Genomic DNA, 121,896 nt, shown 5'->3' on the forward strand with positions numbered 1-121,896 from the left:
GAAGCCAAAAAGTTACTAGAAGAAATTCATGGAGGTGTTTATGAAACTCATGCAAACGGTTACTTGATGACTAAGCAAATTATGAGAGCAGGATACTATTGGTTGATAATGGAAAAAGATTGCATTGACTATGCTAAAAAATATCATAAATGTCAAATTTATACAGACAAGATTCAAGTTCCTTTAACGTCCTTGCATGTTATGTTAACACCTTGGCCTTTCTTTATATGGGGAATGGATGTGATAGGGCTCATTACACCAAAAGTTTCAAATGGACATCGATTCATTTTAGTGGTAATTGATTACTTCACAAAGTGGGTAGATGAAGTTTCATATGTCAATGTGACAAGAATGGTGGTTTACAAGTTCATCAAAAAAGAGATCACATGTTGATATGGCTTTTCAGAAAGGATTATTTTAGATAATGCTCTTAATTTGAATAATAAAATGATGACTGAGGTTTGTGCTCAGTTTAAAATCAAACATCATAAATCAACACCTTATCGTCCAAAGATGAATGAGGTAGTTGAAGCAGCCAATAAGAACATAAAGAGAGTTATTGAAAAGGTGATAGATGTGTATAAAGATTGGCATGAAAAGCTATAATTTGCATTATATGCTTATCGAACTTCGATTCGTACATTTACAGGAGCTACACCATTTTCATTGGTATATGAGATGGAGGTAGTGTTACCTATTGAAGTTAAAAATTTTTTCTTATGTGTTCTCATGAAAGTTGAGTTAGAAGAAGCTAAGTGGGTTCATGCTCGATATGAACAATTGAATCTCATTGAAGAAAAGAGATTAGCTGCATTTTGCCATGGCCAACTGTATCAAAGAAGAATGATACGAGCTCATGACAAGAAAGTTCACCCATGACAATTTCGAAAGAGAGAATTAGTATTGAAAAAAATTCTTCCTAACCAACATGATCTTAAAGGAAAATGAACTCCTAATTGGGAAGGCTCATATGTAGTGAAAAAAGCTTTTTTTGGTGGAGCACTAATCTTGGCAATAATGGATGGAGATTATTTACCAAATCCAATTAATGCTGATGTAGTAAAAAAGTATTATGCTTAAAAAAAATAAAACAAAGCAAAATAAGTTGAAAAGATATCTAAGTTAAAAACCTGAAAATGTAGCTTAGATAAAAAAAAAAAAAGAGGATAATGAATAAAGTGGCTCAATTCTCAATATATGCCAGAAGATTTCATTAGTTTTGGGCTAGTTTGGTCTGCTACATTTTTGAAAAGTTGAAGGCACCAATCAAGAGTTTTCATAAAAAAATCCATGATGAATTAGTTCGTGATGATCTGAATATTTGTTATGTGATTACTTATTGTCTTTGTTATATCCTTTTTTATAATGCATGAAATACTTCTCCCTTTTACCAAATTAAAATACCATTTTGTTTATCCTTCATTTTGTCCCTCTTATTAAAAAAAAAGAGAAATGTGCAATGTGTTATAATTGTTTGAAATTCAAAAGATGATGAAGGAATAACATTGACCATACAAGACACACACATTATTTTGAAAGAGATTTAAAATGATAAGCAAAATAGCAAGAAACAAAGGTTAATGAGAAAAGTGGCCTATAGGTCATAAAGTGGTTGACATGGAATATGGGATATGAAGAAAAATCTTTTTCATCGAAACTTAATCAACTACGAGAATGCATGGGATTCAAGAAAAGAATAAAGAAAATAAATTTTAAAAAATTTTAAGAATTAAAAAAAAATGACAACGAAAAAAGAGAGAAAGAATATGGTCTTTTCATTTGCATAATAAGTGCATTTGCATCATGATTATCATTTATTACATGGTATTGTAAAAACATGAAAATGTCATTCGTGCATTCATGTGACATGACAGATATATGGATCTAGGACAATTCAAGACCAATAAAAGAAAAGTCAAAAGCAAGAAAGATGTGAACCTTCTGTTTAGAGAAATCTTTCAAATATCATTGCCTCTTAAATTTTCAACATTTAAAGTTCGTTGTCTCTGGTCAAATGAGCTTTTCAACATTTAAAGTTCGTTGCCTCTAGTCAAAGGAGCCTTTCAACATTTAAAGTTTGTTGCCTCTTGTCAGAAGAGCCTTTTGAATTTAAAGTTCATTGCCTCTGATCAAATGAGCCTTTCAACATTTAAAGTTTGTTGCCTTTGGTTAAAAGAGCCTTTCAACATTAAAGTTTGTTACCTCTGGTCAGAAGAGCCTTTTGAATTTAAAGTTCATTGCCTCTGGTCAGAGGAGCCTTTTAACATTTAAAGTTTATTGCCTCTAGTCAGAGAAGCCTTTCAACATTTAAAGTTGGTTGCCTTTGATCAGAGGAGCCTTTTGAATTAAAGTTCGTTGCCTCTGATTAGATGAGCTTTTTAATTTCAAGAGCCTCTAGTCATAGGACTCTATCAAAATTAGGCATAATTTGTAAGACCAAATGGCATAATCTATAAGTCCTCTCAGATCTTTAATTTAAAGTTTATTGCCTTTGGTTAAAGGAGCTTTTGAATTTAAAGTTCGTTGCCTCTGGTCAGAGAAGCTTTTCAATATTTAAAGTTTGTTACCTTTGGTTAAAGGAGCTTTTGAATTTAAAGTTTGTTGCCTCTGATGAAAGGAGCTTTTCAACATTTAAAGTTTGTTGCCTTTGGTTAAAGAAGCTTTTGAATTTAATGTTTGTTGTCTTTGGTGAGAAGAGCTTTTTAACATCTAAAGTTCGTTGCCTTTGGCTTAAAGAGCCTTTTGAATTTAAAGTTCATTGCCTCTGATGAGAGGAGCCTTTTAAATTTAAAATTTTCATAACCTCTGTTTAAAAGAGCCTTTCAAATTTCCTTTAAAAAAATTTTTTGTGTTCAATGTTTTGTCTTTTGTATGTATTTTGTCCGAACCAAATGGTGTCTTTTTGTCTTTGCTTTATTCATGATTCTCAGAAATAAGCAAAAAAGGATAGTTGTAGACACCAATTTTGACTATTATTATTATTATTATTTATTAATTAATTAATTAATTAAAAAAAGTAAAAAAAAATGTTTAATTACAACTCTGGCAACTGAAAATCAAGCTCTCAGAGTGACAATTTTTCCTTCTAACACTAACTAATTTGGCAGCCTGACATCCGGTGACCAAAAGTCACCGGATAGGATCTAAATTTTTCACAAAAAAAATCTAAGGAGATCTAGGATTTCAAGCTCTATAAATAGAGCTAAGTTCTGAGAAAAAGACACAGAGAACAAGGAAAAAAGGGGAACACACAATAAAAAAAAAAAAAAACAAATCATAGTCCTCTTTGAGAAACCAGCAAAAAACAAAAAAGTTTTTTTCCTTAGAATAAAATTTGAGATTTAGCAAGTTTGAGATTTTTTTTTGAAAAATCTAGGCTTAGAAAAGTGTTTAGAAAGTAAAAAGAATCATTTGGAGAATTTTTGAGAATTTTTGAACATTTTTTTGAGTCGTCGAAAAATGAAAAAGTTTGAATTTTTCGACGACCGTTGAATTTTTCGACATCGAAATCTGAAAAAATTTGAATTTTTCGGTGCCATTGAAGTTTTCAACCACCGGTGCACGGTGACGATGGTTGGAAACTGTGTTATCACGATGGCCGACAGGGGTGCTGGGATTTTAGAAAGAAGGGCTCTAGGGTAGAGAGAGAGAGGGTAAAGAAAAAATAAAAAAATTTGAAATAGGCCTTTTATAAGCCCTTCGAAACGACGTCGTTTTGGGCGTTTGAACTGGACTCGACCCTCGTAGGATCCGAGCGCCGACACGTGGTACAACCTGACCCGTTTCGTAGGTTTTTTCTTTTCTTTTTCTTATTATTTTCCATTTTGATTTTTATTTTGATTTTTTTATGTTGATTTTTTAATGCTTTTTTAAATATAACATTATTTTTATTTTATATTATTACTAGTAATAATTTTTATTTTTAAAAAAATAAATAAATAGAATAGAATAAAAATGAAACTGAAATTAAATAAAGACCTAAAAAAAATATATAAATAAAAACTTTAATAATAATAACTATTTAAAGAAAATAAATTCTATTACAAGCAAAAAATATTATTAAAATTTTTTCAAAGTGTTGGGATAATTTAAAAAAATAATGTTTGCTAAAAACTAAAAAAATATAAAAAATGATAACAAAATAAATTGTTTAAATGAATCTTTTAAATACAATATTTAGAGAAAGTTAAACGAGTTTAATTTTCTTTAAGTATTGCAAGTAAAAATAATTTTTTGAATTTCACCATGGAGTTGGGATAACCCAAAATTATTTTCACTAAAATAAAAATTGATTTAAACAATGTAAAACAATAATAAATAAAATTAATAATATTTGATATTTTGAATTTTTTTAAAAAATATAGAAAATTAAAAAAGTTTGATTTTCTTTAAACAAAAGATTAATATTTAGATTTCATCAGTAAGTCGAGATAATCTAAATTTTTTTTTATAAAAAAATATAATTAAAGAATAAATAATAATTTTTTTTAAAAATAATCATAATAAAAATTAATTAATAAATTCTTTTAATTATAATAAAAAATGATTTTATTTAGGAACTTGTCAAAAACTTGAAATGATCCTAAAACTTATTCAAAATTCTTAGGATTTCATCGAAGAGTCGGGATAATTTTAAAATTTATTCAAAATTTTAAGAATTCATCAAAAAGTTAGGATGTTCCTAAAATCTTTTTTAAAATAAATAAATAAAATATTTTATGACAAAATTTTGAGAATTTTGTGAATGGTTAATTTTCTCAAAATATTTTATAAATAGTGATTTTCTATAAATTCCACGAAAGCGTTGGAGAATTTATAGAATACGAAATAATAATAATGTTAATTTCGTAATAGAGAAAAATGGTTTAAAATAACTTTTAAGAAGTTAAACTTAAATAAAAAAAATCATGATATCAAAATTATAGGATGTCGTATGTTTAATTGGTATCGTTTTTTGAACGGGTGACGTGAGGATGCTAATACCTTACTTACTCATAACCGTACTCCCAAACCTAACTTTGATTTTACAGACTTAAACTTCTTTTAGTAATTCTTAATTAATTTTAAGATTTTTACTAAAAGATGATATTTTGGGTGGCTAATCACACCCTATAAAAATATTGATGACAACTCCGAAAATTTTCACAAAATCTAGCGATTGAGTTCCCTGAACGAAAAATCATTATGATAACATTTTTTTAAAGTTTATTGTATCTACGAGATATAAAAAAATTTCAAACTCTCAATTCAAATAAAAAATTAAAAATTAAAAAAAATGATTGGGTAAAAATCATTTTATAATTAATAAATAGATTTAAATAACCTTTTCTATTTAAACAATTATAATCTGTTATTGTGCAATTGCTATGAAGATATATATTTAAGTTAAACATAATTATTTAGAACATATGTTGATAAACATAAACCTATTCCACAAGCGCAATTACTAAGTTAAACATATTTAATAAGCCCAATGCGGTTGGCCCATGCCATGTCACTTAATAACTAAAAGCTATAAGGTTGTCTCGTTATAACTTTTATTGCAACAAGAAGTATGGTAAGAAAGGGCGTGGAACAAATGAATAAAGTACTGAATTTTGTATGTTATAGGATAAAGGATTTATCCTATGCTGCTGTAAAAAATTCTTTCTTGTATGCAAATTGACAAATTATGTAATTTTTGCATTTGTAATTCATTATAACTAAATTATATCACTTCTCGCCTCACTATAAAAAAATACATAAGCAAGAAATTTTAATAGGCCAAGACAAAAGTGACACTTTACCTATAATTTTTTTTTAACTTTACAATTAGTCAATTACCACTGAGGAGAATATCTGGAGGTTCAAAGGGCAAGCTAATTCTTTCATTGTAGAGGGTGAATTAGCAAAGTTCAAGGGGCTTTTTTGACATTTGGTCTAAATTGATACACCACCCTAAACTTATTTCTCGGAATTGATCTCAGCATTGCCAAAACAATGTCCCACCTGATAAAAGAATGACCATGCTAATGTGTCTCAATAACATTAGGGACACGCCAACCATGTCGCCATGGGTTGTTTCACGTTAGATCAACCGTCAGTTCATCCAATTGATCTCAGCATTGCCAAAACAATGTCCCACCTGATAAAAGAATGACCATGCTAATGTGTTTCAATAACATTAGGGACACGCCAACCACGTCGCCATGGGTTGTTTCACGTTAGATCAACCGTCAGTTCATCCAAGTGGTCCTCCCGACCTGACCACTCCCCTTATATAGAGTTATAAATACTCCTTTTTAATTCCATGTGAAGGGACAAAATCTCAGGAAATCCCCATGTAGCATTTTTTTTTTCCTCTTTCTTATCTCTTTTTTTTTTTTTTTTTTGAATGCTGATTTGAGTGTCCGAATATAAATATCATAAACACTTTCAATCTTTTCTTTTAATTGATCTCCATCTTTATGATTTTAAGTATTCACTTTTCATATCAAGCTCAACACAAATAATAATAAAAAATTATATAAGAATCCATAATTTAAAAGTGTGAGAATTGCATAATTTTTTGATGAATCTTATACAATATTAAATTATAAATAAATAATTATATTATAATAATTGTAGTTGATATACTTTCAATACTACTGGCATAATAACAGTAAAAGAAAGGATCCAAAAGGAACCAGGTCCTTCAAATAGCAAAAATCCAAATAATCAAGATTTTATAGGATTTATTCACGGTTTAATTACTATTGTGAAATTAACTAAGGTATTGAAAAAATTCCATAATTAATTTCGTGAATCTTGGACGCTTCTTCTTTGATTATTCAGTTTTCAACATGGCATGACCTCCATGCCTTCTAGAAATACACAATATGGTGGGTCCCCTGGGCTGTGGTTGGTCTTACCTGTAATTAATTAATTGCGTGTTTGAACCCATCACCCGTGCCATTTTCTTGATGTCCATCTCACTTATCTTCAGTTTTTTGTTTTTGTTTTTAAGTTACAATTTGAAAATAAGAGAAAATTGTAGAATTTGATATTTTAATTTTAAATTTATTGAATATTATTTTTTAAAAATAATTATATGAATTGATTGAATTAAATATTATATTTTTTTTGCTAGTTGGGTTTCTTTTTTATAATTAGATGTATGAGATTAGAGAATATATTATCTATAATAATTATAATATAATTAATCAATCATAATTTAAAATTATGTGAAAATTATTTAATTTTTATATGAAACTCACACTTGTAGATAATGAATCATTATATAATTTTTTTATTATAATTAAATAGTTATAATATTATAGTAAAAAAATTATAGGCAAAATACTTCCCGTGAGGTTATAAACTAAAACTGGAGTATGAAATCACATGATAATTATTAACGTTAAGATTAGAAGAAGAGATGATAAAATAATATAAGGAGTTGAAGGATAGAGACTGGCAGGAGGTATAGATCGGAAAAAAAGCTTGTTTCTCCTTACAAGTTATAGGACACCAACAAAGACATGGAATAAAAAAAGAAACAAATATCATCTTTAGATGTATCATACAAACGAAACAAAGAAGTTAAACGCCAAAAGTCAAAACGAATATTTCCCATTGTTGATTTTTCACCTGTACTCTTTCAATGCCCATCCGGCAAAGCAAATATTAATCGTATTAAATCCCACTTGCTTCTTATTAAAGCTAATCAGAAGTCAAAGTAGTAGATATATATTATGTATAGCACGAATTATTGGTTGGCATTTGTCGTATGTAAATTCAAAATAGAAATTCTAGAATCATTAATTATTATTGAATAAGAAAAACAACAAATATTAGTATATCTTAAAAAAATCTAGTTACATAAAAAATTTATTTTTTTAATTTTTTTAATTATTGATTTCAATAAATCTAAAAGATAAGATTAAACTATTTTTAAAAATTTGTCTTTCTTATTTCTTAAATTTATTTAAATTAATAATTAAAAAAGTATAAAATCTTTAATTTTACAACAATATAAATTAATCTTAGCATTTAAAAAAATCAAATATATATATTTCAAATGACAAGCATAAATTGTAAGATTAATTTCAGATTTGATTAGGTCAGAATTATTCCTTTTTTTATTTTTTTATTAGAAGATATCAAAAATATATAAAAAAAAAAAAACTTTCAATATTTTACTAGCAGATAACATGAATTTTGTGCATGTTCCTCCCCGTCTTTACGAGCTCTATATAAGTTGTGATGGCACTGGCCATTAGGAAACACAAAAACTTTATTTGAAAAAAAAAAAGAAAAACCATCTGGCCATTTACATTTACCAGTCTAGCTTTACGTACAGAATGAAGCTTGAGGTTGCGGTGATATCCAATGACATTGTCAAGCCATCCTCTCCTACCCCCGACCGGCTTCGCCGCTACCAACTTTCTTTCCTTGATCAATTGACTCTCACAATTTATAACCCCTTGGTCCTTTTCTACCCGGCAATATGTGATACCCAAGCCAACAAAATCAATACTTCTGACAAGCTCAAGCACTCCATTTCCAATGCCTTAACCTATTTCTACCCTTTAGCAGGACGGATTATGGAAAACCAGTTGTTTGTGGATTGCAATGATGAGGGCATACCCTTTTTGGAAGCCCGAGTTAAGTGCCAACTTTCAGATGTCATAAAAAATCCTGTTCCTTGTGAAATTAACAAATTACTTCCATTTAAACTACATGATGCCGAAGAAATTCCCCTAGGAATTCAATTCAACATTTTTGACTGTGGAGGAATAGGGATTGGCGTGTGCATTTCTCACAAAATCGGAGATGCCCTTTCATTTTTCACGTTTGTGAACATGTGGGCGGCCATAGCTCGTGGGGAGAGGAAGTTAGTGGCTCCTGAATTTGTTTCAGCCTCGCTTTTCCCACCACGGGACCTTTCAGGATTTAAACCAAGCATTAGCCAAACAAAAGAACAAATTGTAACAAAAAGGTTTGTGTTTACTGCCTCCAAAATAGAGGAAATCAGAGAAAAATATGCTGATAATTCACGCTTCGGAAACCAAATACGTCCAACTCGCATTGAGGCCTTATCAGCTTTCATCTGGAGCCGTTTTGTTACCGCCACTGAGGTAAGATCAAGACCTGATACGTTGTGCTCAATTGTTCACATGATAAATTTACGTACAAGAATTGACCCGCCTCAGCCAGAATATTCTTTTGGGAATCTTTATAGCTTTACAATGACATTTCCATCCATGGACGGTACTGGAGAAAGTTGTCATAACCTCGTTACTCAAATGAAAGACTCCATAAAAAAAATCAACAAGGAGTGCGTGAAGAAGATCCAAGATGGATATAATCACTTGGACTCTATCAGAGAGATGGCTGCAAGTTATGCCAAAGCAGAGATGCTAACCATCTCTTTCACTAGTTTATGCAGGTTTCCTGTATACGAAGCGGATTTTGGTTGGGGGAAACCCATTTGGGTAGGTTCCGCCGCTCGAGATATCAATAACTTCGTTACTTTCTTGGACACCGCGGCTGGTAATGGAATAGAGGCTTGGGTTAGCCTGAAGGAGGAAGACATGGCAAAATTTGATTCTGACGAGGAATTGCTTGCATATGTCAATGCTCCAATAAGCTTGTAGTTGTAAAGACGATAACTTCCAGTGTTTGTGTCCGAGCTTAAAATGTATGCTGAGCTCCGTCTTTGCTGAACCACTGGTTTAAATCAACGTTTGACTGATTCTACATTTTTTAGCTGTCCAACTAGTTTTATTTTCATATCTATTAGTATTTTGGGAGATGGATCAGGATTAGTGGGTTAGAAAGAGTTTGAATTGAATATGGAGTTTAGTTTCATTCTTTCACTTATCTTTAAGAATTAAGATGTAAGATTCAAATTTTAATATTTGTTTTTTTTTTTTTTTTATCTCTATCATGGCTTTTTGGAAAAAAAAAAATGAATTGCATTCTTTACTAGCTTAAATTTATGTTTTTAAACTTGGTCAATTTTTTTTATCAGTTGATACTTCAAAGAACTCAAATTGCAAAAAAAATTACTGTTTTGTTACACTAGTGGAAAAGAGAACTTGCTCTTCGTCTAAATTCTACACATTTAATCTTTAACTTTTTCTCTAATGATTAAAAAAAATTTTAAAAAAATATGTAAAATGAGAATTCGAACAAAAAAACTTCAACACATTTGATAATTGGCATTCACTCATTGTCCAGAGAACTATTCAAAAGTCACCCACTTGCCCCGTACCCTTAATCTCGATCAGGTTTTATTTTGAGCTAAAATTTTTAAATTCAAGTTTGATTTTATTAAATAATACATTTTTATTTAAATTTAATTTAAAATATTATTATAATATTTTTATTTTTATTTTTATTAATTAAATTCTGATTTCATGATTAGCATGAGCCTAGTGTTCAAAGATCAAACCTGGCTCATGAATTTTTTAAGGTCCGGACTTTTAATTTAGATTTGTGTGTGTTTAACTAGAGTAAAACTGAGTTTGGGTATGAAATTTTAAGTTTGAATTAACTTAATTCAATCCAACAAGATAATTTTATAATTATTTAATTATAATAAAAAATTACATATTGTCAATAAAAATACGAGAAGATGGACAGGATCACTGCGACTACTTGAAAGTCCCACTAAAGGGGGACAATTATCTTTAGTTTCACTAATTTATGTAGGTTTCCTATATGAAGCTGATTTTGGTTGGGAAACTTATTTTGGTAGGTTCTGCTTCCACTAATGGAGTTATTTTCCTGGACACCGGTTCCTGTGATGGAACAGAGGCTTGGGTTAACCTAAAGGAGGAAGACATGGCAAATTTTGATTGTGACGAGGAATTGCTTGCATATATTGCCCCCCAAAACTACTGAAGATGATAAGTTCCTTTAGTTTCAATTAATGTTTGCTTGTAGGGTTTAGCTGTCCAGCGTTCTTTTCCTTCCTATATTTTGGGAGACGGAAGATTAGTCCTGGCATTTCAGATTTCTGGTTTCTTTTGATATGGCCCTCATGGCTTATTAGCTTCAACGTGTATGTGAGGGGCATTTTATAAGATTATCATGGATTTTCTTTTTTTCCAGAGGATGATTCATCAACAAAGGAAATGTAACTGTCATTTCAATAAGACCCGACGTGTGGAATCAACTTAAAGTTTTGGAGGCCCGTCAATTCGGTCAGTTCAATTTTTCTCCTACGGGAATGTTAATTTGTTAACCTTTAATTGTGTTAGAAAAAAAAATTAAATAAGAGAAGAGAAATAATAGAAAATAATTTTGGCTTTAAGGTGTGAAGAATATTTTTTTAAAGACAATTATGTTTTAAGATACAACAAAGTCTCAAACTCTTTAATCAAAAGTAGTGAAAGTAGTTTTACTGAAATATTTATTTATAATGAATGAGTAGACATAAATTTCTATTTAGATAGTTATAATTTTCTATATAATCATGAACTTTATAAATAATAATTTATTTATATTCAAATAGTTATGAGCATTTGTCATATGATAATTGTTTTTTTTTTAAACATTATTATTTAAAATATGAATAAAATTAATGCAAAAATTAATTTTATTTATCAATAATTAAAATTTTTTATCAAATATAGGATGCATCACATTCTAAACTACCAATAATCTCCTACTAGTTTAGTATGTTGGTACTTAATTTTTACCTTTCACCTAAATAAATATTATGAATACAATGAGGTATCTATTGATTTAAACTTTCAATTAGCATATATATCTTAAAATACAAACAAAGTTGATGGTATCTTCAGATAAAACCTCAACTCCTAATATTAGAATTGAAGATATAAAACACATAATACTTATTTATTTTTTTATTAGAGGTTTATAACCGCTTTTAGTATTATTATGGTTATGTGCTTATCATATTCATATATTTACAAAAGAGACCACAATTCTTCTTGTTGAAGCGACACCACTTCTATGTTTATATAGGTAGAGTTTTCATTATATCTCCATTGCTTTAGACATTTAAAATTTCATTAAGACTGTAAAAACTCATCATCCCCACACAATAGATCACACTAGTTTCTAAAATTTGAATAGATTTTATTAGTGTTTAATAGACACAATAACTTATTTTTACCCATTAAACTTTGTAATTAGAGGTTACTAATTCAAAGTTGGGTTCTCATATCGATATCTAATAATAAAGGCTTAAATTCATTCTACTTGTAGTCTTACTAACTAAATATCTTGGAATTCAATTTTCTTTTATGGTAATTATCTCAACTTGAGATTGAATCTCTAATATAATCACTTCGGGCTAATATGTCCAAAATTTTTATTTTGCATATCATTTATATGCTCTAGATATTTTGCTTCATTTTTATCATTTTAAAAAATAATTGGTTTTTATTGTCGTCACAACTCTATATTTATTAATTTCAACAATTCTATTTCTATACTTTTATACATTTTTAATACAATTATATTTTTAGTATAATTGGATAAATTCAATGAATAAATCAAACAATTTTAGTCCTTTTAAGATTTTTTAAAGACCTTTTTATAACTTTACTTTAATAAGTGTTTAAACTTATTAGCTTGTATAATTTGTTCATAAAATTATATTAAAATCTTACAACACTATAGTGACAATTTTTATTTCTTTTGATTCTTATCACCCCCACCACGTGTAATTATGCATTCTTTTATTAAAGAATATCTCATTCAATTATCAAGATATCATATATACTTAATCAAGTTGTTATTTCATTTATCTTTTCACTATTTGATATTTTTTTTAAATAAGAGGCCTCCAAATACGCTTTTAGTGAAAGATAACTAGCTGATATTTTAATATTTCAAAAAAAATTTCAAAACTTTTATATTTTAACTCGATATAAGAGTTTATATTTATAAGTAGATTTCAAATATAATCATACTTCTATACTCTCCTTTTAAGATTTTTATGTTAATTTATAAATATTTATATGAATCTATTTAATCATGGATACTATTAATAATTTTTTATTACCACGAACAAAACCATTTTCATCACCCAAATGGATAGCATTCTTTTTGCTATTATAAAAGTTTTTAAATTCACAAGATCTTTGAATCACTCATGGCTTCCAAAGTAAATATACTTTAAAATTTTTACTATATAAAATGATAGATAATAAATCATTTGCACAATCCATGAATTAGACTATAGACAAAAAAAAAATCACCACAATGTGATCAAGATTGTGGCATCAATTTTGGCTGATGGCTATTCTAAGCTAACCATAGTAATCCACCTCATACCTACAAATAATGTAGATTTAGCTATTAAAGCTATCTCATTTATAGTGATAGCTTTTAATGAAAACCAACTATCTGAAATCTTATCATGAGTTTTCAATGCATATAGTAATTGCCCAATGGCCAATTCCAAGTTCATGATTATTGAAACCTCTAAACTTGATTTCAAAATTTTATGAGAATTTTGTTTCTCCACCATTGTTTAGCCTATATATCTTTGTTATTTACCACTTTTAATTGATCATAACATTTTTGAATATATAATAAATTCAAACTTTACTCATAAGACCAATATGCCTATATATAATAAAAGTCCATAGTATATTTAACTCTAATTTCAAATACTTTCACAATTATTTGGTGACCAATATGTTCATATATAGATCACTATATCAATGCAAGTCATGAAACATGAATCCAAATAATCATTTTCATAAAACAGTATAAACAATAATTATAATATGAGTTTTACTCATATTTCATGTAAAAATTTGTGATGAATTTGCATTGTTTAAATTATTGATTGGCTAACTTTAAGGCTTACGGCTTTCACAAACTAATATTATTATCTATTCCTATATGTTAATATGGTATATAACCAGACACATCCTTGCCATTGTCATGAAATTATTGAAAACCTTATAAACTTGTTCACTTTTCATTTTAACAGCCTACAAAAGGTCATTTTTTTGGATACAAGAAGTAAAAATACTTTCATTATCTTTAACCAATAATGTGTTAATTGGATGATGGCATTCTATCTCCATAGTCCATATAATTCTTATATGTATAAGAAAAAAAATTATATCACATTCAGTTTATTTTCATAACATATGGCAAACTGTAACAATGTTCTCCATGCCATCACAAAATGAAATTAAACACATGCATATATTGGTGCCTTTGGAACATTGAATTTGCATGTTCTTTTCTAATTTATAAACATGCCTAATTAGACATTGATGAGCATCCTTCAAAATGCTAGTAATCGATAAATGCTTCAATATTTTTTAATAGCATGCCTTTTCGTTTAATCAATATCCCATATGCAAAAAGCAACAATACTTTTTTGTAACCATTGATTAACTCTTTGATAGCTTTCTATAACTTCCACTTTGTGATTGTTCACAATAAAATTTTATTTTGTATATTCATTTCTAGTGTAATATACCCAGTAGACAAAATACTTCACACTGTCCATGTTTTTGATAATAATCATTATTTGGTTTATTATCCACTAATTAATCCATGAAACATCCTATCTTAATAATAATTATTCACATATATTAATTTAATTTTAATTAGTTTTCATGAAAATTAAATGCTAGTAAAAATTTGAACCAATAATAAATTTTAAAATATATATATCAACATTTTATTTATAAACGACCAACAAAGATAGAATCATACAAATAGCTTGACTCAACTTATTATCTCAATTTTGGTGCCATAATTTAATAATAAAACTAATCTTGTAGCCAAATCTTATTTTTTGCAGATATTCTCTACTTACATCTAATTTCTCATGGTAAATTTCTTTCTGATTATTTTCATAGAAACTATTGGACAATTTGCCTGTTCTATACATAACCAAGGCATGACAATTAAACAATTGGCTATTCCATTATAATCTAATTTAATTCGTAATTCGATAACAAATGATAATTCTTTTAGTTGTAAATAAATTCATATCTTTCTTTTTTATGTTTTCAAGCTATTTCCCATCATAGTCTTTATAAGCATCGATTTTTCAAATAAATATAATACTCATTAAACCCAATTGTGGAGTCAATTCAAGTATATGCATAAACTTATGCAATGTAATCAATATTTACATATTATGTTTTAACTTTACACACTAATGAAATAAATTGTTAGCGTGTTTATCTCATTCATTCAATCTTGTTACCAACAATTATGCAAAAAATAAAATACATACCTCTAATATAGATCTTTATGAAAATTAACATTTTGGTCCATAGAAACATTAATCCTTTGACACATTGAACCTTTTATAGTATTGATCTCCAAATCATGTCAATTTTTTTCTTTGTATCTTCCTCATGCGAAATATAAATTTCTCATAATTGCTTTTAAATTGTTAAAAAAAATAAATAAGAGAAGAGAAATAATAGAAAAAAAATTTAGCTTTAAAGTGTGAAGAATACTTTTTTAAAGGTAATTATGCCTTTAGGATATAACAAAACTTTAAACTCTCCAATCAAAAGTAGTGAAAATGATTTTACTGAAAAATTTATTTATAATGAATGAACAGACATAAATTTCTATTCAGATGGTTATGATCTTCTGTATAATCATGACCTTTATGAATAATAATCTATTTATATTCAAATAGTTATGACCATTTGTCATATGATAATTATTTTTTTTTATACATAATTATTTAAAATATAAATAAAATTAATACAAAAATTAATTTTATTCATTAATGATTAAATTTTTTTATTCAATGTGGGATGCACCACGTTTTAAACTATCAACAAATTGGACTATTGTCTATCAGATCAAATCAGGTCGGCATTGTCAACCTTAGGCCTGCTACTCAAAGCTTGGGTCACCCATACCCAACACTCTCATCCTATAGGTATAAATAACCCCTCATATCTAGTACATTCATTCAATTTCCTTTTCTCTTTTCTTAAGACTTTTCTTTTTCTTTCACTTACTAAGCACTGATTTAAGCATTGAAACAAAAATGACAGAGAAATTAACCTTCCATCTTCACTTTTAACCGACCTTCAAATTTGTGATTTCAAGTTTTTATTCTCGTCAAGACAGCTCGCCCCAAACATTTTGATGCACCAAGTAAGGTTTAGGAAAGATCATCTCGGCTAGAATAGGATAGAGGTTACTTAAGATGATGAAGTCTCTTCATAGGAAGAGATTATAGATGAGTTGCCTATTGCGTCCAACGCTTAGGAGGTCTTCTTCGAGATGTAATTAATGCTAAATCATGTCTCCTCCTTGAGAAAGCTGGCTTGCATAACATAACGAGAGAAGCGCGTAATTGCGCTAAGTGCGAGCGCGCGCGCTACTCCTTAACCTTGATAGGAAGATGGCTTATTCAATAATTCGTGCATAAGGGTAAGGAACTTTGGATGAACTAATGCGAATGGGTGTAAGCCTCGCTGGTCGGAAACACCTAGTGCTGACCACACTGAGAGACACGAAAGCGCAGGTAACGCCAATTGGCGAAGTGGCGTTAAGCATCCCTAGCGGTAGGCAAAAAAACAAATTGAAGAAAATGTCCGCGCTAAGAGTATGAGGATCCTTCATGAAATGGATGCACTCTTAACGGTGATACATTCCGACTTCCAAAATTCTCCTGTCCCCACAAATATGATTAGTTCGGCTCCTTCAACTGACTTTCTTTCGTCTTCTTCACTCCCTTCTTCCGCAGTCTAGCTTCTCCTCGCAATTGTGATCGACCCACTTCAGCTTCCAAAGGGTTTGGTAAGTGGTTAGAACTCAGTTCAGATTCAAGCTCGAAAGTATTTTAGCTAGCAAACAAACTCATAAACAGGCTATGAACCCATTAAAAGCGCACACTTCTATTCACTTATAGTCAAAATTTTGAACTTGATTGGTAATTTTCAACCGGTTCTGAGAAATGTCATGGACAAAAACATTAAATAAAAGTTGCAAGTAGGTGTTACTCTTTCCTGCAGAAACAGGGGACAAACTAGAATAGAACAATGAGCAGAGGAGATAACTTAATACTGGAAAAAAAAATTTTTTCTTTCAACCTTACGCTTTCAATGTCTTCAAAACAGTAAATACATGATAACCTAAAAATAAACTAATAATTTTAAACATGATATGATAACATTATACGAATAAAATAAAAGCGATATAGTTTAAAATTTTAATAAAAATATAAGTTTATCAAAATAAAAAAAAAATTACGTTTTATATTTGATTTGTCCACATGAATATTAATTTGATAATCATATTTTATATGTATTATTCATAAAATAAACAGTCATGAATATATGAATGCTATATCTATCTAGAAATAGCAATAATAATACAAGTAGTTGATCTCCCGACCATAGAAATATATACCTAGAGTTTACATCACGCTAAACAAAGTTATGTTGCTGTCGTACCAACCATAAGATAAGCAGGTTTACCATAGCAAAGAAAGTACAGCAGTTCTCACTTTCAAATATGGACCACAATTCAATGCTCAGAAAAGGACAATCACTTGGCTTTTGATGATGAAACTAGATGAAGATGCTAGGGTTCACGAGAGCCGATCCAATGAGCTCCTTATCACGTTCAAATATAGACATTTCTTGTTCGTCCAGAGTCACCCAAGCTTCAATTCCATCCCCTTGTTTGGTGTCTACCAAAACAACAGTGTTTCTCAATGATAGGCTTACACTACTCACCCATACAGGCTTCCCCCACCCATAATCCATTTCATATAATGGGAATCTACACCAACTTGTGCACCTGTATAGTGCTGCATCCTTGCAGAGTTCTCTCCTCTCCTTGAGAGACTCAGTAATTAATAAAAATCCATCATCACCTTTGAATTTATTTGCCTTTTCTTTGCAAAATTCTGTCATCCCTCTTCTCATCACACTCACCAACTTGTTTAACTCCATCTCATCATCTCCAATAAACACTGGCATTGGCCAAATGAGATTTCCTATGGAATTTTCAGGCAGCGGCGGGACCATTCTCTTGCGCAGGTTCACTGCTTGGAACAAAACTACTGGCCTTCCTGACCCTGATTTGGCCCGAGAAGCTGCAACAGAACACTTTAAGATGAGTGCTAAGACCACTTCCACACGAGATGGGACAAATAGGCCAGCAGCTTTGACCTTGAGTCTAGCAATTTTTGATGCTTCAAACACGAACCTCTTTGTTATAAAATTACCGGAGGGGATATTTACTGGGGGCAAGAAAGATAGGTCTCTTGGTGGAAGCAAAGATGCTCCAACGAATTCAGGAGACAGTACTGCTTCGCCAGAGTCACGAGAGATTGCTGTCCAGCTTTGGAGGAATGTAACCAGTGAGGAAACATCAGTGATCTTGTGCAATAGACAGATGCTGAGAGCTGTCCCTCCACAATCAAATGTTGTCAGCTGAACAAGCAGAATGCAACCTGAAGCTGCTTCTGATGTCTCAGGATCAGTGGTAGGAAGAAAACCATTCAATGCTTCCATGTCAGGTTGTTTGAGAAAGTCTGAAAGTTTGCAGTCAATACGACCTTCGACAAAATAAGCACCTTCATCGTTGCAATCGATGGAGGCTGCATCTTTGAGCCGTCCTGCCATTGGATAGAAATGAGTAAGTGCCTTCGAGAGTGAACTCTTGAGGATACAAGATCTCTCACTGCTTTTGTACCTGCAGTCCCCATTTTGGAGGTGAGTGCTAGGGCTAGCAGCATAAAAGAAGACTATAAGGCCATAAAAGGTTGGAGAAAGCTGATCCAAAAGGGAGAGCCTGAAGTTTCTATGGTGATTAGGTGTTGGAAAGGATGGCTTAATGGTCTGTCGAGAGGTAATATCGACCTTCATTTTGATCACCCCTGCTTAGTTCTTGTTGGTCTGTTCGAATCTGTATTTATTTAGAGGATGTGATAAATCCTGTTCGGATTTGGAGTTTCGCTCTTAAACTTCCACATAAAGTCAACCATGTTGTCTGCCTAGTCTACGTAAGGCTGATTTAGCATTACGTCGCTTAAAATTAATTATTTCATATCTATTAAATTTTTAATTTTTTATAATTTTATATTCAAATTACACTTTTTACTAACAGTTAATTAATTTTAAATTTGATGCTTAATATGATATTAAAGTCTAGACTTTCTTTTCGTTGCTCTTTTTTTCATTACTTTTTTTTAAATTATCACGTGAAAAGTTTTTTTTATTTTCGTCCATACGTGATGAGAACTTACTAAAATGTATTATCTCACATCTAATAAATTTTTAATTTCTTATAACCTTATATTGATCAACGGTTAGATTTTTTTATAAAAAAAGTTGTAGGTTTAAAAATTTTTTTAAAAAAATTATAGTTATTGAAACTTTAAGTTTATTAAATATTACTTCATAAAGTGCATGATTAATTAAATTAAATCTTAAATCCAACCTTATGTTTAAATTTTCAAAAGCTATTCTTAACGATAGATATGATGAAAAATAATTACATTAACCAATAATCCAAGCCAGAATGAATAATAACTACTATAAAAATTTTCTTATGAAAAGATTTTACTTGCAAACTTTGAAATTAAGGAAAAAAAACCCTATTTCATACAATTTCATCATCAGCAAACTTGTTTATCAATTAAATTCATTAGCAAGCAATTTAACAATTAATAATTGTGGAATTCCAATAAGATAATTATGAAAAATTGATGCATTGACCAAAGTTTGCTTCATAACAGAGTGTTTAACAACCTACCATTTATTGACTTCTCAATCGGTCATATTTCCACATATTAGAGCGCACTAGCATTATTTCTGCAACATTTGATATAGTGTTAATATCATAATTTCTAATCTTATGTTTAATTACTTAATTACATAATATTACAAAATATTACATAAATACAACTTTTTGATGTAATTATAATAAGCAGTCTATTCGTATCTTGGAGTGTTCATAATTCAGTTTTAGCTGAATTAATCAATTTAACTAATTTAATTCGATTAATCGATCAGCCACCGAATTAATTTTGGTCGGTTAATGAAAATAATTTTAAAAGAATTTTGATTTTCGGTTAATTCGATTCAAAAACTGAATTAATTGAATTAACCAAAATTTTAATGAAAATACAACTTTTTGATGTAATTATAATAAGCAGTCTATTCGTATCTTGGGGTGTTCATAATTCAGTTTTAGTTGAATTAATCAATTTAACTAATTTAATTCGATTAATCGATCAGTCACCGAATTAATTTTGGTCGGTTAATGAAAATAATTTTAAAAGAATTTTGATTTTCGGTTAATTCGGTTCAAAAACTGAATTAATCGAATTAACCAAAATTTTAATAAAAATATAATATAACTTAAATATAAAATAAAAAATACACGAAATGGATCATTTAATTTCATGTTAAAAATTTTAACATAATACTTTAGTATTTGAATATTTTGTTAAATAATTTTATTTAATTTGTTTAAAATATGAAAAATAAAAAATTAAAAATATAATTAACTTAAATATATTCATAAATTCAAATCAATTAATAAAAATAAAATAATTTAATTTAATTAATTTAATTTCAAATAATTCAATTTGAAATAATCAAACTGATTAAATAAACATCCCTGTTTGCAACCATGCATTAAAATTAGGCGGTGGTGCAATATACAAAGACATTATCTTTATCTAATAGTTAATTACGACATTGACTAATTGACTCATTTGCATTGGTGCAATAGCAATAGACATTATCTTATCTAATAGTTGATTATGACATTGACTAATTGACTAATTTGTGTTTTAGTAGGAGGGATATTATTTCATTTCCCAATAGTGAAATTTGATATTTGACAAGCAATATAAAATATATATATATATATATATATGTGATTGTTAGCAAGTTGGCTGAGAAAATCAGAGCCTGAACATGGAAGATTAGGAGGAGTTCAACAAGTTTGGCTTAATGATTTCTTGGCTGTGATTTTCACAATATTGGCCATTTTTTTCTACACGCCATTATAGTAGACTTGAAATTGTCAAAAGTGATGGCAGTATGTACACACACATATATATAGTCAATAATATTTGAGGAATCTAGATTAAATTTGACTGCCATCATTAATATGTCCAAAACCAACTAGTATTGACTTTAATATATATATTTATAAAATGTAACATCCAGCACAAGCAGTTGGATGTATAATATTTTTGTGTAAAATCAGTGAATCTCAAAGGGTTAAGCAAAGTTGCGAAATCTCAGTTACTTGTAATCAATAAAAAAAAAAAAAAAAAAAAAAAACTCAATTGTACCAAAGGAAAAAGAATACTCAATGACTTGAATTTTATGTTTTACCGAATTTTATTACAAAATAAAAATATCCATCAAATTTTTATTAAGATTATAAACTTTTATTTGAATTATTTAGATTTTTTATGTTATGAAATATTTTATATTTCATTAAAATCTTGTTGGTAATCAATCATAAATATTTGTGAGAATGTTATTTTAATAATTTTAACAATTATAACTTATTCACGAATTTCTAAAGTTAATGGATATAATTAGAATGAAATAAAACTTCTCAGTTTTAATTCTTTAAATTAAAAGATCAAAGAAATTTTTTTAAAAGTTAAATGAGCTTATTTGAACATTATATTTAAATTTTAGTAAGTTTAGCAACATAAACCATCAATAACGCTTCGTACGCATATTTCAGACATATAAATTGTACACAAAAATATTTTTCTTAGTTTTTTTTTGTTTTCAATTTAATTCTTATTAGAAAAACTACCTGGCTATGCCGGGTTTCAAATTTTTTTATTTTGATGAAATAAAAAAATTATATAATTTTTTATTTACTAATAAAAAATAATTATTTTTAGTATTTTGTTGTTGTTTTTAATTTTTTGAAAAATATAATCTTTTAAAAAAATAAAAATGCTTATGCTCAAATTGTGTCATTTAATTATAATTGGATTGGTGTCTTTCTATTTTAAATAAGAGAGATAACTTTAAAAAATTATATAAATTAAATCAAAACTAGATAATACATAAATGATAATCCAACGTACCAATATAATAGTTATCTATTACTAACATTGATTAATGATCAAATTCAAATTTATTTACCCATAAATCAAAGCCTACCAATATCATCACCCATTCAATCTTATTTTTTAAGAAAAAACTTTTAACATGGTAGGAGAGGCATTATAGTAATGTTGACCAATGATGATAGGATAACATTTCTCTAATTATGGTTGTAGACATCCCATTTTATTCGAAATTCTTTGTCAATTGAGATCAGTCTAAACTTGATTGTAGAGATTTTTATTTATTTTTATTTTATATTTTTATTTCGTATTTATCATTTTTTTATTTTATTTTATAGTCTATCTATTGTTTATTTTCTTTTTCTTTCTTCATTATCTGATTAATTAAAAAAAAAAAGCTGAAAGATTGAGATTAAGCTCGATGATGATTGTTATCAAAAAGCATAATTAGATGCTAATCGTTAGTTTTGGATGCTAATTAGAATTGAATTGAAAACTCTATCAACATGATTTTATATATCATTGCAATTCATGGTGACAAGGGGAAAGTGATCAAAGAAGCATACACCAACACAAAGAAATCATAAAGCAATTAATCTAGATTCATTAACAGAATATAATTTGCCCAAACCACCCAAACTTGAATTCATCCTTCACCATCGAATGCTTACCACACCATTACCTTGTGGCTAGAAACAGTTCACTGATCTCTGCCATCCCTCATTTAGGCCACCCATTACCATCAACGAGAAAAAAAAACAGTGTCAAGTAATATTCAATTACGCAGCAACATTCAAACAGGAGAGATCTGTGAAAATCTAAAAGTACTTTCAAAAACCCATTCGATTGAAAAACTGAGAAGATCAAATCGATTTGAGAAGTAGCTTTCGGGCGGACTTCGAAAATGGTGGACGACTGATGGTGGTGATTGGTGGTCATCAATAGTGGTTGCGATGCTAGAGGTACGTTGAGTTCTGGAATGGCATCATAGTTTCTGGCAACCTTTTAGAGAGAAATCGAGGGAAAAAGTTCAGCACCGACGAGCGACGGTGGCAACAGCCCTTACTAGCCGGCACTATGTTCTTGAGTCCTTGGGGTTTTGAGGAAATCTTTAAACTAGAGAGAAGAGAAAAACGTTGAATAAAGAAAGAAACTTGGAAAGCAAAGGGAAACTTTGATTTTGAAGCTAAAATGCACCGTTTTGAAGAGACAAAATCAATGAAGTTGAATCAAACCCATACCCGAAACCTACGAAACCCAGAATAGACACATTCAGCAAACAGAGGTAGAATGCAAAAGCTAGGGAGAAGGGAAGTTCCTTGGCTATTTTGATAGTGATCAAGTTATTTTCAGGCAGCGGCAGAGGTGGTCTTTGCCGTGGCGACGACTGGTGAAGGTGGCAGCGAACATCGATTGGATTTTGCGCTTCTAGTAGACAACGGTCTCCGACTGCTGGCGACAACGAGAAATAGTGGCAACCAGTTTCTGGGGTTTTGCCCACTTGTAAAGAGAAAGAAAGGATTGGCAGAGAAAAAGGATAAAGCAGAAGAAGAGGGACAGGTTGACCCATTCAAAGCTTAGATCCGGTTTGAGCTTCAATTGAACCAACCCACTCAGCGATCCATTTAGGCCCAGAATTCCTTCTCAAATGGGCTTAGACTCACTTTGATTATGATCTTAGCCCAAATTTTGGTATTCCATTTTCTATCCTATTTTGTTTTTAGTTTTAGCATTCATTTGATTTATTTATATTCATTAAGGATATGTTGGTTAATAATTAAAAGATAATTTAAGTAAAAATATTTTAGTTATGCTATTATTTCAAAAAATAAAAAATAAAAAAAACTATTTTTAAGGAAAAGTTGAAAGTACCAATTTTTCTTAAAATTAAATTATCAAGAAAAATATTTTTAGGAAAAAGTTAAAAGCATCAATTTTTCTTAAAATAAAAACTTTCAAACACTTTAAGAAAAAGTTGAAAATATAAATTTTTCTTGTATAAAGCAATGAGTTTTTTTTTTCTTGTAAAACAAAAAGGGATCTATATCAAAAGTTGAATCATTTTTTTCTTTCTTTTTTTTTTTATGAAAAATTTTTAAATGTTAAATAATCCGACGATAAAGCCTCTACAAGTGAAACAATAGTTTTTTTGTATACTCTTGAGGTGAGGAAATTTTTCTTACTTTTTTGCCAAAAGTATTAGAGTCAATTAAGAATAATTTTCAATAATAATTACTTGGTAAAATTTTTAAGGCTTAATAGTAACACGAAATCAAGTTGGTACCATTTTTCGATAGGCATGTGAGGGTGTTATAACCTTCCCCATATGTAATCGACTCGAACCCTATTCTGGTTAGTAAACCTGAACTTGTTCTTTTAAGGATCCTTAATCAAGCTTAGGAGTTTTTTAAAAGGATAGATTCCTGAAATGGCTAATCACACATAGTAAAAAAGATTTGTGGCAACTCCTCAAGTCAATGTCTAGTGATAGATCCTCAGATCTAGACGTTATGATAGTTTGGTGACTCCGCTAGAGAAAGTTGAGAGTCAAGCCAGCAAATGAATTCGTGTTATCCAAAAAGCCTAATAAAATTGAATTCTTTGTAAGGATTTTTTTTCTTTCATTTATTTATGTTGCAAACTATGTCATTCATATGCATATGCATAACATGAGCTTTATACCCGAGTTTCATCCCTCTAAGAAGGAGTAAAGTACCTATGCTTTTGTGAGGCTATAATACCTCCGCAGTAGCTAGCGAAATACTCTCACTCAAATTGAACATTTTTCACTTGCAACCTTAATGGGTGAGGATCGGGATGCCCTACTAGTCTGTCACGGACAATGATGTAAGGAGCAATTTGAAAACCTTTAGACTTTAGCATTGAACCATATATAGTGAACCTTAAAAGTGCCTAACCCTAAGATAGAGCCCTTCATATCCAATGATAGATATACCTCGAAACTAGAACATAAGAAGGAATAAGTTGTGTTGATCTAACCATTTTGATTGTTTGACTTTGTGCATTTGAATTATCATACCATGCATCATTTTTATTGTCATATGTAACATTGTGCATCTGCATCATTTTCATATTAGATTTCATCCATGAAAATCTACATTTCATTCATGCATCAACATATCATGCATAAAGCATAGCATAACATTTCTCATCCTAATTGTGGTGCTCAAGGTTTAAGGATAGCTCCACCAAGCAACCTCACTCACCAATACAACATAAGAGCTCGAGCCAGACAAATAGAATAGAAAAATTTCAATCATCTTGAAAGGCTAGAGAAAGCCTAAGAGAAGCTTGAAGGGGAATTAAACAGAATTCTAGAGGCCTTGAACAAGTTAAACAATGGGAATGTAAAAGAGAAAAATACTAGCCAACAAGACCATCCCTCACAATAAGAGGATGATCCACTGTACCCTTCTGGTTTTGGGCCACATCAAGCCCAACCTGTACAAGGTCCACTACCATAGTAGTTTACCTATCCTGTAGGGTATACATACCCTATAATTTCATCAGCTTTAAACTCGAGGCAGTATCAGAGTTATGTGAATCCTGTTTTTACTAAAAAGACAGTAGAACCAATACCAGTCCCTAATTTGAATGATCTAAAAGAGAAAGAGAAGATGAGGCCCAAAAAAAATGAAACTTTAGAAGCTTCAAAAGTTGAACAGAAGATGAACTTGTTAGAGGAAAGGCTTTGAGCAGTAGAATGAGTTAGTTTTTATGGTTCAGTGGATGCAGCTGGGCTCTGTTTAGTCGTAGATATTGTTATTCCTCTAAAGTTTAAAATGTCAGAGTTTAAAAAATACAATGGTACAAAATGTTCGAAGACTCACATTATCATGTACTATCAAAAAATGGCTGCCCATATTAATAATGAAAAGTTATTAATGCATGTGTTCCAAGATAGCCTCATGAGCTTTGCTGCTAGATGGTATGTCCAATTGGATAAGACTCGTATTTGTTCTTGAAGCAATATGGCCCATATCTTCATTAGTCAGTATCGATATATTATAAACTTGACCCCTAATTACCTTTTTTTACAGAATATGAAGAAAAAAGCAACTGAATCATTCAAGAAATATACCCAAAGATAGAGGGATATAGCCTCTCAAGTGCAACCTCCGTTAACTAAAATAAAAACCACGGTATTATTTGTCAGTACTTTAAAATCTCTCTATTATGAAAAGATGATTGGGAATGCCACGAAAAATTTTATCGACATGATAATCTCAAGCGAAATCATTGAGAATGCCATTAAATATAGAAAGTTGAAATGAGAGGAAACCAAAAAGCTGCTAGAGAATAAAGAGATTGAAGCTCAAGCCGTGAGTCTTGATAGACAGTTCAGGGGATATCAACTTTATCCACCACAAGGTTACTATCCGTACTATCCTACTGTGAATAATATCTCACATTACCCTTACCAACCATATCTACAACCAGCTTATCCACAGTCAGCCTTTCAAGTACTTACATCAGCTTCAAAGGCTAACAACCAAGTAAGGAGTTTAAATAGATCTTGGGATAACCAAGAAAAGGCACATATTGACCCTATCCCCATAACTTATACTGAGTTATTCTCATAACTAATCAAAAACAACTTGGTATCTCCAATTATTCTAGAACCATTGAAGCCACAATATCCAAAGTGGTATGATGCTAATGCAACGTGCAATTATCATAATAGGAATATGGGTCATTCTATTGAAACTTGCCCTGCTTTTAAACATAAAGGTAAAGTTTGATCCAGAAAGGCTTAGTGAGTTTAAATGAATCAGGGGGGCAAAATGTCAATAAAAATCCTTCACCTGATTGCATAGGGGCATGATTTTAGAGAAGGATGTCAAAGTTGGTTGGAAGTTACGTGTCATTTTAGGATTTCTTTTAAAGTAATGTTAGGATTTCTTTTATGCAATAGGGTTTCATTTGTTATCATTTTAATAAAAAGCAAGGATAATGCATTTCATTACATTTTCTCTTTCATTCAATCATCGTTCCATTCTTTATCACCTTTCATAACTTTTCATTCCTATTTTTAAACTCCAAACGATGAATGTTTAGATAATGATGCTAACCATAATTTTAAGATTTAATTTTGAGAACTCATACACATTGATTTGAGGTGATTATTTAAAAAAAAATAGTTGTTGATAGATATGGAATGGATATATCTTGAAGATGCAATCTTTTATGAAGATCCATGAGCTTGTTTTTGTTCAATAGATGATCTTCAAAAAAAGTATTCACATTTAAGATGAAAAATGGTCATCTTTCTTTCACCATTCGAAAAATCATTTATTGCTACCCCTTTGAGCCTATTATAATTTCTTTCCTAAAGAACTCTAACCAAGGATCACCCTCTACACTGGAGGGCATTTTTTTGAAAAAAAAAAGATAAAAAAAAAGAATCGTAAAAGGTCTCAAAGACAGAAAGAAAAGCAAAACAAAGAAAAAAGAGAAAAAAAAAAAGAAAATAAATGCCACACATGATTTGGGACGAAATAAGGGGAATCCTTTTGTGAAGAATGAGATCGATGGAAAAGAAAAAAGTAATGAAATAATGTGAAATGGGGTAAAATGCCAAGTTGTATCAAATAATAAATAATCATTTAGTTTCGAACCCTTTAAACACATATTTTGAGCTTATTTTATCCATTTCTTTCATAACCCCTCACTATGACCTGCATTACAACCTTGAAAAGTGTATTTGGATTAAATGTGAATGCTCAAATTGAATGATCATATGTTGGGCAAATGCGTGCTTATGATAGAATAATAGAATCATGCTATATTGCTCTAGAGATTGATTGAAGAAGAGATATCACTAATGGATGAAAAAGAAAAAAAGAGAAAGAGAAAAAAATAAAAAAGGATAAAATGAAAAAAAAAGAAAAAAAAGACTCAAATTAAAATTTGAAAGGGTGATTTGGGTAGAAAAATCTCTGAGTTGGGAGTTGGATAAATAATTCACATAGATTGAAGGTCAATGACATCTAAAAATCTCTCAAAGCTGAAATAAAGTTTGATGAGCTTAAGATGATTTCGACAGTCAATGAAATAAGTTTTTGAAAAAGAATCCCAGATTAATGTTCAGAATTGTTTGAATATTTATTGTTTGGATATACTACTCATCCCAATGACATGCATCCAACTTGTTTCTTTCTCTATTTATTTTTGTACCAAACTCGTCTTCATTGATTACTTTTCTCTTGATTCACCAAGTGCTCTTTTATTCTCGCATCTCCAGAATGAATCAAGAAAATGTATGATTGCATTATCTTTGTCATGAATTGAGATGATGATGAATGAATGATAATGTGCATAAAAGATTCTTGCATTTCTTTGAAAGAAATCCAAGATGATAAGATAAAAATGATAAAGAGATGGCAGAAACTTGAAAAAATAACACATGGGATGGTCAAATGATGAACATAGGGATGGATTGCTCAACAAAATGAAAGGGCAAAATTCTAGAAAGATGATGTGATCCAGAAATGTATATGGTGATGGATTGGTTAACATAACTTATGAGTTGTGATCAAATGATGAAGGATAAAATTTATTTTGGAATGGTTAGTGCTGAGAAGCTTGTGAATGGTGATCAAGTGATGAAAATAATAGGGATCAGTTGACAAACTTGTTCTAAAGTACTGAAAAGCTAAAATGTAAAAAAGGTGAGATTGTGAGGTCTTGAAGACCATGATACCACATTTTGATTAGAATTTCATGACATGGACATCCGTATTACATGCATTATATTTGTATTATTGTTTGGAGAATATTCGAAACTTTGATTTGGCTATGCTTTGCATTATGCAATAAATATTTGAATCATGGTTGAGAATATGACATTGTGAGAATCTAGATTGTTGTATTTGCATCATTAAGAAAGCACTTGCATCATGGATCATGTCATTCAGTACATACAAAATTTTAACTTTGGTAAAACTTTGAAACCCATTTGCAAAAAAAAAATTTTAATTTTAAATGAGAATTTTTAAGAAATCCTCAAATGAAAATCTTTGAGTTTTAAATAAGAAATCCTCAAATGAGAATCTTTAAGACATTTTCAAATGAGAGTCTTTAAGATGTTTTCAACTAAGAATCTTTAAGTCTTAAATGAGAATATTTAAAATGTTGTCAAATGAAAATCTTTGAGGTGTGAAATTCAAAATTTGTCGAATGTGAATCTTCAAACTCAAATAAGAATCTTTGAATCCTCAAATGAGAATCTTTGAATGTCAAATGAGAATCTTAGAATTTCAAATGAGAATCTTTGAGGTATGAAACCCAAAATTTATCGAATGTGAATCTTCGAACTCATATGAGAATCTTTGAATCCTCAAATAAGAATTTTTGAGTATTCAATGAGAACCTTTAAGATGTTTTCAAATTAGCATCTTTGAATCTTAAATGAGAACTTTTAAGACATTTTCAAATGATAATCTTTAATATGTAAAACCTTAAAGTTTGTCGGATTGAAATCTTTAAACTAAAATGAAAAGTTTTTGGATGTGAATCTCCAAAATCTAAGCGAAAAGCTTTGAACTTAACTTTTGGATGTGAATCTCTAAATTTTTGAGTGAGAACCTTTGAACTTAGATATGAAACTCTAAGATTTCTTGAATGTGAACCTTTGAACTCGAACAAGAAGCTTTGAACTTTTGGATGTGAATCTCTAAAATTTGAATGAGAAATGTTAGATGCGAGTCTTGCAATTTGCAAAAATGAATCTTGCAAATTTGAATTCTTGCGTGCTTGAAATCTTACAAGTTTGAATTCTTGTGAAACTGAAGTTTTGATAATCAAATTTCAGTGAATTTTTGTAAAATTAAAAGGTTCTTGCAAATTTGAACCTTTGAATTTCGAACTCAAATTGTGAATCTTTAAGTTTCAATTACAAATTTTATCAAATTTGATCTATGACTCCTCTACACATGATCATCAATGAGCTTTATTTGTTTTTTCAAAGTCGTTGAGCGTTTGATTAGAGGAGCTTTATTTATTTTTTCAAAGTCGTTAAGCCTCTTATTAGAGGATCTTTGTTTATTTCTTTTCAAAGTTGTTAAACATCTTTTTAAAGGAGCTTTAGTTAATTTTAAAAAAAATGTGTCGAGCTGATTATCTAGATATGAGGGGTGTTTACGTCCTTGCATAATTTCTGTTACATAGGAACTACGCAAAGAGAGGTAGCTATAGACACCCTATTTTGTCTGAAATTTTTTATCAATTGAGACCAGTCCAAGCTTGATTGTAAAAATTTTTATTCATTTTTATTTCATATTTTTATTTCGTATTTATCATTTTTTTTATTTTATGATCTATCTATTATTTATTTTCTTTTCCTTTCTTTATTATCTGATTAATTAAAAAAAAGTTAAAAGATTGAGATTAGGCTTAATGATGATTGTTATCAGAAAGCATAATTAAATGTTAATCTTTAGCTTCGGATGCTAATTAAAATTGAATTAAAACTCTATCAGCATGATTTTATATATCATTGCAATTCATGGTGATAAGGGGGAAGTGATCAAAGAAGCATACACTAACACACCGAGAAATCATAGAGCAATTATTCTAGATTCGTTAATAGAACACAACTAGCCCAAACCTGCCAGACCTGAATTCATCTTTCACCATCGAACGCTTACCACACCATTACCTTGTGGCTAGAAATAATTCACTGATCTCTGCCATCCCCCATTTAGACCACTACCTTGTGGCCAGAAACAATCCATTGATCTCTGCCATCCCCCATTTAGGCCACCCATTACCATCAACGAGAAAGAAAAATAGTCCCAAGTAATATTTAATTACGCAGCAACATTCAAACATGAGAGATCTGTGAAAATCTAAAAGTACTTTAAAAAACCCATTCGACTAAAAAACTAAGGAGATCAAACCGATTTTAGAAGTAGCTTTTGGGCGAACTCCGAAAATGGTGGACAATTGATGGTGGCAATTGGTGGTCACCGATAACGATTGCGACGCTAGAGGTACGTCGAGTTTTAGAAAGGTATCATAGTTTTTGGCAACCTTTTAGAGAGAAATCGAGAGAAGAAGCTTGGCACCGACGTACGACAGCGGCAATAGCCCTTACTGGCCGGTACTATGTTCTTAAGTCCTTAGGTTTCTAGGGAAATCTTTAAACTAGAGAAAAAAGAAAAATGTTGAATAAAGAAAAAGACTTGGAAAGCGAATGGAGACTTTGATTTTGAAGCTAAAGTGCACCGTTTTGAAGAGATGAAATCAATGAAGTTGAATCAAACCCAAATCGAAACCTACGAAACACAGAATTCAGCAAATGGAGGTGGAATGCAGAAGCTAGGGAGAAGGAAGTTCTTTGCCTATTTTGATGGTGATCAAGTTATTTTCAGGCTACGACAGAGGTGGTCTTTGGCGTGGCAACGACTGGTAAAAGCTGCAGCAGACATCGATTAGATTTTGCGCTTTTGGTAGATGACGGTCTTCGACTACTGGCAGCAGCTGGCGATAATGAAGAATAGTGACATCCAGTTTTTTTGGGTTTTTGCCCACTTGTAAAGAGATATAGATGATTGGCAGAGAAAAGGGTTAAAGGAGAAAAAGAAGGACAAGTTGACCCGTTCAAAGCTTAGACCCGATTTGAGCTTCGCTTGAACCAGCCCATTCAGCAATCCATTCAGGCCTAGAATTCCTTCTCAAATGGGCTTAGACTCACTTTGATTATGATCTTAGCCCAAATTTCGGTATTCCATTTTCTATCCTATTTTGTTTTTAATTTTAGCATTCATTTGATTTATTTATATTCATTAAGGATATGTTGGTTAATAATTAAAAGGTAATTTGAGTAAAAATATTTTCAGTTATGCTATTATTTAAAAAAAATAAAAATTAAAAAAATATATTTTTGAGGAAAAGTGAAAAGTATCAATTTTTCTTATAATTAAATTATCAAGAAAAATATTTTAAGGAAAAAATTGAAAGTATCAATTTTTCTTGAAAATAAATTTTTTAAAAAAAAAGAATTTTTAAGGAAAAGTTGAAAGTATCAATTTTCCTTGAAAATAAAATTTTCAAAAAAAAAAATATTTTGAGGAACAGTTGAAAGTATCAATTTTTCTTAAAATAAAAACCTTCAAACACTTTAAGGAAAAGTTAAAAGTATCAATTTTTTTTGTATAAAAGTAATGAGTTTTTTTTTCTTGTAAAATAAAAATGGATCTATATCAAAAGTCTAATCATTTTTTTTCTTTTCTTTCTTTCTGTGGAAAATTTTTAAATGTTAAATAATCTGACGATAGAGCATCTACAAGTAAAATAGTAATTTTCTTGTATACTATTGAGGTGAAGGGATTTTTTTTAATTTTTTGTCAAAAGTATTGGAGTCAATTAAGAATAATTTTCAATAATAATTATTTGGTAAAATTTTTAAGGCTTAATGGATAACACGAAATCAAGCTGGTACCATCTCCCGATGGGTATGTGGGGGTGCTATAACCTTCCCTATATGTAATCGACTCCCGAACCCTATTCTGGTTAATAGACCTGAACATGTTTTTTTAAAGAACCTTAGTCAAGCTTAAGAGTTCCTTAAAAGGACAGATTCCTTAGATGACCAATCACACCTTATAAAAAAGATTGGTGGCGACTCTTCAAGTCAATGTCTAGTGATAGATCCTCAGATCTAGACGTTATGAAAATGGTTGCATGAGTATTACAGTGACTTTGACCAATTATGATAAAAATATATATTTTAATAATTATGTTAAAAGAGGCATTATGGTAATTATGGTAATTTTAGTTAATTATATAAAAAAGGCATTATAATCGACTTGAATTCTTGTCATTTAATTATCAAGCAATTAGAAGGGCTTTATGATCATTTTCAAAGGGATCACTTTCATATAATTTATGATGTTAAAATTTAATACGTAATTATGAAGTAATAAAAAAGGATATTTTGTAATTACAGTAAGAGGGTATTATAGTAATTTTGATAATTTATAATTTGAGGGGTATTTTGTAATTATGGCTAAAGAGACATTAAAGTAATTTTGGCAAATACATTAAAGTAATTTTGGCAAATAATGATATGAGGGTATTTTTGTAATTATGATTGTAAAGGCTTTATATTAACTTTGGTCAATTATAGTAAAATAGGTATTTTAGTAAATACAATAAGAGTGGCATTATAATAATTTTAGTTAATCATAGAAATAGGGGTATTACAGTCAATCTGGGTGCATATAATTCAAATGTTGAGTAATTAAAACGGCATTATGATTATTTCTTAAGGGATTAATTTCATATTATTTGTATAGATGCTAAAATTTAATGTGTAATTATAAAGCAATCAAAAGGGTATTTTTTCAATAATACTAAGGCTATTATAATAATTCTGATCAATTATAATATGAGAAGAATTTTCGTAATTATGATAGGAGAGGTATCATATAAATTAATCAAAAGGGCATTTTTTGTAATAAAGGTTAAAAGGTATTATAGTAATTTAAGCCAATTATAATATGAGAGATATTTTTATAATTATGATAAGAAGGTATTTTCGTAATTATAGTTAAAGGGTATTAAAGTAATTTGATAAATTATAATATGAGAGATATTTTTGTAATTATGTTTGAAGGGCATTTTCGTAACTATGATTGTAGTGGTATTAGAGTAATATTGGCTAATTATGGTAAAAGAGGTATTTCAATAATTATGTTAAGAAGGATAATATAATAATTTTAATTAATCATAGAAAAAAAGGCATCACAGTCAGTATGGATGTATGTAATTCAATTGTCAACTAATTAAAGGGGCATTTTGATCATTTCTAAGGAGATTAATTTCATATTATTATATGGATGTAAAAATTTAATGCATGATTATGAAGCAATCAAAAGGGTATTTTTCGTAATTATGTTTAGAGGGTATTATAATAATTTTGATCAATTAAAATGTAAGGATATTTTGTAATTATAATTAGAGAGACATTATATGAAGCAATGAAAAAAGGCTTTTTTGTAATTATGGTTAGAAGGTATTATAATAATTTTAACTAATTATAATATGAGGGGTATATATACGATATATGTGTCAAGTTTTTGTGTATGAATATAAAAATTATATGATTGTTACGTATATATAATTTTTTCTCACAAATTATATAATAATGACTTAAATCAAACTAAATTAACATTTATAATAGACAGAAGGTTCTTTTCATTTTTAATAAACAAAGCACCTTTGTTAAAATCAATAATTGGTTAATCAACTTTAGTTTGACCAAAAGTCAAGGCAAAAGTGTAAATATTATTGTCCTTTTTCATAATCTACAGAATGGTATAATGGGTTTTCAAGCGCCATTTTAAAAGGAAAGTGAATTGAGAAGTTAAATTACGATATAGGTCTTTTTACTGCAAAAATCAGAAGTTAATTTTTTACAATAATTTAAACATATTGAATCCATATATTTTTCTATATGTAAAATGTTAATCTAAAATGTAACAAAATTATAAAATTATTGTTAAGTTATTGATGTGATAATTTTTTTAATCATTTTAATTTTCTATAAATATATAAATACTATGGCAAATAATTATTATTTTTCTCTCTCAAACCTAACTTCGCTAGGAATGATATTTTTTATTTTTTAATCATTTATATTCGAATTTATTTAATATTCATAACATTCGAATTCGTTTAAATATATATTTAAGTTTCATATCATTATTTAAATCTAAATTCATTTAAATAAGTATTATAAATTAAATATCCAAATCCATTAAAATATCTGCTTACTTAAATTTTGTGTCAAACTACAACATAAACAAGAATTAAATCTAAAATTTAAGTTTACTTTTAATTAATAACAAATAAAGGTTATTTGCTAAGGTTCAAAATTTTTCATAAACATAAAATTTTATATATGTAAATATGTAATAGATTACGGTTTCAAATATTCATTACTATTTATTAAAATTTAAACAAATTTGAATATTGAATATTTAAAGGTATTATATGTATCTTATCCAAATCTATCACAAATAATAAATCTATTATTCAAATACGTTAATTATCTATTTATAACTATTTCAATCTAACATAAATGAATTAGATAATAATAAATATCTATTTATTTATTATTCTTACCTTTAACTCCAAACATGCAAACCCTTAAAGCCACAGTCCTTATCGTGCCTTCTCTTATAACCCTTTCCTATTTTTTTGTCACTCTTGATTGAAAATCCTAAAGTTACTAGTCCTTCCAACGGATTATCTTCTGATCTCATGGCAATGACTCTTTTCGAAGTCTATCTCCCTCAGAACCATAACATTCAAATCATCGAAGAGTTGGCAAACTCAGGCTTTGTTATGCCAAGCACATTGAATAAAATTATTGCAATCTGCTACAATACTAGAAATTTTTTTAATATTGATGAATTTTTATTAACGAAATTTTTTCATTGGTATTTATCAATGGATTTTTTATGATTTATTGATGAAAATTAAAAAAAAAGTTAAAATTTTTTTATTGACAGAATTTACCAACAAAAAATAATTTGTCAGTTTTTCTTAGACGAAGCTGCCGTGGGAAAATGAGGGTTTGGTGCAAGATTTACCAACGAAAAAAATCCGTCGATAAAATTTGTAGCGACAGATTATTAATGGATTTTTTTCATCAATAAAAAAATGAAATTATGAGGGAAAAGTTTTAATTAGTGATGGATTCCATTAGTTATTCGCCTCTAAAAGTCAGATTTACTAATATATTCCGTCGATAATTCATTATTAAAAATTAAAAAAAATTTGAATTATTAATAAAAAATTTGTCGATAATCCGTTGCTAAAAATCAATTAAATATAAAAATTCCCTTCTCTTTTTCTTTTCTTCCCTGAATGAAATCCCCAAATTAGTTTCTCTCTCATCCCCTCTCTCCTCTCTTCTCTTCTTTTCTCTCAACCTCCCTCTCCTCGCCGTGGCCCGTGAAGAGCTCTTGAGCTTGTGACCACCTGCTCGTGAAGAGTCTTTAGCTTTTGCCAAGTTGGTGATGAAATTTTGAGAGACCTGTGTTTGTTATCAATGTATCTTTTCAAGTTTCAATTTCTTTACCTTGTGCTTTGTTTAGTTTTTTTGTAATCAATTATGATATTACCTATCCATAGATTTAATATTTGCAAGAATGAATTTATAAATATTCTTTAAATTCAAACGAAAATGAACATAATCAATAATGTATAAAAATGAATTTGACTCAAATTATTAGGATTAGGCCGAAATGTTTATATAAACTTGTTAAGATTAGGTAAATTTTTATTTAATGTATTATTTTTGTCAAATTTTAAAAATATAATAGTAATTACAAATTTTCCTAATAAAATATCTCTTTAATAACAAGTGCTTGTAGACTTTTTTTAGTATTTTCTTTTTTCTTTTTCTTTTTTCTTCTTTTTCTTTTTTACGTAAAATTTCATATTACATAATAAAAAATAACTCTCTCAATCTCGTTATAAATCTTACATATTTCTCATTAACCTCATTGCTCATAATTTAATTGTATCATTCTATCGTTCAACCATTAAAGAATTATTCTTATTAAATGAGGATGGATAAATCTTACATATATATTGTTTTTTTCTTATATGATAAATATAATTTCAAACTAGAATATGATTCTTAATCAAACTATATATATAAACCACATGCTTGCCTTAAACAATTCTATATAACCAACTCAATTCAAGACAAAACCTCCCACCTTCCAAGTTTGAAACAATTAATAATTTTTGTATTATTAATAGGTAGTGATAATACTTTTCATGCCTTTATTCGTTTCAAACTAGAGGTCATGCATGATCAGTTTAAAAAACAATTGTTTTTACTACTCAAACCTCAAATTTTTTATGCACACGTGATGTGACTTACAGTTCATTTGGGCTCCCACCACACTGACATGTGCATTTTATTATTGGACTCTCCAACTGGATCCCAAATGAACTCTTAGTATTTGATAACTAAGATAAATATATATATATATATATATATTACACGATACAGTTACAATCTATTGTCATGTATTTGCTCTAAGACATATTTCAAGTCAAATCTCTTTCACACTATTGATTTTTTTGTCTTTTGTTTTTAACTTGGATAAAAATGAAAACATCATAGAGTCTTTGTTATCTAACCACCCTCGACTTCAATTTCCACCAGGCACCCTTGACTTCAACTCCCACGGTTCATTCTGGTGCAGATCTTGAGTCTGCTATTTCAAATTGCATGGGCTACAGAGCAGAGGCAATATTAGTAATAAGGTAAAATTGCCTAGACAAAGTATTATTGTCAGCATTTGACAAAAGCTTTCTCTGTATTAGGGTGAAGGTTTTATGGTTGGGGTGCAAATAAATCCTGTAGCTGGCTTGCCATCAGGATTTTCAGTAAATATAACTTTATTTTTAATTTTCTTTCAAATGTTTTTTTTTTGTTTTAAAAAAAAGTTGACCATATATTAGAGATATATTTGTTGCGGGCATTTAATGATCTAAAGGGTATCATGGTTTTTTTTTCATTAGGAGCTCCTGACAAATAGCTAGAGGCAATTTGGACATTTATGCTGACCTAATCTAATACATTCAGTGTCACATCAGCTCAATCACATTATTATTGTCCCCCATTAGTCCCCTGTCTCTCATCTATAAATATAGACTACCACGCATTATCATCCTAAGCTCCATCTTGTCTTAATCCTTTGCTTTTCTCTCTTTCCAACCTCTTTTATTTTGATCTCTGACTTACGTGTTAGAATGCAAATGCATGAAATACTCTCTGCCTTTGTATCTAACTGCTCTATTCTAGTTTTTTGCTTTTACAAAAATACCCCCATATCAAAGTTTGACACAAACATTTGATGCATCATGTAAAGGGCTTTTTGTTCATCAACCGACCACAAGACAATGACACCTAGGAAGAGAACTTTAGAGGAATGAAAAATGGTCGTCCCGACTGGAACAGAAACATACAATAGCCAGCATTTAGACTAACCTGCCTCACAATAGGCTGGTCTAACCATGGAGCAATTTTAGGCTCTGACTGAGCAAATACAAGCTTTTAAATAGATGTTATAGACCAAACCCCACCACAGTGCTTAAAGGTACTCGACCTAGTTATCCCTGGTCGATACGCTGTGGAAAGGCAACCAAGCTACAAATATGTGGAAGTGTCTTCGACCTCCAAAGAAGAAAAGCATAATACCCTAGCTCACCACTACCCCAATCATAGCTCGACACACAGCATGACTCAAAAATCAAAACAAACAAATCCTAAACCCTAGCCAAACAAAGACTTAGAAGCTTAAATGCAAACTATGGAGAAAAAGCAAAAGGCAAAGGCAGTGGCATTTGAGGATAAGCTCAAATTTGGAGACTTCACCCTTCATCAAAAATATTAATAGAGCTATGCCTCTAAAGGAGTTCAAAATGCCAAACTTAGAAACTTACTATGGTACTTCTAACCCTTTTGATCATCTGAAATTTTATAAAACTAACATGATAATGCAAGGTAAGATGAAGCTATGATGTGTAAGGGTTTTGCTACTACCCTTAATGGTGCAGCTTGATTATGGTATAGTACTCTACAATAAAGGTCAATCATAACATTTGAAGAGCTTAGCCACTTCTTCATCTGAAACTTTATAAAACTAACATGATGATGTAGGGTAGGATGAAGCTATGATGTGTAAGGGTTTTGCTACTACCCTTAATGGTACGACTCGATTCTAGTATAGTAGTCTAAAATAGAGGTCAATCATAACATTTAAAGAGCTTAGCCACTTCTTCCTATCTCGATTCGTGAGTAGCCAAAGAAGACGATGTTGAGCTTGATGTTAATTCACCAAGGTCATAATGAATCTTTGAAAAATTATGTCATGCGTTTTATGTGAAAGTTTTACAAGTGAAAGACCTAGAGCAAACGATCATTGTAGCCACTTTAACAAGTGAACTTAATGACAAATAGTATCATTTAAAGTTGACCTTGTCATTAGAGCCACCTAAGACTCTGGCCGACATCCTACTTATAATTGAAAAATACATAAATACTAAAGCTACAATGAGAAATAGTCAAGGTGAAAGAAGCTCATCCATCCTCTTTGGTCGTAAAAAAGGTAAGAATTTCTATAACCCTCCCCCAACAAGAGAGACAACATAGAGTTAGGAGTCCTAGTAGAGAAAGAAACTATATTACATCGAATACCTCTCAAAAGTGGATTATGATGTAAATTAAGAGGAATCAAGAGCTCAAATAACCGAAGCCACTGAGGCAAAATACCATAAGGGATCTGACCAAAAGATGTGTCTTCCATAGGGATATAGGCTACAACACCAAACATTGTGTCGACTTAAAAAATAAGGCTCATTTATTTTATGAAAAATAATTTTCAAAAAATGATTTCGGCATTTTAGGTGTTTGTTTAGTAGAAAACTAGCTAGTCAATAGAAAATGATTTACTGGTCTATAGAAAATGAGGTCATTTTTTTTAAAATTGTCTTAAAAATTTAAAACGAGGAAGATATTTTTTGAAAAAGAATTGTCTATGAGTAGAATTTTTTATCAATACTTTTGAGAATAATTTTACTTATAATAATATTACATTAATAAATAAATAATATTATATTTTAATATTTTAATACATGTTATTATAAATAAATATTATAATAATATATTAATATTAATAAATAATATTACATTAATAAATAAATAATATTAAATTAATAAATAATATTATAATATATTAATAAATAATATAAAGAATAATAAATTGTTTTATTTTAAGTATTTTTTATATTTACAAAATATTTTAATATTAAATATTATTATTAAAATATAATTATTTTTTAATATTAATAATTTAATAATACAAATTTTAATATATTTTAATAATAAATAACTTTTTAATATTTTAATGGTTATATTAATATTATTTGAAAAAAAAAAGATTTTTTTAGAAAACAACCAAGCAATGAAAAATATTTTTCATTAACTCATCCAAACAACAAAAAATCTCTTTTAATTTAAAAAATATAAACATTTTTCAGAAATCATTTTTCAAAAGTTATTTTTTGTGAAACAAATAGAGCTAAAGACTAAAGCTCTGATCAGAAGAAATCAATTGAAAAAGTTTATGGACCAACGAAAACAAGGGCAGACCAAATCGAACTATAGATGGGACCAAAGATGGCCCAAAAAGGATGAAAAGTTAGGCCAAAGAAAAACAAGAGAGAAGAAGCCTGAAGAGATTAGCAAAGACAGGAATAAGGCTGAACTGACAATAACAAACAGATTCCTAAAATGATTAATGTGATTATGGTGGGAGCTAAACATCAACCAAAAGAAAATCTAACCCAAGTACAATCATGGCCATTAGCTTTTCAATGAAGGAAGAAAAAGATTGGACAGACGAACTAATTTCATTCAGTTCAAAAAATCTAGAAGGAATCCAACATTCCCATGATGATACCATAGTAATCAAAGCTGTGGTGTATAATTACGTGGTCAAAAGGATCTTGTTCGATAATGGAAGTTCGACCAACGTCATGCACTACACCACCATGAAGAAAATGAGAATTAAGAAAGATCGATTGCAATCGATCACCACAACCCTAGTAGGATTCGAGAATGAGCAGGTATCAGTGAAAGGGACTATCAAACTAACAATCTCTTTAAAGACACAACTAAAGACAATTACGTCCGTTATAGAGTTTATGGTTATAGAGGTCCCATGTACTTACAATAAATATTGGGTTAATCTAGCCAATCTATTATATAGATCATAAGTTTACATTCCTATATAAAAGTAAAGTTTCCAACACCTCATGGGATTAAAAATGTGAAAAGAGACTAGTCCAACATGACAGTTTACGTCACAATAATGAAAGGGAGGCCTGGGAAGTAGATTGGCAATTTAGTCAAGACCAAGAATATTAAATAAGAAAGATAAGTAACATAAACTGAGAAAAAGTCATAACGTAAGATCGACCTGATAGAAGCGCACTCTTAAGCCATGCTGAGCTCTTAAGCTCTAATAAAAGATATACTTTTTGTTTCATTTTTTGAACTTTTGAATAGATTTTGAAGATGACCAAGCTTTTAAGCTGACATAAATATTTACATGTCATTTGGATCGAGCTAATACATCGGCCAAAACAAAGATTGAAATGAGAAATACATACTGTTTAACCATATATTTTGATTACTTATCAATAACATGCTAATCATCACATCAGGATTGTCTTCACAAAAAATAGTTTGGACCTGACTGAATAGAAAGAAATAATTGACCAAAAGCCTAACTCAATGAAAACTAACTTGAATTGGCAGAAAACCTTGTATCTATATCGTTTTGGGATAACATTCCTGAAAATCATATGCAGATCAAAACTAAACTTGAGCATAAAAAATAACCAATTCAACTTTTGAAAAATAACGCTGACATTTTCACTTGGATACCATTTAATATGCTTGGAATCAATATTGATGTAACGGTCCACAGGTTGCATACCAACCATGACATGAAACTAATTCAATAAAAAAAGAGGACATTTGCCTTAGAAAGATAAAAGGTTATCGAATAAGTGGTCAATAAATTATTATAGGTGGGCTTCATCAAGGAAGTTTGCTACCCTAAACGAATAGTCAATGTACCAACCATGACATGAAACCAATTCAACAAAAAAAGAGGACCTTTGCCTCAAAAAGACAAAAGGCTATCAAATATGAAGTCAATAGATTATTATAGATGAGCTTCATCAACGAAGTTTGCTACCCTAAACGAATAGCCAATGTGGTCATGGTAAAAAAACATAATAAAAAATAAAGGATATGTGTTAACTTTATCGACTTTAATAAAGTATACCTAAAAAATGGTTTTTCTCTCCCTAGCATAAATCGACTAGTGGATGATAGTTTCGAGCATGGCCTCATCAGCTTTATGGATGCCTACTTTAGCTATAATCAAATTAAAATGCTAAAGAAAGATGAGAAAAAAATGGCTTTCATCACCAAAAAGGGTTTTTACTATTACAAAACGATGCTCTTTGGCTTAAAAGAGATAAGGATAACCTATTAAAAACTAGTTAACAAGGTCTTTAAAAATCAAATTAGTCATAACATGAAAGTATATATGGATGATTTGATAGTCAAAAGTAAGAGCTTGGCTGAGCATTTGAAAGACCTTGGGGAAACCTTTGACACCTTGAAAAAATATAACATAAGGCTTAACCCGAACAAATGCACATTTAGAGTCACATCATTTAAATTCTTCAACTATATGATCAACAAAAAAAGGGTAAAAAAGAACCTAAAAAAGGCTTAAGTAATCTTGAATATAAAAGTACTAATCTCGATAAAAGAAACGCAGAGGCTAATTGAAAAAATAGCTGCTCTAAGCAGGTTCATGTCTAGGTCGACAGAACAATATTTGCCATTTTTTAAAATTCTTAGAAACATTTTTATTTTAGGTAGACCCCTTAATGTCAGAAAGCATTTGATGAACTCAAAGAGTTTTTATCCTCTCCACCTATCTTTTCTAAGCTAATGTATGATGAGACCTTGTACTAGTAATCAACTACCATAAACCAAGCCATTAACTTAGTCTTAGTCTGTAAAGAAGAAAAAAGGCAAAGATCGATATACTTTGTGAGTAAAATATTGATAGAGTTAAAGATAAACTAAAGCAAGATAGAAAAATTAGCCTATATGATTGTCACATTGGCCAAAAAACTAAGGTCGTATTTTCAAGCTCACACGATCCACGTATTAACTGATCAGGTCTTATAGAAGCTAAAACTGTCAAGAAGAATAATAAATAAGCAAAAAAATTCAATGCATTCGACCTGCACATACTCCCTAAATCGACCCTGAAATCTCTAGTGTTGGTAGACTTCATTATAGAGCTTACATCAGCCTATCCTAATAAAAAGCCCGAGAAGAATGAGAAAGTTACAAGAAAAATAAAAGTGAAGACATTTTGTTGATGGATTAGCCACAAGTCACAATGGCAGAGTCAGCCTCATTTTAATCAGCTTGAAAGGCTTACAGTATTAGTACACCCTAAAGTTTGTATTCAATGTATTCAATAATAAGGTAGAATATGAAGCACTAATAGTCAATTTAAGATTAATAGCCCAGCTAAATGTTCAGTATATAATCATGTATAGTAATTCTCAATTATTGGTCGATCAATAAATGGTGAGTTCAGAGCCTAGAAAAAAGGAATCCAAATATATTTAGATAAAGCACTGGCCCTCATCATCAATTTTCAAAAAGTCAAGGTAAAAAAATATTGAGGTTCAAAAACTCACTAGCAGACTTCCTATCCAAACTAGCTTCAGAAATAATGATAGAAAGTTCAAACCAAGTTCTGGTGAAAGAATTGATATAAAAAAATAATTGAAAAAAAATGGTAGGACAAATTAAGGAAAAAAAAACTTCAATGACCCCGATCGGGACATACCTAACTACGAGAGGTTGCCCAACAATAGCATCCATGCTAAAGCATGATGAAAAAGGCTCATCGGTACGTAATGATCAATGAAAAACTATATAAAAGATCTTTTAGCCTACCTTATCTGAAACATGTGGATGACAAAATAGCAAACTACATTTTGAGGGAAATTCATAAAAAAATTTATGGGAACCACCTCAAACCTTGGCCGTTTGCCTACAAAGTACTCAAGCAAGGCTATTACTAGCTTACCATCAAAAGAGATATGATAAATGCTAAAGGTTTGCCTACGTACAACATATTTTGTTGATCAAGCTTATCCCTATTATCGCCATTGGGCCTTCATGTAATGGAAAATGAATGTTTTTGAACTATTCACCCCGATTAAATACCAAAAGAGATTCATTTTAGTAGCAGTAGACTACTTTACAAAGTGGTTTAAAGTCAAGGCCCTAGCTATCACAAAAGAGGCCCAAGTCAAGAAATTTGTGTAAAAGAACATAGTCTGCAAGTTCGACTTACCTCAGTCCATAATAACAAATAATGGCAAGCAATTCAAAATTTTGATATTCAAAGAATGGTGTTCAAACCTCCACATTGACCTAAGATTTATGTCGATTATCCACGCTCAATCAAATGAATAAGGCAAGGTCACAAAAAAGACAATATTGAAAGCCCTGAAAAAAAGATTAGATGAGGTAAAGAGAAAATAGGTCGATGAACTCCTAGAGGTATTATAGGCCTAAAGGATAACCATTAAGGTTCTTACAAAAGAAACTTTTTTCCACCTAACATTTAGAACAGAAGCCATGGTACTCATCAAGATGGGTCTTTCAAACTTGAAAATCGAGCTAGGGTCAAGAAAAAAAATGAAAAGGCCCTAAAGGTCGACCTAGATCTAGTTAAAGAATAGAGAGACATGATCTTAACACGAATAACAACTTACCAATAGAAAATATCTGACTATTACAACAAAAAGGTTTGATGTAAAAGTATTAAGAAGGGTGACTTGGTACTTAAGAAAGTTGAAGCCTCAAAAGTTGATGAATGAGGTGACAAGCTAGCTTTGACTTGGAAAGAACCATATATGGTTAAAGAAGTCATCCATGATGCAACTTACAAATTATAAGACATGAACAACAATTACTTGCTAATGACATGAAATACGAACAATTTGAAAGTTATTATCAATAGCTTGCATTAAATCAAGCTCATACTTATAATCCAAAAGTCAATAAAGTCATAATGATCATGTTCACTTGATGATAATCATGTCTATTGTCCAATTCAAAAATAATGTTTTTTACTTGATATGTCTGACTTGAAACCTAAAGTCAAAACGTGATAACATTTGTCTTAATCCTTAGATTCAGGAATAAACTAACCTAATGGAATCCAATCTAAAACTTTATATGAATTCTAAGCTCACTTGAACTAAGCTGAAACTTGAAAAATTTCAGTCAAATCAACTATTCTAAATTGCCTAAGCTAATTCCACAGTACTTAAGTCACGAAATTATCTTGTAAGCTCAAACTTTAAAAATTTAAACTAAATAAAACTGAAACTTGAAACAAAATATTATAAAATTTTCATTTAATGATCAAGTCAATACAAAAAGAATCATCAATGACAGAAGTTGTATAGAGTAATTTTTTTTCAAGGTCATAACAAAAATCTGACCTAGTGATTTTTATAATAAAAATTCGACCTCATACTTTAACAAAAATTTACAAAAGTTAATAAAAAAATTTCTAAACATCAATAACAGTAACAAGGGCATCAGCAACCCCAACAACATAACATCAACTTGTCTCTTTTCAACTGCACTCTCCTCAACCTCGATGCCTAAAGCTACTTCTAGTTAGTGTCCAGTGCTCTGTGTTCATCATCTCTCTCTTTATCCTCTTTATTAGACTAATTTGAAGGATGCCTTGATAGTATATTATTCAAGTTAATATCAGAGAGACCAATGTTAAGGTCAACAAATTTGAATTGTACCTTATATTTCATCAGCTCGAAAGCATCGAGCATATTCTCCCTATAAAACTTCACCTGAAGATTGAAAAATTCACTAGAGACTTTGAACTCTTCAATGGCTTTTTTTTTTAGCTCTTTTTTATTTCTTTCTCTCTAACCTTAAGTGCAGACCTTAGTCTAGCTATCTTAGCCTGAGTATCATCGAGTTTCAATTAAACTTTTTCACTCATGGACTCTGTTGAGGCCTTTTTTATATGGACGCTCTCTAGTCATCAGCTCATCGATCTTTTTTTTTTTTTTTGCTTAATCTCTTTCTTATGCGATGCACTGAGGTTGGACCTTACGTTGCCTAAGGCATCTGAGCTTTTCTGGTGCTCCTTACTCAGGATAGCTACATCTTTGTCAACTTTGAGCAGGTAGGCCATAGCTAGATAGGTATGGTAGAGAGCTTGACTAGTGTTATAGGTTAAAGTGGAAGCCTTTGATAAATTACATAAGATAAACTCAAACTTAGCAAGATAAAAACCAAAAATTAATGAAAGAGCTTAGCTAAAGTTAAACAATATTCACCATTGGGATGAACCACGACCTTGCAAAACTTTCTAGCCACGTTAGAGTTTTCTATTGGGTCATCAGTCAAAATGTACTCTAAGCTTATACAGACCTTATTTAAGCTAGGCTTTAACACTTTGCACTTAGGATTTTCTAGGGTAAAAGAGGAGGCCTCGATCTTTGACTTTTTCACAAAAGAGGGAGCTATTAAGGATAACTCCCTATGTGTTATGGCCTTATGTTTTTTTGAGGTTGGAAAATGCTGAGCCAAGGAGCTCAGTGGCTTACCCACTAGCGGATTGATGGTAGGCCTTGAGTTGAATTTTCTTGCTTTAGCTTAAGTTCATATTGGAAGAGAAAAAAGTTAAAATTCTTATTGGAAGATATTTTTGTAAAACTGAGCTAAGAGTTAGATAAAAAATCAAAAGAAACAAAAATTCTACGAGGTTAACTCACACCTACCTCAGTACTTCATCTCATTTATTACTTCGAAGAAAGTCAGCTCGTAGGCATCTATGATGAGCTCCACCTATAGGTGTACTCCATTATATTATCTCGATCTGATAAGTCTAGAACAAAAATAGTAACAGAAACATCTATGAAATTACCAAGCTTATTTATTATCTCTCAAGTCTTAACCGTGACCTCGATTTCAACCTCGATCTCATCATTTTTTTTATTTTTTGAGGTAAAAAAAGAACGACTTCCAATTTTTTATAGACCTCAAGCAATCAGCAAATAGCTTTTTATTGGTGTTAGCTCAAAGACTTGGAATAAACCAAGGTGGGGGTGAATTGGTTTTAATAAAATTTTTAAAAATAATATTCAATAAGCACAAGTTTAGCAAAACAAATTATCTAAGCAAATAAGCACAATAATTGAGAGTAAACAAGATATAAGGTTAGAGAATTTGACACCAAGATTTATAAAGGTTCGATATTTCTTTAGGCACTTACGTCTTCTCCCTTAGCCTCTCTTGTCAAGGAGTTTAATCCACTATGTGTTGAAGATTACAACCAAGCTTCTCAAAGCTTTACAAACTCAATATTACACACTTTTAAGGGTTATCCTCCCCATTAAGCTTACAAACTCACAATATAAAATTTTTAAAGTGTTTTGCAAACTCTAAAAACCTCTCAAAAGTTGGGTATTTGCTAATTTGAAGTACACAATAATATAGACAAAAATAGAGAAAAACTAATATGAATTCTACACTTTTCTGACTTGGAATAGCTTTGAATGCTTGAGCAAATTGGTAGGTGAATAGAAATAAGTTTTCGTAGCTCTTGTTACACTTGATCTGCAGTGGAATGTTTTATTTATAGGTAAAAAGAAGTTAAGAGTTGTTGGATTGCATTTAATGCTTCAAACCTACAAAATTTTTAGACAAAAATAACCATTGTGAGTTTTTAGCCTTCAGGGGATCGATCCCTTCCTTTAAGGGATCAATTGGTTCAGGCTTAAGAAGGCATGATTTTGAGCTTGAAAACTCTTACCCGATCGATTAGGTAATCTACCTAATCGATCCATTCTTTAGGCAATCAATCCCCTATGTGAGGGATCAATCTCTTTGCTAGATTTTCAGACTTAGGGAGCATTCTGTTTGAGCAACCAATCGATCCCTTTAAGAAAGGGATCGATTCCTTGCCTTAGGTGATCGATCCCCTAGGTGGGGGGATCAATCTCTCTTTTGAAAATTTGAATGATGAAAACTTTCTGTATGAAAAAGTGATCGATCCCTTGAATGAGGGGATCGATCTGGTCAACTTGAAACCCCAACCAATCGATCCCGACAAGGAGAAAATTGATTGGTTTTTGCCAAAACTTAAAGAATTTTGATTCTAGAAGAAAACATGATCGAACCCTTTTGCTAGAAGATCGATATGGTAAGGAGGGGATCAATCCATTCCATCAAAATATGCACTAATCAAATTTTTTTTCAAGAAATTGACTTGTTTTGGTTCTCAAATGGATTTTGGAAAGATAGAAGGGTGACAAAATGTTCAATTTAAGCTTAGAAAAGATTGATTCAAGTTAGATAACTTTTTGTTTTGTCAAATCAAAATTCTTAATCAATTTAAGGCCAACAATTGGGTCAAGCTATAACATAGTACCACCTACTATCACTGAGGTACTTTTTTTAGAAAAAAAATTCTCTAAATAGAGAGAGGTCAAGAAGAATATCTAAGTGCTGACAAATGACTATAAAACTTATTATGTACCATATAAAGTTAAGGGTGAGTTTAGTGATAATTAAATTATAAGAATTAAAAATTGAAACAAATAAAGAATGAAGTGAGAACCTCAGATTGGCTATAAATAAATCCCAATATAGCTAGAGTCAATGAGACTTTAGTTTATCAATGACCCAATATTAAAAGTTCAGTAGTAATATGCTATACCCCTCTCTAAAAAAGTGAAAGTTCATCACCAGAGCATAGATGTAATAAGATTAACACATATTAAGGAAATCCTCGAGATTAGCCCTATCTTTTAATTCCCTTATCATGTCCTTAGGGATCATACCGATCGAGATCACAAGGAGTATATATGAGAACCTCAACCAGTTTATCTTACACCGAAAGATTTTTTTTTTGCCAGCACCTTCTTCAATAGGGGTATCTTTTTTTTTCCATTCCTCATCGAAACCCTCATTATCATCAAAGTCTTCACCGTCGAAAGACTTTAACTCCTAAGCAATAGTAAGATTCTAGAATGAAGTAGTGGTTGAAAGCACCACAACCTTAAAGAAAGAGAGGGGAAAAAGAAACCCCACATCTCTTCAAGAAAATAGATAATGTCAACAAGAGTTGATCGAAAAAGAATAGAAAAGACAATGAGAGCATTTATGGTAGAAAAGTAGAAGAAAAAAAAAGTTGGTGAGACTAGACGTCAAAAAATAGAACAAACAAAGATAAGGAAAGGTTAGCCATAAAAAACAGACTGACCTGAGATATATAAAAAGAAGGTGGATTCTTTAAATCAAAGTCTATCTAAGCACATAGCTCTTTCGTAATCAAGACCCACTATTCGCTTGCCAAACATTCTCATTATTCCATTGTTACCTTTTTTTGGACATAGGATTGAGCCAATAAGTGTCCTTTTGATAGTCCTGACCTTTAATAATTGGTGAGACTTGGTTGTCGTAGTCTTGCCAGAGCTGACCTTCTAGGTTTTACTTTAAAACTCTTAATTTTCTCAAAACTAAAACTATAAGACATGATGGAAAGAGAACGTATCGAGGAAAATAGAGACAATGAATGAAAAAAAGATAATGGTAAGGTTGAAAAAAAAAATTTTTGAAGTTAAAATATTTAGATCGAATAGAGAGCAAGAAAGCAGAAAGGTAAAAAAATAAAAGCCCCAATAGCCTTTTATATGTCGCACTTCAGATCAGATTAACAATCCAAATTGCATCATGTGTCAAAATGACATTGAAAGACATTTTTTGCCTTCTTCACTCAAAATTTTGCTATTTGAACTACCTCTCTCCTTATTTAATGCAACCTCAATTGTTTAACCCAGTCAAATTGACTAGACTAGACAACTCTCTAGGTTAGATCAGACAGACCATACGGCTCTTCAAGTCAAACCAACCTAGTGAACTGACAATTGGTTCACCATCAAAATTCAAAAAAATGATTCAAATTCAAACTTCTAGAGAAAATGTTTAAGTCCCACATTGACCAGATAAACTCCCATCTTAATATTGAATCATCCTGAATAAAATGATACTTTGGTAACTATCAATCAGCCATGCACTCAAAATAAAACACATGTTTAAGATCAGACTAACACCAGATCGACCCATGTCGTAACACCTTAAGCTATAGTAAAAAGCCAACTGTCCCTTGATGCTAACCTCTATATCAACGTCAACTATAGGAGATCAAATTCTACATGGTTTCTATTAACCTGGTTGACCTGTATGAAATTATATAACTACACACCTAATAGTCTGATACTCAAACTACTTGGTGAAGAGATAGAATGTTAGGGGCATTTAGTGATCCAAAGGGTATGGTGATCTTTTTCCTCATTAAGAGTTCAAATAGCTAGGGGGTAATTCGGACATTTATGTCAGCTTGACATGTCAAGTCAGCTTGACACGCTCAATGCCACATCAATGCGGTCATGTCATTATTATCTTATATTGGTCCCCTGCCTTTCATTTATAAATATAAACATCCAAGCATTATCATCCCAAGTTTCATTTTGTCTTAATCCCTTACTTTTCTCTCCTTCCGATCTCTTTCATTATAATCTTTAACATGTGTGTTAGGGTACAAACGCAGGGAACACTCTGTTTTTGCATCTAACTACTTTTTTTTTATTTTTTACTTATGCAAGAACACCCCCATATTGAAACTTGGCACAAACAACCTTCATAACAAGAAAAGCTTTGGTTTGTCCTTGAACATGTTGAAGGTAAAAATGTAGAAGCCTTGCTTGAGGTATGTGACATTTTATTAGAGATCTGTAATCACTATACCTGTTTATTTCTCTAATATACCTTTTTTCAACCCCATTTTCACAAGGTTTGCTTGAGGCTCGTGAAAAGTTTCGACCATTGTTGTTGAAGTCTAGTGGTTATTTGAAAGATATATTGTTTTTAGACATTGCCCTTCACTTTACTATTAGGACGACTATTGAAAGAGGTTATGAGGAGCTAAACAATGTTGGACTAGAGGTAAATCCTATCATATTTACCATATCCTATGTCCCATACATTTAATATTTCTATGTAGTGCTTTTTACTGGTTGGTATCTCTATCATATGGCATGATGGCTAATCGTAGTTCCATCTATTAAGTTTATGAATTCCTAATTAGGCTTCTTTGTGCATTTTGCAGAAAATCATGTATTTCATCTCTCTTTTTAGAAAACTTTGCACTTTTATCAAATGTTTCTTCATGGACATATTTAATTATTTGGCTTGATGTGTTATACAGAATTTGTAATATTTATGTATTTTTATTTAATTAGACTTCATAAATAATTTAATAAAATATTATTATATTCTTTTATAAACAAAATGAAGTATTTTGTTTATTTATTTTTTCTATATATATTTTAATATTCATGTAATTACTTTAAAAATAAATTTAAAGAAACTAAAATAAAATGAAAAAACTATAAATAAAATACAATTAAATATGATTAAAAAATAAATATTTTTGATAAAAATAATTATTATTACCAACAAAATTTTAATTATTACCGACAAAAGTTTTTGCAAAATTGTCAATTAATTTTGAAAAAAAAATTATTAAAATAATATATCGATGGTTTACCAACAAAATTTAGTGATGAATTACCTACGAATTCGAATCAGAAGTGAAGAAAACTAAAAGAGGGTTAAAGGTAGACTTGCTCATGAGTCAGGAGGTCCATCCAAACCCAAAAGCTTGTCTGAAATTTTGAAAAGGCTTTGACATAAATATTAAGTTTGTTAAATGGGCCTGAACAAATAAATAAGATCTGATAAAAAAAAAAAAAAAGGATTGGCTTGGGTTTCATCATTTAAGCCCAACTTAAAAATTAAAAAATATTTTTTATCATAATGTGACAAAGCTCATCTGCTTTTATTTTTTATAATGGATAATGCACATTTACTTTATTACTTATAATATGATAAAACTTATTTTTTATATAAAATAATGATCTAATTTTAAATTATATTCAACAAAATTAAATTAGATTCAAATCTAAATAACTTATAAATTAATTAAAATTAATTAAATTAATAATTTACAAAAAAATAAAAAAAAATTTATAATTTTAAATATCAATATTTTGGATAAGCGTAAACTTTATTATTACATATAAAAAAAACTTAAATAAAAAATAAGATTTGAAAAATCAAATCAAATTGAATTTAAACTTACTTAAAATACTATAATACTATATCAGAATTAGCTCAAATGTAATTCAACCTAACCCTCGAGCAGATCTAGTTAAAGAGGAAAGCACGACATAAAAGATGGCGGACGATGGCTTTAACTGTAGCGGTCAATAGCTGTAACGATGGCTAAACTTTTCCATGCTTGGTTCGGGCTAAGGATCAGGGTTGAGGTAGTAAAAAAGGAAGAAAAAGAAAAAAAAATGCATTTACGTACTGCTTAAAGAAAGTCATGTTGGTAGTTCATGTGAAAAAAAAATTATCACCTTAGCAACTTAATTATGATTTTGTAATTTGATTCGTGTGTTGCCTGCACTTCGTTGGAAATATTTTATTTGTAAGATAACTTAAAGATATAATATATTTAATATTATATTATAAGATACATGATTATTTAATATTATATTTATTTGAAACGTAAGATGATTTTTATTTTTTATTTATTTGACAAGTAAAATAATTTTTATTTTTATGTTTTTTTCAATTAAATTAAATAAATATATTTAAAATAATTATTAGTTATTTAAGTTTCTATTATATTTTAAATCTAATATTGATCTGATTTATAATTAACAAATTAAAAAAATCTGAAAAGATAAATATTATAGATTTGAAAAAAGTGAAAAATCAAATAATAGATTAACCCCGAAATAAAAATTTCAAACTTTAAAATCTCCAAAAGATATTTTTATCTTATAAATTTCCACTTATTTTTAAACTTCTTTAAATTATGAAATTATAATATCGTTTATTATTTTTAAATTTGAAATATATTTATTAATTTAAATTAACTAAAATTTATTTTAAAATTCACTCTTTTAAAATTATATAAAAAATATACTAAAAAATCCTATGCATTGCGCAGATTAAAAAAGTTAATTTTAGTTAATATAACATAAAACATAAGTTATATAAAAACACATATAAAGTTATAAGTCAAACAAAAAAATAAATTTAGATATTAATTACAAAAAACTTAGATTAGCATTTTCTCTTTCTCATCGAATTTTTAGATTTTAACTTTTTTTAGTGCATTCATTTCTAATAACAAAAATTCAAGATTAAAAAAATCATTAAAATTACACAAATATATATATATATATTATATGTAATTGACATTAGAAGTATTTGAAAAAAAAAAATCTATTAAACGCGCATAAACAACAAAGTCCACAATTACATTGAACTGTCACCTGCCAAGAAAAATAAATAATCATTTTAGATTTAATGCTAACTAGGGGTGATGGATGAGGCCCGACCCCATTGATTTTTTGAAAATTTTGCTCAAGGCTCTCTATTAGAGGTGTTCAAGTTAAAAAAAAATTGTTACTTCTTTCTTGAACAAGAAGATAAAACAACAAACAATTAGAATACAACACTTTAACTAAATTAAAATATAAGCAAAAGATTTCTATACCAAACCGTTAAAATGTACAATACAAGATTCAAATTCATCTGGAGCAATCTAAAAATAGTAATTATAATGGTTTCATTATCTTAAACTATAGCTTTATACCGTATGCGATGAGTCAATTACTGGGGCTTTAAATGACACTTGGGCTCACAGAAACAAACGCAAGCAGTTCTTCGCTGCGTTCAAAGAAAGCCACTTCAGCTTCAGTCAAGCTCAGCCATGCTTCTATTCCCTCACTGTCGCTTGAGTCCATCAATATAAAATAATTTGGCGGTGTGACACCGCCGAGGCTCACCCATCTGGGCTTTCCCTATCCAAAATCAGTTCCATATAGCTGGAATCTGCTCCAACTGGTGCAGCAATAGTAGTCAACATTATCTCTTTCGTACAACTTCTCATATGTTTTGGAATCCTCAAGGATTGAACAAATTGTAAAGCTTCCTACAGAATTTTCACAGAATTCTCTAATTCCATTCCTTAATTGTTGAACCAAGCCCTGCAATTCGGTTTCACAATCTGGCGTCTGTGCAATAAACCCATATACAAGATTCCCAATACAGTTTTCAGGCAGGGGAGGCTTCATCCTTTTACGCAAGTTCACAGCTTGAGCGAACACAGATGGCTTTGTGAATCCACCACGATTTGATGTTGATGCAGCCATTGCACATTTCCAAATAAGTGCTGTCACAGCTTCAACACGAGTAGGCTGTGGCACGTCTGTACTAGCAGCTTGAGCCTTGAGCGTCAAAATCTTTGAAGCATCGAATACTAATCTCCTCGTTGCAAACTTTTGTCCCTTGAATTCCATTTCCAACACTTCTGACGGTAAATCCATATGTGGGAACAACGATGAAGCAGTTACAAGCTCCGAACGGACCACTTCCCTAGAGCCCTGAGCCATGGCGGCCCAACTCTCTATGAAAATGCTCAAGGTGGATAAATCAGCGATCTTGTGTGAAATGTTTACGCCAATTGCCATGCCGCCACACTGAAAGAAGTTCACCTTAACAAGCAATATGCGTCCCGTTGCTGCTTCTGGGGATTCCAAACGCATAGGCAGAAGTTTCTTCAGCAACTCGCCATCCGGTTGCTTGAAAATGTCCTGGAGAAGGCAGTTAACTCGAGCTTCGATGAAGTCAACCCCTTCATCATTACATTCAATCCAGCTACTTCTCATCCTCCCTGCAAAAGGGTAGAAGCGAGCTAGAGTTTTGGATAAGGATTTCTTGAGTCGCTGGGATATTTCTTTAGCCTTGGCAAAATCAGCAGCAGCAGCATCAGTATCGTTAAGATACCAACAAATTACCGGTATGTAAATTGTAGGAGCAATCTGCTCAAGAAGTGACAGCTTGAAAATTTTCAGGTTAAGGGGAGTTGGTGAAGAAGGTTTAATGGTTTCTTCATGGATGGTTTCAACTATGAATTCCATAGCCATCTTTGCTCGTGCTTATTCAGTCATTCACATGGATATTTGTACCTGATGATAAGATTACAGCCAGTAGCCCATGGAAAACGAATATTCTAATCATATTCTACAAATTATGATTTTTTTTCTTTTTTTTATTTAGGACACTATCCATTTGTATATTTTCAAGTTGCACGAAGGATGTCAGCTTGACAGCAGAAATTGCTAAACGACCACAGAGTACAATTACATTGATGGGAAAGCAAGAAAAAGATTTAGTACAACGTCAATTACCATGGAAGCTTGATTTATGTATTACATTATAAAATGATTGACGAAAATAAAATTTAAATACCTTATCACGATTTTTTCTATAAATATCATTAAAAGTAATATAATTTAAGAGTCAAATTACATATTAACCCTTTTTTTAACTAAGCTTAACACGATGTTGACTACCAGCCTGACCTTTTTTTCCTATTTTCCTCCACCCTTGAATGAGTGTTTATGGATATGTGATTTGATGCTAACCAAGAAGAATACTTTAACAAAAATGTTTAATAAGTTTCACTAATGGCTGGCACCTACATACAGCAATCTCAGATTCCTTTTTGGTAGTAGACAAGGCTGGTACTTCCGTCCCAGGAGGAAATCTGATACTGCTCAAATCTCTCTATCTCTTACCAGATGAGCCATTATTGGTGTTTGCTTTGTTCGCAATGAGCACTGCTTTACTGCCATAAGCTTTCTTTTCAGCAAGTTCTTCCAAGCGTTTCCATGTAGTTTCGCGTCTCGCTTCAATCTCATCTTCCTTTGATTCATCTTCCTGAAACTTAAGCAAGCATTCATTGAACAGCTCTGGATCAAGATCATATAAGATTTTGCGGACATTTAGAGTCAAGCTTTGTACAGCCTGATTCCAGTGATTTCTAGCATTTTTCTCCAAGGCAGGTAAAATAATGGGCAGTATAACGTTGCGGTTTTGAACAATTAAGTTCTCAATGTGATCATTGTTCCTAAAAAAAAAAGCTCGCTCAGCTACCTGAGAAGCAAAAGTAGAAAAAATCAACAGTTGCATAATGACGTTCAGGGATCAAGGAAAAATTCATCAATTCCATGAAGGTCACAATGGATAGAACCTATCATCTCGCAAGGTAATATCACCCCAAAATATATAAATAAAAAAAAAGATTTCAAAATCTTCATAGCGAACAAAATTCTGGATGCAGAAATATTATAAAATAAAGTTGTTCAAAGCTTTGAGTTCAGCCGTATAGAGGAAAAACCAATGGCAGGTGATATAGTATCAATACATTACATATCGCATTATCCATAATATCTGTTATAAAACAAGCCAAAAACAGCATCAATTGAATTGCATATTCAAGAAAGCTCAGCTTGAGGAGGGATGGAAAACATAAAAGTCTCCTTTGGTCAAAAGCCATGATTAACTAAAGAGCTGAGATAATAAAAGAAAAAAAGAAGAAAAGGCCCCATGTATGTAACCATAATAAGATATGGGGTAGCTCTATTGCTGCACCCTCACTTTATTGCAGCAACAAACATTAAAATAAGAGTAGGACCAACAATTATGCCTAAATACAAAATAACAACGAAAGAAAAAGGTGTTTTAGTTATAAATATTTTACCTACCTGAGCAATTTCAACTTGCCAATATAACCATTAAACACTAAAGCACTCAAAAACAGAAAAAATTTTAACTTTGGTAAAACTTTAAAACCCATCTGCAAAAGAAATTTTGAATTTTAAATGAGAATCTTTAAGAAATCTTTAAATGAAAATCTTTGAATTTTAAATAAGAAATCCTCGAATGAGAATCTTTAAGTTTTAAATAAGAAATCCTAAACTGAAAATCTTTAAGACATTTTCAAATGAGAATCTTTGAGTATTAAATGAGAATCTTTAAGACGTTTTCAAATGAGAATCTTTGAGTCTTAAATGAGAATCTTTAAAACGTTGTCAAATGAGAATCTTTAAAGTGTGAAATTTAAAATTTGTCGAATGTGAATCTTCGAACTCAAATGAGAATCTTTTAATTCTTAAATGAGAATCTTTGAATTCTCAAATGAGAATCTTTGAGTGTCAAATGAGAATCTTAAAATTTCAAATGAGAATCTTTGAAGTGTGAAACCCAAAATTTATCGAATGTGAATCTTCAAACCAGATGAGAATCTTTAAATCCTCAAATGAGAATCTTTAAGTTTTAAATGAGAACCTTCAAGATGTTTTCAAATGAGCATCTTTGAGTCTTAAATGAGAACTTTTAAAGCATTTTCAAATAAGAATCTTTAAGATGTAAAACCCTAAAGTTTGTCGGATTGGAATCTTTGAACTAAAATGAAAAGTTTTTGGATGTGAATCTCCAAAATCCAAGCGAAAAGCTTTGAACTTAACTTTTAGATGCAAATCTCTAAATTTTTGAGTGAGAACCTTTGAACTTAGATATGAAACTCTAAGATTTCTTGAATGTGAACCTTTGAACTCGAACAATAAGCTTTGAACTTTCATATGTGAATCTCCAAAATTTGAATGAGAAATGTTCGATGTGAGTCTTGCAATTTGCAAATGCGAATCTTGCAAATCTGAATTCTTGCATGCCTGAAATCTTACAAGTTTGAATTCTTGTGAAACTGAAGTTTTGATAACCAAATTTCAGCAAATTCTTGTGAAATTGAAAGGTTCTTGTGAATCTGAACATTTGAATTTCGAACTCAAATTGTGAATCTTTAAGTTTTCATTACAAATTTTATCAGATTTGATTTATGACTTCTCTGCACATGATCGTCAAGGAGCTTCATTTATTTTTTCAAAGTAGTTGAGCCTCTGATTAGAGGAGCTTTATTTATTTTTCAAAGTCATTGAACCTTTAATTAGAGGAACTTTGTTTATTTTTTTCAAACTTGTTGAGCCTCTTTTTAGAAGAGCTTTGGTTAATTTAAAAAAAATGCATCGAGCTGATTATCTAGATATGAGGGGTGTCTACGTCTTTGCACAATTCCTGTTACACAGGAACTGTGCAAAGAGAGATAGTTGTAGATACCCTATTTTGTCTAAGATTCTTCGTCAATTGAGACCAATCCAAGCTCAATTGTAATAATTTTTATTAAGTATTTATCATTTTTTATTTTATTTTATGGTCTATCTATTGTTTATTTTCTTTTTCTTTCTTCATTATCTGATTAATTTAAAAAAAAGAAAAAGTTGAAAGATTGAGATTAGGGTCGGTGATGATTGTTATTAAAAAACATAATTAGATGCTAATCTTTAGCTTTTTATGTTAATTAGAATTGAATTGAAACTCTATCAGCATGGTTTTATATATCATTGCAAATCATGGTGACAATGGGGAAGTGATCAAAGAAGCATACACCAACACACAAAGAAATCAGAGAGCAATTATTCTAGATTCGTTAACAGAATACAACTAGCCCAAACCACCTAGACTTGAATTCATCCTTCACCATCGAGCGCTTACCACACCATTACCTTGTGGCCAGAAATAGTTCACTGATCTCTACCATCCCTCATTTAGACCACTACCTTGTGGCCAGAAACAGTCCACTGATCTTTGCCATCCCCCATTTAGGCCACCCATTACCATCAACGGGAAAAAAAATAGTCCCAAGTAATATTTAATTACGCAACAACATTCAAACATAAGAGATCTGTGAAAATCTAAAAATACTTTCAAAAACCCATTTTGCTGAAAAACTAAAGAGATCAAACTGATTTTAGAAGTAGCTTTTGGACGGACTTTGAAAATGGTGGACGACTGATGGTGGCAATCGGGTGGTCGCCGATAGCGGTTGTGACGCTGGAGGTACGTCAAGTTTTGGAAAGGCATCATAGTTTCTGGCAACCTTTTAGAGAGAAATCGAGAGAAAAAGTTTAACACCGATGAGCGACGACGATAATGGCCCTTACTAGCAAGCGCTATGTTCTTGAGTCCTTGGGTTTCTGGGGAAATCTTTATACTAGAAAGAAGAGAAAAACGTTGAATAAAGAAAGGGACTTGGAAAGCGAAGGGAGACTTTGATTTTAAAGCTAAAGTGCACCGTTTTGAAGAGACGAAATAAATGAAGTTGAATCAAACCCACACCCGAAACCTACGAAACCCAGAATAGACACATTCAACAAATGGAGGTGGAATGCAGAAGCTAGGGAGAAGGGAAGTTCCTTGGCTATTTTGAAAGTGATCAAGTTATTTTTAGGCAGCCACAGAAGTGGTCTTTGGCATGGTGGCAACTAGTGAAGGCTGCAGCAGACATTGATTGGATTTTGCGCTTCTGGTAGATGACAATCTTCGACTGCTGGCAGCAGCTGACGACAGCAAAGAACGGTGACAATCGATTTCTGGGTTTTTGCCCTCTTGTAAAGAGAAAGAAAGGATTGGCAAACAAAAGGGATAAAAGAGAAGAAGAATGATGGGTTGACCCATTCAAAGCTTAGACCTGGTTTGAGCTTCGATTGAACCAGCCCACTCAGTAATCCATTCAGGCCTAGAATTCCTTCTCAAATGGGCTTAGACTCACTTTGCTTTTGATCTTAGCCTAAATTTCAGTATTTCATTTTCTATCCTATTTTGTTTTTAGTTTTAGCATTCATTTGATTTATTTATATTCATTAAGGATATGTTGGTTAATAATTAAAAGATAATTTGAGTAAAAATATTTTCAGTTATGCTATTATTTCAAAAAAATATTTTTGAGAAAAAGTTGAAAATACCAATTTTTCTTAAAATTAAATTATCAAGAAAAATATTTTTAAGGAAAAGTTAAAAGTATCAATTTTCCTTGAAAATAAAATTTTTTTAAAAAAATATTTTTAAGAAAAAAATTGAAAATATCAATTTTTCTTGAAAATAAAATTTTCAAAAAAAAAAGTATTTTGAGAAAAAATTGAAAGTATCAATTTTTCTTGAAATTAAAATTTCAAAAAAAATATTTTTAAGGAAAAGTTGAAAGTATCAATTTTTTTTTTATAAAAGCAATGAGTTTTTTTTTCTTGTAAAACAAAAAGGGATCTATATCAAAAGTCAAATCATTTTTTTTCTTTCATTTCTTTTTTTGAAAAATTTTTAAATGTTAAATAATCCAACAATAGAGCCTCTACAAATGAAATAGTAGTTTTCTTGTATACTTTGAGGTGAGGGAATTTTTCTTAATTTTTTGTCAAAAGTATTAGAGTCAATTAAGAATAATTTTCAATAATAATTACTTGATAAAATTTTTAAAACTTAATGGATAACACGAAATCAAGCTGGTACCATCTCCCGATGGGCATGTGGGGGTGCTATAACCTTTCCCATATGTAATCGACTCCCGAACCCTATTCTTATTAATAGACCTGAACCTGTTCTTTTAAGAACTTTTAGTCAAGCTTAAGAGTTCCTTAAAAGGACAGATTCCTTAAGTGGCGAATCACATCTTGTATAAAAGATTGGTGGCAACTCTTCAACTCAATATCTAGCGATAGATCCCCAGATCTAGACGTTATGACAATGGTTGCATAAGTATTACAATGACTTTGGCCAATTATGATAAAAAAATATATTTTAATAATTATGTTAAGAGAGCATTATGGTAATTATGGTAATTTTAGTTAATTATATAAAAAAAAAAGGCATTATAATCGACTTGAATTCTTGTCAATTAATTGTCAAGCAATTAGAAGGGCTTTATGATCATTTTCAAGGGGATCACTTTCATATAATTTATGATGTTAAAATTTAACAATTATGAAGTAATAAAAAGGATATTTTGTAATTATAGTAAGAGGGTATTATAGTAATTTTGATAAATTATAATTTGAGGGGTATTTTGTAATTATGGCAAAAGAGACATTAAAGTAATTTTGGCAAATAATGATAAGAGGGTATGTTTGTAATTATGATTGTAAAGGCATTCTATTAACTTTGGTCAATTATGGTAAAATAGGTATTTTAGTAAATACAATAAGAGTGGTATTATAATAATTTTAGTTAATCATAAAAATAGAGGTATTACTGTCAATTTGGATGCATGTAATTCAAATATTGAGTAATTAGAACGGCATTATGATTATTTCTTAAGGGATTAATTTCATATTATTTGTATAGATGCTAAAATTTAATGTGTAATTATAAAGCAATCAAAAGGGCATTTTTTCAATTATACTGAGGCTATTATAGTAATTTTGATCAATTATAATATGAGAAGTATTTTCGGAATTATGGTAGGAGAGGTATCATATAAATTAATCAAAATGGTATTTTTTGTAATAATGGTTAAAATGTATTATAGTAATTTAAGCCAATTATAATATGAGAGATATTTTTGTAATTATGATAAGAAGGTATTTCGTAATTATAGTTAAAGAGTATTAAAGTAATTTTGACAAATTATAATATAAAAGATATTTTCGTAATTATGTTTGAAGGGCATTTTCGTAACTATGATTGTAGCAGTATTAAAGTAATCTTGGCTAATTATGGTAAAAGAGGTATTTCAATAATTATATTAAGAGAGATAATATAGTAATTTTAGTTAATCATAGAAAAAAGGGCATCACAGTCAATATGGATGCATATAATTCAATTGTCAAGTAATTAAAAGGGCATTTTGATCATTTCTAAGGAGATTAATTTCATATTATTATATGGATGTAAAAATGTAATGCATGATTATGAAGCAATCCAAAAGGTATTTTCGTAATTATGTTTAGAGGTTATTATAATAATTTTGACCATTTAAAATGTAAGGATATTTTTGTAATTATGATTAGAGAGACATTATATGAAGCAATGAAAGAAGGCTTTTTTGTAATTATGGTTAGAAGGTATTATAATAATTTTAGCTAATTATAATATGATGAGTATTTTTTTAATTATGATGTGAGGGTATTTTTGTAATTATGATTAAAGGATATTATAATATTTTTGACAAACTATAATATGCCAGATATTTTTGTAAATATGGTAGGAAAGGCATTATAATCATTTTGGCAAATGATGGTGAGATGACATTTTCGTAATTATGGTTGTAAGCTTATTATAATAATTTTGATCAATTATGATAAGAAATGTATTTTACTAGTTATGTCAAGAGAAGCATTATAATAATAATTTTAGTTAATTATAGAAAGAAAAACATAAGAGTTACTTTGGCAGCATGTAATTTCATTCTCTAAGTAATTAAAAGGGTATTATTATTATTTCTAAAGAAATTGCATTTGCACGTGATATCAATAATAATAAGATTTGATCAAAAAATTTATATTATGAATTAAAAAAATAAAACTATAAAAATAAAAAAAATTAAATTTGGATGCGAAGCCAACACATCCACTGTTATATTTAAAAAAAAAAAACATCAAATTAAAAAAAATGAAAGAATCAAACATATATTTTTTTAATAATAATATCAAGTTGCCCATATTTAAAAAGTTAAAATATAAAAAAACTATTAAATATAAAAAAGTTAATAGGAAAAAAATGACTTGACATGTTATATATCATTGATATAAAGTGGTCTCGTAAAAAAATTTAAATAAAAATTATTTATCAATTATGTACAAATAAAAAAGTTTAAAAATAAAAAAGAAAAACAATAAACATGTTGTGTACCCTTGATACCAAGTGAGTTTACAAATAATATTATTTTTTTCTTATATGTTAAATATAATTTCAAACTAGAATATGATTCTTAATCAATATAAACCACATGCTTGCCTTAAACAATTCTATATAACCAAGTCAATTCAAGACAAAACCTCACACCTCCCAAGTTTGCAACAATTAATAATTTTTGTATTATTAATAGGTAATGATAATACTTTTCTTGCCTTTATTCGTTTCAAACTAAAGGTCATGCATGATCAGTTTAAAAAACAATTGTTTTTACTGTTTAAACCTTAAATTTTTTATGCACACGTGATGTGACTTACAGTTCATTTGGGCTCCCACCACATTGACGTGTGCATTTTATTATTAGACTCTCCAATTAGATCCCAAATGAACTCTTAGTATTTGATAACTAAGATATATATATATACTTATATTACACGATATAGTTACAATCTATTGTCATGTATTTGGTCTAAGACATATTTCAAGTCAAATCTCTTTCACACTATTGATTTTTTTGTCTTTTGCTTTTAACTTGGATAAAAATGAAAACATCATAGAATCTTTGTTATCTAACCACCCTCGACTTTAATTCCCACCATGCACCCTTGACTTCAACTCCCACGGTTCATTCTGGTGCAGATCTTGAGTTTTCTATTTCAAATTGCATGGGCTACAAAGCAGAGGCAATATTAGAAATAAGATAAAATTGCCTGGACAAAGTATTATTGCCAGCATTTGACAAGAGCTTTCTCTGTATTCAGGGTGAAGGTTTTATGGTTGGGGTGCAAATAAATCCTATAGCTGGCTTGCCATCAGGATTTTTAGTAAATTTAACTTTATCTTTAATTTTCTTTCAAATGTTTTTATTTTGTTTTAAAAAAAGTTGACCATATATTAGAGATATATTTGTTGCGGGCATTTAATGATCTAAAGGGTATCATGGTTTTTTTTTTCATTAGGAGCTCCTGACAAATAACTAGAGGCAATTTGGACATTTGTGCTGACCTAATCTAACACATTTAGTGTCACGTTAGCTCAACCACATTATTATTGTCCCCTATTAGTCCTCTGTCTCTCATCTATAAATATAGACATCCAAACATTATCATCCCAAGTTCCATCATGTCTTAACCCTTTACTTTTCTCTCCTTCCAACCTCTTTTATTTTGATCTCTGACTTACATGTTAGAATGCAAATGCATGGAACACTCTCTGTCTTTGTATCTAACTGCTCTCTTTTAGTTTTTTGCTCTTACAAAAAAACCCCTGCATCAAGTTCGACACAAACATTTGATGTGTCATGTAAGGGGCTTTTTGTTCATCAGCCGAGCACAAGACAATGACACCTAGGAAGAGAACTTTAGAAGAATGAAAAATGGCCATCTCGATTGGAACAGAAACATACAATAGCCAGCACTTGGACTAACCTGCCTCACAATAGGCTAGTCTAACCATGGAGAAATTTTAGGCTCTGACTGAGCAAATACAAGCTCTTAAATAGATGTTACAAACCAAACCCCACCACAGGGCTTAAAGGTACTCAACCTAGTTATCCTTGATCGATACACTGTGGAAAGGTAACCAAGCTACAAATATGTGGAAGTGTCTTCGACCTTCAAAGAAGAAAAGCATAATACCCTAGCTCACCACTACTCCAATCATAGCTCGACACATACCATGACTCAAAAATCAAAACAAACAAATCCTAAACCCCAGCCAAACAAAGACTTAGAAGCTCAAATGCAAACTATGGAGAAAGAGCAAAAGGCAAAGGCAGTGGCATTTAAAGATAAGCTCAAATTTGGAGACTTCACCCTTCACCAAAAATATTGATAGAGCTATGCCTCTAAAGGAGTTCAAAATGCCAACTTTAGAAACTTACGATGGCACTTTTGACCTTTTCGATCATCTGAAACTTTATAAAACTAATATGATGATGCAAGGTAGGATGAAGCTATGATGTGTAAGGGTTTTGCTATTACCCTTAATAGTGCAGCTCGATTTTGGTATAGTAGTCTAAAATCGAGGTCAATCATAACATTTAAAGAGCTTAGCGACTTCTTCATCTGAAACTTTATAAAACTAACATAATGATGCAAGGTAGAATGAAGATATGATGTGTAAGGGCTTTCCTACCACCCTTAATGGTGCAACTCGATTTTGGTACAATAGTCTAAAATCGAGGTCAATCATAACATTTAAAGAGCTTAGCCACTTTTTTCTATCCTGATTCATGAGTAATCGAAGAAGACGATGTTGAGCTTGATGTTAATTCACCAAGGTCATAATGAATCTTTGAAAAAGTATGTCACACGTTTTAATGAGAAAGTTCTACAAGTGAAAGACTTAGAGCAAACGACAGTTGTAGCCACTCTAACAAGTGGACTCAATGACAGATGTACCACCTAAAGCTGACCTTGTCATTAGAGCCACCTAAAACTCTGGCTGGCATCCTACATATAGTTGAAAAATACATTAATACTAAAGTTACAATGAGAAATAGCCAAGGTGAAAGAAGCTCATCCCTCTTCTTTGGTCATAAAAAAGGTAAGGATTTCTATAACCCTCCCCCAAAAAGAGAGACAACATAGAGTTAGGAGTCTTAGTAGAGAAAGAAACTATACTACACTGAATACCTCTCGAAAGAGGATTATGATGTAAATTAAGTGGAATCAAGAGCTCAAATAACCGAAGCCACTAAAGCAAAATACAATGAGGGATCTAACCAAAAGATGTGCCTTCTATAGGGATATAGGTCACAACACCAAAACATTGTGTCAACTTAAAAAATAAGGCACATTTATTTTGTGAAAAATGATTTTCAGAAAATGATTTCGGCATTTTTAGGTGTTTGTTTAGTAGAAAATTGGTTGGTCAATAGAAAATGATTTACTGGTCTATAGAAAATGAGGTCATTTTTTTGAAAATTGTCTTACGAATTTAAAAAGAGGAAGATATTTTTTGAAAAAGAATTGTCTATGAGTAGGATTTTTTATCAATACTTTTAAGAATAAGTTTACTTATAATAATATTACATTAATAAATAAATAATACTATATTATAATATATTAATAAATAATATTTTAAAACATATTATTATAAATAAATATTATAATAATATATTAATATTAATAAATAATATTATATTAATAAATAATATATTAATATATTAATAAATAATATAAAAATAATAAATTGTTTTATTTTAAGTATTTTTTATATTTACATAATATTTTAATATTAAATATTTTTATTAAAATATAATTATTTTTTAATATTAATAATTTTAATAATACAAATTTTAATATATTTTAATAATAAATAATTTTTAATATTTTAATGGTTATATTAATATTATTTGAAAAAAAAGATTTTTTTAGAAAACAACCAAGCAATGAAAAATATTTTTCATTAACTCATCCAAACAACAGAAAATCTCTTTCAATTTAGAAAATATAAACTTTTTTCAAAAATCATTTTCCAAAAGTCATTTTTTGTAAAACAAGTAGAGCCTGAGATTGAAGCTCTGATCAGAAGAGATCAGTTGAAAAGGTTTATGGACCAACGAAAACAAAGGTAGACCAGATTGAACTATAGATGAGACCAAAGAGAGCCCACAAGGGACAAAAAGTGAGGCCAAAGTAAAACAAAAAAGGAAAAGTCTGAGGAGATGAGCAAAGACAGAAAGAAGGTCGAACTGACAATAACAAGCAGATTGCTAGAGTGATTAATGTGATTACTAGTGGGAGCTAAACATCAACCAAAAGAAAATCCAACCCAAGTACAATCATGGCCATTAGCTCTTCAATGAAGGAAGAAAAAAATTGGAAAGACAAACTAATCTCATTCAGTTCAAAAAATCTAGAAAGAATCCAACATTCCCATGATGATACCATAGTAGTCAAAGCTGTGGTGTATAATTACGTGGTCAAAAGGATCTTGTTCGATAATGGAAGTTTGATCGACGTCATGCAATATACCACCATGAACAAAATAAGAATTAAGAAAAATCAGTTGCAATCAATCACCACAACTCTAGTAGGATTCGGGAATGAGCAGGTATCAGTGAAAAGCACTATCAAACTAGCAATCTCTTTAAGGACAAAACTAAAGACAATCACGTTAGCTATAAAGTTCATGTTTATAAATGTCCCATCTACTTACAACAGATATTAGGTTGATCTAGCCAATCTATTATATAACTCATAAGTTAGCTTCTTATCTAAAAGTAAAGTTTCGAACACCTCATGGGATTAAAAATGTTAAAAGAGACCAATCCAGTATGACAGTTTACGTCACAATAATGAAAGAGAGGCCTGGGAAACAGATTGGCAGTTTAGTCAAGACCAAGAATATTAAATAAAAAAGATAAGCAACAAAAACTGAGGGAAAGCCATAACGTAAGATCGACTTGATAAAAGTGCACTCTTAAGCCATATTGAGCTCTTAAGCTCCAATAAAATATATACTTTTTGTTTCATTTTTTAAACTTCTGAATAGATTTTGAAGATGACCAAGCTCTTAAGCTGACATAAATATTTACATGTCATTTGGATCGAACTAATACGTCGGCCAAAACAAAGATTGAAATGAGAAATACATACATACTGTTCAACCATATATTTGATTACTTATCAATAACATACTAATCGTCACATCAGGATTGTATTCACAGAAAATAGTTTGGACCTAACTGAATAGAAAGAAATAATTGACCAAAAGCCTAACCTAATGAAAACTAACTTGAATTGGCAGAAGACCTTGTATCTATATCGTTTTGGGATAACATCCCTGAAAAACATATACAAATCAAAACTAAACTTGAGCATAAAAAACAACCAATTCAACTTTTGAGAAATAATGCTAACCTTTTCACTTGGATACCATCCAATATGCTTGGAATCAATATTGATGTAACGGTCCACAGGTTGCATACCAACCATGACATGAAACCAATTTGACAAAAAAAAAGGACCTTTGCCTCGGAAAGACAAAAGGCTATTGAATAGGAGGTCAATAAATCATCATAGGTGGGCTTCATCAAGGAAGTTTGCTACCTTAAACGAATAGCCAATGTACCAACCATGACATAAAACCAATTCGACAAAAAAAGAGGAGTTTTGCCTCGAAAAGCCAAAAGGCTATTGAATAGGAGGTCAATAGATTATTATAGGTGGGCTTCATCAAGAAAGTTTGCTACCCTAAATGAATAGCCAATGTGGTCATGGTCAAAAAATATAGTAAAAAATAGAGGATATGTGTTAACTTTATCGACTTTAATAAAGTATACCTAAAAAATAATTTTTCTCTCCCTAGCATAAATCGACTAGTGGATGATAGTTTCGAGCATGGCCTCTTCAGCTTTATGATGCCTGCTTTGGCTATAATCAAATTAAAATGCTAAAGAAAGATAAAGAAAAAATGGCTTTCATCACCAAGAAGGGTCTTTACTATTACAAAATGATGCTCTTTGGCTTAAAAAATGTAAGGATGACCTATCAACAACTAGTTAACAAGGTCTTTAAAAATCAAATCAATCATAACATGAAAGTATATATGGACGATATGATAGTCAAAAGTAAGAGTTTGAGCATTTGAAAGACCTCGGGGAAACCTTTGACACCTTGAGAAAATATAACATAAGGTTTAACCCGAACAAATGTGCATTTGGAGTCACGTCGTTTAAATTCTTCAACTATATGATCAATAAAAAAAAGGTAAAGAGAAACCCAAAAAAGGTTTAAGTAATCTTGAATATAAAAGTACCAATCTCGATAAAAGAAACGTAAAGGCTAATTGAAAGAATAGCTGCTCTAAGCAAGTTCATGTCTAGGTCGACAGAATGATGTTTGCCATTTTTTAAAATTCTTAGAAACATTTTTATTTTAGGTGCACCCTTCAATGTCAGAAAGCATTTGATGAACTCAAAGAGTTTTTATCCTTTCTACCTATCTTTTTTAAGCTGATGTATGATGAGACCTTGTACTAGTAATCAGCTACCATAGACCAAGCCATTAACTTAGTCTTAGTCTGTGAAGAAGAAAAAAGGTAAAGATTGGTATACTTTGTAAGTAAGATATTGATGGAGTCAAAGATAAACTATAGCAAGATAGAAAAATTAGCCTATATGATTGTCACATTGGCCAGAAAACTAAAGTTGTATTTTCAAGCTCACACGATCCATGTATTGACAGATCAACCACTGAGGTAGGTCTTATAAAAGCTAAAACTGTTAAGAAGAATAATTAAGTAAAGAAAAAAATTCAGTGAATTCGACCTGCACATACTCTTCAAGTCGACCCTAAAATCTCAAATGTTGGCAGACTTCATTATAGAGCTCACATCAGCCCATCCTAATAAAAAGCCCGAGGAGAATGAGAAAGTTACAAGAAAAAAAAAAGTGAAGACTTTTTGTTGATGGATCAGCCACAAGTCAGAGAGGCAAAGTCGGTCTCATTTTAATCAGCTTGAAATGCCTACAGTATTAGTACACCTTAAAGTTTATATTCAAGGTATCCAACAATAAAATAGAATATGAAGCACTAATAGTTGATTTAAGATTAACAGCTGAGCTAAATGTTTAGTATACAATCATGTATAGTGATTCTCAATTATTGGTCAATCAATAAATGGTGAGTTCGGAGCCTAGAAAAAAAGAATCCAAATATATTTAGATAAAGCACTGGCCCTCATCGTCGATTTTTAAAAAGTCAAGGTAAAAAAATATTAAGGTTCAAAAACTCATTAGTAGCCTTCTTATCCAAACTAGCTTCATGAATAATGATAGAGAGTTCAAACCAAGTTCTGGTGAAAGAATTGATATAAAAAAACACTGAAAAAAATGGTAGGATAAATTGAGGAAAAAAAAACTTCAATGACCCCGACCAAGACATACCTAACTACGATAGGTTGCCCAAGGATAGGGTCTATGCTAAAGCATGATGAGAAAGGCTCATCGGTATGTAATGATCAATGAAAAACTATATAAAAGATCTTTTGGCCTACCTTATTTGAGACATGTGGATGACAAAATAGCAAACTACATTTTGAGGGAAATTCATAAAAGAATTTATGGAAACCACCTCAAACCTTGGCCGTTTGCCTACAAAGTACTCAGGCAGGGTTATTACTAGCTTACCATCAGAAATATGATAAATGCTAAAGGTTTGCCTACATACAACATCTTCTGTTGATTGAGCTCATCCTTATTATCAGCCCTTGGGCCTTCATACAATGGGAAATTAATGTTTTCAAACTATTCACCCCGATCACAAGCTAAAAAAGATTCGTCTTAGTAGTAGTAGACTACTTTATAAAGTGGCTTAAAATCGAGGCCCTAGCCATCATAAAAGAGGCCCAAGTCAAGAAATTTATGTAAAAAAACATAGTTTACAAGTTCAACTTACCTAAGTCCATAATAACGAATAATGGCAAACAATTCAAAATTTTGATATTCAAAGAATGGTGTTCAAACCTCCACATCAACCTAAGATTTATGTCGATTACCCACTCTCAATCAAATGAATAAGTCAAGGTCACAAATAAAACAATAATGGAAGTCCTGAAAAAAGATTGGATGAGGTAAAGAGAAAATAGGTCGATGAACTCCTAGAGGTATTATAGGCCCAAAGGATAACCATTAAGGTTTTTACAAAAAAAACTTTTCTCCACCTAACATTTGGAACAGAAGCCATGGTGCCCATCAAGATGGGTTTTCTAAACTTGAGAGTTGAACTAGGGTCAACAGAAAAAAATGAAGAGGCCCAAAAAGTCAACCTAGATCTAGTTGAAGAATAGAGAGACATGATCTTAACACGAATAACAATTTACCAGTATAAGGTATATGACTATTACAACAAAAAAGTTTGATGTAAAAGTATTAAGAAGGGTGACTTGGTACTTAAGAAAGTTGAAGCCTCAAACGTTTATGAACGAGGTGACAAGCTAGCTCTAACTTGAAAAAAACCATATGTGGTTAAAGAAGTCATCCATGATGCAACTTACAAATTATAAGAGATGAACAGTAATTACTTGCTAATGACATGAAATACGAACAATTTAAAAGTAATTATCAATAGCTCGAATTAAATCAAGCTCATACTTGTAATCCAAAAGTCAATAAAGTCATAATGATTATGTTCACTTGATGACAATCATGTCTATTGTCCAGTTCAAAAATAATGTTTTTGACTTGATATGTTTGACTCGAAACCTCAAGTCAAAACATGATAACATTTGTCTTAATCCTTAGACTCAAGAATAAACCAACCTAATGGAATCCAATCTAAAACTTTAGATGAATTCTAAGCTCACTTGAACTAAGCTAAAACTTGGAAATTTTCAATCAAATCAACTATTCTAAATTGCCTGAGCTAATTTCATAGTACTTAAGTCGCGAAATTATCTTGTAAGCTCAAACTTCAAAATTTTAAACTAAATAAAACTGAAACTTGAAACAAAACATTATAAAATTTTCATTTAATGATTAAGTCAATACAAAAAGAATCGTCAATGCAAGAAGTTGTATAGAGCAAATTTTTTTCAAGGTCATAACAAAAATTTGACCTAGTGATTTTTCTTGAGGTCATAACTAAAATTCGACCTTATACTTCAACAAAAATTTACAAAAGTTAATAAAAAAATTATAAACATCAGCAACAGTAATAGGGGCATCAGCATCCCCAACAACACAACATCAACTTGTCCTTTTTCAACTACACTCTCCCCAACCTTGATGCCTAAAGCTACCTCGAGTCGGTGTCCAGTGCTCTGTGTTCATCATATCCCTCTTTATCCTCTTTATTGGACTAATTTGAAGGATGCCTTGATATTATATTATCCAAGTCAATATCAGAGAGACTAATGTTAAGGTTAACAAATTTGAACTATACTTTATCTTTCATCAGCTCGAAAGCATCGAGCATATTCTCCCTATAAACCTTTACCTGAAGATTGAAGAATTCACTAAAGACTTTAAACTCCTTAATGGCTTTCTTTTTTAGCTTTTTTTTATTTTTTTCTCTCTAACCTTGAGTGCAGACCTCAGTCTAGCTATCTTAGCCTAAGTATCGTCAAGTTTCAGTTAAACTTGATCACTCATAGACTCTATTGAGGCTTTTTTGATATGGACGTTCTCTAGTCATCAGCTCATCGATCTTCTTTTTTTGCTCAACCTCTTTCTTGTGAGACGCACTGAGGTTGGACCTTACGCTGCTTAAGGCGTCTGAGCTTTTCTGGTGCTCCTTACTTAGGATAGCCATATCTTTGTCAACTTTGAGCAGGTAGGCCATAGCTAGATAGGTGTGGTAGAGAGCTTGACTAGTGTTATAGGCTAAAGTGGAAGCCTTTGATAAATTGCATAAGATAAACTCAAACTTAGCAAAATAAAAACCAAAAAGTAATGAAAGAGTTGAGCTAAAGTTAAACAATATTCACTGTTATGAGGGACCACGACCTTGCAGAACTTTCTAGCCACGTTAGAGTTTTCTGTTCGATCATCAGTCAAAATGTACTCTAAGCTTATACAGACCTTATTTAAGCTAGGCTTTAACACTTTGAACTTAAAAGAGGAGGCATCGATCTTTGACTTCTTCATAAAAGAGGGAGCTATTAAGGAGAACTCCCTATGAGTTATGGCCTTATGTTTTTTAGAAGCTGGAGAATGCTAAGCCAAAGAGCTCGGTGGCTTACCCACTAGCAGATTGATGGAAGGCCTTGAACTAAATTTTCTTGCTTTGGCTTAAGCTCATATTGGAAGAGAAAAAAGTTAAAATTCTTGTTGGAATACATTTCTGTAAAATTGAGCTAAAAGTTAGATAAAAAAATCAAAAAAAATAAAGATCCTACGAGGTTAGCTCACACCTACCTCAGTACTTCATCTCATTTATTACTTCGAAAAAAGTTAGCTCGTAGGCATCTATGATGAGCTCTCCCTATAGGTGTACTCCATTATATTATCTCGATCTGATAAGTCTAGAACAAAAATAGTAATAGACACATCTACAAAATTACCAAGCTCATTTATTATCTCTCAAGTCTTAACTCTGACCTCGACCTCAACCTTGATCTCATCATTTTTTTTTTAATTTTTGAAAGTAAAGAAAGAATGGCTTTCAATTTTTTATGAAGCTCAAGTAATCAGCAAACAGCTTTTTATTGGTGTTAGCTCAAAGACTTGGAATAAACCAAGAGGAGGGTGAATTAGTTTTGATAAAATTTTTAAAAACAATATTTAATAAAGCACAAGTTTAGCAAAATAAATTATCTAAGCAAATAAGTACAATAATTGAAAATAAACAAGAGATAGGGTTAGAGAATTTGACACCAAGATTTATAAAGGTTTGGTCTTTCTTTAGGCACCTGCGTCTTCTCCCTTAGCCTTTCTTGCCAAGGTGTTTAATCCACTATGTGTTGAAGATTACAACCAAGCTTCTCAAAGCTTTACAAACTCAACACTACACACTCTTAAGGGTTATCCTCCCCCTTAAGCTTACAAACTCATAATATAAAATTTTTGAAGTGTTTTGCAAACTCTAAAAACCTCTCAAATGTTAGGTGTTTGCTAATTTGAAGTACACAATAGTATAGACAAGTAAATAGAGAAAAATTGATATGAATTCTGCATTTTTCTGACTTGGAACATCTTTGAATGCTTGAGCAAATTGGTAGGTGAATAGCAATAAATTTTCTTAGCTCTTGTTACACTTGATCTGCATTGAAATGCTTTATTTATAGGTAGGAAAAAGTTGAGAGCCGTTGGATTGCATTTAATGCTTCAAACTTGTAAAAATTTAAGACAAAAATAGCCATTGGGAGTTTTTGGCCTTCAAGGGATCAATCCCTTCCTTTAGGGGATCGATTGGTTCATGCTTGAGAAGGCATGATTTTGAGCTTGAAAAGCCTTACCCGATTGATCAAGTAATCTACCTAATCGATCCATTCTTTAGGCGATCGATTCCTTATGTGAGGGATCAATCTTTTTTTTAGATTTTTAGACTTGGGGAGCATTTTGTTTGAGTAACCGATCGATCCCTTTAAAAGAGGGATCGATCTCTTACCTTAGGTGATCAATCCCCTAGGTGAAGGGATCGATCCCTTTTTTAAAAATTTGAACGATGAAAACTTTTTGTATAAAAAAGTGATCTATCCCTTGAATGAGGGGATCGATCTGGTCAGCTTGAAACCCCAACCAATCGATCTTTACAGGAAAGAGATTGATTGGTTTTTGTCAAAACTTAAAGAATTTCAATTCTAGAAGAAAACAAGATCGATCGCTTTTGCTAGGGGATCGATCTAGTAAGGAGGGGATCGATCCCTTCCCTTAGGGGATCAATCCCTTCCATCAAAACATGCACTAATCAGGTTTTCTTCCAAGAAATTGACTTGTTTTGGTTCTCAAATAGATTTTGGCAAGATAGAAGGGTGAAAAAATGTTCAATTTAAGCTTAGAAAAGATTGATTCAAGTTAGGCAAATTTTTGTTTTGTCAAATCAAAATTCTTAATCAATTCAAGGCCAATAATTGGGTCAAGTTGTAACATAGTACCACCTACTATCACTGAAGTACTTTTTTTAGAAAAAAATTCTCTAAATAGAGAGAGGTCGAGAAGAATATGTAAGTGCTGACAAAGAACTATAAAACCTACTATGTACCATATAAAGTTAAGGGTAAGTTTAGTGATAATTAAATTATAAGAATTAAAAATTAAAACAAATAAAGAATGAAGTGGGAACCTCAGACTGGCTATAAACAAATCCCAATATACCTAGAGTCAATGAGACTTCAGTTTATCAATGACCCGATATTAAAAGTTCAGTAGTAATATGCTATACCCCTCTCCAAAAAAGTGAAAGTTCATCACTAGAGCACAGATGTAATGAGCTGAACACATATTAAGGTAGTCCTCGAGATTAGCCCTATCTTTTAGTTCCCTCATCATGTTCTTAGGGATCATATCGATCGATATCACAATGAGTATATATGAGAACCTCAACCAGCTTATCTTACACCAAAATACTTTACCTTTCTCAATAAAGGTATCTTTTTTGTTCCATTCCTCATCGAAACCCTCATTGTCATCAAAATCCTCACAGTCAAAAAACTTTGACTCCTAAGTAAGAGTAAGATTATAGGATGAAGTAGTGGCTGAAAGCACCACAACCTTAGAGGAAGAGAGGGGAGAAAGAGACCCTTTCTCTCCTCAAGAGAAGAGATAATATCAACAAGAGTTGATCAAAAAGGAATAGAAAAGACAATGAGAGTATTTATGGTAAAAAAGTAGAAGAAAGAGAAAATTGGTGAGACTAGAGGTCAAAAGAGAAAACAAACGAAGATAAGAAAAGGTTAGCCATAAAAAACAAACTGACCTGAGAGATATAAAAAGAAGGTGGATTCTCTAAATCAAAGTCTATCTAAGCACATAGCTCTTCCGTGATCAAGACCCACTATTCGTTTGCCAAACATTCTTATCATTCCATTGTTACCCTTTTTTGGACATAAGGTTAAGCCAATAAGTGTCCTTCTGATAGTCTCAACCTTTAATAATTGGTGGGACTTGGTTGTCGTAGCCTTGCCCAAGCTAACCTTCTAGGTTCTACTTTAAAACTCTTAATTTTCTCAAAACTGAAACTATAAGACATGATGGAAAGAGAACGTATCAAGGAAAATTGAGACAATGAATGAAAAAAAGAGAATGGTAAGGTTGAAAAAAAATCTTTTGAAGTTAAAAGATTTAGATCGGATAGAGAGCAACAAAGCAGAAAGGTAAAAAAATAAAAGCCCCAATAACCTTTTATATGTCACACTTCAGATCAGATTAACAACCCAGATTGTATCATATGTCAAAATGACATTGAAAGAGGTTTTTTTGCCTTTTTCACTCTAAACTTTACCATTTGAACTACCTCTCTCCTTATTTAATGCAACCTCAATTGTTTAACCCAATCAAATCGACTAGACTAGACAATTCTCTAGGTTAGATAGGACAAACCATACGACTCTTCAGGTCAAATCAACCTAGTGAACTGATGATCGATTCACCATCAGAATTCAAAACAATGATTCAAATTCAAACTTTTAGAGAAAATGTTTAAATCCCATATTGACCAGACAAACTCCCATTTTAATATCGAATCATCCCTAATAAAATGATACTTTGGTAAGTATCAATCAGCCATGCACTCAAACTAAAACACATGTTTAATATCAGACTAACACCAGATCGACCCATGTCATAACACCTTAAGTTGTAGTAAAAGGCCAACTGTCCCTTGATGCTGACCTCCATGTCGACCTTGACTATAAGAGATTGAATTCCACATGGTTTTATTAACCTAGTTGACCTGTACAAAATTATCTAACTACACACCCAACAGTCTGATACTCAAACTACTTGGTGAAGAGATAAAATGTTAGGGGCATTTAGTGATCCAAAGGGTATGGTGATCTTTTTTCTCATTAAGAGTTCGAATAGCTAGGGGTAATTTAAACATTTATGTCAGCTTGACATGTCAGGTTAGCTTGACATGTCAGGTTAACTTGACACGCCTAATGTCACATCAACTCAGTCACGTCATTATTATCTTATATTGGTCCCCTGCCTCTCATTTATAAATATAGATATCCAAGCATTATCATCCCAAGTTTCATGTTGTCTTAAACCCTTACTTTTCTTTCATTTTGATCTCTTTCATTCTGATCTTTAACATGTGTGTCAGAGTACAAACGTAGGGAATACTCTCTGTTTTACATCTAACTATTTTTTTTCTGGTTTTTTGCTCTTACAAGAACACCCCCATATTAAAACTCGGCACAAATAACCTTCATAACAAGAAAAGCTTTGGTTGTCCTTAAACATGTTGAAGGTAAAAATGTAGAAGCCTTGCTTGAGGTATGTGACATTTTATTGGAAATCTATAATCACTATACCTGTTTATTTCTCTAATATACCATTTTTCAACCCCATTTTCATAGGGTTTGCTTGAGGCTCGTGAAAAGCTTCGACCATTGTTGTTGAAGTCTAGTGGTTTTTTGAAAGATCTATTGTTTTTAGACATTGCCCTTCACTATACTATTAGGACAACTATTGAAAAAGGTTATGAATAGCTAAATAATATTGGACTAGAGCTAAATCCTATCATATTCACCATATCCTATGTCCCATACATTTAATATTTCTATGTAGTGCTCTTTACTGGTTGGTATCTCTATCGCACGGCATGATGGCTAATCTTAGTTCCATCTATTAAGTGTATGAATTCCTAATTAGGTTTTTTGTGCATTTTGCAAAAAATCATGTATTTCATCACTCTCTTTTTAGAAAACCTTGCACTTTCATCAAATGTTTCTTCATGGACATATTTGATTATTTGGCTTGATGTGTTATACAGAATTTGTAATATTTATGTATTTTTATTTAATTAGACTTCATAAATAATTTAGTAAAATATTATTATATTCTTTTATAAACAAAATGAAGTATTTTGTTTATTTATTTTTTTTATATATATTTTAATATTCATGTAATTACTTTAAAAATAAATTTTAAAAAAATAAAATAAAATGAAAAAACTATAAATAAAATGTAATTAAATATGATTAAAAAATAAATATTATAGACAAAAATAATAATTATTACCAACGAAATTTTAATTATTACCGATAAAATTTTTTGCAAATTTGTCAATTAATTTTGAAAAAAAATTATTAAAATAATATATCGATGGTTTACTAACAAAATTTAGTGATGAATTACCTACGAATTCGAATCCGAAGTGAAGAAAACTAAGAAAGGTTTAAAGGTAGACTTGCTCATGAGTCGGGAGGTCCATCCAAACCCGAAAGCCTGTCCAAAATTTTGAAAGGCTTTGACATAAATATTAAGTTAGTTAAATGGGCCTAAACAAATAAATAAGACCTGATAAAAAAAAAAAGATTGGCTTGGGTTTCATCATTTAAGCCCAGCTTGAAAATTAAAAAATATTTTTTATCATAATGTGACAAAGCCCATCTGCTTTATTTTTTATAATGGATAATGCCCATTTATTTTATTACTTATAATATGATAAAACTCATTTTTTATATAAAATAATGATTTAATTTTAAATTATATTCAACAAAATTAAATTAGATTCAAATCTAAATAACTTATAAATTTAATTAAAATTAATTAAATTAATAATTTACAAAAAAAATAAAAAAAAACTTTTTTTCACAATTTTAAATATCAATATTTTAGATAAGCATAGACTTTATTATTACATATAAGAAAATTTTGAATAAAAAATAAGATCCAAAAAATCGAATCAAATTAAATTTAAACCTATTTAAAATGCTATAATATTATATCAAATTTAGCTCAAATCTAATTCAACCTAACCCACGAGCAGATCTAATTAAAAAGGAAAGTACGACATAAAAGATGGTGGACGATGGCTTTAACTGTAGCGATAAACTTTTTCCATGCTTGGTTCGGGCTAAGGATCAGGGATGAGGTAGTAAAAAAGGAAGAAAAAGAAAAAAAAATGCATTTACATGCTGCTTAAAGAAAGTCATGTTGGTAGTTCATGTGAAAAAAAAAAATTATCACCTTAGCAACTTAATTATGATTTTGTAATTTGATTGGTGTGTTGCCTGCACTTCGTTGCAAATATTTTATTTGTAAGATAACTTAAAGATATAATATATTTAATATTATATTATAAGATACATGATTATTTAATAAAATTTGTTTAAGTAGATAGTTTATTTATTTGAAATGTAAGATGATTTTTATTTTTTATTTATTTGACAATTAAAATAATTTTTATTTTTATGTTTTTTCAATAAATTAAATAAATATATTTAAAATAATTATTAGTTATTTAAGTTTCTATTATATTTCAAATCTAATATTGATCTGATTTATAATTAAAAAATTAAAAAAATCTGAAAAGATAAATATTTTAAATTTTAAAAAAGAGAAGAATCAAATTATAGATTAATCATGAAATAAAAATTTCAAACTTTAAAATCTCAAAAAGATATTTTTATGTTATAAATTTTCACATATTTTTTTAAACTTCTTTAAAATTTGAAATCATAATATCGTTTATTATTTTTTTTAAATTTGAAATATATTTATTAATTTAAATTAACTAAAATTTATTTTAAAATTCACTCTTTTTAAAGTATATAAAAAATATAATAAAAAATCCTGTACATTGCACAGATTAAAAAAGCTAATTTTAGTTAATATAACATAAAACCTAAGTTATATAATAACACATATAAAGTTATAATTAAGTCAAACAAAAAAATAAATTTAGATATTAGTTACAAAAAACTTAGATTAGCATTTTCTCTTTGTCATCAAATTTTTAGATTTTAACTTTTTTTAGTGCATTCATTTCTAATAAGAAAAATTCAAGATTAAAAAAATCATTAGAATTACACAAATATATTTAAAAAAAATTGACATTAGAAGTAGTTGAAAAAAATAAAATATCTATTAAACGCGCATTAACGACAAAGTCCACAATTACATTGAACTGTCACCTGCCAAAGAAAATAAATAATCATATTAGATTTAATGCCAACTAGAGGTGTGCATGTGACGGATGAGGCCCCCCATTAATTTTTTGAAGATTTTGCTCTAGGCTCTCTATTAGAGGTGTTCAAGTAAAAAAAAAAAAAATTACTTTTTTCTTTAAGAAAAAATGTTGCTTCTTTCTTGAACAACAAGATAAAATAACAAACAATTAGAATACAACACTTTAACTAAATTAAAATCTAAGCAAAAGATTTCTATACCAAACCATTAAAATGTACAATACAAGATTCAAATTCAACTGGAGCAATCTAAAAATAGTAATTATAATGGTTTCATTATCTTAAACTATAGCTTTATACCGTATGCGCTCAGTCAATTACTGGGGCTTTAAATGACACTTGGGTTCACAGAAACAAACGCAAGCAGCTCTTCATTGCGTTCAAAGAAAGCCATTTCAGCTTCAGTCAAGCTCAGCCATGCTTCTATTCCCTCACTGTCGCTTGAGTCCATCAATATAAAATAATTTGGTGGCGTGACACCGCCGAGGCTCACCCATCTGGGCTTTCCCCATCCAAAATCAGTTCCATATGGCTGGAATCTGCACCAACTGGTGCAGCAATAGTAGTCAACATTTTCTCTTTCGTACAACTTCTCATATGTTTTGGAATCCTCAAGGATTGAAGAAATTGTAAAGCTTCCTGCAGAATTTTCACAGAATTCTCTAATTCCATTCCTTAATTGTTGAACCAAGCCCTGCAATTCGGTTTCACAATCTGGCGTCTGTGCAATAAACCCATATACAAGATTCCCAATACAGTTTTCAGGCAGGGGAGGCTTCATCCTTTTACGCAAGTTCACAGCTTGAGCCAACACAGATGGCTTTGTGAATCCACCACGATTTGATGTTGATGCAGCCATTGCACATTTCCAAATAAGTGCTGTCACAGCTTCAACACGAGTAGGCTGTGGCACGTCTGTACTAGCAGCTTGAGCCTTGAGCGTCAAAATCTTTGAAGCATCGAATACTAATCTCCTCGTTGCAAACTTTTGTCCCTTGAATTCCATTTCCAACACTTTTGACGGTAAATCCATATGTGGGAACAACGATGAAGCAGTTACAAGCTCCGAACGGACCACTTCGCTAGAGCCCTGAGCCATGGCGGCCCAACTCTCTATGAAAATGCTCAAGGTGGATAAATCAGCGATCTTGTGTGAAATGTTTACGCCAATTGCCATGCCCCCACACTGAAAGAAGTTGACCTTAACAAGCAATATGCGTCCCGTTGCTGCTTCTGGGGATTCCAAACGCATAGGCAGAAGTTTCTTCAGCAACTCGCCATCCGGTTGCTTGAAAATGTCCTGGAGAAGGCAGTTAACTCGAGCTTCGATGAAGTCAACCCCTTCATCATTACATTCAATCCAGCTACTTCTCATCCTCCCTGCAAAAGGGTAGAAGCGACCTAGAGTTTTGGATAAGGATTTCTTGAGTCGCTGGGATATTTCTTTAGCCTTGTAAAAATCAGCAGCAGCAGCATCAGTATCGTTAAGATACCAAAAAATTACCGGTATGTAAATTGTAGGAGCAATCTGCTCAAGAAGTGACAGCTTGAAAATTTTCTGGTTAAGGGGAGTTGGTGAAGAAGGTTTAATGGTTTCTTCATGGATGGTTTCAACTATGAATTCCATAGCCATCTTTGCTCGTGCTTATTCAGTCATTCACATGGATATTTGTACCTGATGATAAGATTTATACAGCCAGTAGCCCATGGAAAACGAATACACTAATCATATTCTACAAATTATGATTTTTTTTTCTTTCTTTTATTTAGGACACTATCCATTTGTATATTTTCAAGTTGCACAAAGGATGTCAGCTTGACAGCAGAAATTGCTAAACGACCACAGATTACAATTACATTGATGGGAAAGCAAGAAAAAGATTTAGTACAACGTCAATTACCATGGAAGCTTGATTTATGCATTACATTATAAAATGATTTTTTTTTTTTAGCTATTCAAAATGTCTTTATGCTTTAGGTCCATTTTGATTCGATGGCCAGAATGGAATCTAAACAAAAAAGTACCTCCAAATGCATCGCTGGGTGCATTTGGATGTACCCAGCTTCCAACTCATTATCCTTTCAGTTTTCAATTGGAGATGGAGGGACCCGATGATCCATTGCATTCTAAAGCGGTGGATTCTAAAGCAGTCCATTATTCTACTTAGAAAAGTCAATTAGTTTAGCGTAAAATTAAAAAATAAGAAAATTTCGATTATGATAATTAATTATCTTTGATGAGATAATTGATTGTTAATCTAATTTTATTGTATTTATATTTTTGCTTGGTGTAAACGAATCGAATACGAGCAAATAAATATATATTTTTGCTTGTTCGTTTATTTTTAGAAATATTTATATTTAATTTATGTTCTATTCATATTTTTTAAAAAATTATTTTATTTGATTATATTTATTCATTTAAATAATAAATTTTTAATTTTTTTTAATTAAATTAAACGAATGCATTTTTGAATGTTAAACAAATATATTCATATATATATATAAATATAATTACATTCATAAATAATAAATAAATCATAATCAAATAAATTTAAATAAATAAACCATTAACGAACATAAATAAACATAAATAAATATAAATAAATCTTAAAATAATATTAAGATAAAAGATAAAATTATAATTTTATTAATATTATTATAAATAAATAATAAATGAATAATAAATAATCGAGTTTTAAATAAATTATGAATTAATTTATTCTTAAATATGAATGAACAAAGATAAATATTTATGTTAGATTTATTTAATAAATGAAAATATAAATAATACTTAAAATTATTTGTTAAATTTTATAAATAAATATAAATGAATAAAAATTATACATATTCCTGAATGAATCATTAAAAACTCTGTTTGCTTATACCTTAAGAATAATGTAGCAAGTTGCCGATGCCCAAAGATGCCAAAAAACGAATGCAGGAAGCATAGTGGTCAAACGGAGCAGTTGCGTTTGACTTGTTAAACCACAAGCCCGTCAGCTGTCAATTGGCCTTGCGAAGCCAAACAAACAACACAGTACAACATGAAAGTAGGGTTAAGCAATCAATTTAAGACCCAAGTAACTACTTGATAATCCTTTTTAACCTTTTTTTTTTCCTCTGAAGAGTGATATAATGCTGCTAACTTAGTTCCTCCACACAAAATTAACGTGCAATTTAACATCTAATCTATCACTTTTTATTATTTGATATTTATAAAAAATTCATAATTAAATATTTGAAATTAATTTTCATCAAATATTTTACTTCATAAGTTAATTTTGTTAATAATAAATTGATATGATAAAAATAATAATAATATCATAACACATATTAATTATCTTTTAGATCAATTGACATATTATTAAAGTTAATATTTATTTTTTGGATAAGTTGATATATCATCAAAATTAACTTTTGAAAGTTACGAATTCAAAAAAATTTAAATGCGTAATATTTTTTTTAACTAGATATAAAATAAAGTAACAAAAATTTAAAGATATATTAAAAACTTCAAAAATAATATCATAACATGTGACACCTTTTTATTGATAGAATTTGCTATGTTAGTGTTTCGTCTATCGGTATCATTCAATGATGAAAAATAATTGTCGAAAATAAAATTTAAATACCTAATCACGAATTTTTTCTATAAATATCAAATCATTAAAAGTAATATAATTTAAGAGTCAAATTACATATTAACCCTTTTTTTAACTAAGCTTAACACGATGTTGACTACCAGCCTGACCTTTTTTTCCTATTTTCCTCCACCATTGAATGAGTGTTTATGGATATGTAATTTGATGCTAACCAAGATGAATACTTTAACAAAAATGTTTATTAAGTTTCACTAACGGCTGGCACCTACATACAGCAATCTCGGATTCCTTTTTGGTAGTAGACAAGGCTGGTACTTCCGTCCCAGGAGGAAATCTGATACTGCTCAAATCTCTCTATCTCTTACCAGATGAGCCATTATTGGTGTTTGCTTTGTGGGCAATGAGCACAGCTTTACTGCCATAAGCTTTCTTTTCAGCAAGTTCTTCCAAGCGTTTCCATGTAGTTTCGCGTCTCGCTTCAATCTCATCTTCCTTCGATTCATCTTCCTGAAACTTAAGCAAGCATTCATTGAACAGCTCTGGATCAAGATCATAGAAGATTTTGCGGACATTTAGAGTCAAGCTTTGTACAGCCTGATTCCAGTGATTTCTAGCATTTTTCTCCAAGGCAGGTAAAATAATGGGCAGTACAACCTTGCGGTTTTGAACAATTAAGTTCTCAATGTGATCATTGTTCCACAAAAACAAAGCTCGCTCAGCTACCTGAGAAGCAAAAGTAGAAAAAATCAACAGTTGCATAATGACGTTCAGGGATCAAGGAAAAATTCATCAGTTCCATGAAGGTCACAATGGATAGAACCTATCATCTCGCAAGGTAATATCACCCCAAAATATATAAATAAAAAAAAAAGATTTCAAAATCTTCATAGCGAACAAAATTCTGGATGCAGAAATATTATAAAATAAAGTTGTTCAAAGCTTTGAGTTCAGCCGTATAGAGGAAAAACCAATGGCAGGTGATATAGTCTCAATATATTACAGATCGCATTATCCATAATATCTGTTATAAAACAAGCCAAAAACAGCATCAATTGAATTGCATATTCAAGAAAGCTCAGCTTGAGGAGGGATGGAAAACATAAGAGTCTCCTTTGGTCAAAAGCCATGATTAACTAAAGAGCTGAGATAATAAAAGAAAAAAAGAAGTAAGAAAAGGTCCCATGTATGTAACCATAATAAGATACGCAGTAGCTCCATTGCTGCACCCTCACTTTATTGCAGCAACAAACATTAAAATAAGAGTAGGACCAACAATTATGCCTAAATACAAAACAATTTTCAATCAACGGAAGAAAAAGGTGCTTTAGTTATAAATATTTTACCTACCTGAGCAATTTCAACTTGCCAATATAACCATTAAACACTAAAGCACTCAAAAAAAAAAAAAAAAAAAAAAAAAACAGATAAGATTTTGCTTTCAAAACCATTTTAAAGTCCATAAAACTTGTAATAGTGTTGCGAAAACCACACTACAATTCCTTTTCATACCCCTACACTTATTCGATAATTGCATTAGGGGAACCTCATGAAAATACAATTGAAAATAGCATTTCATAGAGCCTTGAGATTAGCTAATTCCAAATTTCTAGGAATCACTAAACCATTTCTGAGTCTACAATCAGGTACCCTGTCTAAACAGTATATTTCCACAATACAAACTTAACACCAATGAGAATGAAACTAAATGTACAAAATGGAATCAATATTTAATAAGCTCAACTTTGTGACCTACTTTGTGCTGCTCTAACATCAATAGACAAATTCAAACCAACCATTAGAGATCCATCACACAATGAATCACCCATATTATCCCTTAAAATTCACTTATCTTTGCATTACACATTTTAGGAAAAAATGAGAGCATTTCAAGCAAATGGTCAAGAACCCAAGTTGGTCAATATTAAAAATATAGTAGGCAATAGACTTGAATTTGAATCAAAAACAGCTTTCCATGGTACAGATTCATGAGTTCAAATAATCCTATAAAATCTGCAATATGTGAGGACAGAAACAACAGACATTGATGAGTGAGGGGGGGGGGGGGGGGGGATTAAATGCAGTGGCAGTATGGATTAAAAACAATAAGAAAAAGGTCTAATGAATGCCACAAAAATAAATCCAAAATGAATCCACATTATGGGATGTATGATGCATTCAATATTAAGTAAAGACAATGAGTTCTCCAAGTCGAAGATATGAAATAAACAAGTTTAAATTATCATCCTTGTCAAATTAAAAGACATTTAAAAAAGAAGCCTTTTGCACCTAAACAGAATAAGAAACTAAAGGCAAAGCAGAACACAACTTTCCAAAACTTCTCACCTGAAAGTGCAAACTGTTCAAACAACGAGCAATTTGGCGAAATAAAGGCACCATGCAGCGCTGGAATTCTGGTGGCTGAGTTGCCTCTAAAACTTCCTCCAATTCATTTAGGAACATGACTTCCTTTGAACTATTTGTGATGGGCCAGTACTTTAATAACCCCCTAATGACAGTATCAGCAAGCTTGCAGTCTTTCTCCACAAACTGCGTAATGCAGTAAGATAACTGCTGATGATACATTGCCAAGCATTTCGGTTTATGCAATGGGATTAGTGCCCGAACAAGGAACACTTTATGTTCTTCTTTCAGTGGCAGAGCAAACCCATTAATTATGCTGCCCAAAATTTCTAGAAGTTCAGCAATCCCATTATTTTTCTCAGTCTCAAAAATAAAATGGAAAAAAATGTTGTTTATAGCTTTCCTAATGAATGGTCGATGCACCATAAATTTGCCATAGGTGCGATGAAGAATTGTTTTCAAATATTCCCTTTCTCTAGGATCTTCAGAATCAAATAAGTCAAGCAATTTGATTATGAAGGATTGATCAACATATCTTTTGGCCAATTTTGCATCAGTCTCAGGTGAGGCTACAAACCTCAAAAGAAACTCATATACAATTTGCAAGTGTGGCCAAGCAGGATCCATTGAAGGTTCCTCTTCATCCAAATCAAGGCCCTCTACAACATTATTCTCACGTGGTTGGGAAGTAAGGCTCCTAAACAAGTTTGCAGATACCATTTTAACAACTTCTTGCAGAACAGCATCGGCAAATCTCCCATTTGCAGAAGTCACATACTCCACAAGCTCTAACAACGTCTGTCGCTTGATCTCCTTTTCTTTAAGGTTCTTGGTGGGGTCATTGAAATCAAATACGACACAACACAAGTTAAGCTTTTTTATGAATAAGTTCTGCTTCTCTGAAGCTGGAACATCCTTGAAAGCAGGCAATGCTTCATATGAAGATAACACATGGTTCCCATTGGGCTTCAAATTTGCTCCTTTACATCCAACATCTGCCGTAGAATTAGGTGCTGGAAAAGATGAGAAACTTAAATTTCTTGGCTTGCCGGTTCCTAAATCACTGCTCCTCGCACCACCAGAAACATTAGAATAAGTCGCATGGTTTCCACCATTTTCACGACTATCAGATGTCCTCGATGACTTGCGGGGAAGCTTACTTAGAATCTGTTTGAGCATGATTCACCCTCCTTAATACCACAATGCTGATTTCCACAAATATACTAGGAAGAGTCAACTGCTAATCACTAATCAGAATTCATCAACTACCAAAACCCACATTCTATATCACCTATAGAGAAAATTCAAAATCATAAGACTCAGCTCAAACTAACTTGCTATAAAAACCAAAAATTTGTGCCCACAGGGAAACCAAAATTCGCTACCATAAGAAAAACCAAAAATAAACTGCTAAAACAAAAGAACTAGCCAAAATTCCAGATTTTTCTAATCTCAAGCATCCAAAACAGAAACCCTTTTTTAGCTTCAAGCCCCTTGTCTGAAATCAGGCCAACCCTTTTCTCTACAACAGTACCCAATTGCAAAAATTCAAACTTTCAGGCTTAAAAAGCAAAACCCAGAAGTACAAACTCACTCAAAACAAAAGATCAGCACCAGCTTCTCTGTTCTTCTACCAAGGAAAGTAGAAAAAAAAAAATCCAGCAAATTTCAGCACCAGATTCGAATTCATCCACAAGATGAATTGAAACAATCATGTATTAAAAGAAAAAGAAAGAAAGAACACATGCAAGAAAACACTGTTAAAATTTGAGAATTAAAATAAAAGGAGAGAAGGGGAGGCTGCTGCAACTACTTACAGAGAAAAGAATTACAAAATATTTCAATCTTGGTTTGCTCGTTGTTCTTTGTTGACTATATACTTTTTTCTTTATTAATTTTCTCGTGATTTCAGTTATTCTTTCTCGATAACTAGTCCATCTATCTCTGAATTTTTCAATTTTCTACTCTTTTCCTGGGACTTCTTTCGTACTCAAAAAGTTAAATCGAAAACAGAAACCTGAAAATCCAAAACCAGTGTCTGCTAACGACGTCGTTCTCGATAGAAATTTTATTTTTTTCTTGTATTTATTTTCTTTTTACTTATTATTATATAATTTTGAAACAGATCTGGAAAAAAATTTTGAAACGAGTTTTGCGGGTGAATGTACAATGTTTGTGCAATTGATTATAAATCAGGACTTCTTATATTTTTGTTATATCTATTTTATATCAAATATTTATAAAACATAACATTATCGAATTATAATTTACATTATTACATTAATTAAAATATATATTTTTTAAACTCATACATAAATTTTTATTAAAATTTTAAATTATATATTATAATATATTTTTTATATTGTTTCATGTCATGTCTAGTTTAATCTGACTTTTAAGGTTTTCACCGACCGACTGGATAATGACCTTCTGACTTGCACGAAAAAAACCTACATTATCTGCACTCACGGACCAAATCCACTCATTATTGAATTCAGCTTAATGGTTCATTAAAGCCTCTGATGATCAACCATTAGTACAGCTCCTAATGAATTTTAATTAAATCTGTTAATTTATATATTTTTATCATATAAAATATTAAAATTTATATATTTATATTTTATTTTATATAAAAATTATATATTATAATTCATATCAATACAAAAATATAAAATTTAATTTTTTATTTATTAAATTTATAAATTATTATTATTATAATTTTAAATTATATTATTTTTATATTTTATTTTTGTATAATATTCATATCTCGATACTTTTAAGGTAGCACGTTTACTTTCAAACCTCTTTTCAAAAGTGATCAACTCAATTAATGTAAGTGAGAACCAATATACATGGGCAGGCTTTCCAGATGTCCGTACAAGTACAACGAAGAAACTAGTTCTAACAGGGGCCTATTTATGTGCTGCTTCAGGCACATGTAGTTTATAACAGGCTTTTAGTGTTTCTACTAAGGCTTTTCTGTCTATGGGGCTCGAGGCCCATTTGAATGGAGCCATTGTCCAAGGAGGAGAAACCAGAGAACCGAAAAACAGGAACGAGACCATGAAAGCCCTCAAAATTTCTTTTAATCAATTTTTGCGTTTGGTAGGCGAGAAAAAGAGAAAAAAATCTGATTTCTCCATTGGAGGAAATCCATGGCTCCGAAGCCCAAAGAGAAGCCAAAAGGGGCTCCATCGCCGTCGCAGCCTCCTCCCCCTAGCGAAGACCTTTTCACTTCACTCAACAGACACATCCAACGATCCGAATTAACACAAGTCGTCAAAGTTGCAAATCAAGGTTTATTTCATTCATAATTTTTTTTTTCTTTTCAAAATCGATCACATCTAATGAATTTAAAATTATTAATTTACTTTTGAATGTACGCAGTTTTGTCCGTCGCGCCAGGAGATGAAGACGCCATTCGATGCAAAGTCGTGGCGTTGATAAAGTGCGATAAGATTGATGAGGCTCTCTCAACAATGCAGTCTGCTCAGAAGGTTTCTTTTGATTTCAGTTTTTACAAGGTCGGTCAATTCCCCTATTTTTATCTGATCTTAGTTTCAATTTTATGCGATTATTGAGTGGCTCGCTTTCACCGCACTACGTAAATTGATCGTATTAATTTAATTGAAGGACGCTAGGGATTTGAACTTACTAAGGTATGACATTGGATGCAAAAGTAAATAATATTATTGAGCAATAAAAACGGAATTATCAAATATTTGTAAATAGCAAGAAAGCAAGAATTCACTTTTATATATGGAACAGTTATGTGTCAATGTATATTTCATTTTAGGTATTTGTACATTTTTAATCATAATTAGAAATTCACGAGACAGCAGAAATTAAATAGCAAAAACTATAACCAGACAGTGGTTATGTTAATTTTATTTACTTTGATTGATATATCATTTAGTAGATTTGGGAAGTTCGCAAGTCGTCATGATTCTCTGTAAAGGGTTTTTATTTTTTGGAACTTATATGCAAGTGTTTTTTTTAGTTATTTTCAGTCTTATCTTATTAATTCGTCATCTCTTTTTTCTTTTTAATGATTCACACGTGTATGCAAATATACAGTTTGACCTCTTTATTCATGTTTCACTCTGCAACACATGTTTGCTTTCTTGATATTTAATTTATTTGATCAATAATAGATCACCACATTTTGGCTGCATTGATGTTCCAAAACTAATAACTTATTTCTATTAATAGTCTTTTTTATCTTGCTATCTTTAAATAGGCATATTGCCTATACAGACAAAACAAGTTGAATGAAGCTTTGGAGTTTTTGGAGAAGCAAGATAAGACTCAACCAAGCATGTTGTTAGAATCTCAGATCCTGTATCGTCTAGGAAAAATGGATGCTTGTGTTGATATCTGCCGGAATCTTCAAAGAGCAAAGATTGATTCCTTGGAAATAAATTTGGTTGCTGGTTTGATTTCGGCTGGGAGAGCTTTTGAAGTACAAGGAACTTTGGACGCTTTTAAGGTTAAGGCAACTAGCAGTTTTGAGTTGGCATATAATATTGCTTGTTCTTTAATTGAAGGAAATAAGCATAAGGATGCTGAACAACTCTTGCTCACAGCCCGAAGGTATTGCAGTATTTTTTGTCCCGATTAACGTTGTCTGTTCTAGTGCTCTGGCTTTTGAGAGAACTGATATAACTTATTGCTTTGCTTATTCACTTGGATATTAAGATGTATCCAAATAGTTGTGGCCCGTAAATTTACTGACATTAAATGCTGATAAATGTGCCTTTTCTTATTTGTCTTTTTTTTTTTTTTGTTAGAATTGGTCAGGAAACACTGACAGAAGAGAACCTTGCTGATGATGATATAGAGATTGAACTAGCTCCAATTGCTGTCCAATTAGCTTATGTTCAGCAGGTAAAACAACAGCATGATGCAAGCATTTTCCATATTATTTCCCTTATTTCTATTCTTCCTACAAAGGGAGGTAACACAGCAGCCACTAATGTGAGTCAGTTTGTTTTATCAGCTCCTTGGTCACACACAGGAGGCAGTTGGAGCTTATACAGATATCATAAACCGAAATCTGGCAGATGAACCATCACTTGCAGTGGCAGTGAACAACCTTATTGCAGTGAAAGGGCCAAAAGATATATCTGATGGCTTAAGGAAACTTGATCGGCTTAAAGAGAAAGACTCACAGAAGTTTCAGCTTGCACATTCAATTGACTTGAAGCTTTCACCAAAACAAAAAGAGACAATATATGTGAATCGTGTTCTTCTACTTCTTCATGCAAATAAGATGGATCAGGTTTTCTGTTTTGGGGTTTTGCGTTTCTCACTTTTGATCTGCTTTGTTTCTTCAACTCTCTTTTTTGAGAACAAAGACAGCCAACTAATCAATTTGGAAGTTTTTCTTATTTCTTCTATTTGTTGATGAAATTCTACAGGCTCGTGAACTTGTTGCTGTTTTACCTGAGCTGTTTCCTGACAGTGTGATGCCAGTACTGCTCCAAGCTGCACTCTTGGTGAGAGAAAACAAGGCAGGGAAAGCTGAAGAAATGTTGGGTCAGTTTGCTGAGAAATTCCCTGAAAAGTCAAAGATCATTCTCTTAGCAAGGGCTCAGGTTGCTGCTGCTGCTGGTCACCCTCAAATTGCGGCTGAATCCCTTGCTAAGGTGCCTGATATCCAGCACATGCCTGCCACTGTTGCCACCCTTGTTGCTCTCAAAGAGCGTGCTGGGGATATAAATGGTGCAGTCACTGTACTTGACTCCACCATCAAATGGTGGAAAACTGCCATGACTGAGGATGACCAGCTTAGTATTATTATGCAAGATGCTGCTTCCTTCAAGCTCAGGCACGGCAAGGAGGAGGATGCTGCCCATCTATACGAGGAGCTTGTAAAAAGTCATGGAAGTATAGAGGCATTGGTTGGGCTGATAACTACAGTTGCTCATGTGAATGTTGATAAGGCCGAAGCTTATGAGAAGCAACTGAAGCCATTACCAGGTTTGAAGGGGGTTGATGTGGATGGTTTGGAGAGAACTTCTGGGGCAAAACATGTAGAAGGTGCTCCTCATGGTGGGCTTTCTGAAGCTCAAGAGGATGGTAAGACTAAGGATAAACCAAAGAAAAAGAGGAAGAGAAAGCCAAGGTATCCAAAAGGGTTTGACCCGGCAAATCCAGGTCCCCCACCAGATCCAGAAAGATGGCTTCCGAAGAGGGAAAGGTCAAGTTACAGGCCTAAGAGAAAGGATAAGAGAGCAGCTCAGGTGAGAGGCTCTCAGGGTGCAGTAGTTAGAGACAAGACTGAAGCTAGTGCCTCAGCTACCAATTCTAATGGTTCTAACATGAAATCAAACCAAGCTACTAGTTCGAAAGGAGTTTCACAGAATGCCGAGCCATCCAGACCTCAATCTAAGTCATCAAGAAAGAAGTCAAGAAATTAATCAGGAGAAAACAACATTTTTGTGGTAAGAAAGTTGGAAATTGTTTCACACGAGCATTATGTGTTCTTCATTGATCTTGATAGACTAGAGTTTAACTAATTTGTGATGTTGGCTTCATATAAAACCTATCAAGTCTTGAGGATTTTTTTGGAGGGAGAGTTAGTGTTTCATAATTTCATTGGATTTTGTTATACTCCATTGTATCTGTATCACTGGCTATTTTCGTGAAAGTTAGCTGAGCACCTTTGCTCTTGAAAATAACTAGAACATGTCCTTCGCTTGGAGACCTTCTCTGGTCTCTGAGGAATCGGGTGCTTTGACTTGAGGAAGAGGGAAAAGTGGCCGGGAACAACTGCTTCTGCCGTTGGCGAAAGGAGCTTGGACATGTCAATTGTTCTAAGCTTTGAGTTCAAGAATGTTTTTGAGGTTTCCTCCCTTGCGCAGGGGGTTATTCATGGCTGCAAGTTCCGGAGGATTCCTATTACAGTCTTAGAAATCAATAAGCCAAATCGGATCGAAGGTGGTTAGGGATTAAAAAAAAAATTCAGAAGAAAGAAGAGAAATATTATATAAATATATAAAAGTCAAAGCTTTTGGTAAAAATGAAAAATATCTTATGTGGATGGCTTAAAATGTTCACATGTGAACGAAAAATCGTAACATGACATTTAATAAATGCAATTTATTTTATTTAATATACTTTTAATTTAAAAATAATTCAAAAAAATGATTATATTCATGTTTTTATTAACTTTAAATTATTTTTAATTCAATTCATATTAAAGTATTAAAATTTTAAAATTTTTTTAATTTGATAAATTAAATCAATTAATATATAATTAATAAATTAATAAATATTAGAATTACAGTTATAAAATAGTTTATTTTTCAATCAATTATTTGATATATTTATATTTGATTAAATATAGTATCCATTTGTGTAATTAATGTATTTCATTTGTAAATTATATAAAGCAAATTTAATTCAAAAAATTAAATTGATTATATTTATGTTTTTATTATTGATTTTAAATTACTCTTAATTCAATTCATATTAAAAGTATTAAAAATTTAAAATTTTCTTAATTTGACAAATTAAATCAATTAATATATAATTAATAAATTAATAAATACTACAATTACAACTATAAAATAGCTGATTCTCTAATAAATTTTTTGATTCATTTATATTTGATTAAATATAGTATCCATTTGAGTAATTGATTTATTTCATGATTTATTTCATGTGTAAATATATAAAGCAAATATATCAAATTAATTCTCCATAATTAAATAAATAGAATAAAACGTTTTATTAATTTATATTTGATTGATACATTTATATTTCATTAAATATAATTTCATTTAATTTCATTTTATAAATATATTAACACATGTTGATTTCATTTGTTTTTATTTGTAACTTTTTATAATTTTATTATTTGATATATAATGCACGTTGATTTAATTAAAATTTAATTTTTTATTGCTATTATTAAATATAATAAATTTAATTTGTTTTATAATTCAAAATTAAGGGATTTTTAAATGATAATAGCATAATAAAATATTTCAATATGATCAACTTGCCATTATTAGATCATTATTCACTAGCAATTTTTATTATTTCAATATTAAATTTCATAATTTAAAATTATCTTATTAATTGACTTTATTTATGTTTTTATTATTAATTTTAAATCACTCTCAATTCAAATCATATTAAAAGTATTAAAATTTTCTTAATTTGACAAATTAAATCAATCAATATATAATTAATAATTTAATAAATACTACAATTATAATTATAAAATAATTGATTCTCTAATCAATTATTTGATACATTTATATTTGATTAAATATAGTATTAATTTGAGTAATTGATGTATTTTATGTGTAAATATAGAAAGTAAATATACCAAATTAATTCTCCATAATTAAATTAATTGAATAAAAATATTTTATTAATTTATATTGATTTTATTTGATAAAATATTAATGTACGCGAATTTCATTTGATTTCATTGTTAAAATATTAATGCACATTTGATTTTATTTGATAAAATATTAATGTACATGGATTTCATTTGATTTCATTTATAACGTTTTATAATTTTAAAATATAGATATTAATGCACATTGATTTAATTAAATTTAATTTGTTTTATTGTCATTATTAAATATAATAAATTTAATTTTTTTATTATTTTAAATTAAAGAATCTCTAAATGTTAATAGCTGAATAAAATACTTTAATATCAATCAACTTACCATTGTTGGACCATTATTTACTTACAATTTTTATTATTTCAATATTAACTTTTATAATTTAAAATTATTTTATTAATTAACCTACTCACACATTTTGTGTAAGTAGCTTTAAGTTAAACATAATACATCTTTAACCACTTTTTATTTATTTTATATATTTTGATTACTATTTAACTCTACTTTAATTTTCTCTCTAATATATTTTATTTTCAAATGTTGTTGGAAAATTAAAATGCATAACTCTAATTAATGATCAAACTTTGAATAAGTTCAGGCAAAAGAAAAGAATAATAGAGCTTCAAGATGAAATGTTTGTTTTTTAATCTTCCCTTTCATTATATTATCAATTTCTTATGTTTATATTAATATTTTATATTATTTTATCCTTTTAAGTTAAATAAGATATTAATATTATTATTTTTTTAGTGATAAAAAATTAGAGATAGCTCTTTAGGTGACATTATTAATCAAATTAATGATAATGTCTTGAACTCAATGCAACATTTTATAGTGTTGGTTGTTACTTCTAATTCAATCAAAAAGTTAAAAGTACTTTCAAAATTATTTTATATTTTTTATTAAATTTCATAAATATCTATAACTTTTTTTTTCCAAATTTATTGACATTTGTAATGTATCTTTAACGAGTGAAACAACGATTTACATCAATCTAGATATCCTTGAAGTCTCAATAATTTTATAAAGGTATAATAGCTTAGGTAATTTTTTTTTAAATTAATGCTTTTATGATAAATTAATATTTTATTTTACTCTTTTTGGTATTTAGCTTGTCTAAGAAAGATTTTGATGTAAAACTTTATCGTACATCGCATAAAAAACTACTTTCAGAGGAGGTTTTAGTGTTTAGAAATAGAAAGCCTTTGTTAGAGATTAAAGCAATAATCACAAAGTTAATGTGCAAAAAATATTAGAGAATTAATTACTGTATTTTTGTTTTAATAATAATATATAAAAAAAATTTTATGAAAAAAATTGTGTGTGCTATTGATTTTAAATATAAAAATTTTTATTTTTTGATATCGAAAATATTATTAATTTTTATTTAAAAATTATTTGGATTCAATAAATTATAATTTAAGTTTTTTTTTAAAACATGATCATTACATAAATATATTAAATATGTAATTAATTTATTTTATTATATTAAAATATATAAATTTAAATAAAGATAATTATATAAGTTATGAGTTATTAATAACTTTTATAACTTATATTATCGTTTAAAAAAATTTATATTTTTATAAAATTTATTAATATATGAATATATTTTTGCGTAACGCACATATTTAAAACTAATTTAGATTCAAAGCGAGGGTTGTGTGTGAAAAAGGGGTTTGGAATCGAATCCAATAATAAGTCCAAGTCTACGCGGTTGGGTAGTGGGTCCGGGTGCGGATATCCCAATCTCTGACCCGCCGTTCAACCTTCTAAGACACATACCCTTCTCCACCAACACTAAGCTTTCTCTTCAACCGCTCAATTAAATCTAACGGTCAAAAACACCCATTCTTTTTCAAGGAATCGAGAGTGAGCGTGAGATTGGGGGGGGAAGGCAAAGAGCGTGGCATTTAATTAAATTAAATTTCTCAAAATTTTTATTACAACCGACACGTGTCCATTTACCGCTTCATTTTACTCGCCTAAAATAGGAGACAAATTTCACCGATTTTACCGTTAACCAATTTCCTCCCCGTTCTCCTAGAAAATACATTTCCCTTTGTCTCTCTCTCTTCATTTCTAATTTTCTCTTTTCTCTCGCGTTTTCTCGCTCTCGACAGGAAAAAAGAAAGAGTACCTCTTCCTCGGTATCTGTATTGGTCCTTTTGGATCAAGTTAACCAGTTTCCTGCCCACCCCCAAATCAATAAAAAAGGAAAGGAAAAAAATCGTCAATTTTTAGCCCTAAATTCGAAGAGGTTTTTATTTCGAAGCCAAGGGAGACTTTTTCGTATATTCTCTGTCGATTGCGTTTCGTGTGAGTGTAGCTAGGGAGTCTTTATTGGTGGTAATCTTGATCTTAATGTGGATTTGATTACCGCTCTATCCAGGTTTTCTTCTTTGATCTATCCTTTTTTTTCTTTGATATATTTGATTTGTCGCAAACCCTAGTTTTGGTTAGGTTGGTTTTGGGGATTTGAAACCAAAAAAAAAAATTTTAATTTGAGATTAGCAAATTTAATTGATTCCTTTTTTTTTTTTTTGTGCATACAAAAGTTAGATTTAGTTGATGTTTAGGTTTTTTAATACGAGAAAAACTCTGAAATTTTTTGATGCGTTATTTTAGTTTGACATCCAAAATCGAGGGTTTCTTCTTGTTATATTAGATCCTCCATAAGATTATTACGTTTTCATTTTTTTCTTTAATTTTCAATTTCATTTTTCTTTCTTTTTAGTTCTTCTCATATCAATCCAAAACAACAAAAAAAGAGAGAAAAGGAAAAAAAAAAAAAAAAGGAAGAAGACAAATTTTTAGGGTTTGCATTTAAAAAAGATCGTAGGGTTTTTGGTTAAATCCGTTGTATAATTTGAGGATAGAAAGAATCTGAGAATTAGTTATAAAACAATGGCCTTGAATTTTTCCCATCGGCCGATCTTTCCTGCTCATTTGACTGAAGAGAACCTGGTTTCGCCTATGAGAATCGGGAATGGGTTCCTTGTTGAAGGTATCCCAGAGAAGAATGGAGATGGATTTTCGAAATCTTGGCATTCCAATTGTGAAATGGATAATTGCTTTGATTATGGAAGGGATTATAGTGGTGATGGATGTGGTTCTCAGGAGTCTGTTTCTAAGGATATTCTTGATCTTTTGCCATCGGATCCTTTTGGAATGGATATCTCCACTACTTTCACAGCAATTACTGGTTGGCTGGAGGATTTGGAAGCTGATTATGGCTGCCATATGAGAGATGATGTGGGGACTGGTGATGGCAGTTATCAGCTGTTTGCAGGATTGAATTTTATTTGGAACAATGCCATGAGGTTTCAAACGTTCCCTGGAAGCATGGGGCTTGAATGTAAAGGTAGTGTATCTGGTGGATTTGGTGGGTTTTCTCAGGCGAATGAAGGAGGGGATGTGTCTGGTAATGCTGGTGGACCGGCTTGTAATGTAGAGGACGTTTTGTGTTTCAGCAGTGATGATATGGTTTCTGTTGATCAGGAATATGAAGAATTTCAGAATTGTGAGGTTTGTTCTGAAGGAGGTGAAGGAGCTCCTCATGAAGCTCTGATTTTGGCCCTTGGTTACCTGGGTGTGCGGGATCTTTTTGCCCTTGAAAAGGTTTGCACATCTCTGCGATCTACAGTTCAGAATGATCCCCTTTTATGGCAGAGTATTCACATAGATCAGCCGCTAAATGAGAAGCTTACTGATGATATTCTTTTGCAAATAACTATTAGGGCTCAAGGTAGCTTGCAATGCTTGAGCCTGGTAGATTGCCAAAGGATTACTGATGAGGGCCTTAAGCGTGTGGTTGAAAACAATCCAAAGTTAATCAAGGTTAGTTTGTTGCTTTGAAACATTGATTCTCATGTGGGTTTCTGAGTCCTTGTTTGTATGGATATTGTGTTAGAGGTGTAATGGGTTAGTTTGCCTGCATGTTTTCTGCTCAAGCAACATATATGTGTAGGTCTAATGCATTTATTCGTGATGCTTATGCTGTTGCATAAACCAACATGAATATAATCAACTGATCTGGTCAAAGTTACTGTGATGTTTTTTGGATTAAATGTTTTAGCTTCTTTTTGTTTAACACTTTGTTGCCTAACTATACGTTAGAATCCGAGTTTTGCATTTTAATGCAATGATATATGTAGGAAATTTATTTTGAGGGTTTTTCTAATGCTTGGAAAACGTAAAGTTTTGAAGAAACAAATCTGGTGATATGGGAGTACTAGCATGTAAGCATATTTCAAACTTAATTGGGCCATTTCGTAATTGAATCTGTTTACTTTGGGACAGTGATTTTTAGTTTTAGTTGCTATGAGTATGAAATATTTTGGTTTAGTTCAATATTCTTTTCTACATCTTTATATTTAGATTAATATTTTTGCCTTTCTATTGAAAGCTACTAAATATTTTCCTACTCCTTGTAGCTGAGTGTACCTGGATGTACAAGACTAACTATCGAGGGTATTTTGAATAGCCTAAAGGCTTTGAAATCTATTGGTACACAAGGGGTGAAGTATTTGAGGGTTGGTGGGCTCTATGGTGTGACACAACAGCATTTTGAAGAGCTGAAGTTCTTGTTGGGCGTGGACAACAAGATTCAGCAGATTGTGCACAAGCTTCATTTTTTTCAAAGGGGAAATGTGTATATCTCTTGTGAAGATGATCGTGCCATTGATATTGAAATGTGCCCAAGATGCCAGAACATGAGGCTTGTTTATGATTGTCCTGCAGAGGGTTGCCAGCAGAAGGAGCATGCTGCCCAGTTATGCAGAGCTTGCATTCTTTGCGTAGCACGGTGTTTTCAGTGTGGTCGGTGCATTAATGACAGTGAGTATGAGGAAACATTTTGTCTGGAGAAGCTTTGTTCAGATTGTTGTAAGCTACAACTCTCAAAGTGCCAGGAGAGGTAGAATAGGATGATTGATCCATCTATTCTACCTGCTCTCCAACAAACTGGCAACCTTCATCTCCATGGCTAGACTGAAATATTTACTCATTTTCTGGTTTCTAATTGTGGCTAAGATGTTGCATTTGTGAATTAGAGGGAGCCAGGCAGCAATGTAAAAGATTATGCCATATTGGGTCCTCCGAGCCAAGGATTCATGATTTTTAGAGGAGAAAAAGACAATAAAATCTTTCGTTGCATGTATTGTCCAGGACAAATAATCATGTTTTGGTGGTTTCTATTGTTAGCATTGGCCCTTGGTATACATCTTTGTGTTTGCTTGTGGATGGTCTATGCTGAAGTTGGGTATGGCATGACCTTGTGTTGTCAGTAGTAACGTGGAAATGTGAGATGTCAACTTGAACGGACTCCCTAAGCGAGCTCATCAATTTGTTACTGTAGATTGAGAAATTTTTTTGGCCTTTCTGTTGCCAGTTTTGTTGTGATCAACATTCTTGCTGTGCTGCTGCACTTTGCAAGGCAGGACCACCTGGAAGTATATTATTCTACGTGGTTCTCTGTGGAGTCTGTTTATGGAACCTCTCTTCTCTGAGCCGGGAAATCTTAGCAGGTGCATCCAATATCTGTTATATTGATCCCTGCTTTTTTCCTAACAGTTGGAATTTATCTTTATTGGAATTATCAATGATACAATGGTACTTGTTCTTCCATGCTTATGAGTAAGACTTTCTCTTTTCATTGTTTGATGTAAAATTATAGATGGTTGCTTCCCATAAACGTGCAGTGTGTTGGGCATCACAGAATAGTATGCTGACTAATGTAAGATACGAAGTTGAATGTTGTGAAATAAAGTTTAAATTTGACATCAGTCTTTTTTTTTTTTTTTTAAATAACTTTAGATGGTTTAATTTGGATGAATTCTACCGTGAATTCGATTTGCATTCTCTTCAATGCTAGATGGTTCGACTCTTGTTTCCGATGTGGGAGACACTTGAAACAAATTGAAGTATCTAGTGTGTTCGAGAGAAGTCAAAGCTGCGAATTTGTTTTATCATTTCCAGAATCATGCTAACATTAAGATTGCCGCTTGCTAAGTCCCATCAACCATGTAGGTAGGTATAGGTTGCAATGTTTTGTGAGGTAAATATTTGCAGCAGAGAAGTTATCCTCAACACGAACCTCTGGGGATGCTTCTTCTACCTGGAAAGGTACTTCGGATCCAGTATCCACGTAGCTTAACCAATTGCTTGATGTTTCCTTATTAGTACATTTAAAAAAATCAATTGATCAGTTGAGTTATTATACGAGGGTTTTTCTTTTTCCCTTTCTTTTAACGCAAGTCTGGTTCAAACACATATTTGGCTTGATATAACCCAAGTTTGATTTCTATTGATTCGAGTTGAGCCTCGAAATTAATCTGACTTGATAATATTGACTGATACAGTTAAGTTTGACGGCCAAATTAATGATCTCAGAATTATCATATGCTTGACTTTGCTTAAAACATTCTACAAATAATTTGCCCTCCTTGAATAATGATGTACCAAATTCAATCATTTGAAAGACGAAAAGGAGCAAAAATTTTCTTTTCTTTTTATTCCTTAGACGAATTTTATCAGTCAATCAAGAAGGGAGTTGGGAAGAATTAACTGTAAATAGAATGTATGGTAAAACAAAGACAATAAAAATGAGGTTGGGAGGATCAATGGTGGAGCACAGCCGTCCGCACGTGCTTCTCATCTGCAGTCAACTTTTTGCTCAGATTTCTTGCGTAGTTCTTTCATCCATTTGAAACTTGACAATGACTTGCCAAACTTGCTTTTGCTCGAACTATCCCGTTTCTTCTTCTTGTCGTCCAATGCTCGCGGTGAAGGATCAGGGTTGTTGTAGTCCCATTGATCAGCCCAGGACCCAGAATCCATCTCTCCTTTCTTTCTCTTTTCTCCTGTATTGCTTGAATGCTTTTAGATCAGCATTGTTAATTTTTTGCCTCTTGTTTGACTGGAGCAGACAAGCATATACAGACAAGTTTGGTAAAAGTTAGTTATTTTTAGGTGACCGGCCTTAGTATTTTCTCTTTAACTGACATTTTGCTTTCCTAAACCAGATGTTCGATAACAGCCATTTCTCGTTCATTTGGCTGGAGGTTCACATATATTGCTTTCATTTTCGTATTTCGGATGAACTACTGTGAGAAATTTATCTTCTATCATTGACTCCTAAAAGCAATGACAGGTCCAGCCATGACTTCTAAGTAGAGCAAAAGAGAAGGGAAAACTTTTGACAGAGAATTAACTGTAACAGATTTAATTATAACTCACCTCATAGCACCCTTGTTTTGCTAGAAGGCCATCTGGGGATGCACCAAGCCAATCAAACTGCTCCTTCGAATGGATAGCAAATCCTGATGAGCTAGCCTCACGACTTTTTATACTCCTGTACTGTTCAATAGCTGCTGCTTCATTGAGCACACTCCACTCCATAGCACACCTTTTAGGAGATTCCAGAACCTGCATTTCTGACGCAAATACTTTTTCATTCCAGAGCTCAGAACGGCGTTTTCCTTTCCAAAAACCCAAAGCAGTGCTGAAGGTGCTTGTGGTTAATTTGTTCCTCCGAAGAGCAAACCATTCATCTGAGCTTGAGGTGCAACAAATGCGGTAAGGTTGACAGCCAGCACTACTGATGACGGGGAACGAACAATAAATGGGGTGTTTGAAGAGACGTGTTACAATTCTGGAGGAAAGGGTTTTTTTTTTTTTTTTTTATATCCATTTCTCCACCTTCTACTCATGGACAAGGGAACCACTGTTTTGCAATGAATGTCACAAAATCTAGTCATGTTGGAATTGCTCATTGTGAAGATGGAACTAGGCTGTCCAGAGCTGCTTTATTCTGATACAAGATCCAACAAAAGCCATGCAAATTTTAGATGGATTCCAGTTTAGGACCAAAAGAGACAAAAAAAAAAGATATATTTCCTACATCAAATTCTGTTTATCATAAAAGTAGAAATAAATTAAAAGCATAAAAAATCTACAGAAAAAAATTATTCCAAAAAAATATAGAATAAGTTGGTTACAAATCCATACATTTCACAAATAATAGCTAAATCAACCAAATCTGGGTGTAGAAGAAGAAATTTTTTATCCTATCACAAATTTCCACATGTCCAGAAAATTTTTTTAATTAATTAATTAAAAAATTTGCAAGTGATAAATTATTTATTGCCATGTGGAATAATGATATCATTAATTAATTTTATAATTAGTTAAATATGTCTTTTGGCAATTGAAGATAAATACATTTGATTTGGTCAATTAAATTTTATCTATGAGTCATCCAATTTATCTCTTAATTAAATTAAAATAATTTAGAGATAAATATAGATTGTGATCAATCAAATTTTAAGAATTTACGTGGCATTCAATCAAATTCCACCCATGAATTATCAAATTTTATCTTTAATTAAATTAGGGTTATTTAAAAATAAGATCAAAGAGGTTATTTTTTTGGAACTCTCTCACCCAATATCACCTAACATTATAAATAGATAGTTCCTCATAATCATTGGAAGATAATTCTGGGAAAGGAATAAGATTAGAAGAGAATTATCTGGGAGAAAGAAGGCCAAGAGCAAAAAGCTCCCACAGCTTCAAAAATGAAGATCAAGAAGACAATTCTCGAAAAATGAAGATCCGAAGATCAAGAAGAATGAAGATTTGAAGACCAAGAAGACTGATGGAGGAGAGAAGATTTGAAGAATCAAAATCTCCAAAACTTTCACAAGTTCAAGATGGAAGACATGAAAAACAAAGTCCAGAATTGCAACAGACAAATCCAAGAAAAAAGATCTGAAAAACAAAGCCTCAAGATCTGAGAATCCCGAGAAAGGAATCAAGATCTAAAAATCCTTAAATTGAGAGCAAATCCCAAGTCTCTACTACTCTTAATGAAGTCCATATTCCTTCAATTCAAGAACATGTCTCATCCAGCTTTGAAGTGAAGCTCATATTTCTTTAAGTCTCTATGATTCTTCAATGAAACCCCTATTCTTTCAATTCAAGAATAAATCTCTAAGACCCTTGAAGCAAAGCTCATACTTATTTAATTCAAGATCAAGTCTTTTAAATCCTTGAAGTGAATTTTTATTGAAGAAAATAATCAGAAGATTTTTTTTATAGTAAAAATTATCAGAGATTGTAATTTACAATTCTAAAAAAGAAATTTATTATTTGTAATTTATAAATCTAATAAAGAAATTTATTATTTGTTTCAAATTTTTTTGTCAGATTTTCAAACACGAAATTTATATGTACACTAGATTTTCACAAACATTAGTAAGCAGCTTTCTTCTTCTTCCATCGGACAATGAAAATAGGTATTAAGAAAACAGAAAAGATTACTCCACCTCTACCAAAAAACTCACATAGAACCTATAAAAACCATAACCTTAAATAAAAAATTGGCCAAAAGTGTTTGATCATGTAACTGAAAGAGAACTTGAGAAAGTAAAAGCATTTGATGGCTATCAATAACTACTTCTACTTGTCTTCTAATTTCTCATCTCTTTTAAGTTTGTATTTTTTTTAAATTACAAATAAAAAAATTACAATTATAATCAACTATTATATCCATATATAACATATTAAATAATCATTCAACAAACTAAAATATAACTAAACTCTTCATTTTTAAATACTATAAACTTTAAGATGATGTTTGGTTTATAAGAATCTACAAATTTTCTCTTGAAGTCTTGATGGTGGATATTTAATTTTTATATTTGATTCAGAATAATCCGACTAGGAGAGAAAGTGATAGATTTTTAATAATACATAAAATCTCATAATCAAAATCTCACATATTCTATGGTATTCTAGGATTCTAAAAGGAAAGTTATCTTATTTTCAAATTTGATCTGAATAAAAAATTAAAAAAAATTTATATTATGTTTGGCATGAAAAAATGTCTTAAATAATATTTTTTTATTTTTATAAATAAATTATTTAAGGCATTTCTATACAGAAAATACTTTGAATAATTCTTTTCTATTTTAAGGTTTAAGGTTTATAGTCAATATTTTTATAAAAAAATTATTTAACACATACCAAAAATGTCTTAAATAATATTTTTATAAAGAAGCCTTAAATAATCTTTTTATATTTTTATAAATGGATTATTTAAAGTGTTTACTTAATAATTCTTTTATATTTTAGGGTTTAGGGTTAATATTTTTATAAAATGATTATTTAAGGCGTTGGTGTTCTATACAAAAAATAACTTAAATAATCTTTTTATATTTTAAGATTTAAGATTAATATTTTTATAAAAAGATTATTTATGGCTTCTACACAAAAATGTTTTAAATGAGCTTTTTATATTTTAAAAAATAATTATTAAGTTGTTTATAATATAAAAAAATAAATAATTATTTAAGGCATTTTTTGTACAAAAATGTCTTAAATTATCATTTTTCAAATAAATTAAAAGAACATTTTAAAATTTTTTCATGATATATATTACCATCATATATGTCAAAGAGATTATGATAATTATACAAAAAATACCTTAAATCATTATTTTTTATGCACATAAATAAATTATTTAAAGCGTTTTTAATACAAAACATCTTAAATAATCACTTTATAAATAAATTAAAAAAATATTTTAAAAATTTTTTGTGATATAGATTATCGTCATATGTTAAAAAAATTATGATAATTATATAATAATTAATATACGTATATTCTCTCCATCAAACAAGTAAATCTAAATATAAAATACCTTAAAAATTAAAAAAATTCTTAAATATTATATTTTTTTATAAATAATTCTATCTGCTAAAATATAAAATTTCATGAATCAAATATTCCTTCATTTTTATAGGCAAAACCACCTACTTGAGTTACAGATAATACTATAGTATTTAATATTTTAATATTTGGTAACACATTAGTGTTACTTACTTGACTTTTGAGTACTTCAATCCATCAAGCAAATATATATATATATATATATATAAAGGTACTTTTAATTTAATTGTATCCATTATCCAATATGAAACGTAATTCTATCTTTTATAATATTTCCCCCAAATGCAAACAAACAGAGAAGAGAAGTCCACTTCCAACTCCTTCCTCGTTCTCCGCTAATCATTCATACACTACCTCGAGCTTTTACTTGACGCTCTCTTCTGCTAAATCCCCATGATTTCATTTCTCCTTCTCCTTGTCAAGACGCTCACTCTTTTCAACTCCTAAAAGCATAAATCTGCATACCAACCAAATTAATCCTCAAAGAAAAAGACAAAGAAGAAAAACCCATTTCTCATTCAGATTCAAAACTGCCATGTACTTATCGGAAAAGCCCCGTCCAATAGCCTTATACAAAGAGGAAGGTCCTGCCACTGCCCGTGACATGATCATCGAGGTCACCACCAATGGGGATTTGCCACCTCACCACCACCCTCTTCCTCTCCAACAACAGCAACAGCAAATGATTTTGGGTGAAAGCAGCGGCGAAGACCCAGAAATCAAAGCCCCCAAGAAACGAGCCGAGACATGGGTCCAAGACGAAACCCGTAGCCTGATCGGCTTTCGAAGAGAAATGGACGGCCTTTTCAATACTTCCAAATCGAACAAGCACTTGTGGGACCAGATATCGGCTAAGATGAGAGAAAAAGGGTTCGATCGATCGCCGACTATGTGCACGGACAAGTGGAGGAACTTGTTGAAGGAGTTTAAGAAAGCTAAGCATCAAGATAGAGGGAGTGGGTCAGCTAAGATGTCTTATTATAAGGAAATTGAAGAGATTTTAAGCGAGAGGACGAAGAATGCTTATAAGAGTCCAACTCCTCCTCCTAAGGTTGATTCATTTATGCATTTCTCTGATAAGGGTATGTGCTTTTTTTAGGCCTTTTCTTTTGGCATTTAAAAAGGGAAATTTCATTCAATTGTTAATTGGTGATGATGGGTAATTTTTGCAAAGGCTTTTTTGTATTTAAAAATCTGTTTTTGGGTGATATGGCTTTAATGGATTTTCAAGGTAAATACTGACTTCTCAGCTGTAGACCATCTGAATTTTTTTGCCTTAAAGCTGCTATAATTTTTGAGGTTGAATTTGTTGAAGTTACTTTCTAAAGTGACTTAAGCGGCCATTATGAATTGCTATTGGAAAAGAAAAAGAAAAAGAAAAAGAAAAAAAATTACTTTTGATTCTTTAAGTGTAGAAGTTTCTTTGATTTGAAATGACTCTGACTGAGTCGGCTTCCTTTTTTGTTGATGGTTGTGATGAGTGCTTTACAAGAAGGTTTGTTTGTATTCATGTATCCTTATGAAGTTGGTACTCACAAAACTACTGCTTTTAAGTGATATATTTATTGTGGAGTTTAGAAGGGTAAATATTTAACATGTATTATTTCTGCTTGTGGAGCAAGGTGTCATGTCTAAAGAACAAATGAGTGATTCCAAATATGATATGGAGTTCAAGGTACTTAAAGCATGAATCATGCTCAGCAGAACATGTTCTGCAAAGCAAACCTCAAGATATGGCATAAAGGCAGTAGGCTTCTATGGTTTCCTTAAAGTTTAGAATAGAACCTGTACTACGAGCAGGGAATTAGTATGTCCATATATTAAGAATTCAAATCTTATTTTGGTAGAGATAATTATCAATAACGGTCTATTGATTTCCTTTCTGTTGTCTTATTTTGTTGGGTCCATTTCCCAATAGCTTGATTCTATGTTTACATGGTTTCCCCTGGTTTTGTCTTGGACATCATAACTTGCTGTTGCATATCAGTTCATGAAAGCAGTATATAAGTTTTAGCCTCCTGCTTTTGGAGATTTCAATCTGTGTGTGTGTGTGTGTGTGTGTGTAGGCTACCTGACTGATAGTTGTATTGTTTGTATATTAATTGCAACATATTTAAAGTTTTCCTTTCTATTATCATGATTGTAATGATCTGCACCAATATGGTTTGACTCTTGCAGGTTTTGAGGATACTGGCATATCATTTGGTCCTGCTGAAGGTATGTTGTTATAATTCGAGTTTTCTGTCTTCTGGTTTATCTTGATTTCTCTGTTCACCCCTTTAAGCTTGCAGTAATTTTTTGTCAAGTTAATTTGGGTAAACCTTAGAATTTATTGGATGCAATGGCATTAATCTTATCAACCCTATACCTCATCAACATCTTGCCTAGATTTAGGAGCTTTGTGAGTCATACTCAGAAGTATCTTGAACACAAGTCCTATTTGCAGAGCACCAGGTTATATGCATGGTTTCCATAAGACCAATGTTGTTACCTGTGATATTAATCAGACAATCTTTAGGTACTCTCACCTGCCATTTATTTCGTTAGCTAAACATGATGCATTTTTTTTAACTTAAAACTCCACTTTTTTATCAAGTAATCTCTCTTTTCAGCATTGTTAACATCTTTCATGATGCCAAGACACCTCCATGGACATCCTTGCTTGTTTCTTTCCCTTCATTCTCAATCTCTTGCAGTGAATTCTGACCTTTTAATTGTAGTGAGAGTGTCATCAGCCTTGAAGTGAGCCCAACATCCCACCTGCTTCCAACCAGGATAAGTTATCCTGAGAGTGAAACAGTCTTGTGCTGGTACCCATGTTAATTATCTAAGCTGTCTTACTCTAATACTATCCTTATTTCATGGAACACACAAATAGTATAAATGGAAATTGTTCTTCCTAACAATGTCCTTGCCTAGAGCCCCATTAGGATCTCTAGCAGTCAATAGTATATTTCATTATATCTGCCCTTATCTTTCCATTTAAGGATTTTGTTACATCTGCACAGGACTATAAGTGGTTTTTGTGCCCCAAAAGCTTATGCCTTTGTAAACCCTTAGATGCATCCAACATAAATGTTTTTGCTGGTGGCATAAACACTGAAATGTAGTTTATTGAATGTTGAAAAAGTGAATATCTATCACTGGGGTTCATAAGCCTGCTATCTATATTTATGTGGTTATACAAGGTTATGCCTTCTATTAATTTTTAATCTTAATTGGATTTTTATTTTACTGGGAATATTTAGAATGGGAAGCTAAACAATGAAAAGCACATTGATTTTGCAAGTTGATGCTCTTCCACACTGGCTTATCACTTCAGTTAAAAGGAAAAATTATGTACTCTGCAGAATTGGCAGAATTGCTGCCTGATCTGTAGTAAACAACTTTGTACTGAAGCATTTCTTTCATCTGTTCGCAATAGCATGTCTAAAGTTATGAATCTCCTTCTGTTTGTTTTTTCTGGTGTACAGCTAGTGGTAGGCCCGCACTTAATCTTGAAAGACGTTTAGATCATGATGGTCATCCTCTTGCTATCACCCCAGCTGATGCAGTTGCAGCCAGTGGAGTTCCTCCGTGGAATTGGCGAGAGACCCCTGGAAATGGTAAGTTCAGTAAATTATAATTTTTGCTGAACCGATTTTACCAAAAGATATGATGGTTTTGCATGTAGCCCAATGTTCAGGTGTTTGGATAGTGCATCACGGGCACATTTTCCTCCATACTTGCTCAAATGAACGTTATTGTGGCAAACACTCTTGATTTGGAGCATTGGTTTCCAAATCTTGTTTGAGATGAAAATTTTCAGTCCTATGAAAATCTTTATATCGACTTCTCATTTTCTTTCACTATTTTTGGTAGTTGGCGACTGTCAGTCATATGGAGGAAGGGTTATAACTGTCAAGTTTGGGGACTACACCAGAAGGATTGGTATCGATGGTACAGCAGATGCCATAAGAGAGGCAATTAAATCTGCTTTTAGATTGAGAACTAAGCGTGCATTTTGGTTGGAGGATGAAGACCATATAGTTCGTAGCCTTGACAGGGAAATGCCTTTAGGGAATTATACACTCCACCTTGATGAAGGTAAGATTGGCATGCATGCAGTTTCTACAACCATTCTGACAAAAATTTCTCAGGTAATTGATTTCATAAAAATATAATAGATGAAAGATACAGGTCTGATCTGAATGATGTAATAAACTTCTATCATCTACAAAGCATGGGAAAAGGGTACAGCCTATGGATGTCTAACTCACCCAAGCTCTGCACAATGTGAGAGCCTTGTGCATTGGGCCACCCTTTAACATTGTGATCTGTTGTCTATTGATCTAAAAGCGATATATCCTGCAGTTAGTACTTAGTAATGCAGAGTTGCGTTCACCGAAAATATTACAGAGCACAACCTCCAACAACTCTAAGCCAACATCTTAATTTTGCTATCAAACATACTTCAGGCATATTACCGATAGAAGAAAATAACATGAAAAGTACTTTTTTTTTTGTGTAATTTTGAACTCCTGCATTCAGGTTTGGCTATAAAACTGTGCCTCTACGACGAGTCAGATCATATACCAGTCCACACGGAGGAGAAGATTTTTTACACGGAAGATGATTATCGTGAATATCTAGCCCGTCGTGGCTACACAGGTCTCAGGGAGATTGATGAATACAGAAACATTGATAATATGGACGACCTTCGACCTAATGCTATATATCGAGGTGTGAGCTGAACTATAAAGTTGCCTTGTCTTGACACAAGTGTGCATGTGGGATATTCTAATATTTGCTCTGGTGCATTCTGAAGATTGCGATTATGTTGTTCGCATTAACGCTTGCCAATCGATCCTGAACCCTACTCAGCTGTTAATAATAGCCGGTTGTATAATGTTTCTTCGCAGGCTTTGGGCTCCGGCCTCCAGTATAGTTTCTGTCAATGTGGCGAGGACGTCCCCTTTGTTTGTAAAATATGCATTTCAGATATTATTTCTGGCTAGGTTTTCGATGGGGTCAATTACAGCATTTTGATTGCAGTCAGCGATTTGACATGAACTCCAGTTTTGAAAATTTATTTTGCTTTTGGTTCTTTTAAATAATATTGCATATTTGCGTGAAACCGTAGTCTCAAGCGCATGATACTACAGCTCCATGCCTCGACAACAATGCAACAAAATACTTAGCTTTTCATGGTTTGTATACATGCTTAATCATACAACCGTGGGAGAAAGAATTTGGCATTGTACTGAAATACCTGTGCACCAGGTTAATAACACTTGAAGGATTACTCCAGCATTTGACAACCAAACTACAAACACTGAATTTTTCTTTATCATCCTTCATAGCAATCTTGGAAAATTTTTTGTTTTTTTTTTGGTTCAAGGGAGGGTATAGTCTTTACAAAGGGAAAAGAGAAAGGAGATCTTAGCTTGAAATCAAGACTTCTATATCCTCGTAAAGCTTCCTTAAACACTAGACTAGGAGGTGGAGAACAACATTTGTGAATAGAAGATTCACATATTATATTGCAGTAGGAAAAAAGGTTCAATAACTCTACTGCTCGTCCCATTCATCATTCTTGAATGATACAAGAGTGTCAACCTTGTGTATCTGCATAACCCCAACAGACGGAATCAAAACAAAATTTTGCCCTCAATTCTCTAAACGTAACTTGATTTGCTTTTGCAACATTACCTTGGTATCAAAGGAATGCAACTTAACCATTTGAGGATTTGCAATCAACTTGGGGTCACTCTCAATCCAAGTAAATGGTACTGCAATGTCTTTATCAGTGTATGCCAATACATCAAACACACCTGGAAGAACAAGCAATACAAGTGGGAGAGAGTGGAAGACATGTTTTGAGGAAGAAGATGAACAAATGCTTTTAATCAGATATCTCTCTTACATGGTTCATCAAGGCATGGCAAGTACGTAATACTCGAGGCAATCTGTCTCATGATTGCCTGTATTTCTCGCATGATTTCCTTGTCACTCTTTTCCCTCGACACACTGCAATCAAAGACACAAAGGAGGAACCAATGACAATCAATCTCTGAGATTCAACACAAAAACCGGACCGTTAAGAACATCTGTCAAGTAAAAATGATCATCAAATATTACCCTTTCTCAACAACCTCAGTGTCAGTCTCAATGCTAAAATTCCACCTCTCCAAGACCTCATTGGTTGCCTTGCTCATGATAACCAACACAACCCTCTGTAGCTTCCCAGCTTCCAGCCATTCTTTCCCAACAATTTCAGAATCAAATTAAGTCATCAACAATTTCTTTTTCACAATGTCAGAAATGATTAATATGGATTTAAATGGCAAAGATTTACCAGAAAGTTGAGCTGTTAGGTTGGTAATGAAGGATTTAACACCTTCATCTTGAGTAAGCAACATTGGAAGCCCATATTTCTTCACTTTCACAAAACTTTCTTCTGGATAAACTCCTCGATTGTACAGAATGCTAAACAAAACAATTTTTTTTTATGAAAAATCAATAAGAAAACAAGGAAAAGAAACCCAGAAATAATCATCCACTCATCTTTACCTATTCGCCGCATATCCTGAAAGAAAACAAAAAGAATAAATCAGACAAAATTTCTCAAAAACCGCACAAATCCCATAAAAGGTAAAAGAAAAAAAAATTATGCTGCGAAATCACATACCAAAAAACTCGCTTACGATTGCCGCTGAGCCTCGAAGAGTGATTATATCTTTGGCAACTGTTCTTGACGCCATTGGATTTCTTTTACAACCAAATTTTCTATTGTATTCGAAGGGAAGGCTAACCAAAAACAAAAGAAACAAAAGAATTGTAATTGGTAAAAAATCAGGGGAAATTGAAAGTGGAATTGGGGATTAAGGAAGTAGAAAATCAGGGTTTGGATTAGATGAAGAGGAATATGGGGTGATGAGTTTTCAAGAAATATGGGTAGAAAAGAATGAATCGAAAGGACAGAAAAAAGCAGAGTAACGGCTAGTTTCTTGATGTCCGTCTTGGAGCCAACGGTAACTTTTAAATTGCGCCTTTAACGGTAAGAAAGTGGGTCCGCTTTTCTTTTTTTTTTTAAGTACGAAACGTGCGGCCACGTAGGATAAGTAGAAAGGGCAGGAGGGCTACTTTTGGAGCTTTTTCCCTTGCTGAGGCACTTCAAGATATTATTTCACTGACCGAAGTACTTAAAATTTTTTCCAAACAGCAGGTTATGTTGAACAGTAGGATTCCATATTAGTATAATAATTCTAAGTCATCTTCTTTCTCCATCTTCTCCATCTCCTTTTTCTTCCTAAATCTGTAACTATCGTATTTCCATCTCAATTTTTTTTCAAACAAAAAAAATTCTTGGTAAAGTTTTCATGAATTAATAAAAAGAATTCATATTCTTTTTTCAATTTCTTTTTTTTTTACAAAAAATAAAAACCCATGATTGTCGTCATGAAGATCCATCAACTTTAACTAAGCTAGTAAACATGGGATATGGCAGTGATTATTTTTTCTTAATACTTGATGCTACTAAAATTTGAACTCTAATTAATAAAATTAAGAGTCAAATAATTTATTAATAATCACGTGATTTATTTTTTTTATTTCCCTTTTCTCATGAATAATTTAGAACTTGAATTGTGCCTTACCGACATAACTTTCAATTGAATTCATGAGCAGGGTGTTAGAATTATGATAATTTTGAAACCCAAATCTAAAACAATCAAGTTAATGAAAGTATAATTAAATAATTAATCAATAATATAAAAAATAATGATTTAATAAGATTCAATCCAATTAACCTATATTTACAGATAAAAAAAAAAGATCAACTAAGTGTAAAAAATTATAAACATAAACAAATCAATCAATCACTCACTCTTAAATAATATTTGTCATAACATCTAGATCTGTAGACTTATTGTTAGATATAATTTAAAAAGTCATCACTAATTTTTTTTGTATAGGTGCGATTAGTCAATTAACTGAATCTTTACCATTTTAAAGAGAATTTTTAAATTTAACTCAAGTATCTTTAAAAGGTAGATTCAATATCCACGAAATCAAAACTAAGTCTTGAAGTACGATTATATATAAGAAAAATTATAATACCATCACAAGGCCCATCAAAGGTTGGTGTTAACTTGATTTCATATTATCCATTAAGTCTTAAAAATTTTATTAGATAGTTAATTTTTGAGAATTATTCTTAATAGATTCTAATACTTTTGATAGAAAATTAAAAAAATTTTCTCACTTCTGAAGTATACAAAAAAATTATTATTTCTGTTGTAAAGGTTTTATAGTCATATTAATTAACATTTATTTAATGAAATTGTAGAAAAATTTAAATTCCAAGGAAAAAAGTTTTCCTAAAAATTTTTTATTTTATTTTAGAAAAAATTAATGCTTTATTTAAGAAAAATTGATATTTTAACTTTTTCTCAAAATATTTTTTCAAATATTTTTTTATTTAAGAAAAATTGATACTTCAACTTTTCCTCAAAATAATTTTTGAAATATTTTTTATTTAAGAAAAATTAATATTTTAACTTTTCCATAAAACATTTTTTTGAAATAATTTTTTATTTAAGAAAAATTGTTACTTCAACTTTTCCTTAAAACATTTTTACTTCAACTTTTCCTCAAAACATTTTTTTCAATATTTTTTTTATTTAAGGAAAATTGAAACTTCAACTTTTCCTTAAAACATTTTTCTGAAATAATTTTTTTATTTGTGAAAAATTGATACTTCAATTTTTTCTCAAAACATATTTTTGAAATATTTTTTAGTAAGAAAAATTGTTATTTTAACTTTTCTTTACAATATATTTTTTAAATATTTTAATTTATTTTTTCTAAAAAAATTCACTCAAAAATAATAATAATAAAAATAACAAGAAGAAAAAAAATACCGAAAACATCATGGCTCGACTTGACAGCTTGCAAGGTGCGATTGCATGCACAGAGACGACTCATATGTTTGGTGGCTAGGCTTAGTGGCTTAACAAGGGAAATGGGTCACACACGAATTGGATCTTCCATGGACAAACACACATATCCTTGAAACGGGTAAAAAAGAAACCAGATTTTTCTTACCCAAAAATGTTGTCATTTTACAGATAATATAAAAGCCAAAAAAATTATCATTCTTCCATCATTTTTTTTCATTTTTGCTTCTCTTTCTTCCTTTTGATTCTTTCATTCTCTCTCTAAAAATTTTTCAAAAAATAAAAAAAATCAAGAACATCAGTAAGTTTCCAGACTCTAACGCTAAAGCTTCAATAGGCTGCCATTTGTCGTCACTGTAAACTGTCCATAAATGATCAAAAAACCATAAAATTTCCTAAAATCAATCCTTTCAGCCTTTTTTTTTTCATTTATAAAATTAGTTTCATTCAAAAACGTCCAAAATGGCCTAGATATGTTAAAGCTAGTGTAATTTCCACCACATTTGCAATCTTTTCCACCATCCGATTAAAGTGATCCTTCGATATATTATTCATCTTCCCTTGCTTCATGTTTCCATCATTTTAGATCTCACAAAGCCTAATGGTCGTCGTGAACCGCTTACACTACCATTATCAACAGAGGCACATCTACCATTCTTTTACTTTCTGCCTTTTTACCGAATCTTACTACAACTCCAAAATCCAAAATTCAACCATAATCTTCCTCTTCTTTTCTTTAAACCAAACACCAAAATAACATAAAAAAACTTAAAGTAAAATGAACACTACTAATAGGGCTATCTTTATAAATTTTTATTCTTTGATTTTGTGTTGTTGCTAATTTTGCTTCTGGGTATTGTGGTTGGCTTGTTATCTGACTGTGTCTGCCCTATAAATGGAATATGTATTTTGGAAAATACAAGATATTTCTGTGTTGGATTTCTATTGATTATGTTGGGCTTCGAATTTTCTGGGTTAAAAGTTTTCTGTGTTTGAGTTTGTAATTAAAGATTGGATCTATTTTTTATTTGCAGGGTCCATGGCTTCAAGTTGTGTCTATTGGCTGAGCTTGTGGTAGGTGTGGGTTATTTAGTAAGGGTGTAGTAATGATGGACTTTTGTGACAGTGTTTATGTATAAGTTGTGTTTCTGCTGTGTGTAGGTGTGTGTTTCTAAAGGTTTAGGGATTAAGTAGTTAGAATTGTTTACGGAATTACGGTCTGGATTGGTGGTGCATTTTCTGAAAGTCAAATAGAGGGAGGTTAGTGATGATAATGACGATAAATGGTTTTTGATACTGAGTATGGTTAAGTTACCATGGTTAAAGTTGGGGATTGAGAAATGCCTTTTCTATGTAATTATTGGTGCTTAAATAAGCACCAAGTCTCCATAGAATTCAAGATCAAAATGCCATTTGGTTGATTTTTCATCCTTTATCTTCTTTAATTTCAATTTTAATCTCAACAAACTTATCTTTTAATTCCAATTCAAATTCAAACATAATAATCTATCTCCTGAAATAAAAGTAAAACAAACAATTAAAAAATAGTAAAAGGGCTGATTTTGGGTTTAAAATCCAAAGCAAGCCTAAAACTCAAATGATAAATTCAAAACCAAATGGGCTAAGCCTAAAGCCCAACTCAAACTAACTCAAGACTTGAGAATAGTTCAAATAATCCAAAATAAAATAGGGTGTTTACAATTGCTTTTCTTTGCATAGTTTTTGTGAAACAAAAATTATACAAAAACATAGACACTCAAAATGTCCGAGCCTGGTTTCACAAGGACTATAAAATCTTGAAACTTTAAAAATTCACAATTTGAAGTATTCAAGCACTTCACAAATTAACAATTCGCAATGCAAGTTGAAACTCAAAGATTCACAATTTAAGTTCCAAGAATCATAATTTTGAAATTCAAAGACTCGGAAGGTTTAAAGATTCGTCAAAATTTAGATTCACAAAACTTTTAGGTTTGCAAAAATTTCAACTTCGTAAGAATTTCAGATTCTTAAAAATTTAAAATTCATAAGAATTCATATTTTCAATTTCGTAAGAATTTTTCAACTTCGCATGATTTTTAAAATTCACAAGAATTTAAAGATTTGCCAGAATTTTTTTAATTTGCAAGAATTTTCAAATTTGAGAGATTCACCTCCAAATTTTAGTTTAGGGATTCACATCAAAATTTCAAATCTCACATCGAACATTCAAAGATTCATATTCAAAATTTTTAGAGATTCACACCCAAAACTCTAAAAGTTTCAAGGTTCACATCCAAAATTCAAATATTCACATTAAAAAAACTTTAGTGTTTCACATCTAATATTGTAAAGATTCTCATTCGAAAAACTTTTAGGGATTCACAACCAAAATTTTAAAAATTCTCATTTGAAAAAACTTTAGTGTTTCACATTCAATATTTTAAATGTTTTCATTCAAAAATTTTAGGGTTTCATCCAAAACTTCAAAGATTCTGATTTAAAAACTTTGAGAATTCGCATTAAAAATTTTTCAAGATTCTTATTTAAAATTCAAAGATTCTTTTTTAAAAATTTTTAGAGATTATGCCTAGAAGTCTTACAAATCATTCTCAACATTGAAAATACTCCTTCAAAAGGTTTCATAACTTTAAATTTTGGAATGTGTTCCTCGTAAAAAATTATCATCATGAAAATTTTCTCATTTGAGGATCAAAAGTTCAAAATTTTCCAACCAAAGTCAAAATTTTGTATGATAATGATGTAAATACTTTCTCAATGATGCAAATGCAATAATCTAGATTCTTACCATAATGTAGATGCCATACTCTAAACCATGATTCAAATGTGCATTATATGATACAAATACATGACCAAATCATGATACAAATGCAATTATCAAAACAAAGATTTAAATATTCATCGAATTATATACATGTATTGTTCAAACAACAACATAATGTCACTAAAATCAATACTATGAAATTCTAATTGGTTGTGGTAATAAGATTCTCAAGACTCTACCATCTCATATTTTCTTTTTATCTTCCCAACACTAACAATTTCAGAATCAATTCACAAATTTCATCAACTAATCCATGTTATTTTCAGCATTTGGTCACAATTCACAAATTATATTGGCTAACACCTCATCATATTCACCACTTGGGTACCATATTTGCCTTTTCAAATTTTCTTTTCAAGCTCCTTTCATTTTTTTTCTTTTTTTTTGCCCCTATCATTTTGGATTTCTTTTCAAATGAATGCATAAATCTCTTTCCTCTTAGAATTCTTTTTCTGTAAGTTAAACTTACTTATCAAGTATCTCTTTTCTTTTAGAATTATTTTTCTATAAGTTTTCTTTTTCATTAAGCAATATTTAGTCAATTTCAAACAAATTTGTTATGGGATTTGAGTCACTATTCCTAATAATCTTCACCTTGACTCAAATTCAGTCAATCATTAGTTTTCATGCTATACATACTTGGCTCTACCTGCAATGGAAGTTTCACAATCATCTTCTCTTTTGTATCTTTACACTTCATGCAAATCAATCTTCAATCCTTAAAATATGAACTCAAACTCTTCTCTTGAATCAAGCTCTTTTACGCTCATCTCTTTCTATGCCTCAAACCATGCTTTGATACCACTTATTGGAATCAGCACAGTTCTGATACTACTTGTTAGGTAAAAAATTCTAATCCAATCATACCAGTGAAAGCATAATCAAATAATCAATCAATTACACAAGAAACAATAATTTAACGTAGTTTGGTCCAATTAACCTACGCCCACAAATGATAAACAAGATCCGCTAGTTGTAGAAAATTACAAACATATATCAAATTAATCTCACTTAACAATTAATACCCTAGACCCTTTCAATCTTCTCTAGTCTTATAGAATATTCTTAACCCAAACAAATATATACCTATGTGCACCCATGCACTATACTTATGTGGACCTTTTCAGTCTCTTTTAATCCACTCACAAACATATAAATATACACACTTGTAAGACATCAATCTCCAATACTTTCATGGGGTATCTATCTCATAAAAACCCTATAACTCTCTTACATTTTTTTCTCATACCAACCTTATAAAGATTTCACATATTTATAAGCATATAAACTTGCCTATTAAAACTATCTTTCCTCTTAAAATTCTTATTCTGTAAGTCAAACTTGTCGATCAAGAATCCATTTTCTCTTAGAACTCTTCTTTTGCAAGTCTTCTTATTTATCAAGCAATATCTAACCAATTTCAAATAAATCTATTATAAAATTTGAGTAATTATTCCCAACACTTATGACAAACCTTCAACAAGGGTTGTCTTGCAAACATAGCTAGCGAGGCAGGATCAATGGCTTCTTGATGCCTTAAGTATAAAATTTTAGTAATTGCAAAATAAATTATATTCCACTTGATATAATTGCTAGGTTAGTTGATACTGAAATCTGGTAAATTGTGCGTAGCTGAAGATAGAGAGAATTGGAGTGTTGGACAAAGGCAGCTTGTTTGCCTAAGGTGCTCCTCAAGAAAATGAGGATATTGGTGAGCATTACAAGTTAGAACCACTAGCTAATCCTTGACAATTCCTTTCAATTGCATATGCTCCCACCAGGCAGGGTCAAAACTTTAAACCATAGCGGACATTGCTGCTAATTATCATTCTACAAGCAGGAAAGTTTACATTAGCCTTTAGTAAAGATATATCTAGGTATGACCAGGGAAACTCAAATATAAGAAAACAGCTGCTGTGGCAGACCATATATGTTAGTTGAGTAACATATCTTCCTTTCATGTCTCACATAAATTGATCTAAACTTTCTTCAATGAACAAAGCTAATTTTCGTCCTAATGTTTTGCCTCGACAATGTACATAGATATAGCGTGCGGTGTCTCTATTTGTGTTTTCCTTATTGCAGAGTTGGTAGGAACAAGTTTTGCAAGCTAAAACTGCTAAATGTAGCACCCAGTTTTGCAATGTAGCACCCGTGTTCCAACATCATGGAAGAGACCGGATTTTCAGACCCTTACCACCGCTGACATACCGAGAAATCATTGACTTCATTGACTTTACTGAGTCAGAGGCCCTAAGCTAAGGAGCCCTCCAAAAACAGGTGCTTGCCGCTGTTTGCAACGACCACACGGAATTCTTTTGTAAAAGGCGAAAGAACAATTCCCTTTGCTGGTATTGCGGCTGCGTGGTTAATCAATCGTTCGCTTGTTGCATTTTATGGAAGTTCTCACGCTATTAGCTCTCTTAACTTCTCGAACCAAAGTTTTAGTGCGTGGACTCCTTTGGTGTTAATAACATATGCACTACAAAACATTTTTTTATTAATTTTAAAACAAAATTAAGAAAATAAAATATAAGGTAAATAATTTTTTAAAAGAAATAGATAAAGCAAATAAAATTTTTCATTTTATTTTATATTTAAACTCTTTTAATACATTGGTTCTTTTTTTTTTTTTTGGAGTTTGATTTTGTATTAAAATAGATTTCCTTTTAAAATTTAGTTTTTATATTATTAAAAAGGAAAACCAAGAGGGGAAGAGATAGATTAAAAAATCAGAAATTTGTTTTTAAACAATCAGAAAACAAAGGTAAAAAGAAAAAAAAAAAAATAATAATGATCAGCATTTTTTGGGCATTGCAGTCTTTCCATATATCAATGCACCCAAGACACCAAAAAATTTTAAAGCTAATTATTCGTAATTTTAACTGATTCCTTGATTAGGCATCATCTTCCTCGTGAATTGTGTCCCCGGTTGCCTGCTGAAACATAACACCAGTAATGGGGTAATAATTTACCTTCAAGATTTTAATGTTCATCAGACTACAAGCGTTTGTTTTCAATCTTTTGAATCATTCATATTTCATACTTCTCCTATTCATATGTTGATGCTACAAAAGTTGCAGAGTTAAAGGCATTCACATTTCCTCCAAGATATTGGACTAGGATCAAGGGTAAACATAAAGTAGCTTCCTGGGTGAATGGCTAACCTTGATTGGCTCATCTGAACCAGGATAATTAGTCAAGAACTGGAAGAGGTCCAGTCCAGGATGGTAAAAGAGGACGATATCATTTGGTTCAGCTGAGACTTATAGATCTGCCATTTACGCCGAATACAACCAGCTATTTTCGCTACACTTACTGCTCCTTGAATAATAAGAGATAGCAAGGAAATTTTTAGCCATTTATCCAGTCACTTCTTTTGCATTCAGCAAACCTGAAGTTTAAATTTCAACATTTAAAACCTTTGCTCCTATCCCTAGACTACGACCTCTAAAAAAAATTCTAGCCGTAAATCCTGCTGTGTATAAGGCTATCAAAGCAAAATATGTTAAAAAACGGAGAAATGAATTCTGACAATTTTATTATTCAAGAAGGATATCTCAACAACTTGTCAATCACAATACAATTGTCTCATGCCCTTTCCTCAGAGAAACAATATCATTGTCCAACTTTCTCCAATTCAATATATCTCATAGCCAAAAAAACATTCTCAACCTACAAGGTGAACGAATTCAGCATTTGCTTTAATTTGGATCAGAGTAGAAGTTATTGATGGATGGCATAATCTGAGGCTGCCTCTTCCGGACAAACTTCCTGAGAGTCTACGTACTGCATATCTCTCACCTACTTCAAAGCTCTCAAGAATTCCAGCAGCCCTGTTCTCTTTGGTTACCCTGAATCAGATTCAAAAACGTTACATTGATCTCAATTCCTGCATTTAACTTGAATCTTACATCTAACTTGAGCTAAAAAGAAGTACCAACAAATTACTGAATAATGAAATAGAAAATGATGCAAATCTGTTGAGAACAAAGATATATATACACCTAACTTCATGATTCGTGGAGATATTCCTCACCAAGTAAATATTGATTTGATTTGATTTTTCAGATCAGAATTGTAAAAGGAAGGAACAGATATTGATATTCGATTCTAAGCTGAGCCTTTACATCAAATGAATAAGGTAAAAAGTACCAGACTTTGGGAGTTTTGACGCTAAGTTGGGGCAGCAAGGTCGCATTCGAATTCTGACATCAAATTAGCATATCAGCATGAACATTACAACAACAAAAAAAAAAATTGGGCAGCTTTATAATTTTCCAATAGGAGATTATCAGATTATAGCATGAAGAAGATCATCACGGAAGTGTTTGTTTACGGAGAAGCAATGATATGAGCGTTGCTGGAATGGTATAAATAAAATAAGTCGATGGGGCCAGCCAGGAAAAAGTTTTCTGGTGGTGGGGGTTTTCCAATAGGGCTTCAAATGGAACAATGACAATCTACTGCTACTTCTAGATTACTTGTATGTACTAGCTAATCATAATTAAATGCCAATGATTCCAGCCCCAACAAAATTGAGGCACAACCAGTTAACCTCAGGACAGAGATCCCCAAAGAAATCGAACCCTTACATTCTAGTTGTTTACGAAGGAAAAACCCCTAAACAAAAAGTAAAAGAATATAGAAGTATCCATGCTCCTCATTGTCCATTTAATAAGATTTCCTTGACAAAAAACATTAATAAACCTCGTAAGTGTTTTTCTCCCTGTTGGATCTATCGTTTTCAAGGAACCCTCTTAGCAACAAACAAAAAAAAAATAAATCAAATTGTCTGTCTTCATCTACTTAATTTAAAATAAGAACAGCATTTTTAAAAGACAAGAAAAAAGGTTTATACTATCATAACAAAAGAGACGAGAAAACATGCTATCATGCTTTGAATTCTGGTTGTTGTAAAAAAATAACCTCCACAGTCAATTTTTTACTACTGTTAGTACTATCATAAATTAAATATGAATCAAGGCTCAAAAACAAATAAGGAATAAACAAATCAAAAAGGAATCAGTTTTGACTTTTGATGCTTTACGCCACATAAAATTATAGCACAAATTGATTATCACGCTAGTCTAATACATCGAAAGTTTCCAATTTATTTCTTAAAAAAAATTTTGTAGTTTAAAAATGAACGAAAAAATTTTAAGGGTTAAATTTGTATTTTAAATTTATTAAATATTATTATTTAAAAATAATTATATTAATCAATTAAATTAAATTTTTAAATTCATTTTTATGACCATCTCGTTTGCTTTTTATTTAATGACATCAAACTAAAATCCTCAAGTTTAACTTTCAATAAAAAAATGAAAGTATTTTATTTCTTATTTTTTATTATAATTTTATAATTATTCAATCATAACAAAAATTAAACAAAATTTATTATTTATAAGTGTAAGTTTCATATGAAATTTTAATAGAATTTATATAATTTTACATTAAAATTAATTAATTATATTACAATAATTATAAATAATATATTTTCTAAAAATTTAGTTTAAAAACTTTAATATTAATTAACACCCTTTAAGATTTAATCACTATTGATTCATTTTCTGCTTTAATTTTTAATGCCATTTTTAAAACACCTTAATAATTATTTTAGTATTTCTTAATTAATATACTTCAATAAAATAAAGTGAACATCACGAATTGGGTCAGAGATGGCCGACTCAGCCCTGAAGTTTCGCGCACGCGGAGAATTCAAGACAAAAACAATCAGTGGCTTAAATAAATTGCCATATGGTTTAATTACTTATTTTGATTGACCTTTATCTGTATTAATATTAATATAATGAAATTATTAGTATTATTTAATCTTTTGGTTTTTGGTGGGTGGTTAGGTCATGTTTCTCAGGTTAAGCCTGCTCAATGTAACAAAGTGATGTCAAACTGCACGCTCTAAAACGTTGACTTGAAAACAAAGTGCGCTCCTAATCATTTTTCATCGTCCAGTGTTGTGCTGGGGAAAATTTTGAAAATTTGAAATTTAAAATTTGAAATTTAAATTTTATTTTGAATTTATTTTTTTTGTTTGATTTTTGTTATTGATTTATTATGTAAGAATTA

General features: G+C 30.9%; 8 protein-coding genes, 1 long non-coding RNA gene, 1 other non-coding gene and 3 pseudogenes across 18 annotated transcripts; 4 read left to right on the forward strand and 9 right to left on the reverse strand.

Annotated features, from left to right (window-relative positions):
- Positions 1 to 8,193: 8,193 nt before the first annotated feature.
- Positions 8,194 to 9,908, forward strand: LOC111288257 (stemmadenine O-acetyltransferase pseudogene; annotated as a pseudogene). Its single transcript, XR_016341281.1, has one exon. The product of XR_016341281.1 is annotated as a stemmadenine O-acetyltransferase pseudogene (transcript).
- A 5,868-nt stretch (positions 9,909 to 15,776) lies between these two features.
- LOC111288010 (cocaine synthase-like) lies at positions 15,777 to 18,874 on the reverse strand. Its single transcript, XM_022878747.2, has 2 exons — positions 17,359 to 18,874; positions 15,777 to 16,731 (listed from the first exon to the last, which is right to left on the reverse strand). Exon 1 carries the CDS (start codon positions 18,822 to 18,824, stop codon positions 17,520 to 17,522), a length of 1,305 nt encoding a protein of 434 aa, XP_022734482.2. The 5' UTR covers positions 18,825 to 18,874; the 3' UTR covers positions 15,777 to 16,731; positions 17,359 to 17,519.
- Positions 18,875 to 53,232: 34,358 nt separating this feature from the next.
- On the reverse strand, positions 53,233 to 54,871 carry LOC111289017 (akuammiline synthase 1-like). Its single transcript, XM_022879901.2, has one exon. The coding sequence runs from the start codon at positions 54,791 to 54,793 to the stop codon at positions 53,669 to 53,671; it is 1,125 nt and encodes a 374-aa protein (XP_022735636.2). The 5' UTR covers positions 54,794 to 54,871; the 3' UTR covers positions 53,233 to 53,668.
- Positions 54,872 to 55,336: 465 nt separating this feature from the next.
- LOC111287584 (serine/threonine protein phosphatase 2A 57 kDa regulatory subunit B' theta isoform-like) lies at positions 55,337 to 86,950 on the reverse strand. Of its 5 annotated transcripts, XM_022878226.2 has the most exons (4): positions 86,761 to 86,950; positions 84,926 to 86,573; positions 83,237 to 83,305; positions 55,337 to 55,589 (listed from the first exon to the last, which is right to left on the reverse strand). In XM_022878226.2, the coding sequence occupies exons 2-4, from the start codon at positions 86,120 to 86,122 to the stop codon at positions 55,437 to 55,439; spliced, it is 1,419 nt and encodes a 472-aa protein (XP_022733961.2). In that variant the 5' UTR covers positions 86,123 to 86,573; positions 86,761 to 86,950; the 3' UTR covers positions 55,337 to 55,436. The 5 variants fall into 5 exon arrangements, with proteins under 5 accessions (XP_022733961.2, XP_022733960.2, XP_089616088.1 ...); XM_022878225.2 differs by lacking the exon at positions 55,337 to 55,589 and having other exon boundaries at positions 82,604 to 83,305; positions 84,926 to 86,234; positions 86,761 to 86,941; XM_089759962.1 differs by lacking the exon at positions 55,337 to 55,589 and having other exon boundaries at positions 82,604 to 83,305; positions 84,926 to 86,565; positions 86,761 to 86,941.
- Positions 79,173 to 80,972, reverse strand: LOC149519345 (akuammiline synthase 1 pseudogene; annotated as a pseudogene).
- A 1,100-nt stretch (positions 86,951 to 88,050) lies between the features above and the next one.
- Positions 88,051 to 91,563, forward strand: LOC111287974 (uncharacterized). The gene is made up of 6 exons (XM_022878675.2): positions 88,051 to 88,240; positions 88,331 to 88,467; positions 89,184 to 89,536; positions 89,734 to 89,830; positions 89,943 to 90,224; positions 90,364 to 91,563. The coding sequence occupies exons 1-6, from the start codon at positions 88,099 to 88,101 to the stop codon at positions 91,363 to 91,365; spliced, it is 2,013 nt and encodes a 670-aa protein (XP_022734410.2). The 5' UTR covers positions 88,051 to 88,098; the 3' UTR covers positions 91,366 to 91,563.
- A 3,760-nt stretch (positions 91,564 to 95,323) lies between these two features.
- On the forward strand, positions 95,324 to 99,098 carry LOC111287005 (F-box protein SKIP14-like). Its single transcript, XM_022877139.2, has 2 exons — positions 95,324 to 97,152; positions 97,749 to 99,098. The coding sequence occupies exons 1-2, from the start codon at positions 96,220 to 96,222 to the stop codon at positions 98,232 to 98,234; spliced, it is 1,419 nt and encodes a 472-aa protein (XP_022732874.1). The 5' UTR covers positions 95,324 to 96,219; the 3' UTR covers positions 98,235 to 99,098.
- A 120-nt stretch (positions 99,099 to 99,218) lies between these two features.
- Positions 99,219 to 100,687, reverse strand: LOC111287008 (uncharacterized). Of its 2 annotated transcripts, none has more exons than XM_089759963.1 (2): positions 100,552 to 100,687; positions 99,219 to 100,231 (listed from the first exon to the last, which is right to left on the reverse strand). In XM_089759963.1, the coding sequence occupies exon 2, from the start codon at positions 100,150 to 100,152 to the stop codon at positions 99,967 to 99,969; it is 186 nt and encodes a 61-aa protein (XP_089616089.1). In that variant the 5' UTR covers positions 100,153 to 100,231; positions 100,552 to 100,687; the 3' UTR covers positions 99,219 to 99,966. The 2 variants fall into 2 exon arrangements, with proteins under 2 accessions (XP_089616089.1, XP_022732876.1); XM_022877141.2 differs by having other exon boundaries at positions 99,219 to 100,175; positions 100,552 to 100,635.
- Positions 100,161 to 101,087, reverse strand: LOC111287006 (uncharacterized; annotated as a pseudogene).
- A 3,196-nt stretch (positions 101,088 to 104,283) lies between these two features.
- LOC111287368 (trihelix transcription factor GT-1-like) lies at positions 104,284 to 109,162 on the forward strand. 2 transcript variants are annotated; one of them, XM_022877886.2, is made up of 5 exons: positions 104,284 to 105,128; positions 106,225 to 106,263; positions 107,520 to 107,651; positions 107,908 to 108,132; positions 108,577 to 109,162. In XM_022877886.2, exons 1-5 carry the CDS (start codon positions 104,582 to 104,584, stop codon positions 108,777 to 108,779), a joined length of 1,146 nt encoding a protein of 381 aa, XP_022733621.2. In that variant the 5' UTR covers positions 104,284 to 104,581; the 3' UTR covers positions 108,780 to 109,162. The 2 variants fall into 2 exon arrangements, with proteins under 2 accessions (XP_022733621.2, XP_022733623.2); XM_022877888.2 differs by having other exon boundaries at positions 104,300 to 105,128; positions 107,908 to 108,185; positions 108,577 to 108,732.
- Positions 109,163 to 109,264: 102 nt separating this feature from the next.
- LOC111287369 (mitotic spindle checkpoint protein MAD2-like) lies at positions 109,265 to 111,006 on the reverse strand. The gene is made up of 7 exons (XM_022877889.2): positions 110,717 to 111,006; positions 110,599 to 110,614; positions 110,384 to 110,514; positions 110,167 to 110,287; positions 109,952 to 110,055; positions 109,738 to 109,859; positions 109,265 to 109,653 (listed from the first exon to the last, which is right to left on the reverse strand). Exons 1-7 carry the CDS (start codon positions 110,787 to 110,789, stop codon positions 109,597 to 109,599), a joined length of 624 nt encoding a protein of 207 aa, XP_022733624.1. The 5' UTR covers positions 110,790 to 111,006; the 3' UTR covers positions 109,265 to 109,596.
- Positions 111,007 to 118,057: 7,051 nt separating this feature from the next.
- Positions 118,058 to 118,174, reverse strand: LOC149519346 (U5 spliceosomal RNA). The gene has a single exon (XR_016341964.1). It is a non-coding gene; the product is annotated as a U5 spliceosomal RNA (small nuclear RNA).
- Positions 118,175 to 119,182: 1,008 nt separating this feature from the next.
- LOC149519347 (uncharacterized) lies at positions 119,183 to 120,316 on the reverse strand. Of its 2 annotated transcripts, none has more exons than XR_016341283.1 (2): positions 119,965 to 120,316; positions 119,183 to 119,663 (listed from the first exon to the last, which is right to left on the reverse strand). It is a non-coding gene; the product is annotated as an uncharacterized LOC149519347 (long non-coding RNA). The 2 variants fall into 2 exon arrangements; XR_016341282.1 differs by having other exon boundaries at positions 119,191 to 119,663; positions 119,970 to 120,312.
- Between the last annotated feature and the right edge of the window lie 1,580 nt (positions 120,317 to 121,896).

Source organism: Durio zibethinus, chromosome 4 (genome assembly GCF_047325235.1).
Source record: "Durio zibethinus cultivar Kanyao isolate XHJ-2024 chromosome 4, ASM4732523v1, whole genome shotgun sequence".
Lineage (NCBI taxonomy): Eukaryota > Viridiplantae > Streptophyta > Magnoliopsida > Malvales > Malvaceae > Durio > Durio zibethinus.

What these genes read in the sequence shown, in the direction of transcription:
- LOC111288010 (XM_022878747.2), bottom strand. Translation starts at nt 18,824, where the DNA reads ATGAAGGTCGATATTACCTCTCGACAGACCATTAAGCCATCCTTTCCA.
- LOC111289017 (XM_022879901.2), bottom strand. Translation starts at nt 54,793, where the DNA reads ATGGCTATGGAATTCATAGTTGAAACCATCCATGAAGAAACCATTAAA.
- LOC111287584 (XM_022878225.2), bottom strand. Translation starts at nt 86,122, where the DNA reads ATGCTCAAACAGATTCTAAGTAAGCTTCCCCGCAAGTCATCGAGGACA. An exon ending in TGAACAGTTTGCACTTTCAG is followed by an intron (nt 83,306 to 84,925) that starts GTGAGAAGTTTT and finishes TTTGCTTCTCAG; the next exon opens with GTAGCTGAGCGAGCTTTGTT.
- LOC111287974 (XM_022878675.2), top strand. Translation starts at nt 88,099, where the DNA reads ATGGCTCCGAAGCCCAAAGAGAAGCCAAAAGGGGCTCCATCGCCGTCG. An exon ending in CTCTTGCTCACAGCCCGAAG is followed by an intron (nt 89,537 to 89,733) that starts GTATTGCAGTAT and finishes TTTTTTTGTTAG; the next exon opens with AATTGGTCAGGAAACACTGA. An exon ending in AATTAGCTTATGTTCAGCAG is followed by an intron (nt 89,831 to 89,942) that starts GTAAAACAACAG and finishes TTGTTTTATCAG; the next exon opens with CTCCTTGGTCACACACAGGA.
- LOC111287005 (XM_022877139.2), top strand. Translation starts at nt 96,220, where the DNA reads ATGGCCTTGAATTTTTCCCATCGGCCGATCTTTCCTGCTCATTTGACT. An exon ending in ACAATCCAAAGTTAATCAAG is followed by an intron (nt 97,153 to 97,748) that starts GTTAGTTTGTTG and finishes TACTCCTTGTAG; the next exon opens with CTGAGTGTACCTGGATGTAC.
- LOC111287008 (XM_089759963.1), bottom strand. Translation starts at nt 100,152, where the DNA reads ATGGATTCTGGGTCCTGGGCTGATCAATGGGACTACAACAACCCTGAT.
- LOC111287368 (XM_022877886.2), top strand. Translation starts at nt 104,582, where the DNA reads ATGTACTTATCGGAAAAGCCCCGTCCAATAGCCTTATACAAAGAGGAA. An exon ending in TATGCATTTCTCTGATAAGG is followed by an intron (nt 105,129 to 106,224) that starts GTATGTGCTTTT and finishes TGACTCTTGCAG; the next exon opens with GTTTTGAGGATACTGGCATA. An exon ending in TACACTCCACCTTGATGAAG is followed by an intron (nt 108,133 to 108,576) that starts GTAAGATTGGCA and finishes TCCTGCATTCAG; the next exon opens with GTTTGGCTATAAAACTGTGC.
- LOC111287369 (XM_022877889.2), bottom strand. Translation starts at nt 110,789, where the DNA reads ATGGCGTCAAGAACAGTTGCCAAAGATATAATCACTCTTCGAGGCTCA. An exon ending in ACTGAGGTTGTTGAGAAAGG is followed by an intron (nt 110,056 to 110,166) that starts GTAATATTTGAT and finishes CTTTGATTGCAG; the next exon opens with TGTGTCGAGGGAAAAGAGTG. An exon ending in GCCATGCCTTGATGAACCAT is followed by an intron (nt 109,860 to 109,951) that starts GTAAGAGAGATA and finishes TTGTTCTTCCAG; the next exon opens with GTGTGTTTGATGTATTGGCA.